Source organism: Papio anubis, chromosome 1, assembly GCF_008728515.1.
Source record: "Papio anubis isolate 15944 chromosome 1, Panubis1.0, whole genome shotgun sequence".
In the NCBI taxonomy this organism is placed as follows: Eukaryota; Metazoa; Chordata; class Mammalia; order Primates; family Cercopithecidae; genus Papio; species Papio anubis.
In genome coordinates, this window is record NC_044976.1 from 81554699 (window position 1) to 81698877 (window position 144179).

A 144179-nucleotide genomic window follows, 5' to 3' on the forward strand; every position below is an offset into this window, starting at 1 on the left:
TGGAGTTTCATGTGTGCCTATGACTCTGCATAGTTAAAACAACATCCTGGCATTTAAACTCATCATTGAGATCAGAACTAATGGGGGCAATCCAGACTTGCATTGTGAAGTTGCAAATTATGGCAATTTCTCAGGTAATTTGAAACAGTTTCGATGACTTTCTTCTGTCTGCTTCAGGAAAGTACTAAACAACAAGAAAATGTTATGTTTCCTGTTGGGTCACTGATAAAACGTAAATGAACCAAGGACTCAGAATAAATTCCAAAGAGAACAGTATTTATGTATTCACCGTGATTGTAAAGGCCAATGTATGAGGTTGAAACATCTTTATAGTATAAGTTTGCAAAACTATGTTTACTAAACCCTGTTAGCAATAGAGTCTTAGAATGGAGTCAAAAGCTACAAAAATAATTGAATAAATAGGTAATGTATGTTAATAAAATATCTTATTTATATAACTTATCCGTGATACTCCAGACCTACCACTTCTTTTGTTTTGCTTGAGATTCCGACCTTTTAAACTAATCATTTTTGCTTCCTACATCTTCATTAACACATCATTAACTCTGTAATTTAACCTGAGATCCATTCTTAATTCTTCTCTCTCAAACTCATAAGGACTTTATGATAGCTATGTGGTAAAAACAAAGTCTCTCTCTCTCTCTCTCTCTCTCTCTCTGGCTCTCTCTCTAAGGAAACACTCAAAACTCTCTCCATAGCTTACTGTTGCTTGAATCACCACCAAACATTTTCTCTCCCCTCTCCTGGCGGAAGATGCTAAGACATCCTATGAATATGTGATGTTGGTGTTTTATAAGTGTGATTTTACCTAATTGGGAAGTCAGGAAGGAGGAGAATGACCTAACCTGCCATGTTTTCTTTATGAGAACATCTTCTTGGCAATGTATGGTTTCATGAAGTAGCTATAGAGTTTTAAACTTGCCCTTAAATCCTGGGTCAAGAAATGCTACTTTTCCTGCCATTCATTTCGATGAACCAGTAGTTTATTAAGCCAGTATCATTACTTTGAATTTGATTTGTGAGCATTACACAAAAAGCTGTATGTGCTTGTATTTGATAAACAGAAGCATCTGACTGTGATTTGCATTATTATATTTGGTTTATTCAGTGATTGCTTGAAATGGCTCATGTTGATCCTTATATATTTTTCTTTCCTTCCTTCCTTCCTTCCTTCCTTCCTTCCTTCCTTCCTTCCTTCCTTCCTTCCTTCCTTCCTTCCTTCCTTCCTTCCCTCCTTCCTTCCTTCTTTCCTTCTTTTCTTTCCTTTTTAAAAAAATTATTACTTTCAGATGATGATAAGAAGAAAAACAATGAGAGTAACTAGTTAGAAATCATCCAGAAGCTTTAATATAGAAACAAAAATAAAAATAAATACTCCCATCCACACACCCATTTTTTGCTTGAGAATCTCAGGGGAACTAGTTAAAACAGTTGCTAGGCAGCCTGTTCCTCATCTCACAATGAGTTAGAACTTTAATCATGTTTACAGAGATACCATGTAAAACTCTACATGAATAGTCTTATTTTATAGCTCCAATTTAATTAACAGCTAATATTTTAGGCATGTTTATACTAATTGATTACATAGAAATATATTCTATGATATATACATATTTCAGAAATTCTATGATATTTTTGGAAACTTGGTTTTTTTAAACCTTCATATTTTACTGCCTTGGAGTTTACTTGGAAATTGCATACACCAATCTGCTCACACATATCTAGTCTATTTTTTTCATTCTACAGAGAAGGCTATATTTTCCACTATATCCCTTGAGAGACAGTACCTGAATCTACTAGTAATGATATTGTCAAAGAAATTATATAGAGAGCTAGGAAGATAGATAAATGGTATATCTCTCACATACACAAATACGCACACACACATGTTTGTGTGTGTGAGAGAGTACATATGTTCATTCCTATAAAAATAAATATACATATATAACTTTCTCTATTTCTAGTTATAACTCCATCAACCATGATAAAAAATATGTCTTTCTTCTCTTTATAATTTAGGTATTTCTATAGACAGTTTTCTTTATTCATGTTGGGAAAATCTAAAGTACTTTTAATTTTTCTTCATTTATTTCTCTATTGTGTTATGTACTTTTGTTGCTTTTGCCTTGAATTTTTATTTTAGATGTTCAGGCAAGTAAAACAGTCCAGGTATAGTCTCCACAAAAAATAGGGAGTCCAGGGATACAGATCCTTACCTAAGTCATGCTACTGAAGGACTAGCACATTTCAGGCCCACGTTCTCCTATACCCTTGCCACCGGTCTCCTGTTCCTTCGTAACTCATTGTGAATTCATCTGTAACATTCTGTCATCTATTAGTCTTTCAGTTCTTACTATGTTCCAAAGCCGGTACACTGATTCAATCTCATATTCCCAGACCAGGATTTCTTAACCTACAGTGAATGAACAATCCCATGTGTATCTGTTTTAACTTTTTGTTTCTCAGTATTTTCAGTTTTGCTTTGTTTTGTTTTATTTTATGAGAACAGGGACCATATATTTCATCCAACTTTTAAAGAGACTCTCAAATACTAAAAAGGGTCATCCTAGATAAGAGTCAAGATCTTTGGGACAACCCAGAGTAATTGTGGACACACTTCCATGCTGTGGCGACGTCTTCTTCACCTATTAGGATTGAAGAGGAGTCATGGTCTGCCTAATGTTATAAAGGGCAAGTCTGACAAGGATAATCTCAGATGAAGGTGCTCTTATTTAGAAAAGGTTAATATGACCTATAACATTAAATTTTAGATTAACCCTCTAATGACAATACAGCTGATTAATTTTTTGTAATTTTTAATTGAGCTTAATCTCTCCAATAATAATAGCAAAAAAGATCTTGAACATTCAGAATCCCTAGACAATAAAATATTTAACACAGAGAGTGGGCAGGGGACATGGCTACCTATAGTTCAGCAGCGCTGACAAACTGCATGACACTGGACAAATCATTTAATCTTGATGTCCCTTAGTTACCTTGCCTTGAAATGGGAATGCTAGAAGTTTCACTACTTCCTTTGCAGGGTTACTGTGAGTATAAAATAGAATAACTAGAAAGCTAAAATATATATGTAATTTATGTATCTGTAAGTAATGTGTGGAACTTTTAAGCCTTGTATGGGAACAAAACAAATATACACTGTAGTATTCAATGAACAAATCTGTTAGCCAACATTCTGATATTGAATATTTATACACAATATAATGTCTCCATTTATTTTCTGGACAGAATATACGAGATTTCTCAGCATAGGATTTCCCCTTCTCTTCTTTAAGTATTCTCCTCAGTGTATGAGAGGCTGTATATTAGAGAAAAGACATTTGTTTGTAGTCAAACGTAAGCTTTTATATCTACTCTGCCCTTTTACTAGATCTGGGTCTCTGGGAAGTTAGTAGGTCCTTTGTGAATGACAGTGTTCTTGTGTTTTGGCAACACCAACTATAGATTTTCCTAACATCAGTTTTGTGCTTTGTCAAGTCCCTTGTTTGCTTGGTTTAAATCGCACTCCCAAGTTCTTAAAGTCTAATTATAGAATTGTCTTGAGTTTATTGATGTTTAACTTCTAGGGCGGTCTATGAATGTCATCAAAATGTCGATAACTTATTCTTCTAGCAGAAAGAAATCCTCTAGGATATCCTGAACCTTCTGAAAATGATTTTCTTACCTCTATTTACAAGTATCTCAATTTTAAAATCACACCTCCCAAAGTAAAGCAAAAATAGCCAATGAAGAATATTTCTAAAACTCAAGTGAATAAAAGCTGCTTTATTACAATTTTACCCTATTCACATTTTGGCATGCATGTTCCCTTTTTATTTAGCTAATAATTACTCTTTGAGAAAAAATGCATCATTTAAACATTTATGAAATTTAATTTTAAGACTTTTGATTTACAATAGCTTCTTAAGTGATTATGAAATGAAATCTGTTCTTGTAGAATATTCAGAAATAACATTCATGTAAATGACTTCAGTTTATCTTGTTAGAAGTATCTGTGAAACAAAACTTTCCCACGTAATTTTACTTAAGTTACCCTGGGAATGATAATTAAACACAAAGACATGGTAAATTGAAAAGTAAAGAAATTAAAAGGATAACAGGCAGGTGTGTCTTTGTTTGTTTCTTCCTTCCTTCTTTTCTGAATTATTTAGGAAGTATCATAATATTTACAACTTACTCTCAGTAGATTCAGGATGAAGAGAGAAAAAGAAAAATATGCAAATACAAATATAGCAAAAGTTTTAGCAAACATGTATAATTATTGTACTGCTGTTTCAGATTTTCCCTAGGTTTGAAAGTTTTTAAAACATAAATTTAAAATATCTGTGTTTATCTAGCTCCTAATATGTATCAGGTACTTTGATATATGATGTGAATTCAATGTTGAACAAAAAAGACCAAGTCCCTGCCCTCACAGAGCTTAAGATATTTAGGTAACAGGCATTAAACTAATACTTACATAATTTTAAAAACTAGCATCAATAAGTGTAATAAATGAGTCTGGTGCATGTGTAGGATTCATGTGGACCCCTGCTTCTGCTGGTACAGTCCAGCACTGGCAAATCTGTGGCAAGATGTTCAGTTCCAGAGCCTCCATGTCAAGGCCAGTCTACTGGCTTCAAGCCAAGGTAAAGAAACAGCCTCACTTGGATCTTTCTCTCTCTTCTCCTCCCACTCATTTGGCTCCTACTTATCCTCCCATTCGTGGGATCTATAACCTACTTCTCTATAACCTACTTCTCTATATTACCCAAATTAATTTCAAATACCACTCACAGTGTAAGTACAAAATGTTGAGAAACAACCTCTGGGCTCTGAACAAGCAAGTTTTAGACTCTGAATCAAAAATTCTCTTGGAGTCTTATAATGAATGGAATGTGAATGTATGCAGGGCGTACAATTCTAGGGTCACTTTTCTAAAAGGAAGTTTCTTGCTTTTGACTGCCTCATTCCCCTTTCTAAAGACCAGAATGAGAGTGGTTGAGAGACAACTTTTTCTCTTTCAATAGCACCATGCATTGTCTTAGGAGGTAGAGTAATTTCTGCACCCTGGCCGTGCCCCTACCTCTGGTCTATTATATAAGAAAAAAAAAAAAAAATCTCTTGTTTGACTTGCTCTAGTTTTAGGTCTCCTTGTTATAGCCAGCTCAGTCTATATTCTAACTAACATTCAACTTAACTAAACATCCAGAAATCATAATAGACTCCCTTTGTTTTGTAACTTTTCTCCCACCATGGTTTATTTCTTCATTAACCCTTGACTGAACTGAAGTAGTCACAGCCTTGGTTTCCAGACCTTTTGATTTCCTCCTGTCTTATTCATCCTTCACAGTTCCATCAGCATTATCTTCCTAAAGCCCAAATTGCATTTGCATTACGTGTTCTCCTCAAGGACATTCAAATGGCTCCTCTATTACTTAGAAAATGAAACATGAACTCTTAGCTTGGCATTCAAAGTGCTGTAACTTGTGGCTTCACGAGCAATGGAGTTATGAAGTTACTGTGTTATGCCTAAGTGGCTTTGTTGAGAGAGTGACCCCCTCATCCAACTTCTTCACTCATTGAAATTCTAATAATCCTTGAAATTCTAATAAGGCTGCCTTGAATTCCATCTATTTTATGAAAATCCTTCCTTAGTTCCTCAGATTGAATTCATAATTCTTCTTGCACCATTCAGATAAAATTTTGCTTTTACCTCTTTTGGAGTATTTTATTCAGTCAAATATTATAATTTCTTTAATATATATCTATCTCTACCTCTAGAATATAAACTCCTTGAGGATATGCACTGTATATTATCTTTCTGTATCCTTTTTATTGCTATCACCCATGGAAATGTGCATATTTCTCCATACATCAGAGGTAACAAAAAGTTTTTACTGAATTGAACTAACTTGAGAAAGGCTAAACTAGCCAATTCTTTCCTGAACAAGAATGGTCATTTCTGTAAGCCAAGATACTACCTACCATAAATTGAGAGAGAGAGAATATGATTTGATATAGTCCTCCAAAATTGGGTGTTTGAGTTTGTTTACTTTAAGCAAGACACGATTTCCATTTTCCAAAGGAAAAAAACCTTGAATATATTATAAGAAAATGATAAGGCTTTCTGGACATCAAAGAATTCTTACAAAATAACTTTTGAATGAGTTAAGTATAAAAGAATCAGAAACATACAAATTAAGTTCTCCTTGAGATACACTGGGCTTAAAAATAAAGAAGAAACATGTTTAAGATTATATAAAGCCTATAACTTTGAGGAAAGATTTCAGAAAACAAAACACTGAAGTCTAATAATATGGTAAAAATTTAACTATAATGGCAAATTATTCAAACATTTTAACTCCCTTCTAACTTCCTCCAAATGTGAACCATTTACTAAATGACAGATTTATTTTTTTTAGGATTATGGCTTAACTTAGTGGTCTCAGTTATATATCTTCTCATTTTGCCAAAAATGCTAGTAAGAACTTTCATTTAGCAAGTGCTTACAATATGATAGGTATATTTCCAAATAGTATCTTTACTCTAAACAACAGCTCACGTTTCCAAAATGGCAGTTCCAGACGTCAGAGATTTTTTTGACTAGTCCATGCTGTCTCAGCATGTTTTCGCGTATCTTGAAACTTCTTCTAACCTCGTATATTATGACAAATCATGAAAGAAACCTCTTATCTGCCTAGAAAATCTTACCATATCTTTGGGAAAGAGAAATAATATCTAACTCATTCGTAAATGTTGTGATTAATTGACCAATGTGTAATATTAGTAATAGCAAACATCTATGGAGCATGCTTTATTATGTCAGATGTCGTAATAAGTCTTTTAAACATCTAATTTCAGTTTTCACAACTACAGAAAATGTTTTGTTATCCTCACTTTACAGATGGAGAAATGGAAACTCCAAAAGATTAAGCAGGAAGCCCATAAGAACGCAATTAGTAGAGGTAGGATTTGAATTTGTATCTGTCTAGTTCCAAATCTTATACTATTTACTATGATTTCATATTGTTTTTGCTTCAAAAATTAGGAACCATTCATAATAAAGTATATTACCATAATAATTGTTTCATGCATTTCAAGTTTGAATAGCATATAAATTTACATTACCAAGATAATTTTTTCCCTCGGAAAACTTTCTGTTCATTTAGGTGAATAATTTTCTAACATTAATGTCATATCAAAACATGGCCAAAAAATCCCCGGTGGCTTCTTATATTAGCACTGAGAGTGGATGAAGAGAAAATCTACCAATTCCTTACTTAGTTTTATATCTCCTCTTGACAAATGGAAACCTCATCTGTAGATAGGAAATCTCGGGCAATATTTAGCTACTTTATCTTGGTTAATCTGTGTGATAGAGTGAGGTTTGTTAAGTAAGCAATAGCATACGACATGATGCATGTTACACTGTAATGAAGCCACGCTTGAGCTGTTTGGTGATACATGAACATCTTCCTCTATCGGATGCTGTCATTCTGTAAAACAGGAACTTTGGAATTAGCCAGTGATATTTTGATGCCCTCCATTACTGACAATGTTCACATAAAAATCAAAATAATTTAAGACCATATACTATGAAAAGTTTTGCTCTCACTCTCTCATCTTTCCCATCCAAGAGCCCCACTACCATCACTACTCACTTTTAAGCTTACCCTTTGGAGATTTTCTATCCAAATGCAAACAAATACAAACATAAATTCTCATTTTCCCTCTTTCTTACAGGAGTGGCAGCAGACTATCCACACTACTTTGTACTTTGTTTTTTAAAATATACTTTTATGCCTTAGCGATCCTTACAAACCTATGACAGCTTCATAGTATTCCATTATTTAGACAAGTCTATGCTTATTTAACCAAAAGTTTCTGGTTGAGCTATGAAAATATCTGTGTAAGGAGAAAGCATATGTGAAAGAGAATATATAATGTTTACCAGATACACTGTTTTCTATTTTCTGTCCCATTTGCAGTTACGGGCCAGGCGCCGGGTGGTAGATCTGGCCAATAATATAAAATTCAAAGGAATGCATGCCACTTCTGAGGCAGCGAAAATTCCCTATGTGGTTTTTGGTTCTCTCTCTTACTATGCAATGAAGAAAGAGGCTGACTATTCCTAATGTTGCAGCTACAAGATGAGGGTCTTCATCAGTTCACATACCTGGGCAAACTTGCAGCAAAACTCTCTGCCGCACTGCAGGGGGCACACACGGTTTTGTTAGATCACTATAATTTGGGACTTATTTTGATATTGTGTAGAATCAAACACTTCAAACTGGAGGAATCTTTGATAATATTCAAGCCAAGAGGTTCTTAAGTCTCTGTGGTGCATGGAAATTTTAAACATATATCCAATTCCTTTTTCTGGAGAATTGATAGTAATGATTAGATTCTTAAAAGGAGTTCAGAGCCTAAAAAGGGCTAAATTTTATCAATGTGACCTAACCCCTCCTTTTACAGACAATGAAAATGAGATTGGGGTGTTGCTCTAGAAGGTGTGGCTGAGTTGCAGATCCCCTTCTTCTCAGCTCTACACCATGCCTCATCATGGTCCTGTCTGAGGAGTCCAACTGCATTAAACTCACAGCCCTGATGGAGCCAGCTGTTGTCTTCTACTTCATAAACACACACACCCTTTAGTAACTAGGGCCAGCATCACAACCTACATATAGTATGTTCATACCCTCCTTCATCTCATCTGTTCAAGTACTCAAGCCAAAAATTTAGGAGTTTGCTTTGATCTCTCACTTCACCCTTTCTCCCTCTGAGTAAACCTCTCCTACATATCCTGAACTACCAAAAAATCCTGCTCTTCCTATTTCCATTTATGACCTCTTTTGGACTTGTGAAAGGAAGCAGGAATAATGATATTTTCAAAAAGTAAATAGAACCTCTTAAAGTCTTCTTATCACACTTAGAAAGAAATTTTTTCCCAGGTTACATCCCTGGTCTCATCCACCAGTAAATGCTTCCATGGACATTTGCATGATAACTTTCCTTATCATTCAGGTGTCTTCTCAAAGGTCATCTTTAAGAGCGGCCTTCTCTGATGACTTCCCTCTACCACTTTCAACACTTTTACTCTATTTACTTAATAGAAGGTAACATAATTTTTAAATTTTGTTATTCATTTATAAGGTTCCATATTCCACTTATAGCATAGACTCTGTAAGGCTAAGATCGTGTCTCTTCCTCAATGCCAAATCACAGTACCTAGAACACTAGCTGGTGCTTATTAGTGCTTAATACTTATTAAATTAGTCAACAAATGTTAATTCTCTAATCATTATCCAAGGTGTTGCCTTGCTCAGAATTTCGTACATTTTTTTCTTGTATTGGTTAAGCATTACCCATCTTTCAAGGTTTAGGACCTCCATGATGGAGCTCCTCCATCTGCCCTCCCGATACATTCCCTTTTATGATACCTACAGTAGTTTCAGTTATAAGGTAGACCTGTACTCTTGACAGTTGAGACTGTATTACTTGTGAGAAAACACTTTGCCCTACAATTCAGAAGACTCACCCACATCTACTTTTGATTCTAATAGTATTGAGATATGACCTTGGGTAAGTCATTTCAATTCTCTAAATCTCTGTTTTCTAATCTTGGAAATGAGGAAGATAAAAATGATAAATAATGATGATACTTCCTTTGAAGCTGCCCACTCCATCTGTGTTTTATGTAATATACTCAAGTTCAAGGGCATACTTCATGTTTATGTACACTGTAAAACATAATGCCAATGCAAAGAACTGTGATTATTACTGTTGTTACGTATTGTGCGAAGCTATAGTTTATCTCCCTGATTCAGTTTTCTGGGTGCTTTCTATTAGCACTAATAATAGTGCCAATAGGAACACCTAGGAATGAACCCTTTCAGCTTTTACAGCATTTGTTCCAAGAACATTATAAGGGTATTATGAGGGCTGTTGTAAAGTTAAAATACCATTGCTCTTTCTATAGCCACATTTTACGTAAATCAGAGAACTTTCTTTAATACCATGAAAACATTATATCATTTAGCAAAAATGGAATCCCATAGAGCCAAAAATTTAAAACCTTTCATCTATTTTCTGCTAATATCCATTGGTATCAACTAATAATTTTACTCACTAGTTGTAGGAACTATGTTTTTCTCCCTTTAATTGGCCAATGTCTACAGAGAAATTAGCTGATTTTTTACATTTTTTTCACCTGAGGTAATTCTGTAACAACCCTTAATTTAATCCTATGCCATATAAGTGTGTGTATCGTGGTTACACAACAGGCAGCAAAAGAACTGCTTCAGAAACATATTGAACAAACTAAGCAATGAAAACTTGCTAATGCACTGTGAGTCACATACTGTGCAAGAGCAGTAAATTGCTTCCTTGGTGGTTTTGACAACATTGCCTCTGAACATAATTGAATGTCATTCGTTTATATGTTTGCAAATAAGGTCCCAGTGACATTACACCTGGGAGTGTACACACTTGGTCGTCTGTTTATGACGGAGGAGCCAGACATATGGCCTGTGGACTCGGTTTGGCCCAGAGCTGTTGCAAAGTCCTCCTACCAGTTTTCAGCCAGTCGGCCCCGTCACTGTGAATCAGCTCTGTCAAAGGCAGTGCTTCCCATCAATTAAGCGGGGAAAATGCAGCTTACCCAACTGCTAGTTCATCAGGGCCTCTCAGTCCTGAGATGGCAAAAATACTTGAAACATGCAAGAGAATGTCATATGCTATGTAAATAAAAGAAAGGAGATAAGACAAGAAGAAAGAGAAATGTTACCATGAAACTTGCAAAAGGGAGAGTCTAGAAAAGAGAAAACCTGCTGCATGGAAGTGATTAAGTGTGAGTTTTAATGCTTACTGTGCTCTGAAGGGTTTGTGTGATATTAGGCAAGTCTCTTTTACCCCATTAGCCTTAGTTTGCCTCTCTGTAAAGGAGCTGAATACCTTTTTCAACATTTTTTCTCAATCAGAAGTATTTTAATTTTTTTTCTAACCTCAAATTAACAAAAATATTAAACAAACTATGTCTATAGTTTTCCAACTACTGTAAAGACATCTACAACTACCAAACCACAGTTACTGGTCAGCATATTGTTGACATGTTGAGTTGGTATAATTTCAGCAACAAAAATGTCATTTAACTTTCCGTATAGCCTTGGAATATGTAAAATACTTTAGAACTATCTGTAATGCTCCATGGATTTATCATCTTCCTGTGAACACGCTATGTTTAGTTTTTCTTTCAAAAGATAGTTAATAAATACTGAGCTAGACACTGGCACTATTAGGTCCTGAGGTAACAAAAACTGTTCTTGATGCATTTCCAAAGTGGTAGAGAAATTGGTAAAGAAAAATCAAATTCAGCAAAAATAAGAAATATAATAATAGGCCTACAAATAAAATCTGGGATCAAGAGAAGGCCTATCAATATACTCATTGAAAGAAAAGAACCACCATAACAAAACCCTATTTGTAGAGACTCACCTAAAAGGAGGAGCCATGTGGTCATACAGCTCAGCAGACGTGTGCTATGGAATCACAGCCCTGGAGACACTCATTCAAAAATAGGCTCCCAGACTTAATTCTGCTTGACAAACACAATATTTTCTGTGTCACTCTTAAAGATTTACAATGCATATTTGCATATTAAAAGCTCTACGAAGTCCCAAAGGCAAAGAAACACATCTAACTTGGCTTGATATAAATTTTCTGAAATATTTGACCAAAGAATCTACTTTTGCAGAATACAAAATAGTAGCTTAGTTTAGGACACTCTAAATATAGCTTTTGGAATCAACAAGAGCATAGCAGAGCCGTGTTTTATGATCACATTGTTTTGTGGCCCATTGCCAGTTCCTACCTAGAAAACTTCAAGACCTAACAGAATGGTATTATCAAGCTGCACTTTGGCAGTCTACATGGACATTTACAAAGAAAAACCTCAATGAAATGCATTGAGTTGCTATAAAGATAGCATTAAAGTTGCTGCTCAAATATCACTCAATAGAGTCACAGAATAGATTTTTGTATTTAGGTATTCATGCCAGGAATAATGTATACCTCCTGAATAATTTGCTTGTTTTCCATCATGTTAACACCATGATTTAACTGGTCATTGTTGGCAGAAAAGATCAGAGTCCATTTTATGACTCACAGTTAGAAAATGTAGAGAATTCTATATGCGTATCTTGTATATTAATGTTACTCTTGATTTCATTGTACTTTTTCTACTTTACTTTTCCTTTGATCTAATTTTCTTATTTTTGAAATGTTTCTACACTATAAATGAATATCCTTTTAAGAATTCAAACAATTTAAAATCAATTAAAAATTCCACATTTACCCTTCTCTACTTTGTCAAACTTCTCCTGCCTAACTGTATGCACTATTACAAATCGTTTTGATGTTTCTTTCGGTGTCTACATATAAAGAGAAAAACATATTACACATATAATTTTGAATAGACTTTATTTTTTAGAGAAGTTTTGGTTTTACAGGAAAATTAAACAGAAAATACCAAGAGTTCCCTTATAGCCCCTGCTGCCACACATACACAGCCTCCCCCATTATCAACAGTCCTCACCAGAATGATGCCTTTGTTACAGTTGATAAACCTGTATTGAGACATCATCATTACCCACAGTTCCTTCTTTACAGTGGGGTTCACTCTCTGTGATGTACATTCTGTGGGTTTGGACACATGTGTAATAACATGTACCACCATTATAATATCACAGAGTAGTTTCACCTCCCTATATATCCTTTGTGCTCTGCCTATTTATCCCTCTCTCCCTCTAACCCTGGCAACTACCAATCAACTATTTTACTGTCTCCAGTTTTTGTCTTTTCCAGCATGTCTAATAGTTGTAATCATATAGCATATATCCTTTCAGATTGGCTTCTGTTACTTAGTAATGTGTATTTAAACTTCCTCCAGGTGTTTTCATGGCTTGATGGCTTCTTTCTTTCTTTTTTAGCACTGAATAATATTTCATTGTCCTGATGTACCACAGTTTATCCATTCACCTACTGAAGGACATCTTGGTTGTTCTATGTTTTGGTGATTATGAATAAAGCTGCTATAAATGTTTGTGTGCCAGTTTTTGTGTGGACATAAATTTTCAGTTTCTTAGGGTAAACACCAAGGAGTGTGATTACTGGAGAGTATGGTCAGGGTATGCTTAGTTTTGTAAGTGGCTGTACCATTTTGCATCCCCATGAGCAATGGATAAAATTTCTTGGTGCTCCACATTTTCCACAGCATGTTCTGGATTTTGACCACTCTAATTGGTAGGTAGTGGTATGTCATTGTCATTTCAACTCGCATTTCCCTGGTGGCATATGATGTAGAAGAGAATCTTTTTGGTAGTTTATTTGACATCTGCCATATATATATATATATAAAATGTTAATTTGTTAATGAGGTCCTAGTCTATGTTTTATTTTTTAAGTTTCTTTGTCAGTCTGGGAATTTTTTTTATGGATGAGGTCTTGCTATGTTGTTCAGGCTGGTCTTTAACTCCTTGCCTCAAGCAATATTCCCACCTCAGCCTCCCAAGTAGCTGAGACTACAGTCATGCACCACCACACCTGGCTAATTTTTTTATTTTTTGTAGAGATGAGGTCTTGCTATGTTGCCCAGGCTGATTAAGTCATCTTCTAATGAATGTATAATATCAGTATAGTGAGTAAAACAGTATTTAACCATTCCAATATTGATATTATCCAGTTTTCTTCCATTAAAACAAGGATACAGCAGATATGCTTCTGTACATATATTTTGCACAAATACATTTATTCACTTAACAAGTATTAATTGATGCCAATTTTCTTGCTGATAGGTTATAGGTTTTTGTGATCATATGTTTTTATAGGTTATTTTATAGGTTATAGGTTTTTTATAGGTTACTTGTTATAGGTTTTTTTTTGTGATTCATCAGTGAACAAAAGAGTCAAAGATTTTTGTATTCTTGAATCTCAAAACGTAATGGTGGAGATAGGTAATAAAATGATATATAGTAAAAAGAAAACTATATAGTATTATAATGTGACACATTCTACGAAAAACGAAAAAGCAGAGCAAAGTAAACGGGTGCAGAAGTGTAGGGAGTGGGAGAGTAGGTTCCAATTTTAAATAAGATGATTAGGGCATGTCTTACTGAAAAAGACTTGAGCAAAGACTTGAATGAGATAAGGGAAAGTTAACCACATTATAGAATTTCATTTTCAGTATGGAAACAACAAGCACAAAAGCCTTCAAAGTCTTCAGTTGGGAAGGTGGAGGGAGAGCAGCAGACAGTTGTAGCTGGAGCAGAATGATCAATGAGGACAACAGTGGTCCAGAAGATCAGAGAGGTCTGGGCTGTGGGGGGTGGGTAGGTTATGTGAGACCCTGTCAGACACATGAGAACTTGAGGGTTTACTCTGAGTAACATGAGGGGTGGGTGGGGGAAAACCAGTGAGGATTTCAGAATAGGAGGCACAAGACCTGGCTTCTGTTTTAACAGGTTGTTTCTGACTGCCATGCTGGGAATAGATTGTGTAGGGTGAGAGGAATACATGCAGGAAGATCAAGTAAAAGGCCATCACAGAAATTCAGGAAGTAAATAGTGGGGCACAGATCAGATTTATGGAGATGGGAGATGAAAAATGTGGTCAGGTTGGGAGACAAGTAATAACTTGTTTGCATGCTGATGAGAATGATCCAGTAGATAAAGGGGAGAAAATGGTGTTAGAGGAGAGATGAGAAAATTGCTGGAAAATATTCTTTGCTATGTAAAAGCTGCTGGAATGTAGTGCACGGGGGATGAAACTGACTTTAGATCGTATTTCAGATAGTTCACCTGGGGCAACAAGATGGGCAGCCGGGAGTGTGGATTTGTAAATGGTGTGTGGGCAGATGTGGTGATGGGAATCTGTGATGTTTTCTTTTAATCATTTGAATATTCTTCATGAAATCAGATGTACAGTCATCACCTGAGAGTAAGGACAGGGAGGAGGTGTTTTACATATAAGAAAGCAGAAAAAGGTGTAAAATTGAAACACGATAGTGGAGGAATTAAAGGAACGGGAAACAGCGTAATTGCCTGACTAGCACTAACAAATCTCTATGAGGTTTGTGGTTATGAATTTAAGATGAGAAATGATGGTTGTGTATTGATCTCTACCTATGTTTAGCTGCGGAATTGTAGTCATAGAGAATGGTGATCTGGATTTAACCAAGTAGTGGTTTTTCCAAACAAGTAAAAGCAATAAGAGGGAGGCAGGCAGTTAAGGATGTATATGAGAAAGTGATTGTTAAGGATTTCCCATGGAATTTAACTTGAGTTATGAGAAGTTAAATTACAAGATCAAAGGGTTGAGGAATAATGAAAAGTTGATTGAATCGATTGGAGATCTCAGTGGGATTAAAGAATTTTTGTTGTCTGGAACTAGAGAAAGTAAACTGGAAAGACAGATGGTGGAAACCAGAGAGAGGGACAAATGTACAAAAAGGGAGAGAGAGGAAGAGTAATAGGAAATTAGATGAGGTTGGAGCAGCAGCCAGGATCCCAATCCAAATATCTGAAATGTATTTGTCTATGTGTGTATGTGTGTGTACAAGACACACAAAAGAGGAATTGCTGTATCAATCAAATCAATCAAAAGATATATCCACTTCCAAATATTTTAATAGACTCCATGTATCCTTTAATAATATTGCAATTTATAACATCATAAACAAAGTGTAATATTTATCATTTCTTAAAATACTTGCCAAAATCAAATTAGTGTTGATCTATATAAATTTACCCCATTTAAGGTGCAAAGTTATTGCAGGTTATTTAAATAAGTATTTTTAAACATGTATAGGACATTTTTATATCATTTATCTTGAAAATTTAGAGTTTTGCTTGTTATTTTATGTGTTTGCTTTTTAAATTATATTGACTTCTAGGAGTTCTGTATTTGATGTGTGTATTAAACCTTTATTTAACATATATGTTAAAAAGTTACTCTTTTGCTCTGTGCTCTGTCACTTCTATTGTAGTTTAGTTTATGCTGCCTTTCCTTATACAGGCGTACCTTGCAGAAGCTGCAAATTTGGATCCAGATCACCACAATAGAGCAAATATCACAATAAAGCAGGTCACATGATTCTTTTGGTTTTCCAGTGCATGTAAAAGTTATGTTTATGCTATCCTGTAGTCTATTAATTATGTAAGAATATTATGTCTAAAAAATAACGTAGATACCTTAATTAAAATGTTTTATTTTTAAAAATGTTAATGATCACGTTCACTTTCAAGCCAGTCATGATCTGTTTCCTGATGGAGGAACTTGCCTTGACATTGATGGCTGCTGACTGATCAGGGTGGTGGTTGCTGAAGGTTGGGGTGGCTGTGGCAATTTCTAAAATAAGACAACAATGAGGTCTGCCACATCTGCTGACTCTTCCTTTCATGAAAGATTTCTCTGTAGCATGCGATGCTGTTTGATAGCATTTTACCCACAGTAGAACCTCTTTCAAATTGGAGTCAATTTTTTCAAATTCTGATGCTGCTGATAAAGTTTATCAAATAGTCTAAAATTTTGTTATCATTTCAATAATGTTCACAGCATCTTCACCAGGAATAGATTCCATTTCAAGAAACTTATGTCTTTACTCATCCATAAGAAGCAACTCTTTATTTGCTAAAATTTTATCATGAAACTGTAGTGCTTCCGTCACATCTTCAGGCTTTACTTCTTTCTTTTTTTTTTTTTAATTTTACTTTAAGTTCCTGGATACATGTGCAGAAAGTGCAGGATTGTTTACATAGGCATACATGTGCCATGGTGGTTTACTGTACCTATGAACCTGTCATCTAGGTTTTAAGCCCCGCATGCATTAGGTATTGGTCCTAATGCTCTCCCGCCTCTTACTTCCCATCCCCCAACAGGCCTCGTGGGTGTCCTTCCCCTCCCAGGCAGGCGTTACTTATAATTCTAGTTCTCCTGCTATTTCCGCAACATCTGCAGGGACTTTCTCCACTGAAATCTAAAACTTCTCAAAGTCATCTATGAGGGTTGGAAGTAACTTCTTCCAGACTTCTGTTAATGTTGATTTTTGACCTGTTCTCATGAGTCACAAATGTTCTTAATGACATCTAGAATGGTAAATCCTTTCCAGAAGGCTTTCAATGTACCTTGCCCAGATCCATTGGGGAAATCACTGTCCATGACAACTATAGCATTATGAAATATATTTCTTAAATAATATGACTTGAAAGTAAAAATTACTCTTCAATCCATGGGCTGCACAATTGATGTTTTATTAGCAGGCATGAAAACATTAATCTCCTTCTACCTCTCTGTCAGAGCTCTTGGGTGATTAAGTTCATTGTCAATGTGCAATAATATTTTGAGAGAAATCTCTTTTTCTGAGCAGTAGGTCTTAACACTGGGCTTAAAATATTCAGTATACCATGCTATCATCTAGGCTTTGTCATTCCGTTTATAAAGCATTGGCAGAGTAGATTTTGCACAACTCTTAAGGGTCCTAGGGAATTTGGAATGGTAAATAAGTATTGGCTTCAATTAGAAATCACTAGCTGAATTAGCCCCTAAGAATCACATCAGCCCGTCCTTTGAAGCTTTGAAACCACACATTGACTTCTCTCTTACTATGAAAGTCCTAGATGATATGATCTTTCAATATAGGTTGTTTTGTCTATATTAAAAATCTGTTGCTTATTGTAGCCATCTTCATCAGTTATCTTAGCTAGATCTTCTGGATAACTCATTCCTGCTTCTACACTAGCACTTGCTGTTTCACCTTGCACTTTTATATTACAGACACAGCTTCTTTTCTTAAACCTTATGAGCCAACCCCTGCTAGCTTCAAACTTTTCTTCTGAAGCTTCCTCACCTCTCCCAACCTTCACAGAATTGAAGACAGTTAGGACCTTGTTCTGCATTAGGCTTTGGATTAGGAGAATGTTGTGGCTGGTTTGATATTTTATCCAGACCACTAAAACTTTCCCCATATCATGAATAAGCCTGTTTTGCTTCCTTATCATTGGTGTGTTCACTGGAGTAGCACTTTTAATTTCCTGCAAGAATTTTTTCTCTGCACTCATATCTTTGCTAAATGTTTGGCGCAAGAGGCCTAGCCTTTAGTCTATCTCAACTTTCAACATGCCTTCTTCATTAATCTTTTCACTTGAACATTTAGAGGCCTACGTAGGATTTTTAGTTGACCTAGTTTACATATTGTTGTGTCTTAGGGAGTAGGGTAGCCTGAGGAGAGGGAGGAAGATGGGGAATGGCCAGTCTTTGGAGTAGTCAGAACATACACATTTATCAATTAAGTTTGCCATCTTATATGGGCATGAGTGGTGATGCCTCAAAGCAATGACCATAGTAACATGGAAGATCACTGATCACAGAACACCATATCAGATATAATAATAATTTAAAAGTTTGAAATACTGTGAGAATTACCAAATGTGACATAGAGACAGAAAGAGAGCACATGCTGTTGGGAAAATGGTGGTGATGGACTTGCTTGATGCAGGCTGCCACGAAACTTCAATTTCTAAAAAAATGCAATATCTGTGAAGTGCAATAAAGCAAAGCATAAAACAAGTTATGCCTGTATTAGCAATTAAAGTTTATATATATAGTCAACTATGTTTATCATGTGTTTCATAGTTTCTTAATTTTCTATATGCTTAAGAGATTTCTTCCTCGAATATACAGGTATTATTCTACATTTTCTTCAAATTTGTTTATAATTTTTCTTTAAAACATTTTTCCATTTTTTTCTAATTATACTTACAATTTTATAACACCTTTTATTTTAGGAATGAGATGTGGAAATGATTAAATGATAGCAATGAACCTTTAGACATTGCTTAAAATGTGCCAGGTGCTGTTCTAAGGTCTTTACTTGTATTCACTGATTTCAGGCTCATAGCAACCCTAAGAGGTAGGTGCTATAATTTGCCTCATTTCACATATGAGGAAACTGGTGTATAGGAAGATTCAGTAACTTTCCCAAGGTCAAAAGACTGGTAAATTTTTATCCAGTATTCAAACCCAGGAAGTCTGACTCCCAAGTCACTACATTATATGCTGCTATCTGGTAAGCTATTAAATTATGCCCCTAAAGTATGGACAGTTATGCTGAAATTGATATTTCAACTGATCTTCAACTGTGTATTGAGAAATGAATAGAACTGTGATGAAAGGAAGAGTAAATAAGAGCGTGTACAATAACACGGCACTGTAAGTTGGTGATATTTTCTAGATATGGAGAAAATATCATTGTCATAGGTGTATCAGATACATGGGGTGGAGACTGGGAGTTGAGATAAGAAAGGAAGGTTTTCAGTAATGGGTTTGGTCAGGATTTTACTCTGAATGAGAAAGTAACAGTTTCACTGTTGTTGGAGTACAGTGCAGAAGTTAAGAACAGATTTTAATTCTGACTCTGTCATGATCTAACTCTCCAGAATCAGAATCTAATCTTTGCTAGAGTCATCTCATAAATCAAAATAAAAACCAAGGTTGCTTTAAAGATTTAAATATTATAACGAATGTTCAGCGTTTAGCTAAAGTCTGGCCAAGTGACAGGCAGTACTCTCAACTGCCATTATTACTAGTCAAAGCAAGGTTTGGTGAGACAGCGGGCAATCCAGTCAGACAGATGCAAAAAAATCTTTAAATGGTAGTAGGCACAGGTTTTGACTATCAGGCAAATTCAGAGAAGGAGAAAGAAACAAATAAGGATGACACTGATACTTTGAAGTTTCGAGACTATGTATTTAAGGATGTAAACTGGGTGTCAAAATGAAGGAGAAGGAAGAGATTGAAGGACAAAGTGGGCTGGGCATAGTGGCTCACTCCTGTAATCCCAGCACTTTGGGAAGCCAAGGCAAGTAGATCACCTGAGGTCAGGAGTTCAAGACCAGACTGGGCAACATAGGGACCCTGTCTCTACTAAAATACACACACACACAAACTTAACCGGGCGTGGTGGCGGTAGCCTATAATCCCAGCTACTCAGGAGGGTGAGGCAGGAGAATCACTTGAACCGGGGAGGCAGAGGTTGCAGTGAGCTGAGATTGCACCACTGCACTCCAGCCTGGATGACACAGCAAGACTGCATCTCAAAAATAAATGAATAAATACATACATAAATAAAATATTAAAAAAACAAAGTGCTCACTTTATTTTTAGAAACATTAAAGTGAGATACTTCAAGTCTAGCTAGGAAGACATAGAATATATGTGTATATATAGAAGCCTCTCTATATTCTGGTTATCTCAGTATTAACAAAAGACATAATCAAATCAGTTTATACAATATTATATCTACTAAAATCTCTGTTAATCAATATCACCAAGTTTTACCAGTAGAATAAAAAATTATAAAGTACATAACATCGACTCTGAGAAACTGTAACAGCTTAAAGTGCCTTCTGGATCCCCAGAGATTAAATTATATACAGTATGATTTTACTGTTTAATGTATTTTATTGCATTCTAATTATATAAATGTACCTAAACTACAAAAGCTGTGAGTATGAGAAAACATTCTGGTTTCTGGAACAGTCTCAATTTTAAGATTATTTATCTGTTTAGTAAGCTGCGTATTTAAAAATAATAACATTTATTGAGTTCATCCATTGACTGTCAAGTATCTCTGTGTGTCCACAGCATAGGCAATGTTACAAAGAGCTAGTGATAGCAGGAGACGGATCTGCAGAGACACGCAAGGGTAGCTTCAACAAGGCAATACCCATTTCTTGAAACTATGGCTCTCTCCAAACAAAGTCTGCATTGCTCTGTGTTTGCCTCTGAAAACCATCTAGGTGATTATGCAAAAATGCCCTCCTCTTTCGCTATGCTTAGGTTAAATTAAATTTATTATGTTGTTATGTCTCCATTTTTATTATTTCTGAATACTTATATGGTGCTTTTAGAAGCCAGATTAGAGTTTTTCAAATTAGAGTTGCAAAAAACGTTCTCCTAACCCGAGGAAATTAATTTTATGAGCGACTTAAGCATCTACACTCTAAAAAGACACCTGCTTTCTCATGGTAAATATATGACTTTAGGATAATTTAAAGAGCCTTTGAAAAGTTAAAGAAGATCAGCAAAATCTACCAATAAAAACAGACAAGATGCTCAGGGGATTCAAAGTAGGTTAAGCTATCAAAATACAAATGCCATTTGAGAGGGATTCTGGCACTAAATTTAGAATTTTAGCATTTCGACACTGATAAATCTTGCTGCAGGGTTCCTAAATCTGATGAGAACACCTGGTAGCGATGCCCAAATGCCTGAATTAAAATATAGTTTTGATATTTCAGTTATTAGATTAAAATCAGAAACCTTTAAACACACAGTAATTTATGTAGGATCCTTCTTGTGGGAGACTTCTAAAGCAGAGATTGACTCAGTTTGATTCTGGAAAGCTTCTAAATTGAAGACTTTAAGTGTATATGCCTTGGCCATATGATGCAATTTTATTCCATATCAAATGGTGAAGTCAAAAAGTAGAGTGTGATATCATGCTGTTAAGACATAATGAGAAGATTTAAAAATTCTTTTAAATAAACTCTTAAATGGAAATATTCATAGAGGATAAAAATATTCAGGTGGTATGGTTTGACCTTTAGACTCACATAAGAAAGATAAGTTCAATTCATTATTCATCTAGGTATTGCCTATTATAAAATAATAGAGACTTCAAGTGCTTTATATATAACCATTAGAAAGATTCGTGTATAACCCAGTCTCCGTAACATAATTGTGTACTGCAAAAATACTTGTTGGCTGAGTAATCCAGATAATATACAATACTACTACAAAGCAATTTTAATTGATATATGAAATAAAGGTATTTTAAGAATACTTTTGTAACATAAGAGATAATAAATAGAAAACCTCTCTTTCTCCAAAGATTTGTTTAGGTGTTGCTCAGAACAGAATATTGGGTATGCATATAATAATTTCCCTCTTTTATTAATATATCAGAGTTTTTCAAAGAATTGTTTCATATTAAAGCCCATTAGAACAGTAACAATAAATGTAAAAGAATCTTCTAACCTAATGTCTAGAAAAATGTATCAAAATTAAACTTCTATTTAAAGTTTATTCTTAGCTAGCTATAAGAAACGTTTACTAAGAAGCAGAAAAGATAAGCTCTTTCTAAGTTAAAAGAGTATATTTGCAATTTGAACTTTCAAAAATGGATAAAGTGGTACACACATTTATTTTTAGAAATTGAAGCTGCGAAGCTAAGCAATTGCCTACTATGATATGTGTGTTGGACAGTGTAGGGCATAGCAATGATTAGTGATTTTCAGCAGCCTTTCTTGAATAGGCATTGAAAATAGCTAGACAAAAAAAGAGAAGTGAACGGAATTCTTGGAGTGAATATTTTGGAGTGAATTATAAAAAAGAGTTCTTGCAATAATGCATGTAAATTAAAAATAGGTTAGCAAAGCATGAGTAAAAATAGTCAATTTTCAAATACTTTTCACAGCTCTCCAAGCCTGACATATTTCTCTGGCTAAAAGGGAAGAAACATATCGGCACTCATGTTGGGAAGACCTTAGAACAGCAAAGTACTAAAACTTGCCAAACCAACTTCAAGTGGCTTTCTTGTGACTGTGGTGCAATACACACTACACTAAGTTCCTGAGCATAATATTTCCACCCTTTGCCATGGAGTCCGCTTAAATTTGAAGATCTTTTTCTAGTAGGTGTATTGTCCTTAATTTTAGAGGAAGTTTAAAAAAGGTGGATTAATGCTATATATGCTTTCGAGAATATTATGCAACCATGAAGCTTTGCACTTCAACATAAATGAATCCCAAAAAGAGCCAGCTGAACCGTTGGCTGGCCGGCAGAGCCATAGGATGTTTCAAATTCATCATGACTTCACATAAAGGTCCTCTCTGGAGTATGAAAGTCAATTTTGCAGGTGTATAATAAAGGAAAAGAAGACAGTCTGAAAGTCAAAGGAAATTCCAGGACCACCTGTATTTCAGTGAGGTAAGTTTTATAATACAGTGTTATGGGTAGATGCATAAAAGACAACTAATCTAGAGTAAAAATAAATTGGGGAACTGTTAAGAGACTGTCTTAATGTGGAATGAATTTTACAGAGTTTTTATGGTAATATTTGTAGATTAAAATTAGGTCAGTAAAGCATGAGTAAAAATAGTTAATTTTCAAATATTTATCACAGAGCTTTCTAGTTTACATTTAAGAATATATTCTGTTGCATTGGTTTGATATGCGCAGGATTATTTTGCCTCCATGTAGTGGTAGGAAAGAAAACAAATTTGTTTTTCAATAGCCCAGTTTAATAGAGGTGGTACAAACTTTAGGAAGTATTTTAATTTTAGTTAAATTGATCCAGGTTAATTTGGAGACAATTATGAAGCACATATAAATTACAAATCACAAAATGGTAATTGTATTTGCAGTTGTAAGAACCCAAAAGATTTAAGCTCCATGAGCTAAGAATAAAATGCTGATAACCATGAGTTGCAGCCATGGTTTCGATGTACTCAGAAAAGTTAACTACGTAAAAAATGTCACCTTCTTATTCAGCATATTAGCTCTCTGGTGTTTTCAAGATATCTGCTGGCTTTTCTTTTAAAATTTACACTTCCCTTAGCTATGCTGTGATATTACAGCTATGGAAGAGTGAGCTGGCTTCACCCTGCCTCATGCATCATCAGCCGAACTGTCAGTAAAGTGCTAATTGCAGAAACTTTATTACTTGAGGTGATATTGAACCAGAGAGAACACAGCTTGATTTTTCATAATCTAAACTTTGCAATGTGAGCAATTAGAAAAAAAAAAAAACTTTCCTTTTTGTTTCAATTTCTCAGCTAAGCAAAATTAAAATGGATGTCATTGACAGTAAAATAGAAACTTAAAAATGTTGTCCACGTGACTTTATAACTTAGTATAAAATCCCATTAACCCTTTTTAATAAAAATGCATAATTTGAACCTTAACAGCACTTGCAATTCTATGACATATTTGGCTACCTGTAATTGGAGAAAGAACTTTATTTTCTGATTCTGTCATTTTTGTATTTTTTGTAGAGGAAATATACTTCAAAGATATGCTTTGTATATACTCTCAAAATTTATATATTTCCTGTGGGATCTGAGATATTTAAAGTACCTTTAAACACTATTTCAGAAAATGGGTTTGCAGGTAGCACAAGAAATTTCATCTAGAAATATAAAAATAGATGAGGATGGTTAAACGGAAAGTTTATTGGAATAGATGCATGGAATGTTGGGACCATTTTTAGGGCAAATTCCACAGGGAGTGATTAGGAAAATCTGCAAATATAATTCCATGTGAAATCCTTAGGGAAATTCAGTATGCAATAAAACACATGAGAGGGATATCTAAATCAGACCTAAGGGTCTAAAAAGAAAACAAACTTATGATAGGGTCTTAAGGAGGAGAAATAATTAGGGACAAGATGGTAGAAAAGGCAGACAAAGGAAAAATAGTTTTCTCATTATAGGAAACAATGTACAACGTCCTTGGGATTATTTCTTCTTTTTATGCTTATGATTTAGAGAGACTGAAAGTTAATAGGAGTAAATTCTACTGATTAAGTGGGTGGTGTGGATTAGAAGGACACTGGCCTATAAAGTTAACTGTTCAAAATCTTGAAAGGGCTTGAGAGCCATGCTAAAGAATTTCAAATTGATCAGAAGGGCTATAGGAAATCATATAGGGTTTTGCATAGGAATTTAACATGAGCAGATTTGTATTTTTTAGGTGTCAGTCTTACTGACATCTGGAGAATTGCCTGGAGGGAGACAAGGCTGAAAATAGGGAAACCATTAAAAAAGCTATTGCAGCAATCCACATAGGCTATGATCTACAGCACAGCTGGGGTGGTAGCAAAAGGAACAGATGAATTTGAAAGATACTTAGGAGGTAAAATCAACAGGTAAATGACTAGGTGTGTGAGGCAAGGGAGATGGGAGTTTCAGAAATGGCACTTGGGTTTCTGGTCAGGACAACAGAATGGACGGTAAGGTCATTTGCTAGAACACAGGAAAGAGAGTGGGTTTGGGTAATAAAGGTGATTTCAGCTGTGGACCTGTTGAGTTAAGATTTCCTGTGAGATTCATATGAAATTAATGCAACTTGAATAGTGGATCACGAAATATAAGCCAGATGGAAAGAAAGTAAAAAGAGAAAGTTGATGATAGACAGGAGGAAAGGAGAGGGGTCAAGATTTGGAAGTATCCATAAATTACACAGACAAGGGTGGAGGAGTAACCGCTAGAGGTCCGAGTTGGTAAGAGATTATGTTCAGGTAGTGGGATGTCTGCACTCATGAATTCAGAAGTAGACATGTCCTGGTGATGACAAGCGCACAGGTGGCTGTGGGAGTGGCTGGCTGAAGTGGAGTTAAGGTAAGGGTCCTTGGAAACGAGGCACTAGCAGCTCAACTCAGTGCTGGGGTTTCACTTTCCTGGGGTTCATGCTGCCGTTTCATTTTGAACTCAGGTGCTTTTAGGGTACTGAGTATATTTTGACTAATATCTGTACCTTAATATTTGTGCCCATACACACAGGGGGTCATATATGAAATTCTTTGGTGGGTGATTCTGCTGCATCTAATTATCTCATGGAGAGAATGGAACTTACTGAAGAAAAGAATGGCAGCTCTTCTACAAATAAATAAGCAAATACACATAATCTTGTAATACATTAGTGTTGAAAGCAAAGAACCTGATTTATAATTAATTTAATTAACATATTCGCCACTATTGGATTCAGTTTAATTTAATAAAATTCGGTGTAAAAGTGTTGGCATAGATAAAGCTAAATGTTTATGTAAACAAGCATTTGAACAGCTGAGGGAATAGATTGATCATTGAGGGCTAAAGGTTTAAGAGCCTTATAGAAGATGTAAAAATTGATCTGAACCTTAGAAGGTGGGTTAAAATCTAAACTAGGGAATCTATATTAGATACTAATTATACATTTAATAGGCTTGGGTTCAAATCCTGCTCTGCCTCTTTCTGGCTGTAAGTCTTTGTTCAAATTAATTAGTCTTTCTAAAAATAAATGTTCTCATCTGTAACATAAAAATATTAATAGTCTTACTTATAAAATGTAAGTACAGTCATTTAAAAGCTTTTGTCCTGTAGTAATTGACTGAAGTACAAGCACTAAAAATGTTAATCATCAAAAGCATAAAGATTATATAATATAGAGGTTATATAGAGAGAAGAAATGAATATATTTTAAAACTGAACATCATTTTTGTTGTGAAAAAAATTTAAACAGAATTAAAAAGGCATTTATTATATCCCAAATATTGGCAAATGGTATCATCGGAATATACTAGATGGTAGATACCATTAGTGTTGCCCAATAATTGTTTATTTTCATTTATTAGTACACAGATAATTATGCTTTCCTTTCTACTTGAAGTTAGGTGTGACTAGTGATTGGTTCTGGCCAGTGAAATGTAAGTGGAAATATCTCCTTCAATAAAGCACTTAATTACTTGACCTTAATTCTCCAATTCTTTTCTGCCATGCAAACCTCTAAGCCTGGTATTAAAATGGAATTATCAAAAAATGCTAGAACATTCAATTACCTGGTTTTTTGAGCTCCAGATTTCTAATTCAGATGTGCTGACCATGAGCAAGAGCCAACATGGGCATTGTTTGTTATGCCACATAATTTAAACTGTACTAACTGATACCAGTTATAAGGTTATAACTGTGCCTTCTGACTCACTTAAATGCTTAAAATAAAAGTCAAGGTATTTTGGAGGGTGTAGATGACACAGACATCCTTCAAAATGTTGTAGTTCACTGTTCAGAGAAAAATGTGGAATCTGATGTTAGTCTTTTAAGTTGAGGGAAGGATAGTAAACTGTCACAGCAGTGCTTCTCATGGGAATTTCTTCTTTGCTGCGGTTCATAAATGAAACGTAAGGAATGAGTCACCATGTTGATAGTGCATTCAACCTCTCAGGTGCTCTGCAAAAAGGATTTTATAAATTCTGGCTTAATTAGGATTCTTAGGTAATATCCCAGTTTAAAAAAAATAAATACTGAGGTTAACTAGGTCCTCTGTATATTTCAATCATTGTTGCAGATTATATTTTGGAGAAGTCTTAGTATTTTTTCCTGCCTTAGAAAGCACCATGGTAGTGGACATTATGGAACCTTTCCTGATGATTCAGAACACTGTGATGTCTCATGGTTATCATCTTGTAAATCAGTTATTGTGGGAAATAGAAATATAAATTTAGAAGATAGAGCAGATTGAACCAAATGACCCTTGGATATAACTTGAAAAAAGTTCTGTTTCAAACCTTCCAGGAGCTTCCAACATTTAGTATGATATCCTAGCATTTACCAGTGCCCAGTACCCTGGAATCTGGCTCCTCCCTATCCATCCAAACTGCCTTCCTGCTGTTCCCACACCTGCCAAATTCCATCCCTATTTCTGTAAAAATCTCCCACTAGAACTTGAGAAGCCTCAATCACATCATTTAGATTTCTGCTTGATATCTTCTCCTCAGAGAGGCTTTCCTTGAGATCCTGTGGAAAATACCATAGTAGACAACCTGGTCACTGTCTATGACGTTAGCCTACTTTATTTTCTTTATAACACTTACTACTTATTGAAATTCTATTATTTAGGGTTTTGTGTGTGTGTGTTAATTTTTATTGTTCATCTCCTGGACTAAAATATATGCTCAAGAGTAACAATATTTACTCTATTCTCTTTTATCCTCAATGCTTAGAAGAGCATGTGGCCTGGATTCCACAGTCAGTATATAATTCTTGAATGAAAAAGATAAATGAATCAAGGGCCTCTGATTCCATGAAGCCCTCCCCAACTGCCCACCACCCACAACATACATCACTTAAGCAGACTGATCATTCCTCTCCTATCCCATTAACAGTTTACATTTACTGTGTGCAGGCAGTGTCTAAGACCTTTATATATGTTGTCTCATGTTATTTGTCAGTCCGTCAGACTGCCTGACTCTGACCAAGGAGAACAGAAAAACAGGTAAATTGTAGTCTCACGAGGGTCTTTAGAACATATATTAACCATGCATTCATGTAAGCATTTACAAACAACCTTACAAGTAGAAGAATTCCAAGAGCATTCTTTCGAAATTTAGACATAAAACATTGTAATGCCTTTTGGAACAGCTAAAGTCAGGTAACACCCAATTCCATACTGGGTGTGTGTGTGTGTGTGTGTGTGTGTGTAATTGTTTGTGGACATACAGATGAAATACAACTTGATTTATTAAATAACTCCAGACCTGTGTCATAAATTTCCTCTCTACACTTGGGCCCTTTGACCCTAATGTGCCAGCGTTATACAGTGGAGATAAAAGCACCAAGGACTTCATCTGAATACATGAATATGCAAACAGGCAAAAATATGCCCTATGCTCCTGAGGAACTAAGGGGAGAATTTGTCTGCTGTATTTCTTGGGACTCTAATTTTCAGAGACATCTCTAGGACTAGATAGGACAAAAAGAATTACTGGCCAAACTGAAACAGCTAAGGGCAAGGCAAACTGAAGTGTAGCATAGCCCTCCAATCTAAGGCATCTGATCCAAGTACTTAACATGCTCTCAGGATTCTTATTGGGATATATGTGTTAATTTTTCTCAATCCAAATCATTTATGTCCACTAACAAATGGGGAATAATTGAACTTAAAAATCTGTAAAATTAAATCTAAAAATGATTTTTAAAACAGTAGTATTTCTGTTCACAGTTCAACGGCAACAATTAGTTTCATCAGTCTAGCAAAAGATAATTTTTAAAAAATACTTTAGGTAAAATTTTCATAAACAATTTTGGTTTCAATGATGCTGTATTGATACCGTCATTGGTTTCTGCAATTATTTAATCTAATTAATTAGAGTTCTCCCTAATGCCTCAACCAAAAATATGTATTAAGCATAGTATATGTACAGTTTTGAACTAACTTTCTGATATGAACGATACTAAAGAAGTTTAGACAAGAGAAATATGTTCTCTTTTCAGGACAGGGCATTTCAAACAGGTGAAGAATTAGAGTTTAGTTTATTTGTTTCCCCGGTCCATCAGAGTCCAATATTTTTGTAAAGAGAAAAAAAGTGAATTACTACAAAAGTAAAATAAAAAAGACAAGACATCCAAAATACAAGTCTAAATTATTTAGTCTTTGATTTATCAGGGATAAAATTACATTTCAATAAATATAACCAAAAGAACATTTCATAGAGAAAAAAGAGAACTATGGAAACTCTGCAAATTGTTCATTTAAAATGTGTATGTAGGTAAAGAATCACTATTACGCCCATATTTTTTTTTCTTTCCTCAATTATAACTGAACAAACAGTTATATGTAAAACAATTCCCATGCCAAATACATTTTTGCACATTTTGAATGAATACCATAGACATCAATATTTAAAGTTTTTAAATGTGGCAAATGAACTTACTTCTTACTTCCTCATTTATCTAATTCAAATTGGATTAATGAATTTCTAAATTTTGATCTTCACTTCTGTACTTATTTTATCACAAACCAGAACAAACAGCAAGAATGTAATAAGAGAAATAGATCTTCCCCACAAATTCTTGCTGCTGTGGCCTCTTGAACTCCCTTCTCTGTCTCCTCAATTCAGCAAGACCTTAAATCTGGTGCTGCCAGTTGGAAAATGCTTCCACAGAGTTAGTGCCTGTAATTGTAGGCCTCACTTTATTTGCTACCCTGTTCCCATGGATCATATTCCTGCACTATCTGTTGAATTCCTGCACTAAATGTCTGAAAACATTTGTTTCATATTTTCCACCCTCTATTCCCTAGTTGTTTAAGAAGGAAAGGTAAATTCAGGCTTGGTTAGGAGCAGAAGTTCCATATTTTGCCTACATTTTACGCATTTTCATTATAAATCACTCCAAAATATTTTCTAGTTTGTTTGATTTTTTACTTAAACCTTGAAATACTAAGAAATGTATTATTTGATATTATGCAGCTGGAATTTTCTAATTTTATTTTTATTATTGACTTCTAGATTAATTTCTTCTCATAGCAGAACTGAGTAATTTCAATACTTAGATATTGTTGAAGGTATCTTTTTGGCCTAGCATATGGTTAAATTTCATACATGTATACTTAATATATATCTTGTTTTCTTCAGGTGTTGTGTTTTCTATATATCAATTAGTTCATGTTTAAAAATTCAATTATTCATACCATCTCATTTTTTGGTTTGCCAGTTCTATCAGTTATAGAGAGAAGTATGTTAAATGATTGCAGATTTGTTCTTTTATCTTTTAGGTTCTGTAGCATGTAGCTATGGTAGTGGATGAATACCCGTTTGGTATTGTGCTCTCTTCCTATTGGATATACTCTATATTTTAACATGTCCCTCTTATCTCTAGTCATTTACTTACTTTGAAATCTACTTTGACTTACATTAATTACTACAGCAGAACTAGCTCTCTGTTGGTTAGTGATTATCATGCTTTTTTCCATTATTTCACTTTCAACCATTCTGCATTCTTATATTTAAAGTGTATTCTTATAAACAATATATAGTTGCTGTTTTGTATCTTCACCATAATTGTTTTTTCCTTAATAAATTTGATCTATTTTCATTTAAAATAATAATGGATAGAGCTGTGATTATGTCTGCTGTCCTTCAAAGTCCCTTTTTTAAACTGCTTTCTTGATGACTTTTGATTTTGTCAAATATTGTGAGAATGTTTTTCTTACACTAACCCATTAACTACAACTACTTTGTAGTGATTACTCTAGAGAGTATATAACTCATTCTATACTTATTACAATTTAAAACAAGCTATTATTTATCACTTTCATTATACTATTTGAACCACAGACCTTTTAACTCCATTACTCCCCAACTTCATTTTGCATTCTTATTACTTTGACAATGGGCACATATTTTAAGATTTAAGATAATGTTGACTTCAATATTTCCTGTTGCCTAGTTGAACAAAACATATCATGATAGTATTTAGTGAGGAAATATGTCTGATATCAGAAATTGAATTCAATTTATTAAAGATCTCTTGGCATTTGTCAAAAAGTTCATCAAAATTTTCCGCTTTGCCCATGTAATATGATTGATTATGGAAATCTATTTTCTAATAATGAAAGATATTTGAATATTCTCAGAGACTATCACTTAATAATGATACTTTCTGAATTTAAGTTTCTGATGAATTTGATTTACTAATATCTTTTATTTTGTATATCTCTATCTATAATCTAAATTTGTCCATAGATTGCTGTATCTTTTTTTTGGTCTGTTTATTTAATATTTATTATAAGTTTGCTAACATCATCATCCTAGCTTAAAAAATGAATTAGAAAGTTTCTCTTCTTTTCTCTGTGTCTTGGAAGGGATTGAAAAGCAAAGAAATTGAGTCTTCTTAAAAATGTGCAGCACTGTTCACAATAGTCAAATTATGAAATCAATCATTAATTAACATGTTCATCAAAAGATGAATAAATAAAGAAAATGTGATAATATATTCACTGGAATACAATTCAACCCTTAAAAAGGAAGAAAGTCAATCATTTGTGACAACATGAATGAAATTGGAGTACATTATAGTAAGTGCAATGACCCAAACGTAAAAAAGACAAATACCATATGTTCTTACTTATATGTAGAATCTAAAATAACTGAACTCATGGAAGCAGCGAGTAGAATGGTAGTAACCAGAGGCTGGGGGTGGGGTAGTGGGGAAATGATAGTGAAGCCTCAGTAAGGAAGAATAAGTTTGATTTTTTTAAGACTAATTGTCAACATGATTAATATAGCTAATAATTAATTTATATATTATAATATCACAACCAGTAAATTTCTAATGTTCTCATCACAAAAGAATATTAAGTATTTGAGGTGATGAATATGTTTATTAGCTTAATTTAAACTTTTCATATTATATTCAAAAATTATAACACTATGTTTTACTTCATAAATATATATAACTATAGTTCATCAATATATCATAACATAATTTTTTTAAGTTTCTAGAAACTCATCTATGAAACCATCTGGGTCATGAAACTATTTGAACAATTTCTTTATTCTGTATAATAACCTAGCTTTATGACAAAAAGTTTACTATTTCACTTAGTTTTTGAATTTTTTAAGCACAATTTCATGTATGTAATTAATCTGAAAAAATATTTCTATGTCAGTGATTGTATCACCTTTGATAGCCTAAAGTTGTGAATTACTATTCTCACACATTTTCCCATGAGTATTTTTTAGAGATTTATCTATTTCATTATAGTTCTTCAATAACTAGCATTAGATGTATTTTCATTTCTAACTTCCCTTTCTTATGTTGTTATCTTTATAACTTCTTTTCTACTGATTTCATAGCGATCGAGGCAGGAGGCAGACAAATGCCCAGGCAGATAGAGGCAGGTCCCAGTGAAACCCAACCTTCAAGTTGGAAACTGTTCCTGGTAAATCCTCAGCCCCCATTAAGAACCTGCCTTCCTGTTTCATGTTCTATCCTCTGATTGATCCCCATCCTTCATGTATTTTACATATACCTTCCCTTTCTTAATTGTTTTTCTACACTATAGTGCCCATCTTTGAGTGGTGTTCTTCACTTTGACCTTTTTTGCATACTCACAAACAAATCAGCACACATTTCCTATTCTGAGCCCATAAAAAGCCCCAGCCTCCACCATATTAGAAAACCTTCCTGTCTTCAGGTAGGAGAACCATCCCACCCCTCCTGTGTCACCTCTTTTTTCTGAGAGCTTTTCTTTCCCTTAAATTCTACTCCACTCACTCTTTGAGATTTGTGTGTCTAATTTTTCCTGGTCATGAGACAAGAAGCCAAACCTAGCTGAGCTAAAGGAGCAAAAATCCTAAATCAATAGGAGTTATTTCAATGTACTTTCTTATCTCCCTGTTAGTATTTATTGCTGCAAACAAACTATAGGAGATTTTGCAGCTTAAAACGACACCCATTTATTAGCTCACTGCAAGTCAGAAGTTTGCATGACATCACTGGTTTCTCCTCTCATTGTATCACAGGGCTAAACTCAAGATGTTTGGTGATGCGGAGCCTTCTTTTGAGGTGCTGAGGAAAAATCAGCCTCCAGGATCATTCTTGTTTGCAAAATTCATTTCCTTCTTCTTGTAGGAATGAGGTCCTGGTGTTCTTTTTGACTGTCAACCCAGTAGCTTTTCTCAGCTTCTAGAGTCCCCCACATTCCTTGCTATGTGACCCTCTCTGTCTTCAAGCCTGCAACACCATGTTCAATCTTCAAGCCTATGACAATGTGTTCAATCCTTCCTATGCTTTGAATCTCTGACTTCTTGTCTCTTACCTCTGGACCCAGATTTAAAGAGATTACATGGTTGAGCCAGGCACAATTTTCCTATCTTAAGGTCAGCAGGTTTTAGACCCTAATTTACACTAGCAAAATCCTTCACAACAGCATCTACATTGGTATTTGATTGAATAATGGGAAAAGGTGTGTGTTTATCAACAGACAGAAATCTTGGGAGTCTCATAGAATTCTGCCTACCACATTTCTATGAGTGGCATATTTAGCTCATTTATTTTTATTTTCCCTATTTTTCAGGCATAAATTTTCAGAGTGCATATCATATTTGTCTGTGTTTCCTACTTTTTGACATATTCTGTCTTGAGAAGTTGATGTCCTCTTTGACTGAAGAGTTCTTCAGGTTACTATTTTTGGTTCCTATGTGATTTAATATGTTCCTTAAGTAATGCTGTTGTTATTAATGTTTTTATTTCACTGAAATAAGATAGATAGAATTGGTATGATTTATTCTTTTCCTTTTGAGATTTTTTAAGACCTAGGATATAATCAATATTTAAAAATACCTCATGAGTATTTGAACACATTTTTTAAAAATATGTATTTTCTGCCTAGGAACTAAAATGCTAATTATATTATTCAATTTCTTAATTTCTTCATTTGATTTCTGATTATCTTCAGAAAGTTTGAAAAATAATTATTTTCCCATTTATATTTTATTTTGAACATTTAATATAGTACAGAGATATATTATTTGTCTCATAGATGGCTTTTGATAGTTAAATCTTCATGTTATAGTACACCTTTTATCCTCATGTAATACCTGACAACATGCTAAACAAAGAACTGCTATGATGATTATAAATGATGATATTTGTGCAATATGATATTGCCACTAATGCTCTTATTTGTAATTTTCTTTATATCACATTATTTTTCATTTTGTTTATATTATTTAGCTATCAGTCTTCATGTATTTTAGTTGTTTTTGTTTTGCAATCTAATTCCCGAGTTTTCAAGTGTAGGGTTTAACACATTTTTTTTTTTTTCCAATTGGGCTTGCTTCTGTTACTTTACTTTATATTTTTTGCTCTTAAGTTTTCATGCTATTCCCCCAAAGCCAGTTCACTGATTTGGCTATACTACTCAAAGTTTCTTTCATTTTTGTTTTCTAGTGATTTGAGAATAATATACCTATGTTTATTCTACCAGTGATTTATCTTAAAATTTTGAACATAAATGTATGAAGATACATGAACTCATGTTTTTAAACTTATTTTCCTCTAGCAATAGAGAATGATCTTTTTAATAAAATAAAACAAATAAATCTCATTTTCCCACTTAATGTTCTGACTTTCTATTTTTGAAGATAAAAGTCAAAATCTTAGCTTAGACATGAAGGCCCTTCGTTAACTGAGTGATGCCTCTTTCTCTTGCTTTGTAACTTCTGTTCTCCTTCTCTTTAGCTATGTTCTATTATTTCAGAATTCCAACATTCACACTGCTGTTACTCAAACTGCTGTTTTTCAAACTGAAATGCTTTTGCTTTTCTTTTACCTGCTAAATTCTATTCAAACTTCAACATTCAGTTCAAACAATTATTTCACCTGGAAAACTTTTCCTACTCACATTCTCCATTCTGTCTGATTTTAAAAACCCTCTCCTTCACCGATGTGTCACTCTGTAGATACCCCATCACAGGACCTATCATCTTGCACTTACATTATTAGGTTACTCATTCATCTTCTCTTCTTCTTGGAGCTCAGTAAGAGCAGGAGCTTTGTCTCATTCAGATTTGAGCCCTCAGAACCTAGTGCTGTCCTTCACATATTTGTGGTACTTACAAATATTTGTTTACTGAATTAAGTATATTAGACAAATATCACCAGTGTTTGCCCATATTTTGGCTTAAATATTCAGAAATTTCATTTACATTTATAAAATACATAATGTAATTTTCTGATTTATTCTGAAGTACCAGAAACAAAGAAAAACTAGAAAACTGAATGTATTATATTGTAAACAATGAACTTTAGCTAACAATGTATCAGTATTGGTTCAGCAATTGTAATAAGTGTATTATACTAATGCAAGATATTAATAATAGAGCAAACTGGGGTAGGCAAGTACATACGAGAACTTTCTGTACTTTCTGCTCAATTTTTCTGTAGAACAAAACTGCTCAAACAGTAGTCTTACAACTAAAAACACCTGTTTATATATTTCAAAAATATTATAACTGACTATACTTTACCTTATTATTTAATAATAGCTCTTTTACATATTAATTTGACTAACATATTTGGGTACCTCTATGCCCATAAGACAAGTGAGAGACCAAGTGTTAATTGCTACATATTGTGATAAGCCCTGTCAAGACAGTATTCTTTGAGAGCATATAGGAAACCTATCAATCCTAGACCTGGGTAAGTGATCGAAGATTCCATGATGGAAGTGACACCTCCAGGGAAGCCTGAATGATGAGAAGGAGTTGATGAGTAAAGAACTAAAAATAAAGAAAACAGAACCTGGAGAATTAAATCTGATCCTGTTTCAGAGTTTAAACTGTAATCCAGAGATAATGTGATGCCACTGAAAAGATTGTTAACATGTAAAAGGGCATAATCAGATTTCCTTTCTAGACGGATTACTTTGGATGCTACAAAGAGGAAAGTGGATTAGAAATAGGCAAGATCAGATGGTATCACAGCAAGGAGACAACTTATGAAGCTTTTTTGGCCATCTAGGCTAGGGAATGATGATTCTCTAAAAAGGAGCAGTATCAATAGGAATAGGGTGACGAGAATGTCACAGCAGATCAGGAGATAGATGGGTTGGATACAAGTGAGAAGGAGGCATTCAGGGTGATTCTTCAGTCTTTCACTATTCAACCGGGTGGATGTCCTCATGCCATTTTCAGAGACAGAAAAGATAGAGAGTAAATTTGGGTAAAGGAGTTGAAAATGAGTTCCATTTGGGATTTGAGATATCTGCAGAATATGCCAATGAAGACCTCCAATTGAGAAATGAATGTGGAGATCCTGGCCTATGTAAGGGAACTGGGTCATTGGAAGAGAGTAAGAATCGTCAGACTATCTCAATAACTAAAAAAAGGGTGTGGGCAAATTAGCAATGAAGCATTGGATACTTTCCCCACTGTAGAGATACAGAGAATTATTACTTCAGAAGTACAACAACAACAACAAATCTTTTCTAGTTGAGAAACTTCATAGATGTTTATACCATATTTTTTGTCTTGGTGCTAAAGTGATTTTAGAAGTAATTTATATTTAAGTTGGCATTACATCTTTTTGAAGACACCAGGACATTTACTATAGAATCTCCAGGCTGCTATCCATATAATGGATCCCAAGGAACTTATCACTTTCTTGACAGTAAGAATGTGTGTACTTTAATGAAGTTGTTATCAATTCCATCAGATGTAATACTTACTTTGATAATAAATAATGTGGAATTCTCCCTCTACTATCCTGAAATTAAATATACACATAATATATACACAGATAATTAAAAAATACAATGCCCTAAATGTTGTATAAAGGAGGAGTAAAGACATCTAATAAAGTTATTATTTCCCTATATAACTGCTCAACATAACAGCAGTAGAAGACATAATGAAATAATCAGATACGTAAACCCTAGGTGTAATCACAATGATATTGTAGCTATAAGTGAAGGTTATGTAAACTTCAGAAAGGCATGAATTTATTCTACTTAATTCACTGCTATTTCCTTTGTACCTGGAGCTATGCTGAAACATGGTATGTGCTCAGTAAAAACTTTATTAAATAATTGAAATAATAGATTCAAGTGTTCCTCATCATTTTAAATACCACTAGCAGCACTGCTGTTAGTGACGTGATGTTCCAAAATGTGGATCAATTCTCAGTGAATTTCCAAGCTATAGTTTGTCCAGTTGTTGCATTTAAGTATTATTACTGGTTTAATTGTAAATTGTTAAGTACTAATCCATGAGAATAATCACTAATCTGAACAAATTTCTTTAAAATAGCTTACTATCAAGTGCTTTACTTAAATCAGCAATAATGAATTTGCAGTAATTGGCCACCTATTATGTACCTGATAGTAGAGATTGTGCTTTCACACCTGTATATCTTTACCCTTGGAGAGGTATTTACTACATAATTTTTGAGTAAATGATTTCTTGCAACAATTCTGCTCTGTGAGTGTTTTGCCACTTTAAAATATTGTCTTCCTGATTGCTATGTTTAAGATGTGGAGTGGTTACTATGCTCTATTACTGACACTTGAAGTAACTTAACAGAATTATCTGGTTTCTTTATTTACAAAAATATGTATTATACCTAGCAACTTAAGACTATGTTTAACTCATCATTATTTCAATAAGAAATGAAAAATATATTACATTTATATTTATCATAGTCAGTTCCCTGCCCATTTCCCTTTGAGTCCTTTATTTCTTCTGTGAGTGGCAGTCTGACTCCCCACCCATACTGCCATCTGTATTGGAAGGCTGTCCTTTGTTTCCAGAACCTTCTTTGCCAATGCACAGCTGACCAGAAATGTCTGGGGGCTAGCATGTCTCTGAGAGCCTTTGCCAGTGGGTTTAATTCCCTAGGTTGTTCATCTTGGCAAGAATAATTCTGAGGCATGTCTTTTTACCTTTTCTAAGAGCTGACCTGGGGATTGTGCTCCAGAAGAACTTGACGGCCTGCTTTTCCCTTCCTGTATCATCTTCACACTCCTCTGCTTGTTTTTCCTGCAACTCCCAAATAAAGGGTGTATCATCCTTTTCTCAGGGTCTGATTCCCTTAGGATCACCTAATTAAGGGAGTTAGAAATGGTTCTAGGAAGCAGATCCTCAGAGGGAACTTTGGGGTTGGGTCTTGGGGCTGGCCAGATAGCAAAATACTGCATTGCTGGTGGTAGTCATGATAATGATAATCTTTGACATTCTATAGCATAAACCATTAATGCCCTTTTCACCAGTGGTGAAATGAAATGGAATATCTGTGAAAGAGGATGCAATATCACTGGTATTTAAGAGTTATGGTGGCAATGGTCATTAAAGACTGTGGAATTCTTTAGTTGTTTTAAAATCCTATTAATAAGCTAAATTAAAATGCTGACAGGCTCAAATCCCAAAACAAATACCTTTTCCTGGGGGGTGGCAGAGGGGAAAGGGGATCTTTGACAGTATGTAAAGATTCCTTCATCTCCTGCAACTGGAGGGCAGATCAGGACAAAAACTAGACCCAGCACCTAACTGTAAGAGTAGCTGAGTTACAGAGAAGCCATGATTCCTAGTAATGGTACGTCTCCTATGCTGAATAAAGGGCCTAGTTGCAAAAAGAATGTGCCCTGGCTACCTGGAGGGGAATATGTGAGCAGACACACTTGAGAATACTTAATCCCCCATTCCCTTGAATCCTCCAAGGCTGCAGAAGAGGCCTGCTTCTCTTGCCTGGAGACCTTGCAGGGGCCTCTGCTGAGATGGATGCTTCCCAAGTTGATGATGGAATTTTCCAAGATTTCCTTCCACTTCCCCTCATCATTTCTAGACTAATAGCTGGTATAAAGTTTAGTAAATTACCACCTCTGGGAAGAAAGTGATTCTTCTATCCCTCACCCCCTCAAAAAAACTATAGTTCTTGCAAATATGTACTGACAGGGCCCCAGGAATGAGTTTTGAGGGCACTAGTGAATGGAGAGAAGGTGTTGAGTGGCATGCAGAATATAAAGCTATAAGAGAGAGAGTTTGTAAGTATGAGAAACAATCTAATGGTACAGTATGCGACATACGGACAAGGACACCTGGAGCTTGTTCTAATTTGCTACTAAAATGACTCCCTGAAGCTTGGGGAAAAAAATGCTGGCCTCTAATAAATGGATGGAGATGCTGAAATGCCTTGGCAGAATAGTGTGGAAGAATTAAAAACGCTTAGAGAGGTAGGCATGCTAGAATGAATTTATTCACTATCTGACCTATTTTCTCAATGAGAGCCCAGAGGACTCTTCATTTAGTAAATCAATATGGGATGGGCTAGTGAGGATGGCACCAACACTGTGTCCTTTCTAAGCCAGGGTCGATGGAGGGGACACTGCTCTGGAATTGGACTCCCCAGAGTCAATGAGGACAATAGGATTCAGGCACAGCAGAACCCTGAGGCTGGCATTAAACATTAAAGAAAAATTGTAAGTAGCTACCAAAGTGTAGCAAAGTTGCAACGGCAAACACATTTGTATTTTGCAGCATCTAGTTATCTATGATTTTTACGTAAAACTTAATACAAAGCTACATTGATTATCATAAACTTAACTGCATATCAGTATCTTAAAATAATCTTCCCATATTATATGTTTGTGAAAAAGAAATCAATTCTAGTCATCAGAGAGCCCTTGTAATAAATATGCAAGAAAAACAAATTATTGACATTTCCTGGAAAGGTGAACATTAATTTTGTTATACAAATTTCATGACTGAATATTAAGTATTGATCTTTCCAGGCCAGAGTTTTTTTCAACTTTATTTCTATCTTCAAATTTTTACTTTCTTTAACATTTTTCTTCATGATATTGAAGCAGCGTCGTTTGTCTGGGGTGATACCTGATTTTCGTCGTCTCATGGCCACGGAAAACTAGGACATGGACACACGAAGAGTGAGGTTCAGAGCAGAAGTTTAACAGGCAAAAGAAAGAGAACAGCTCTCTTCCGGGTGAAATGCAGCAGGTTTTATAGATAAGTTTGAGGAGGCAGTGTCTGATTTACATAGGGCACAAAAGATTGGTTGGACCAGGTGTGCCATTTGCATAGGGCATAAAAAACTAGTTAGGACTAGGGGTGCCATTTGCATAGGGCGCAAAAAGCTGGCCACTCCCACCCTGATCTTTTATTATGCAGATGAATTTTCTACCTGGCTAGCGCCATGTTGCCTGTTTGTTTACTGTGTACCTGGTGACAACGAAAAGGGAAGGTAGAGCCTCCATGTTGAACCTACCTGGCCTCCAGGTAGCCCTTTTCCACTGGCACAGCTGCTGGCATTCACCCATGCAAGTTTCCAGCTTGCTTATCTATGGCTGCAGCTCAATTTTTCAGGCTGCTCTTTGTTAGAAAAGAAATGATTTGGGGGCTGCTTTTTGTTACAAAGGGAAATTCCACCGAAGACTCTTGCCCTTACTATCTGCCTAAACAATTTCTATCTCCTGTATCAATATTCCATGCTTCTCTGATAGAAAAAAGTATGTGTGCATGTGAGTATGAGATATTACCACTGTTCACTAACAGGGTGAGGATATTATCACTCTTCACTAACAGGAGTAAACTGACATATATTCTAGTACGAAATGCATATAATAAGCCATCCCAGTGCCTTTTTGGGTATTTCTTGCCTAGCAGCCACTTTATGCCAAGAGAGGTGATTTATTGGCATTATAGTGTTAAAAATTCCCCCATTCTGCTTAAGTGGCTATATTTAAATGAAGTTTAAGTACTCTAGAACCTGTGGAAGCATTAGCAGTCACGTGGACCAGTGCTTTGTATTTTTCAATGTGTGTATTTGGGTAGTAGATGACATGCATTTGTACTTACGTGTGAGTCTCCTTTGTATTCTAGTGTTCTCAAGACATAATAAGGTACACGTTTTATCAGGTTTCTTAGTATTTTTGGCTGGTAAAACCCCTATTACAGTGATTATTTTCATTTTAAAATTAATATAAATTTGTTTTGGGAAGTCCAAAAAGATATTGTGTTTAAAAATATCACTAACATCTTTCTCACTTTATAGTAATCCAAGTGTGTTTTAACTCACTGTTTTATTTGTTGTATTTATATATTTGCTTTTTATAGTGATTATGCAACTCCAAACCCTTCCTTTTCCTTTATGAAAATGATAGATATATATTTTTCCAAGAGCTAGCATCTCTTACATAATATTTAATGGCATTATAAAAGCTCACTGAATGTATATACTACAATTACTTAGCCATGATTCTATCATAAACAGAGATTCTGTGTCAGTAAGGGTTCTCCAGAGAAATAGAATGAATATAGATATATAGAGAGATACAGGTATAGAAATAGATTTATAAAGAGATTCATCATGAAGAATTTGCTTACTTGATGTTGGAGACTGAGGAGTCCCATGATCTGCCCTCTGCTAGCTGGTGTCTGAGGAAAGCCAGTGAGATAGTTCTAATCTGATTCCAAAAGCCTGGGAACCAGGAGGCTGATGGTATAAGCTCTAATCCAAGTCCAGTGTCTGAGAACTGGTGAGAAGATGGTATAAGTTTCAGCTCAAGGGCAGGAGAATATGGATGTTCTAGCCCACCAGGCAGGGAGAGAGAGTGAATTCTCCCTTTCTCTGCCTTTTTTGTTCTATTCAAGCCTTCAACAGATTGAATGCTTCCCACCCACATTGGGAAGGGAGATCTTCTTTCCCCAGTCTATTGATTCAAATGCTCACCTCATCCAAAAACAGGTATTTGTTTAACCAAACATCTGTGCACCCCTTGACCCAATCAAGTTGACACATAACATTAATCATCACCAGTTGTTTCCCTACTGATTGTTCAGAATTATTCTGTCATCAGTATTTGTGCTTATTTTATCTTTTTGTCCATGTTTCAGAGTTTATAATTAATTTCTTATAATACATTTCCAGATATGGAATTGCCAGATCAAACTGCATAATTAACTTTAAATTTTCAGCTGGGCACAGTTGCTCTTGCCTGTAATCCCAGCACTTTGGGAGGCCGAGGCAGGAGGACCACTTAAGCCCAGGAGTTGAAGATCAGCCTGGGCAACATAGGGATTCTCCGTTGCTACAAAAAACTTTCTAGAAGTTAGCTGGGTATAGTAGCACACACTCGTGGTCTCAACTACTTAGGAGACTGAGATGGGAGAACTTATGAGCCCGGGAGGTTGAGGATGCAGTGAGTTGTGACTGTGCCATTGCACTCTAGCATGGGCAACAGAGTGAGACCCTGTGTCAAAAGAAAAATCATAACTGTCTCAAATTATTTCTGAAATAATTTTTTATCATAGTATATTTGACCACACATTTGTTATTATGTACTATAATTTCACATGCTTAATTTTAATAGAATAAAAATTTATATTTCATTTTCCCCATATGCTTATTAACCATTTATATGTTCTCTTTCTTTAAACATCAGATCATGTCCCTTGGCCACTTATCTATTTGAATTGTAGGATTTTTTGACTGATTTCTGAAGTCTTCATTTATTAATATTGTATTAATAATATTGATATTTCATCTAATGTGACCTTCTTAATTGTATTATTTGACTTTGCAATCTTTTTGAACAAGCTTCTAACTTTATGTACCAAAAATCCATTTTTATTGTAATATACTTAAAATGATAACCATCTCATTATCTTGTGATTTAATGAATTATTCTTTTTATTTCTCCCCGAATTCATGTTTGAATATTTGCATCTCATATCTTATTTTGGTATAATATATGAGTTGAATATATAAATTCATTATTTTCTAAGTAGCAAACTGATTACCAAAACAGTTTTATTAAATAATCTGTCTTTTGCTCACTGGTTTGTGACGACTCTGACTGTAGTAGTTCTCATGGAAGATAAGGTCTAATTCTTATAAATATATTTTGTAATGTTCATTGAGATCTATCTAATTTTGTTAGTACCATGTTCACTTAAGTATTACAGTTTTATAACTTATTTGATGTCTATTATATCTTGCTCATTTTAATTTTTTGAAAACTAGTTCTCATATGTTTTAACATGAAATTTGAAATTTTGATTTCCAGTTTTTCAAAAATTATTTCATCTTTCATTTAGAATAAAATTACATTAAATAAATAAAATAATTTAGAATGAAGATATCTTTAAATATTCATCCCTCTTGCTTGAAGCATGATGTATCTATCCAACCTCTTAAGTCTGCTTTAATTTAATTAATTTAATTCTTTTTATATTTGGTAGTTTTCATTAAATATACACTAGACGTATTTCATTGAGGTTACTTTTAGATATTTTGTTACCACAAATGGGAATGCAATTATAGGCAAAGCAAGCAGAAACATACTGCTTTGATGAAAGCTCTAATCTCAACACTGTCCGTGTATATTTGACCACATCATTAGACTTACGAAAGTTTGAATTCAGGCAATACCCCAGACTTTATTTGATCTCATTTCTCGTTTTGAGCCATCTGGCAAGTATTCACAGTCATTGATGGCAAGAATTCCTCAAACTGGATCAATAAAATGTTTTCCTTCCTAAATCCCAGTGGAATAGACTGAGGGCTGTGGCAAAGTTGATTTACTTAAAGACTGACAATTCTGTAGAGGAAGTAAGAATGGAGAACCTAAAAGCTCTGTCACAGGCTCACTGTTCCATCTATAAGCTTTCCCTTCCTCATCTCACTCTCACCCTGAGCACCAACCACCATATGATGGAGCTGCCGTCCAAATATAAATTTCTAGTCCAGGTCCTCTGATGAACCATAGCATAAATATATCTTCACTCAGACAAGCTCAATTTGTCCAAAACTGAACTCAAAATAATTTTGCTCAAGTAGGTTACTTTTGCATTCCATATGGGAAACGGCACTACTATCCACCCATCTGGTTATGCCTAAAAGAGACTATCTTAGTTTTTTGTTTCTTTTTCTTTCCCCAAGACTGTAGTCTACAAGTCTCCTTAACATCTCCTCAGTGCAGAATCTCCTCTCCATCCTAACTGCTACTGCCTTGGGTTAGGACCCCGTTTTCCCTCTCCCTGGCCTAAGCAATAGTTTCCCCACACTTTCTCCTCTATAGTCAGCTACACCTACCATCTATCCTTCTCACTTTAGACAAAGGGAACTTTCTAAGAGGCAAGTCTTTGTTGTTGACTTTTTGTCCCTTCTAAAATACTTCAATGGCTCATTATTACCCTAAGGAGAAAAAATGTTCTATTTACCTGGATAACTATATAATATCTTGCATATTACTCATCCTGCTATGTATGTAACCCTTAGTTAAGTGAAAGCAGTTGCATTGCTAAGGTAGTAACTCGACGAAATAGAATGAAAGAAAATAGTCTGCTGGGCGCAGTGGCTCACTCCTGTAATCCCAGCACTTTGGGAGGCTGAGGCGGGTGGATCACAAGATCAAGAAATCGAGACTATCCTAGCCAACGTGGTGAAACCCTGTCTCTACTGAAAATACAAAAACTAGCTGGAAGCAGTGCAGACACCTGAAATCCCAGCTACTCAGGAGGCTGAGGCAAGAGAATAGCTTGAACTTGGGAGATGGAGGTTACAGTGAGTCAAGATTGCACTCCAGCCTGGCTACAGACCAAGACTCCGTCTCAAACAAAACAAAACAAACAAACAAAATAGTCAATAATCAAGCATCAGACATTCCACTGGGAAACCTAAGGGAATCAGCACAGATCATACCAGAATCCAGCTCCCACTCCAGGAGAGATAAGAAGAAGAATATTACTGAGGCTTAGGACAGTGTGGAGGAACGAGGAAAAGCGACCTAAAATTTTGGTGTCTGGGAGAAGAGGGATTGAGCAGTGGCTGAGGGGAGCAGCAGGTCAGCATGGAGAGAAATGAGGAGACAGTTTTGGTGGCCAGCCCAGGGGCTGTGTAAAATCATTGAATGGGAGTCTCATCAATGGTGGAAGCCAAGCCAATGCCTGATTTTTGTGCTTACCTCCATACTTCTTCTATCTTTAGTGGTTTTCCATCAACAGCATGCCATTTGCGGTTCATTCAGAAAAATGGCATTCTGGCCCCATGACTTTGCTTACTTTTTATACAGGCCACTTGGCATGGCCATTCTCCACTCCCCTTTAATGGTTCAAAGCATTTAGAAGACCAAGAAACAGAGAGTGAAGTAAAATTAACTCCTGCAAGAGCCTCGTGTATCAGGGAAATCCTCATCACTCATACTTGGAGGGACGGCACTACGATTAAAGTGCTTCGGTGACATGTGCATACACTTTGCTGTCCAATGTGACCTGTTCCTGTGACCTCCCAAGCTTCAACCTAGTAACCTGTTCTAGTTACCCATAGATACACTAGGTGGTGGGGAACTTTGACAACTTCACCAGCACCCTTCCTTCTACTGAGAAACTCCCTTCTCTACCCCACGTAATTTTCCAGTGCACATGTTAATCTTGCAAGATCACACCTTTTTAAAAAAGTGTCTGCCTCTTACATTGTCATACACATGTAAATAAAAAGATGCAACAAAGGTTTTGGGTATTGACCCTCCCCGCCATTCCACCCACCCACCTCCACTCACCTGTGGCTCCAGTCTCCGGAGCTTGTCCATCTCTCTATTACAAGAAGTACTCCTTTAAGCAAATGTTGAATAAATGAATGAATGGACAAACAAATAAATCTATTCTGTCAATCCTTAACAGCCAGCAGAAGGCTTAAATCAGAGAACTTAAATTGTTTCTGAAATAATCACTGCAATCTGTACTAATCCTCAGACAATTCCCTATTTCTGTCAACCTACCCCAACTCAATATTTAACTGATTTCCAACTCTGTGTCTCAACTGTGTGATGCTTCCCAAAGCTAGAATTACCTTGGCAGCCAGGCTGATAGACTTCAAAGAAACCTGATGCTGCTACGGATGAAAATAGGGGACAAGCTAGTTTGTGTGATGAGTGCCAAGGTTAAGTAAATAGACATTGTGGAGCCAAATATCTACCTGCATTTCAATATGATCAGATTAATACACACACACACATGCACTTAAAGTTAGTGCTTTATGCTATGACAATGAAAATATTTTAGACTTGAGGAAATTCAAATTTAGTAAAACCTGTAAGATGGCTGGCTATGACTTTATATAAGCTGAATAAACACACCTTCATTCAACTGATACTTCTGCCATTCTTCCTTGCATCTCTAATCATCCAAAGCCAACTTTCTGGTTCCTGAATGCTTCAAATTATCTTCTATGAAAGCCATTGTTTTGTCTATGAAGCTTATCATAACTTCAGGAAATTTCACATTTGCATTTCTGATGGACTACAGTCTAAGGTGTTAGCAAATCAGTTTCAGCTTTCCCCACCTTTTTTTTTCCACTGTGAAGCAGCTCATTACAAAATAGACACATTTCTAAATCAAATACTTGAGTTATTATTGATGCATATAGAGAATAGAGAAGATTTGGTTAAGAAATGCATAAAAGTTACTTTCTTGTTCCCATGATTTTCTAGTTGATTGAATGATTTCTATGCTCAACTCCAAATTCAAGTGTATTGTTTTTAATCATCATGATATTGTTAGTGAAGGCTTTCAACCTTTAAATTTAGGAAACCCTTAGTCCAGCTCAAGCTTGATTTCTAAAGCCTAACATACAATATTTTTAAATTATTCAAGTCTATACATTTTATAGACCTATAGTTTGAGCAATAGTAGAAGAATGTTTAAAGAGTCAATTGTTTTCCAATTACTGCAGTCACGGTTCCAAGATAGGCATGAATCCCTACCCTAAAAACAAAACGTGAAAAATTGGCATACTTTGAGTAGACTACCTCTGTAAAGTATTGAAATCTCCAAACTCAGAGCAACTCTAAGCCTCACTGTAATTCATTTATTCAATGGCCACTATAATGGGATTTCTTGCACGATGAGAAGCAAGCAAATATTATCTTCTTTAAGTTCCTTAATGTTTTATTTGGTATCCTTAAATTAGGAAGGGAAACAAAACATTCACATAATCAAATACATAGGAGGGGTCTGTATATTCTGTAATTTTTTTTAAGTTTTTCTATTGCAGATAACATCTCATTTTGCTGTGATGGGCATTAAGACTGTGATTTTGAGATATGGTCAACCAAAACTTCATGCAACTACTTCCAGCGTTTGTAGCAGAAAAGAAATTGTTATATGCCTCTCATTACAGCTCTTAACTACTTTTAAGTTAGCTTATATGGTCGACTTAGGGAAAAGGATGAAGATCCAGAAGAAAAATAGTGAGATTTCAGGTAATGAAGAAAAAAAGTTACAAAATGTTCTAAAAGGATACAGCCCAAAGTTTGTAGAGCAACATAGTAATATTAAATCCTGGATTAAAGTGAAATGATTTACGAGACTTTATGCGACATATCTGCAAAGCAATGCCTTTAGATATTTATTTAGTGAGCCTAATTATGTAAAATAGTGAGAATTGATGAGAAAGTACAATATTGTCTCTTCAGATATATACTTAACAAAATTAGGGAGTTTTGAGTTTGAGCATTTGTCATCCTACTAAAGCCTTTATTACATAGTTAATTCCATGGCATGTATTATCCTGTCTTTCATAGACAAGTAAAATGGGATTAAGGAGGATGAATGGACTGTCTCACTTTGCTTGGGAGATTGTGCAGAGATTTGAAAAGAAATGCAGAATATCCTAGGGTGGGCAGGAGATGGGGCTTGTGGTGAGAGAAGTAAATTTAAAAAAAAAATACCATGTGCAAAAAAGGTACACTGGTATGAGAGAGCATGGTGTCTTTAAAAACTGTAGAGCAGTATTCCAACAGCATTTAGTTTAACTCCATCACTATATTTTTAAGCTATTTTTTGTACTATAATTCTAAAACATGTTTCTATACTAAGAGAACTTACACAAACACCATAACAAGGCAAAAATTTGCACTAAAGTATGAGCCATAACATTACAAGGCAATGCTTACAGGAGATTTGATATAAGAGTGTTTTGTACATATTTCAATTATTAGCACATGGTTAGATATAATTCATCACTCAAAACTGATTGTTTTACTTGTACTGAAGCCAGTATGACTGAAGCTATCTTTTCAGTCAATTAACGTCCACTTGCCTGCTAGTTTTTCCCATACATACCTGTCCCCTCCATGAAGCTAATTCCCCAACTGTTTAGGAAATTCAAATGGAACTCCTAAATAGTTCATATGCAGCTTTTGTTAATAAATTATCCAACATATTTCAACCAGGTCAGGCTTCATAGCTATACATTTTTAAAAAGTGTAAATTAACTCTTGACAAGGGAAATTCTAAACCATTCAAAGGCAAAGCCTATGAATGAGACAAAGGATGAAAGGAAAATAGATGAAGTAATGCAATAGCCAGCTGAGGAGGAAAGGATGCCAAGTAGCTGCGATACAACAGCATGAAGCAAAGTGACTTCATTAATACGCTTCAAAGTACCAGAATGCTGCACAAGACAACACTTCGTTTCCAAACCAAATACAACCAGAGTTTACCACTATTGATTTTAAGTAGCAGCTGCCTAATTGCTAGAAAGCAGATACTTGAGCAGTTGTTGAGATTTGCAAATGCCAATAAGCGTTGTCACCAATATATCTGTATCACAGTGAGTATGGCTTTTGGTTGAGTTAGTTACACAACAATTGTGATATTTAGCCATCAGAATAATTGAAATGTATAAAGTAATTAGCAGTAGCAAACAGGTATATAAATAGCAGTTACTTAGATGATAGTCAAATCACAATTTAAGAAAAAGATATAAAGAGCTTAATACTGTGCTTTTATTTCCTAATTTTAACATCAGTTTAATCTATTCCAACAATAATTTATTTTAAAATGATAATCTTTGTCACAAGAATATTTATTCCATGAATATTTATTCAGCATCTTCCATGTTAGGTGTTTATGATGCAAAAAACAAAAATTTTCCTACAGTTATTTCTGTGTTGCTGATGTTAAAAGAATTCATAGAATAAACAGCTTAGGGAAAAATGATAAATATATAACCACACAACTCCTTAGCTTTGTTAAATATATATCTGAGGAGACCATATTATATTATTCAACTCCATCAAATTTAGCAATCTAAAAAGAGTGATATATTTTGACTGGTCAAAAATCTTAGACTTGACATTCTTCTGTGGATTATCAATTTCAAAGAATTACTCTGTCAAGAATATACTACAAATAACGTTCATGTTATACTGAACCCTATCTAGCTTTGCCTCAACGAGTTAAGAAGGTACTTCCAATCCTTAGTCAGCAAAACCATCCATTTTAATTGAGTATTCTGTTCCATTTACTGTATATTTAAGTTGTTCTTTTTACATAGCAGGAACTGTTCTAGGAGAGGGAGCCAGAAAGGTGGAGACATACTTTTCCTTTGGTGGGGAAACAGTCTAATGGAGAGATGGACAAGTAAGAAACCACAAACTGTATTTTGTTAAGTGTTTTGAGAGGAGCTCTAGAGGCTCAAAGGAGGAGTTGGTAGTTGGGTCCCCTGAGAAAGCAGGCCTTGAAATACGACTTGAATAGAATTAGTTTATTTGGGAAATGATTACAGGGAACACTAGTAGGGAGCGAGGAAGCAAGACAGGAAAGAGATAGAGTCAATTAAAGGTGCATTGTCAAGCAAGTTCCCACCTGGCTGGCTGAAACCTAATCCAACTGGGGAAGTTTGGGACATGGTATAAGACACAGTCTCAGATTTATCACACCTAAGGGAGAGGGATTTGGAGTATTTATAACTGCCAGTAGTCCTTGGCTGCTGTCTATTCAGAAAGGTATTAATTCTCTTACACTTATGATTTGCAAAGGAAAAGAACGTCCTCAGACCAAAACAACAACAGCAAAGACAAAAAACTGTTTCCATTTGGAAGGAGGACCAAAAGGAAGGAATAAGACTCTAAAGGTACTCACTGATCTCTTTGTTATGACTATGGAGTTTACTTTACTTTATTCCCAAATGTTTTCACTACACCGGGACCTCCATTTTTTTTTTTTCTGTTTTGTCATTTGTCGCATTTGACTTTCTACTTTTCCTTAGTTAGATCGTGAGACCAATCACAGAAATTATTTATTTATACATTTCTAAAATATCTTTCCCTCTCTTACTCTTCATGCTATTTCAAAAATTACGCCACTGGTTAAATTTAAATGTTCTTCCTGTTTTGCATCTAAACCCAGCAGTGGACTATCACTAGAGAAAAACACCTGACTTCAGTGACTGGTCTCAGATAAATTCGTGACCACAGACCTCAAGGAGATGCTCAGCACAGCTCCACCATCCTCTTGCTACCCCCATCCTCCACTCCCAAACTTGACTATTTCATAATGGTTCCATGGTCAAACTTTGATAACCATGCCTCAGCTGATAGTCTTGCTTCTTATTTCACTGAGGAAATGGATGCTGTCATAAAACAAAATACTTCATTTTATCACTAACAATTCTACCTAATTATCTTTATCTATGCCCAAGAACTCCATTTTCCACCTGTTACAACAGATGAACTTTATTGCTATGGCCAAAACTTCCAATGATACGCTAGATCTCATCCCTTTTTTTGTCAACTCAAGAACTTTATTCCTACAGTTATCCATCTTTCCTAAAACATGTATCTCTATAGCTATAGGGTTAGTTTCATCAGCATTTGAACATATTCTAGGAACTACCACAGTAACGCAAACTTTAGTAATTAAATACCAAACTAAATAGCATTTCTAAGCCTCAGTTACTTCATCTACCATAAAGAATAATAAAATCTACCTTTTTGGATTATTGTTAGCATTAAATGAAATGAAGCCTAAAAAGCTCCCAAAATATATGACCTTGATTAATAATTTATTATTAATATTCTATTACATAGCTAAATATAATAAAGCTAAAATATTGTCTTCACTCAAGCATTTCTTGATTTGCACATTCATTCTGGAACAGATACTCAATACAAAGCGCACTGGAGAGCAGAATGAGTGTTCCAAACATGGCCATCGTATGTCTGGACCCATATCCTCTTCTAGAGTGTTGCCCCTGCTCCCTCAAGAAGTTGAGTGTATGTATTTTGCTCTGAACCTGCATGGGTCCTTATGACTTTTTGACTTTTTCAGCTGACAGGGCATGGCAGAAGCAAAGCTGTGTGACATCTAAGGCTAGGCAATAAAGGGGGATAATGCATCCACCTCGTGCTAGTGTGCTCTCTCTCTCTCTCTCTCCTCCCTCTCTCTCTCTTTTCTCCCTCTCTCTCTGTCTCTTTTTCTCTCCTTCTCTTAAAATGATCACCCTGGAAATGAGCTAAGTAACCCGGGCTGCTTGGACCAGCCCATGTTGAAAGAAACTGAAGTTCTCACTCCCCAGTCATGGCTATGCTTTCCAGCTGACAGAGCACCACCTTGCCTGCTGTGTGAGTCAGCCATCTTAGAAGCAGATCCTCCAGTGTTCAGATGACTCACATCATCTGTTGTTGTATAGATATGGCTTTTACATAATGATACAAACTCAATATTTTTAAAACATTTATTCATGGAGTAACACTGCCAGTTTGGACTGTAAGAGCAGAGACATTAAAAAATGAAAAAGGGGTCTTTAGACTCCAAATTTATACAAGCCGGAAGCAGACTGAGAAAACTACTTCATCAAACACATGCTACATATTATGGAAGAGGAAGGATAATTCAGAAGCAGAACCAAGAATTTAAAGACCAGACCCAAGAGCCATGGAGCTGATACAACAAAGTACCACAGACTGGGTGACTTAAACAACAGAACTTGATTTTCTCACAGTTTTGGAGGCTAGAAGTTTGAAGTCAAAGTGTCAGAAGGGTTCATTTTCCCTATGGCCTGTCTTCTTGGCTTATAGATTGCTGTCTTCTCCTTACATCTTCCCAATGGTCTTTCCTCTGTGTGTGTCTGTGCTTAATTTCTTCTTCTTATAAGAGTGCCAGTCATATTGGACTAGAGCTACCCATACAACCACATTTTAACTTAATTGACTCTTTAAATACCCTACTCCTGATAAAGAGTAAACCAAGGCTCAATAAAACCTTAAAGAGTTTATTTGAGCAAGCAGCAATTCATGAATTGGGTAGCTCCAAACCAGAAGTGGTTCAAGAGCTCCAATGAGGAAATGCAAGGAGGCTTTTATAGGATGAATACAGAGGGAAAGCAAAGAAAATATTTGATTGAGCACAATTATACAATTGCCTTCTTTGGCCTATCCCATTGGAAAGTCTCTGGTTTTACAAGTAAATGTTTATTGGCTACTTCTGATTGGTTGAGCTTGAGTTCTGCTTTTCTTTTATATAGGCATTTACAAGAAGTAGCCCAACTTAAGTTTCTCTGATGTTTGCAAATCAAGCAAGGTTTAAGTCATTTATGAGGCCTCACTGGTTTCATCTTCTCAGAGATTCTTTAGGCCTTGGTTCCATTTTAAGGTATTTTAACACTCCAAATACAGTCATATTCTGAGGTACTTGGGATTGGGATTTCAGCATACGAATCTGTGGGGACACAATCCAACTCACAACACCACTGCTTTGGGGTTTCTTCTTACATGGTAATAGATAACCCAAACATCCCCTGTTTCCTGATAGTATCCTAAATTGTTTACATAGCACTTCTGGAAGTGTCCTTTCTCACTCACTTTTGAACCATTTAAGGAGTAGGATTTTACTTTGTATTTCTGTAGTCTTCTTTCACAACACAAATTTCACAATCAAAGCAGTCCTGGCACATAATAGGTCTTCAATAAATGTTTGATGATTAAATTCCTCAGAGACCACATCATACTCTCTAAATTTTTTTTCAACGTGCATCTCATAGAATGGTCTACTGTCATCTATTCTGTGATGGAAGAGGCAGTGTCATTTTTTTGGCTAATAATTGTCAACCTAGCATTCAAAGCCCTTCAATTTAACTCCAATCTATCTTTCTTGCCTCATTTTCTGCTTCCCCTTACCAGCTGCACTACACTTCAACCCGTCTTGGCCATAAGCTCTTTCTTCATCATGTTCCACATTTTCGCCATTGTTGGCTATGAATAAGTGGACAAACGTGCAGAGATCCACTTCCTTTTGGATATTTTTCTTGATCCCGCCTAACCACCTAAGATAATTGTTGTTTCTGGTAAACCCTTTTATACCATTTTGTACTTGGCACTCACCTTATTCTACCATGTAATTCATTCATATATAAACTCCTTCTACCTTAGTTCTCAGATTGTAAGCTGCTGTAAGGAGTGCTTCATGTTCATATTTACACTCCCTGAAGTCCTCAGAAGAATATTTGTAGCGTAGTAGATCTTCAAGTATATGTTAAACTGCTTTAAATTGATTAAAAACTAACTTAAGTCTTCTCTCCTTATGGATATTAAGTATATTGACTTTAAAGGGTTTTCTTGCTGCTACAAGTCATAAGAGTAAATAGATGTAGAGAGAAATGTTTACAAGGACTATAATTAAGCAAAATAGGCTTTCTTTGACTTTTGCAAGCAAACTAATTTGTGTGTATATAATTTATAATTGATTAAAATTTTAAATTTGATACTGAAATTATTTGATTATTTTGGTTCTTGTGTTATAGTCATTTCTTCTGATATTTGATCTGCTATGGTGATGTATGTTAATCTCTTCCAACATTATTTACAAAACTTGTTTTCAATTAGTGGACCACTCATTTCCTCATGGGTTGTCTCTCGCATCTCCTCATCATATATGTCTCTTCAAATTCAATCGAGATTTTAATTCTTCTCACTTCTCCCCAACCTGTGAGTATCACTTTGTTGCACTGTAAAAATGCATAGGAACTCCTTTACATTATTTGAATTTAATTTTGCAATATATTATGTATCTCAGAAAAAGCACTACATTGACACCCATAGTGCTGAACTATGTAATTTTAAAAAGAGCTAATTTGAGTAAAAAATAATTATTTAACTGACTACTTAATATCTAAGTATATCTTTCACTTAAAACAACTGATGGAATTTCTTTGACCAACACCAACATCTCATGTGACTTAGTAAACACATTTGTATATTTAGATACTGGCAACAGAAAAAAATGGCTTGGAGATTTCTCAGCAAAACTATTCTGTTTCAGAAGTGTATTGTTTCATATTTTTATTAGTTATAATTATAATACTCTAAAGGTCAGTTATAAAAATTCAATGAAGAGTTGTGTTTTTGAAGGTTTACTCTACCACTTCTTGGTGTTCTGCTCAATAATGTGCAGTGTGACTAAGTATAGTAACTCTGAGTGACTGAAGAATTTCATACCCTTATCCTCAAAGAGTGGTTAAAACACTTGAGGAACATCTCCATTCTTTAATAGATGTTAGAAAAATCACTTTAGAAAGTTCTTTAGATTGAGTAATTTTACAAAATGGGAACTCCTTTTTAGCAATAATTTTATTATAAGGGTTTTTTAAGTTTCCAGTGTTCTTGAATGCCTGCAATTCTTACTTCATTCTTCTGTATCTTCAGAAAAATGTGGCAGTGAAAAAAATTTCAATCAACAACAATTACATGTCTACCAACTCAAGAATCACTAAGTTAATTAACCTTTAAATTCAAGCATCAACTAAAAGGAAATGTTCACTGAAATCAGTTTTTAAACAAAATTAAAAGTAGGATTCCACGCCGATATTTTTTGGTTAAAGTTTTTAGTTTTCAAATTCAAATGGCAAAGCAAACTAAATGAATGAACTATTTCTTTCACTAGCTATAACCCTAGTTCATAGAGTAGGAAATTATTGTCACGCTACATGATCAAGTCAACTAAAGTGCCTAGGAGCTTAAGAGTTATTTAGTCAGTCCAATTTAGACCATTTTGTTAAGTTCCAGAAAGTATAGAATATACTGAATTGGCACCCTGATAAATGGTTCTCCAATCTAATTGGTATAATTACCAAAGGCAGGTACAGTGTAATGTATTTAAATGACTCGAATCAATTGGTTCACGGAATATCTTTTTCTTTGAAAGATAGTTATTAGCTTATTCAATGTGGTCTACTACATATCAATATCCAGCTCTAAATATATTCTAGTATACCTTATCTCCAGATCTATGGTTAAGAAAGAGATTGTAAGTGTTTTCTATGGTTTTCATCCATTTGGAACAAAATTGAAAACTTAGCAAAGGGAGACTCTTTTCAACTAAAATTTATCAGAGCTGCACTGAATATACTTTCTTGTTTACCAAGAACTGTGTGATGATACTTAAATAAATGATTATTACCATCACCTATCAAAATGCTTGAAGCCTTGATTTTCATCTTTCCTATTATAGCCCATCTATTGTCTTCTCAGATGCAAAGTATCATGAAGAAAAACTTAAGAATTATTATGAAGGAAGTGTCTTTTCTTCCCTTCAGCAAGAAAGATGAATGTTTTACTCGTGAAAGTTATGAGGTGGAAAAATAGCTATTCCATTTTGTTTTTCACTTTTGATATGATATAAATTTCAGTGGAGACCTTAGAGATTCATAAAAAAGAAAATGAAAAACAAAGTCCTCAAAAATACTTTTTTAGTGAGAAGAGCATCATTATTAAGTTTCTCACAAACTTGTTTGTTCTGTCTCCAGTACTTTGATCTCCTGGTAATTTTAGAGTAATTGAGAATATTTTCTAACATATGTGTCAACATAATGAAGGAGCTAGGACCTAAATGAAGAAGCTAGAGTTTACAGTGGCTTTGAATGCTGGTTCCTAAATGGATTTGCTTGACTGCAATTTAATCTTTTTTGTGGCTGAAAGCTCACTCACCTCTAAAAGGTAGTTCATTTGTCAGAATTGATTTAAATCAATTTCTGTGGAAAGTAAAATTAAATATGATATCCCTAAGATTCTTGCATTTATTTCAATTTTTAAATTATTGATTTATACATGATTTTTATGACCCTATCATTATATGAACATTTGTATAATTAGTGTTGATAACCAATATGCAATTTCATTTCTTTCTCTGAGATAGCTTTCATTACATTTACTTTTCACATCAGAATCTGGCATTTCAGTCTTCTCGAAGCTTAATTCTTTTATTGAAATTTAGTTGTAGATATCCCATGATATTCTGTCCCTGGAAGTTGGTATTATAAGCTTGTTATTGTTTGTTTCAAGTTGGCTAGAGAAGGATATTCTTCCCCACTTTGTCTTTAGAGGTTAGAACTAATCAATATATATTTCTTTTTTTTTTTTTTTTTTTTAAGAAATTCGGGGAGGTCATTTTGCTTGTGATTGTCAAAAGTTCCGAGTTTCTTTTGTTGTTGTTTTTGTTTGTTTGTTTGTTTTTGAGACAGAGTCTCGCTCTGTAGACCAGGCTGGAGTGCAGTGGCACGATCTCGGCTCACTGCAACCTCCACCTCCCAGGCTCAAGCAATTCTCCTGCCTCAGCCTCCCGAGCAGCTGAGATTACAGGTGCAAGTTCTGAGTTTTTTAAAGCTTTTTTAAAAAGCTTTTCTAAATGTTTTTCTCTTAGGAGATGTAGAAATTTTATCTATATTTCATCGCATTGCAATTACATCTGTGTCCTGAAATATTGGTTATTCTTCTGAGTTTTGATTGTTACTAGATGAGTCTGTGTGTGTGTGTGTGTGTGTGTGTGTGTGTTATGAACAATGCTAGATTATTGGGGAAAATCAGAATAATTTGAATGCCATCACACTATCTACAGGAAAGGCATATTTGTTTATACAAAACTGTCACAAACAGAAACTAGAAAATCTTTTGTGATCATGCAGGACCAGAAAGTGATCAAAATATATGGTTCTGTAGAAATAAATGTTTAGCTGGAAAGAAATTGGCAGTTTTCTTCTTTGTATTTGCTACCAAACTTCTTCAACCTTAAAGTTTTGCCAAATTGTTGATACATAGGAAGAAATGGGAAAAGAGAACATAGGAGAATTTATTTTAGCCAGTGAGAAATTTTAGAATTTGGTGAATATAATGTATAATATAACTATAAATTCAAAACTATACTTGTCTGTGATATCATTCACAGAATCTTTTAGAAATCAGGATTTAAAAAAAATTAATATTTGTAAAATTAACATTGACATTTAATACAAAACATATATTACCTTATTATGTTGCTGCACATCCAGAATGTAAACTAATGATGAAAATGACAATAATGATCACAATCATGCTAACAAAAAATAACATTTGTTGGGTTCTTACTATTTAACATATTACCTACAGTTTCTCATTGAGTTTTGTGGAGATAGTATGTTCAATGACTTTACTAGATAAGAAAACATAACATCACATATCTCATACAATTTCTTACTGTTAAAATTAAGTATGATGACTAAAGTAATTATAAAATTCTGTTCTCAAATGCACGTTATTCACACACACAATATTTCTTAAAATGTTATGGATTTATATTTTATCTTTTAAAACCCACCATTAATGTAAATGTCTTCACTAGACCCTTAGGGTTTCAGCAAAGAATGTGAACTTTTTATCAATTCATTTGTTTATTCATTGGTATTATTTCATATTGAAATTGAGAGTACAAGAGGGCTATGATAAAATTCACTTTTGTCCAGTCAATGCTATTAAGCTATTTAACCACAGGCATTCTCTCAAATCAGCTAATAGAATTGTATTTTCAGCGGATATTTTTAATTGCATTAAATACAAAAGATACAGACTAAATTATTCAACCTAATTAAACAAAAATGATGATAAACTTAAGCAATATGACTATCTATAGTATAATTCTGAGTATAATTCACTCAGAAATTAAGATTTTCAAATCACCAACAGTTTAGATCAAAACAAAACGTATAAATAAAAGGACTGAACTATGTCAACTACCTCCAAAATTTCGATAACAGAATCTTATATGAAATTTAAATTAATACAGCTTTATTGAATACACATTAAGCAGAATAATGCTTAAATACATTTGTGCCAATTTGTTTTTGGACAAAGTTTTAATCTCTATGAAGTCCTAATATATAGATTGTTTTTATATTATGGAATACTTACAAATATCTAACGAGCTGTCTTGGCGATGAGACCTAAGTCTAAACATAAAATTTATTTGTTTCATGTATGCCTCATGTACATAACCTGAAGGTAATTTTATACAATATTTTAAATAAATTTGTTCATGAAACAAAGCTTTGATGGCATTTGATTATGATCTATCACCTAAGATCGGGTATGAAATTTTCTGATGGCATGTAGGTGCTCCATTTTAGATTTTAGAGTATTCTGGATTGGGGGCATTCCTAATCCAAAAATCTGAAATCCAAAGTGCTACAAAATTTGAAACTATAGTCATCAATACACACACACATATATATTTAGTTTCCTGACATGTATGCCTGTATATCTGTGTGTTGCTTTTACAGACCATGTCTTTGTGTTGGACATGTCATTTTAATATGCCTGCCATATCCCAATTCCATTTAACACAATTTGTATTCTTTGAACTCTTAAAAGAGATATTCGACATACCAGCTGACCTCATATGAATGGTTATAGATACAGGCATGCCTCATTTTATTATGATTTTATTTATTGTACTTTGCAGATATCACTTTTTTTTCTCTAACAAATTGAAGGTTTGTGGCAATCCTGCATCCAGCAAGTTATTGGCATCTTTTTCCAACAGCATGTGCTCAGTTCTCATGTTTGTGTCTCATTTTGTCTCATTTGGTAATTATTGATTTTGTAATTAATAATAAAATTATCACAATATTTCAAACTTTTAAATTATTACATTATGGTAGTCTTTGATGGTGGTCTGTGATCATTGATCTTTGATGTTACTATTGTAATTGTTTTGGACTGCCTTCCATGAACCACACCCATGTAAGACAGTGGATTTAATAAATGTTGTGTGCATTCCAATTGCTCTGCCAACTGTTCTCTCGTCTCCCTCACTCTCCTTGGGCTTCTCTATTTCCTGAGAAAAAATTGATATCAGGCCAACTAATAACCCTATAATAGCCTCTAAGTCACAGGTGTTCAATCTTTTGACTTCCTTAGACCACATTGAAAGAATTGTCCGGGGCCACACATAAAATATACTATCACTAATGATAGCTGACAAGCTAAAAAACAAAATCACAAAAAAAACCTCATAATGTTTTAAGAAAGTTTATGAAATTATTGTTGGGCTGCATTCAAAGCTATCCTGGGCTGCAGGCTGAGGGTTGAACAAGCTTGCTGCAAGTGTCCAAGCGAAAGGAAGAGTTGCATATCTTTCTCTCACTTTAAATTGAAATCTAGAAATGATTAAGCTTAGTGAGGAAGGGATATTGAAAGCTGAGAAAGGCAGAATGCTAGTCCTTTTGCATCAAGCAGTTAAGCAAGTTGTGAATGCAAAGGAAAAGTTCTTGAAGGAAATTAAAAGTGCTACTCCAGTGAACACACCAATGATAATAAAATGAAACAACTGTGTTACTGATATAGAAAACATTTTAGTGGTCTGGATAAAAGATCAAAACAGCCACAATAGTCTCTTAAGCTAAACGCAAATCCAGAGCAAAACCCTAACTGTCTTCACTTCTATGAAGGCTGACGGAGGTGAGGAAGCTGCTGAAAAACAGTAGGAAGCTAGAGGAGGTTGGCTTATGAGGTTTAAGAAGCTATCTCCATAACATAAAAGTCTAAGATGAAGCAGCAAGTGCTGATGCAAAAGCTGCAGCAAGTGATCCAGAAGATCTAGCTAAGATCATTGAAGAAAGTGCCTACAGTGAACAACTGATTTTCAATGCAAACAGCTTTCTGTTGGAAGAAGATAGCATTTAACACTTTCATAGCTAGAGAGCAGCAGTCAATGTCTGGCTTTTAAAGCCTCAAAGAACAGTCTGAGTCTCTTGTTAGGGGCTAATGCAGCTGTCAACTTGACACTGAAGCCAATGGTCATTTATCATTCCAAAACTCCTAGGACCCTTAAGAATTATGCTAAATCTACTGTGCTTGTGCTGTATAAAATGGAATAACAAAGCCTGGAGGGCAACACTTCTATTTACAGCATGGTGTACTGAATATTTTATGCCCTATATTGAGACCTACTCTTCAGAAAAAATACTCTTTTAAAAAAAATTACAGCTCTTTAACAATGAACCTAATCACCCAAGACCTCTGATGCACATGTATAAGGAAATTAATGTTGCATTCATGTCTGCTAACAAAACATCCATTCTACAGCACATACATCAAGGAGTAATGTTTACTTTGTAGTCTTATTATTTAAGAAATACATTTTTTAAGGCTATATCTGCTATAGATAGTGACTACTCTGATGGATCTGGTCAAAGTAAATTGAAAATCTTCTGGAAATAATTCACCATTCTAGATGCCATTAGTGATTTCTGGGAAGAAGTCAAAATATCAACATTTGTAGAAGTTTGGAAGAAGTCAATTCCAGCCTTATGGATAATTTTGAGGGATTCAAGACTTCAGTGGAAGTCCCTGAAGATGTGGTGGAAATAGCAAGATGAATTAGAATTAGATGTAAATTAGAATTAAAATTAGAATTAGATATAATGCCTGAAGATGTGACTGAATCACTGCTGTCTTCTGATAAAACGAACAGACGACGAATTCCTTCTTATGGATGAACAAAGACAGTGATTGATTTCTTGAGAAGGAATCTACTCCTAGTAAAGATGCTGTGAACAGGTTTTGAAATACAAACAAATTATTTAAAATATTTCAGAACCTTAGTAGATATAGCAGTGGCACAGTTTGAGAGGATTGACTCCAGTTTTGAAAGAAGATCTACCATGGGTAAGATGCTATAAAAGGAAATGGCATGCTACAGAGAAATCTTTCATCAAAAAAGAGTCAATAGATGTGGCAAACTTCATTTGTTGTCTCATTTCAAGAACTTGGCAAAGCCATCCCAATCTTCAGCAACCACCATTCTGATTAGGCAGCAGCCATCAACATGGAGGCAAGACCCTCCAGAAGCAAAAAAACTACAACTAATTGAAGGCTTAAGTGATTGTTAGCACTTTTTAACAATAAAGTATTTTAAATTAAGGTTTGTACATCGTCTTTTAGACCTAATGCTAGTAGTGCACACTTAATGGATTACAGTAAGTGTAAATATAAATTTTGTATAGACCGGGAAACCAAAAAAATTGTCTGACTTACCTTTTTTGCAATATTTGCATTATTTGGTGGTCTAGAACTAAGTCTACAGTATTTCAGACAAATGCCTATAATTAGACTGGAGTGTATATTTGATTCTAGGAGATCCAATCAATAGTCAATCAGTTTTTTCTTTAATTATCAGAAATAAGAGGCAGAGAAACTGTATTCCGAAGGCAACGGGTTCTGGGTTGGACCAATTATGCAAAACTTTTGGCCTGAGCTGGCAACATAGCAAATTATTACAACCTCCTAAATGATGAATAAACAGAAAGGGTGGGCAGGGAAAATTCATTTGTAGACTAAAGGAGTGGAACAGACTCTAAGAAGCAGGAAACCTACAGGATCAGAAAGATGTGAAGCTAAGGTACTTGTTTTAAGGCGTCTTGGAACCCATGAGTCCACATTTCCTTTTCAAATCTTTTAAAAAATTCACCCAGCTTGTTTTTCTTGGAATATTTTGAATGGGCATTTATTCTTTACAACCAAAATAATTTTCTTGTTTGGTTTTTCTTTCATTAGATAAATGTATACATCTTGGAAAAAATTAGCATATCATGCAGAAGTTACATTTATAAAATTATATTCCATTATTTTGCACTAAAAAAAAATGTTACCATAAAGCAAGTGGCGAAGTTTATATTGGAAAAGAAAGCCAATATAATGATGGTCTTTAAATGTGGATGGAGAGGCATCCAAGGCATGCCAATGTGTTCTACAGCATGACACAGCTGCTGGAGGAGGCAGACGTGAGGGTAAGAAACAATGTGAAATATTGTAAGGGAGGTGACTCAAACCACATGGAGTGTGTGCACATGTGTGTAAACATGTATAGAACTTATCTTTCTAACAAAGTGATTCATTTTCTGAAGTCAGGGACTGTTTTATTCTCTTGTACTTCTCAATGTCTTGAATATCAATAAGCCCATAGAAGGAGCCAAATAAGTGAATAAGTGAATCTGAATTTTGCCTTCCTCGATGACCTTGGGCAAACCGGTTAATCTTGATTACAACACAAATATATCTTATAGCTGTAATAAGCTACAGCTGTGTTGCGATTGGAATAAACAAATGAATGCTTTTTCAGAACCTGTTAGTACCAGCATATTAGCAAGGTTAGCAAACAATCCTAAGCCCTCAAAATCTAGGGCTTTCTCAATCCCCTACCCCCACAAAAAGATGGATTTCTTATTCATCTTACATGTTAGCTGCAAATAACCACTGGTCTGCCCCATGTATTTTCTCCATCATGGAATCCAGGCTGAAGGTGAAGCTCCTGTCTCCCACATTGCTGATCTGGTGGCAGAGGGAAAGGAGCAATTGAATAACTATTTGATTATGCTTTAAGTTGCTGCTCAGCAATGTCATAAGTTATGTCTACTAACATGTACGTTGACCAAAGTCAGTCACCTGACTCAATGGGATGAACTTATAAACCACTCACAGAAAGTAATAATGCAAATAACACGGCAATGAGAAGTAAGGTATGGAAAGACATAGAACATTTCTGGATTAGATATTGTTCCCTGAAAGCAAAACATCTTCAGTTCTTTATTTGTCATGGATCTTGGATCTGACATCTACAAGGACCTTCTTTTTCCATTCTCTTCCTTGGCCATATCTGAAGAGGTTATTAAAGGATACGCCCTTCCTGGTGGTTCAGATGGCTTTGCAGTCTATTTTCTGCCTATAAAAGTTTGGATCTCCATATTGGTTTACAAGATAAAATACAGTACTCACTGTTAAATTTGAATTTTGAAAAACCACAAATAATATTTTAGTGTTTGTCCCAAATATTGCATGAGATATAATTATACTAAAATACTATTTGTTATTTATCTGAAATTCAAAGTTAACTAAGCATTCTGTATTTTTATTTATTACTCTGGACACCTTAGTACTCAAAAGGAATTTCAAGTCTCAAATAATTATAGTCTGTTTAATTTAGAGTGCTGGCACAACTCTCTCAAAAACATAGTAAGATTTTTATTTATTTGATACCAGTTTCCAGTGCCAATGTATACACTTTTTCCCCCTGAAATAGGCGTTTCTCTGTAGTTTTAGCTGCCAGTCATTTAAACTTAGCAAGATTCTATGGGAAGGTCTTACTCTGAGTCTCCTTTCCATGAGAAATTTTGACCAGTTGGAAAGATTGAATGGGTGCCACATTAATTATTTCTGAGTTTTAATAATAGGCTTTAGCTCCCTTAACCTCCAATTTGGTCTTTGTCATGAGGCTGAGTGTTAACCGACTTTGTGACTAAAATTTCACAATGTTACGTTTTACAGACAGAAATATAAAGGAATTACACCTCTTGTCTCTGTTAGTAAACTGGCCAATGCTTTCTTTTCTCATCTTGTTCTTCAAGTACCTTATCAAATGCTGCCAACATTACATGAGTAGCTTTCTGTTTTCCAACTTCTCCATGTACAGCTCAAGCTTATGCAATGCATTACCTGTCTTCTAAGTAATTACAGGCAACAATTATATTAAATGTTCCACTTACACACCTGCATAATGAGTTGTCTTGCATCCCATCAACAATAAATACCCTTTTAGACAATTACCCCATTCAAAAGTCGATGGCACATATATTGGTGTTTTGTTTCAGCAGAACACCACTTACATGTTCCATTTTATTAATTAGTTAATTTTGCTAGGTTACACTGTACTCTCACAAAATCTTAGTGGTTTACTACAACTAAGGGTTGTCTTACTCCAGATCTTAGCAGAAAGGCTTTCAATTTTTCCCTGTTCAATATGATGCTAACTGTCTGTCTGTCATCTATGGCCTTTGTTATTTTAAGGTATGCTCCTTCTATAGCCAGTTTGTTGAAGGGTTTTAATATCAAGCAAGGTTGAATTTTCTTGAATGCTTTTTCACCACGTATTGAAATTATCACATGGATTTTGTTCTCAATTCTGTTAACATGATGTATCATCTTCATTGATTTGTGTATGTTGAACTCATTGCACCCCTGGGATAAATCCCATTTGGTCGTGGTGAAAATGTGTTGTTGCATTCAGTTTGCTAGTATTTTGTGGAAGATTTTTGCATTTATATTTTTCAGTGATATTAGCCTATAGTTTTTGTTCTTCTTGTTGTGTCCTTGTCTAGTTTTGATATCTGAGTAATGCTGGCTTCATATAATGAGTTTGAAAGTATTTCCTGCTGTTTGATTTTGATTTTGAAGAATTTGAATAAATTGTTATTAGCTTTTCTTTAAATTTTTGGTAGAATTCAGCTGTGAAACCATCGGGTCTTGAGCTTTTCTTTGTTGGGAGACTTGTTTTACGGCTTCAATCTTTTACTTGCTATTGGTTTATTCAGGTTTTCTAGTTCTTCATGGTTCAATCTTGGTAGTTGCATGCATCCAGAAAATTAACCATTTCTTCTAGGCTTTCCAATTTGTTGGCTTCTAGTTGTTCATAATAGTCTCTAGTGATTCTTTGTGCTTTCAGCTGTAACGTCTGCTTTTTCATTTCTGATTTTATTGGGTCTTTTCGCTTTTTTTTTTCTTAGTCTAGCTAGAGATTCATTGATTTTGCTTGTCTTTTCAAAAAAAAAAAATTATTAGGTGTTAGTAAAGCAATTTACCGTTATGGAGAAGTTTTATATTGGAGAACAACAAGAACTATTGTATGTGAAGGTAGGTAAATAAAAATTCTTTAAAGATTTCTTGTAAATTTAGACTTTTTTTTCTGCAGCATAAGTAGAGGCAAGTAGTGTGTTCATGAAACCTGTCTCTTAAGATACTGAAATAGTATCAGTGTGTTGAGTATTAAAAAGTGACACAATTGAGAGGTACTATGCCACTTCAGTGTACTGAGGAAGTAAATGTTAACTTCGCAATAGCTATATACCGTTAAAAAAAAAGAAAAGAAGAAGACAACTTGAAGATTATTACATAGTTGACATGTGTCTTAAGTCCTACCTGAGATTAGAATGGTTCATTGTATTTTTCTGGCTAAAAAAAAAAATTAAATCAATTATAAAAGTATTCTACTTACACTTGTCATTTTACCATGAATGGAATCAGAAAAAAAAAAAAAAAAAAAGTACAGTGACTGAAAAAAACTTGCAAAATAAATCTAATATTAAAAAAATTTTTGATTCCTTGAAACCTCCTCAGATTATGACTTTGTGCCACCTCATTGTGAGTCATTAATGAATGCACACTTAACCAAGAAAATAAATTAAAAATTAATTTTGTGCATTGAAAAAAATCCAAATTGACTTCTCAGTAAGAGAACTAAACTCAATTCTAAATTGCATGTCTGAAAACAAAGAGAGGCATGAAATTCTAGGGTTCTGTCACATTAACTGAAGATTTCTTGACATGAATGTGCCACTGTTGTTAAATGAGAGCTGGAAAAGGAACTAGGAGTTTTCAAATATCAATGTCCATTGCTTTTCAGAAACAACATATACAGACTGGGTTTACTTGTGCTATGTCCATCAAGATACTCAAGTTACTAGAATCTTACATTTTGGAGCCTCACTTATAGAAGAACCTTGCCCTGAAAGAAAGATGAGGGGAAATAACTTCAGATCAAAGTGCAAGAGTCCTGAGCTATAGTTCCTGTTCTGCCACTTATCATGTCTGGGTCTTCTGGTAAGACTTTTAACTTCCCTTTGTCTCAGTTTTCTCTCACATGAGGGGGTTGGACTTAGTTAAAAAATTACAAAACAATGATGGAGATTTCACCACTTTCTTCTTTTACATTGGATTAAAAAAACTATTTATCTAAAGATTTTGGGTCTGTATATTTTGCACAGAAATATACGTTGAGTAGCAAAATCTTAGAAGAGTATTAAACATCTCCTAAAACATGACACTGTGAAATATCCCAGAGAAACTTTAATTATATGATTATCTAAATACCTAATGGTCTAGAGTCTCTGTCAAGTTGATTAAATTTAATGATTAAATTTTAAATATCCTCAAACATTAGCCACACAACCAAAAGAGCACTTGAGTAGTTGTTTCCTACATTCAGCTCTGAGATATGCCAAATTTGTGTTTATAAACAATCTTCATTAAGTCTGACTGGCACTGTTGATCTGAGTTAAGTCTCTAATTCTGGGCATCCAAGGCCTCTGTCCTCTCTTTCTTCATCTTTTATTGTTTTCATGATGAGATGAATTAAAATTCTTATTTGTTATGCATTTGGCGTACCACCGTTCTTCCTGCTCATCTGTGCTTATAAGATTTTACCCTGCTTGCATAAGTGTTCATGAGCCCTCAATTTTGAACAGCTGTGAGGAAGCCTGGTTAACTATTTGTAAACACCACCCAACGATCCTTGACAGTGATGGCAATCTTGCAGAATACTGAAGTGCTATTTTATTGGGAGTGATAATGAGACTGTCTTGTCCAGAGGTCTGGTTATTACACCAATACTAAACATTATCATTTAGTTGTCTGGTGTAAAATAATGAATTACTCTCATATATTTTATGAGGCTATATCCACATTTTTTTTTCACAACAGAAAAAAATGGTACATACAGCTATAAGCTTTATTGATATAATTCAAATTTACACCATTACTGAGTTTTCTAATTATCTGCCTTGGTTAGCTTTCAGAACAAATACAGAATTTATATTGTGAATTGCTCCTTCTTTTATTTAAAAAAAAAAAGTCTTCTTTTAGAGTTGTTGGCATGACTGGTGATTACTAACTTGTGTGTGTGTGTGTGTATGTGTGTATGTGTATGTATAACTAGTAGTATATCACCAGTATTTATCTATATATGTATATAACTACTAGTTTATATATATATATATATATATATATATCTACTCTCTCTATATATATATAACTACTAGTTAGTATATCACCAGTAGTTTTATATATATATATATATATATATATATATATATATGCATATATATATGAGGTTATTTGAAGCAGAAAGTAGGTTTTCTAGGAAAAAATAAAAAATAAAACCAAAGATAAACAGAGTTAATACCTTTTACAAGTGTAATATGATATTTAATTATATGAATGACATACTATTCATATGTTTTATGTCATACAGTATTAATGTATAATATTATACGTAATAATACATTTTTATAAAGACCCAAATATTTTTCCTATATGGTCCATAAACTTAGATATAACAATTGCTTTTATTATATCAAATTACAAGCTAGTTCTAAGAAGTCACTCAATAATTAGGGTTGAATAATGAAGACAATTACAACTGAACAGGGCATGGCCTCTACTGAGAGATCAGTAAATAGTTGTTGAATAAATGTATAAAAAGTTATGAAAGCTTCCACTTTTTTTCTAAGAGCATGTAGCTTGTTAAGTTGCAAAGATGCAAATAAAAGTTGTGTTTCTCATTGCAATTCAAGTCCTGTACTGCTCCCATTTTTATGCATGTAGCTTTATATATCTAAATCTTTTTTTATGATACTAATATCATTTTGTAGATATCTATATAAAGTTTGTGCACACTTTTCATAAAGTATGCACATTACTAAAGTATTTATAAAGTTGTTGCTGATATGAATGAGACTTATTTTTCAATTTTATTCTCCAACTGGTTATGGTAGGAATGGTAGGAATGAAAATAATATCATTTATATTACATTCTCTTATTTCTTCTAAAGTGTTTTGAGTACCTACTATGTGCAAGGAACTATGCTAGGAATTGGAATAAGTGGGAAAAATACAGAGAATCTGTCTTCAGGGAGCTTATGGCCTACATGGGCCAAAAACCCTGCCTTGAGTGAGGGCAGAATGGAAGAATTGTAGTTGAGACTGTTGAGAGACAATTCTCCCGTGGCATTCTTGCACCTGTCTACATCTTGATAGCAGAGGTACTGACTGCATTTGTCCCAACTGTCTTTTCAATAATATTTGTACAGTGGATAGACTTGGAAAATATAGCATCTCTGTCCAGAGAGAAGGGCAGGTTTGCTTATAGTCTTAGAAGTATAGCCTCTCTCTTGGCAGCAAAAGGTAGGCATGCTTTTTATTCATTCAAAAGTTGGGCTCCCTAAGCTCAAGGTTTCTCTCCTGAAATGCAACAGGTATACAGGTGTCACTTTAACCCTCTTGGCATCACCTTATGGGAACAGGGGGTCAGAGAATCAAGGAAAATACTAAAACTCTGCTACTGTTATTAATAAAATTTTTTTATTAAAATTTTTTTCCCTGACCCAGGAATGTCCCATCTTCTGCCAGCATCTATAAAACTATTGAAGACTAACTTATTAGCTTGCAAGTAGAGTAAATTATCAAACTTCTTAAAGTTCTTGACATGGATCTAAAGTCAAAGTAGGACATACCAAGGCCAAACAGGCCAGGGGTAAGGACTTCATAAAAAGCATTGTTAAAAAAAGGCCATCACATTTATTGGCCTGGTTTGCACAGAAATGGACCTGAAGTTGAGGATATGAACTGGAAAGACCAAAATTTAACAGTAATCCTAGCCTAATTTGTTAAGTGCTCACTATGTTCTAGGCACTATTCACATTTTACGTAAATTAACTTAATTAATTTCCTACAAGCTTTCACATAGGTGTATTTGTGATTCTCATTTTATACCTGAAGAAACAAAGACAAAGAAAAGATGAGTTACTTGTCCACAGTCACATACTTAGTTAGAAGTAGAATCAGAATTCAAACTCAAGATGCCTGACTCTAGAGCCCCTGGCTCTTGACATGAGACTTTATATCTCAGGATGACCTTGAATCAAGGCCATGTCATGAAAGTCTTGTAAAGCACACTTAGGATGATAGACTTCATGCTAGGAAAATGTGTGTTATAATTTGGATGTTTGCCCCTCCAAATCTCATGTTACAATTTGATCCCCAGTGTTGGAGGTGGAGACGTAAAGTGGAGTGTTGTGATCGTGGGGGCAGATCCCTCATGAATGGCTTGGTGAGTTCTTGCTCTATTAGTTCCGACAAGAGCTGGTTATGAAAAAGAGCCTGGCATGTCCCCATTGTCTCTCTCTTGCTTCCTCTCTCACCATATGATTTCTGCACAGGTCTGCTTCCCTTTGCCTTCCACAATCAGTGGAAGCAGCCTGAAGCCTTCACTAGTAGCAGATGCTGGTGCCATACTTCTTGTTCAGCCTGCAAATCAATGAGCCAAATAAATCTTTCTTTATGTATTACCCAGCCTCAGGTCTTCCTTTATAGCAACACAAATGGGCAAAGACAGTAGGTAACCACCAAGAGGCAGGAAAATGACCTGATAGTGATAAACTTTGTACTCTGGAAAAGGACAAATATCAGAGGCAGTGTAGAAGCTGTTGCAGTAGTCTAGGTTACAGACGATGATCACAAAAAGTTAAAAAGACAATTTGGGATCTCTTTTATGAGCTTTTTTTTTTTTTTTTAAATCTGTAGCACCAAGAACAATGTATGGTAGCAATATGTACTCAGCTGATATATTTCAAATGAATAAATTAATCTGTTCACCATCCGAAAACCTCTTTCTAATTCTAATAATATGGGGGTGCATTTGGTAAAATGTATACAAATGTATAAGCATATGTGCACCTGTATATTTGTAAAAATTATAAGAGGCAAGTAATGCCAAAACTGAAAGACATTTCATTCAATTTTCTTTGATGTTGAGCTTTGCAGTTGGTGTAATGCTAAACCCCCTTAACTTGAAATCTCATGAAATACTGTTTTGTAAGCAATGATGTTGGTCCTTGGATATAACCACATGTCCTGCTGCAGCCTGGATCTTGCAACAGGCAATCCCATGGCTTGAACTGGGTAATTTTTGTCATACCATGGTTAGTTAACTTGGGCCTTTTTCTTAAACTGGAACTTGCATTGGCAATCTAGATTTGCTGAGTTTTTTGCAGCCATAACATGCAACCATGAAAGAAGCAAAAGTGTGGTCAGAGGAAAAAACAAAAGTCCAGTCAGACTCTTTAAGAATAATAGGACTCTTTAAGTTCTGACTAGACTTTTGGTTTTTCCTCTGATGAAATACAACTAAACAAAAAGTTTTCTTAGATTAAGATAAGACATCAGGTTTCTGACTTATAGTAGATAGAACCTCAGAGAAAAGGATGCTTTGTATTACACTGATTATTGTGAGAGAACTGAAATAAAAATGATGTAGTTAATCAATTAAAATTTTATTTTAATTAATTTTAATTTAGTTATATAATTTCATTTAATTGGTGTATTCAACTAATGTATAATTTAATTAATATTTTTACTTAATTAAAATGTAATTATTTTAAAATATGTAACATAATTTTGTATCACTAGCCTCTTAGGGAAGGCCATATTTTACACATACGTGAAAAGTTCTTTGAAGGAGAAATTCAGTATCATTATCCATATTATTTATGTGTTGTTGGAATGGTCAGGACAAGGCACTGCAGTTGACATCATTATCCATTGTGGTGGTCACTTGACTTTCCTCATTTAATTTTATTTAAATTAAAAATATTGGTTGGATGCAGTGGCTCACACCTGTGATCCCAACACTTTGAGATGCCAAAGGGGGCAGATGGCTTTGAGCTCAGGAATTCAAGACCAGCCTGGGCAACATGGTGAAACCCTGTCTCTACAAAAAACACAAATATTAGTCAGACATGGTGGCTGATGCCTGTGGTCCCAGCTACTCGGGAGGCTGAGGTCAGAGGATCCCTTGAGCCTGGGAAGCAGAGGTTGTAGTGAGTCAAGATTGTGCCACTGCACTCCAGCCTGGGTGACAGAGTCAGACTTTGTCAAAAATTAAAATAAAATAAAATAAATTGAATAATCTTTTAATTCTAACCTAGACTCTTACCAGGTGGAAAAACTTACCTGGAATGAAAATAAAATTAACTGAGAATTACCTCTGTGTTAGGCACTATCCTCAGCAATTTTGTTGATTATTTCAAACTACCTGAAACATATTACAAGTCAGGTATTTTTTCCTCAGTATTATTTTAAGGTGGAATTTAGAAAGATATGACACCCAATAAGTCAAAAAAACTGAATGTTGGCAATACGTTCATATGACTCCATTGAACAAAATTGTTCATTCTGTTTGAAGTTATACATTAATCAATTTTTAAATTATAATGTCTTCTATATTTTTGTCTATACAATAAGTAATATTCTAGTTTTCTTTATTATGATATTTTTGTCAGACTTAAAAGTAAAAAGTAAGATTTTAAAAATGAGAATACTTTGTTTGATTCTATGTAAATAAATATGGCAAACTAAAGAAAATATGTAACGTTTTAGAGTAAATTAATTACCAAAAATGAAGAAAACACTGAAAACTAAACAAAATATATATATATATATAATTAATAAATCTGGCAGAGTAACATCCAGATAGTAGAGGTTATGAAGGGTTTACGTTAAATGCTCAAACCTTCTGAACTTAAACCAACCAGTTGTGCTAATTCTGTTTACACTATTGAAGAGAACTAAGAAATGCAATGCTAGCCAACATCTTTTAGAAAAGCAGTAAAACGTTGATACCAATACCTGCCAAAGGCAGGTTGACAAAAAAATCTTTCAAACTAATTTTTGTAAGTTAATACACAATCCAAAATAAAATTATATTTTAATGAACTATAAGAATAATCTTCTAATATTTGAAAATAACATATCCTATAAACAGTTTGTAAATGGAATGCAAAGACAGTTCAATATTAGAAACTTAATGTAATTATGTCAATAAGTTAAAGTTAAAAATATGTATTTTTCATAATATCATATTAGTTAAGATAAAGTTAAACTGCAAGACTTTAACACCAGACTAGGATGCAAGATGAACAAATTAGTTAAAATAGTGTGCACTAAAAACAAAAATATTCCACATATTACTGATTTTGAAAAATTTCAGAGTACTAGAGAACAGAAATAAAAATACATCTTGAATGACTGTGACCTTTTGTCTAGAAAAGATTGATAACATAAGAGGCTTTTGTTTTTGTTTTGTTTTATTCATAAATAATTTATGACACATTATTTTGAAGAATTACAGAAGAATTAGCATAAAAGAGTTTAAGTCTACCAATTAAAAAAGTTAAATTTTACAAGTTATTTTCCATGTATGCTTTAGGAGAACTGCACAAAGGAGTACCAGATTTATTTAGTAAGTAAATAGAAATAATAAGCCAATATAAATACTAGAAACAATATTATAGCTGATATTGATTGATTGATTGATTGATTGATTGATTTTTGAGACAGACTCTCACTCTGTTACCCAGGCTAGAGTGCAGTGGCACGATCTCTGCTCACTGCAACCTCTGCCTCTTGGGTTCAACCAACTTTCTGGCCTCAGCCTCCCAAGTAGCAGCGATTACAGGTGCCTGCACCACACCTGACTAATTTTTATATTTTTAGTAGAGACAAGGTTTCACCACCTTGCCCAGGCTGGTCTTGAACTCCTGACCTCGTGATCCACCAGCCTTAGCCTCCCAACGTGCTGGGATTACAGGCATGTGCCACTGAGCCCAGCCGACATTTATATACTTTTAACTGACACTCACTCTTTCTCTTAAAAAGAGAGACAGAGAGAGAAAGGAAGAAGGAAGGAAAATCTCACTTCCAACCCTGATTCATATGACGAATGACTCCATACTTACACTATCCCATTTTTTTCCCCTTGACCAAAGGTTCAATGAAAGATGGGCTCCAAGTTATAGCTGTTAATGTTTCCTCTTTAGTAAACTGACAGAGTACAGCAGTATTCCAGTCCCAGTTAAAGCTGGATTCTTGGAGATGGAAACGTAAAAACTGGAGAGCCTCAACACACCTCTCATATTCTTCATTTTGTACACTAGGATGTAGAGAAAGCTGGTCTGTGAAGAGAAACACTGATATAGATGAGAAGATAACAGCCATATGACATGGAGAGTGAGACAGGAAATGAAGATGAGGTTTTCCACAGTAGGGTGAGCCCTGGCTCCAGACAATTGTGAGCCAAAATGCAATTTCTCACTTGGTTTGTGAAATATCCCAGAATCCTTATATTTAATATTACATTGTGGTCTCAGAAATGGGTGTAATATTTTTTCAAAGGTTAAATTATATATCTTATCATCACTTTAAATTATCATCTTTTTGCCTTCCATTCATTAAATCTTAGAGTTTCCATGATTCTGAAGAAATTCGGAAATAATCTGAACAAAGTTGCTAAGTGTTTGTGGTAAATCAGGGCTTGGTATTCCAATATAACAATATATTTGAAATCCAGACTTAAATAAAAGACAAAAGAATTTACAAATTCCAATTTTTCTTACAAGTTAAAACATTTTGGAGATCTGAAATTTATGTTTTATTATGTAGAATATAAAGCAACTACAGGCTATTCCAGAGAAAACACATATGTGAGTCAGTAGACTGAATAGGGTAGGAGAGGGAGGGAGGGAGGGGGAGAGAGAGAGAGAAAGCAGTAGGCAAGATACCAGTGTCTTTCTTTAGTTCTCCATTTCATCTCAATCTGGTTCACTTTAGGATAAGCCTCAAGATGAAGACTAAGCAGTGATGGAAAGCCCCAAGAGAGGGATGGAGGTGGGGGTGGCTAAAAGAAAAGGAGGCTGGGGACCTACAACCTATTGGGACTTAAGGAAGAGGCCACTTGACTGAGTATCCCACAATATTAAGCAACTGCAGCTGAGTAATGATGGCTAAATGTTCATAGATAGTCCTCCACCCTACTCTCACCTTTGATTCCACACATTCTAAGCCTAATGAGGGAACTGTCTCAAAAGTTACTGTGTGCCCACAGTGGGGAAGAGATAAATCATTGGTTAATTAGGAAGGGGTCAGATAAATATCATGACTGAGCTTCAGCAGAACCGCAGTGGCAGGGGAGGCTGAAGTGGAGCCATGTCAGAACAGTGTAACCTGTTTGTACAAGGAAAAGGACCTGCAGGCACTCACTGTGCAGAAAAACATAATAATAATAATAATAAAAATAAAAAATAAAACATAAACATGACTTTCATCTGCCATAGATGTCTGAGGTAGATGACAGCAGAATGAGCAACAACCAAGTGGGACAAAGGACATCCTAGGGGACCCTACTACTCAAATTTGAGATTTTATGATGCCTCATGCTATGTCCAGGTACCAACTTGGCTAGGAGAAAGGGAAATCAAACCAAGTTAAAATGAAAAAGATGAGTTACCTTTAAATGACATATTTAAAATCTCATCTATCCTAGCTCCTCCTACCACCACTAAAGAGAATCCAAGTTTCAGAAAGAAAAAAAAAATTAGATAAAAAGAACATGACTTTTTTCAAGCATAAGTTCAGCATATGTGAAATTTAACCACTTATCCTACAGTAGTAACACATGATTTCTCTTACAGCCAAAGTTCTAAGAAATGCCAGCACTGAGAAGAGAAAGAGGAGGCTGTTTCTGTTGATCCCAACCCTACATTAGAAGGGATATGTCATGGCTATGGTAACTGGTAGCAAGACAGTGGCCATCCCTACACTTCTGTTATGTGGCAGCATGATCATTATTACATAATTAAACTGTTTATGTTTTACACATCTGTTTTGTTCTATGAGAGATTATCATGAATACTCTTTGGTTATCCCTGGTTGAAGATCATTAGTATTTAATCAAATAAGTTTAGTGTGTATAATTCTTACTTTTAAGCAATTTGTTGAATTAAATCATTATGAAGATCAGAATTCCAATTTGGACATCTGTTTTCTTCCTTCAGTTATGATTTTATAGTGCAGATGTGGGGAGTGTCTTCAAGGGAAAGAAATAAGATAAGTTCAGTAAATTCAGGTCAATGGTTTACATTGAACTCAACTGGTAGTAATGAAAAAAAATTCCTTCCAACTCATGGCCTTCCTATAAGCACATGTGAAATAAGTTGCTTGCCTAGTGAAAATCTCAAGATGACGGAAAATATGCACATCACAAAATACTCCAGTGTGCATGTTCTAGGACATGTGTTAGATAGTCTTGGCGAATAAGCAAGGTAACAGTATTCTTAAGCACTCCTCCATCATTCAAGAAAAGATGAGTGCAGAGCTGGGGGTCAGTCATGGGTCAGTGTCAGTGAAAAGTGAAGAAAGTGAGGACCTGCGCTTTCTATTCTGCAGGTCAGTTAGGTCTTGCTGAGTCAGTTAAGGCCCAGCTAGCCATCAACATCTTAGGGCAAGGTCTGCTCAACAGGACTTTGCAAACTCTGCAGGTCCTTAAGAAATGGGCTCTGAAATGTCCAATAATAGCCACTGTAATTAAAGAAACTCCTACTCTTAAGATGCTTGGGATATTTTGATAAATTGAGAAGTCTCTAAATCAATTATCTGTGCAAGATCTCTGAATGTTCAAATAGCAATTTAGATTGTTTTAAAAATCTGCTTTGAATGTCTGTGCTGGGCCAAATCTGATGTTGATCCTATCAATTGCCTTCTTCCCCTTCAAAAATTTCACATCTAAATAGAAAGCCCTGGAAGACAGTCTCTTTCAAAAGTGATTTCATTATATCTTGGCTATTAATGATGGTTACAGTGTGTGAGATATGAAATCATGACCCTATAAGATTCTGGAACTTTTCCTCAGCCAGAATGTCATTTTATTTTAATTCTTTAAGGTTGCACTTTTTTTTTTATCCTAATGTAGAATTTGGTGGACTGTAATTAAACTATGGTCAATGGACCTAAATTTTACGAGCAATTAGATATACTGTATTTGCTTTTTTTACCCCTCTACTGAGAATATATGCTGGCTTTGTGGAATCATTAAGATGTATCCCTCTGCCCTCACTTTCTTTTAGTTTGCTCAGTGCAAAGAGAACACACAGAATTCTGCAATGATTTTGTTCTATTATTGCTTGAAATATCTACTTCACATTCCACTAGAGAAATTTAATGAATACAGGAAAGTAAAGTACCATTTAAGCATTTTCTCTATGATCTCTTCACCTTTATGTTTCTTTCACTGTATAAACTCAGTCCTCTTCCTGCAATTCCACTCCTTTTAACTGACACACAAAGCTGAAAATGGGCAGGTTTCAAAAGTCTAGAACGTCTTATACTCAGGCAAGAATGTAAGAGACTTATTATGACATAACTCTTTAGATACATTCAATATTTTTTAAAATTAGAAAACAACCCAAATCAGAATTCAGGGTTCAAAATAACAAGGAAATTTGCATTGACAGATATAAGCTACTGTCACAACAGGGCCAAGTACCTTTTCTCCAAATTATTTATTTTTAGTCATTTTCTTTAAAACATCTACATATATGATTGCTGTATTATGGTACCTACATCCTCTTGGGAAATGGCATTGATGAGACTTATTAAATATTATTTCATCAATAATTATGTGGCTTCCATACCTGATGATGGACATAGCTGGAAGACCATTTTCTTTATATGTTTCTTTTCAAATTATTTTTTTTTATATTTCTTTTCAAATTATTTTTTATAATTTAAAAAATTATAAATATTGCTGTTGTGCTATGATCCCAAAGGGCATTATGAAAAATAGATATACACAAATATAGGCATATATCCAATTTTACATATTATATATTACTAAGGGAAGGGAACATATATTATATACTGCTAAGGGACAGGAATACATATTATATATTACTAAGCCTCCGAGGTTCCTACCAGTCTTGATTCCCATAGCAACATAGTTGTTGGATCAGTCAAAACCCCACAGAGACATATGCAAGAGTTCACATCTTTTATGCTGGACCTCCTCAGGATACTCTAATTTGCTACAGCTGCGCCCATGCCCATTCACTCCTAGGTTCTTGGCAAGCCCAGCCTTGATGGTTGACAGGTGTGGGAGCTACTGGCTCAGGGGAAGGAAAATTAACCCTATTTCTGCCAGAACCCACCCTACAGTAGTAACACACAGTTTCTTTTATAATCAGATTTCTAACAATGTCGCCCTGAACAGAGAAACAAGAGGCTGATTCATTATTCTTATGCCTGAATAAGGAAAATCTCCATTTCTCACCACGATCAACCAGTATAAATTTTTTCATCAGTCAGAATGCTTCCTAGTCCTAAAAGCACTAGGACACAGGATTATCACTAAGGATACTACTTAGAGGTGGAAAGATGAAGATATGAACAGTTGGTTTAGCAGTCACAGAAGAAGACCTTGAAATATCCCTAGAAGAGAAGATTTTAGGATGTTTGGCTTATTTGAAGAAGAGAAAGCCACTGCTCTGTTCCTCCTTTGCACTTTTCCCTCTTCAGAAAAGCAGGCTTTTATAAATTTTTTAAAAGAATGGAGCCATTTTGAAATGGTATATTTTTGACCATTTTAATTATTTGATTTGTTTTCTTTTCTGCCTGGTGCACAGTCAGAGGTAAACTAAAATGGCTTGTGCCGGTAGTGGTCCATCGTAAAAAGCTCAGATGACAGTGGGAAATTGCTTTTGTGATGAAGGGAAACATTAATAAAAGCTTCTCTCATGTTTACCCTTTTAAATTGGCCCTAGAGGAGTTGTTTAAAGCACCCCATTGGCAGGGTTGGCTGATACACTGGTTGTGAAATGTTCTCTGTCCATAGGTGGTAGTTGAGTTTAGAAATATCTACCTTTTTCTGACCTGGTTTGGTTTACCATTGAAGTTTCATTTAAACTCTTTTGTCCTCTTGTGATATGGTAAAGGCCTTCAGTCTTTGCTCATAAAGAAAATATTGTTGTGTGTCTAAGAAAATGTCACATTTTGTTTCCCACAAGGGTCTTAAGATACTAAATCCTTCTACCTGTGGCGTCAGGGCTTCAAGATACAAGTGGCTAGGGATTTCATTTTATTTTTTAATTTACAAGAAAAGTAACCAAAGCAAAATCAAAGTAGGGCTTTTTGTTTTTAATATGAATTTCCTGCACTGCCCTATTATCAACTATACATATGAGATACCCAAGACAGTGCACTAAATAACTTTTATAGGTCACTTGGGAGTCCCTCTGTTGAGTCAGAGAGTAAGAAAAGATTCATGTGGTTCAGCTGTCCAAGGGTACTGAGCATGAGAAACCAGGCAAAGTGAAGGCTCCCCGAGGATGGCCTCTCTTACTCCCACTGCTGTGCCATTCCATAATGCTTGTCTTCTCACCCTCAGCAGTATGACAGGTGCTACACTCAGAGCATCTGCAAAGACAGTTAGTAGAAGACGAGATCTTTTATAGAAACTCAAATGTCATCTCTGGAGGATTCAGTTGATAAGGGTACGTAGTTGGTATTCTATTTGACTTCATTTTTAGTTTTGAATCTTGAAATGTTCTCCAGTAAAAGGGGGGGGGGAACTTTTATCTATTCAGCAGCCTCTGAGGGCCAAGAACTTACATTAATTTTTTTGATCACTTGGTTTTTCACAACAAATTTATGAAGTATAGGTGTTTATCCATATCTAATTTTGTAGATAAGGAAATTCCAACCATAAAAAGTTAAATTTTCTCTCACCAGGCAAATGTGTGAGAACCCAAACGTCTATTCTGATTCAAGACCATCTCTGTTTTCTGTATCAAGCTTTCTCCTCTGGAGATAAAAATAGGAAAAATGTAATAATTTTTTAAGCGACATGTCATATGATGAGTCTTGAATATTTTTTAGTTTAGCTTTTCTTTTTGTAACATAGAAGGAAACGACCTATAGAGATAAAGGGACTGGCACCAAATCACACAGTTCTTTTTTTCTCTTTTATGAGTTTAAATAATATACTCTTCTCTAACTAAGTTTTTTGTATACTTTTTATAAAATTTACTGAGAATAACAGTTAGATGAGCTTTGACAACACTAATGTAATCAGCATCACAATCAAGATTCATAGAACATTTCCATCACCCAGAAACTTCCCTTGTACTTATTTGCTGTCATTCCCCAACTTTTTACTTTAGACATCACCGATAAGTTTTATGTCACTATAGGTAAATTTTTCTTGATATAGAATTTGATGTAAATAAAATCATGTAGTGCACAGCTTCCTTAGCTTGCCATAATGCTTCTTATATTTGTTCATGTGGTTGGGGTAACTTAGTGGTCTTCTTTTAAACTGTTAGTAATATTTCATCACACTCATACACTACGTCTTGTTTTTCCACTCACTTGCTCGCTTGTTGATGGACATTAGTATGGTTTACAGATTATTATTATTATTTTTTTTTGCCTATTGAAAATAAAGCTTCTGTAAACATTTCAGTGCAAGGACTTTCATGTCTCTTAGGTAAATAATTAGTAGTAGAGTTGGTTGGGTGAATGTATATCAAAAAATGGACAAACTGCTCTCCACAGTGGTTATTCAATTTTATATACCTACCAGCAACATATGAGACTTACAGCTGCTCCACAACCTTGAAAACACTTGCTATTTTCAATAGTTTTAATGTTAGCCATTCTAGTAGGTGTAGATCAATATCTCATTGTGGTTTTACTTTTATTTCTGTAAGCCCTAGAAAGAGTGAACCTCTTGTTTTGTGTTTGTTAGTCATGCATGTATCTTTTTTGGTAAAATATTTGATCAACATTTTGCCCTTTGGAAAAAAAAATCTGGTTGCTGGGTTTCTTACTGAATTGTAAAAATAATTTTTATATTTTGAATATAAGTCCTTTGTCAGATATATGCAATGCAAATATGTCCACCTAGTCTGTAGGTTGCCTTTTAATCTTCTTGATGACAGTCTTCAAATAAGAGAAGTGCTGTATTGGTTTTGATTAAATCAAGCTTATCAGTTCTTTTTATTTACAGTTTTTTGCATCTTATCTAAGTAATGTTCACCTAATATAAGATTACAATAATTTTGTCCTATGTTTTCTTCCGGAGATTTTAAGCTTTTTAAAGATTTTGAGTTTATTTCTCTTTATGGCATGAGGTATGGGTCATGGATCATTTTTTCCACAGGGATAGGAATTTGTTAAAAAGATTATTTTTCCCCATTGAATAAATGCAATATCTTTTTTTTAAAAAAAAAATCTATTGACTATGAAAGTGTTTGCCTATTTCTAAACTCTTCATTCTGTTCCATTGATCTACCTGAATCCTTACAACAATGCTACACTGTTTTGATTACTGTAGTTTTTAAAATAAGTATTAAAATAAGGCAATACAACTTCTCTCTCAAAGTGGCATTGGCTATTTTGGGTGCTTTGCATTTTCGTAAAAATTTTAGAAACAGTTTGTCACTGCTTTTAATTTTTCTTCTTTTTCTTTTCTTTCTTGAGACATGATCTTGCTCTGTCACCCAGGCTGGGGTACTGTGGTGCAATAGCAGCTCACTTCAGCCTCAACCTCCCAGGCTCAAGCAATCCTTTGACCCCAGCCTCCTGAGCAGCTGGGATCACAGGACCATGACACCATTCCCAACTCATTTTTTTTTTTTTTTTTTTTTCATAGAGAAGGGGTCTCCCTATGTTGCCCCAAGCTGGTCAAATTCCTGGGGTCAAGCAAGTCACCTGCCTCTGCTTCCCAAAATGTTGGGATTGCAGGCATGAGTCACTGCACTCAGCAGCTTGTCAATTGTTTTAAAAAGCATGATTGAATTTTTACCGGGATTGTATAGCATCTATATACTAATTTACATTTCATTTATATTTAAAGTGTCTTTTAATTGTTGCAGCAGTGTTTTCAGTTATTTACTGTGTACATCTTGAATTTATTCTGTTAAATGTATTCCTAAATCTTCCATGTTTTTGTATGCCATTATAAACGGTATATTTTATTTAAAATTTTATTTTCTAATTATTTCTTGCTAGGTTAGAAATACATTGTTCTTTTATCTTAAGATGTTGTAAAACTCATTTATTTTAAACATTTTTGTTATTGTTGTTGATGATGATATTGTATAATGTCCTATATATACAATCATGTCATCTCTTTGCAAGGACAGTTTTATTAATGCCTTCTACTATATATATATTTTTTGTTTCATTTTTCTTTTCTTCTTGTACAGGCTAGACCCTCCAGTATAACACTGAATAGAAGTAGAGAAAACAGCTATCTTGCCTTGTTCTGAATCATAGAAGGAAGCATTCAGAATTCCACTATTAAGTATAATGGTCACTGTAAGTTTTACATACATGCCTTTCATTAGGGTGAGACATTTTTTCTCTAAGCCTAGTGTGCTGATATTTTTAAACTTAAATGAGTGCTGCACTTTTTTCAAAATTTGTTTCTGCATATATTAAAATGATAAAGTGGTTTTTCTCTTTTATCTGTTAATATGTTAGGTTACACTGATTATTTTTCAAATATTAAGCCAGCTGTTTATTCCTGCAATATACCTCAATTGGTATATATTTGATATTTTGTTAAGGATTTTTAATTCTGTGTTTTTGAGGGGTATTGGTTTGGTTTTTATAAAATCATATGCTTATCTCATGAAATAAGCAGGGATTTTCCCCTCTTCTATTTTCTAGAAGACTTTGTGTATAATTGGTGTTGATTGAAATATCTTAAACCATATGAGCTTAGACTATTGTTTGTAGGAAAAACTTAACTATGGATTCAATGTGTATATATACTAGGACAGGGCTTTTTTTCTTTTTTCTTCATCTCAAAGTTTTAAATTTTGTACCTTTGAATGAATCTGTACATCTCATCAAAGTTGAAAAGTTTAGTAGGATACATTTGTTCATCATAGCCCCTTATTATCTTTTCAGTGTTTGTAGGACCTGTAGTGAGAGTTACTGCTTTGTTCCTGATACTGGTTATTTCACTGTCTCCTATTCTTGATCAGATCTTTCTTAAAACCAGATTTTGCTTTTGCTTATTTTTCTATGGTCTGCTTTCCATTTGATCATTTTTCTGCCCTTATAGTCAATATTTCCTTTCTTTAAACTCATTTTGAGTTCAATGTGCTCTCATTTTTCCAGGTTCTAAAGCATTTTAAGCAACACATTTTCCTCTAAGGAAACGGTTAGCCTTACCTGTATCCTACACATTTTAAAGTTGTGTTTTTATTTTTATTTAGTTCAAATTATTTATAAGAAAGTATGTTTTACAGGGATATTGTTTAATTTCAAAATATTTGTTGATTTTCTATATATTTCTACTGATTCCTAACATAATTATTTTGTGTCCAGAGAACATGTTTTGTAATATTTCAATCTTTTTAATTTCTTAACACACTTGAAAAGTTCATGATATAACTTAGAGGATGTATTATGTGTACTAAAAATAACGTATCTTTTCCTGCTCTTAAGTAGAGTGCTTTATATAGACCTATCAGTTGCAATAGGTAAAGTTGGTTGATAGTATTTTCAACTATCTTATTGAAAATACAATTTAGAAGTATTTTTCAATACTATTATCAAGCATTTTTGAGTTATCTATATCTTTACTGATTTTTTTGTCTACTTATGCTATCAGTTGTTGAAAAAGGATGTTGAAATCTGCAATGATAAATATGGATATGTCTATTTCTTCATTCAGGTCTATCAATATTTGTTTCATGTACTTTGAGGTTCTTTTATTAGATGCATACACATTTAGATAAGTTAATAAAGATTTTTATTCCTCCTTGATTATTTAAACTTTTGTTATTATGAAATTTACCTCTTTATCCCTGGCAATTTTCCTTGGAATGTAATGTACTTTGATGTTAATACAATCATTCCAAAAGTTTTATGCTTAGTGTCTGTATAATATATATTTTTCCATCTATTATTATAAATTATCTGTTCCCTCTTATCTAAAGTAAATTTCTTGTATGAGCATACAGTTGGGTCTTGCGGTTTTATCTGGTCTGAAAAAACTCTGCTTTTTTATTTGGAGTGTTTGATCCATTTATACTTAATGTAATAAATATTAATTAGATAAATAAGTTTTCTATATCTTTTTCTTGTTTTTGTTTTGCTCCTTTGCCTTCTTTTAATTCAATAATTTTTATAATTATATTTTGTCTCCCTTAGTGATTTAAAAGTTAGCTGTGTGTGTATATGTGTGTGTTAGCTCCAAGGTTTAAAGCTCTCATCTTTATCAATTCTACATCCAAGCACTGTTATAGCACTTCACATAAATCAAACTTAAAGTAGTTTACTTATTTTTCGCTACTCCTCCTTGTGCTATTGTTATCATAATGGTCTAGTGCCTCCAGTTAGAAAGCTACAGTAATCATAAAGTTCACGCTATGATTTTTTGCCTCCTATTAATATTAAAAATTCCAGTTCTATTTGGCTTGCTTTCAAATGTCTGGAGTTTTATATGTATATATATTAAAAAAATGCTTTTTCTATGTCTCAGTTATTCGAAGTGGGGGTGCAAGTCAGTCCTGTCAGTTAGCTTTTCATGATGAAAAGCAAAATTATCTTTAACATAATATATTCTTTAGAAATAATATCTTTCATAAACAAAAAATAAATTGACCTCTGTCAATAATGCTAGCTATGAGTAAATATTTCATCTGTATTAAAAGGTTTACATTAAGATTTGCTAACTTTACTCCAACTATGATCAACAAAACATTGTAAATATTTTATAACACATATTTATGTTAGAAACATATGGTCATAGGGGAAAAATTAGAATATATAGATGAAGAAAAACTGCACTTTTCCTCTTATATCATACCTAGACATGCAGATTAATATTTTGCTATAGAATTTGAACATGTATAGTTCCTATATTCTAAAGAATTCACATTAGAAATTTTGAGAGCCATAGGCACAGACTGTGACCAAATAAAAACCAAAAACATTTTCTCATATTCCTACCTCCACCTCTGACTCCTTAATTTAGATGGTCATTACTTGCACCTAACTTATAGATATCCTTAGCCTCCTACCCAATTTTTGTCATTAGTTTTGGTTTTTTCCTACCTTTTCTCATTTTGATCAGAAGGACTTTGATCATGCTTTATCATTCCATCACTTAAATTTCCTCAATGAATTCTCACCAAGATTAAATGAATTATCAATTTCTCAATATAACACAAAACATTTTTTTGGTTCTAATTTCATCTCTTCTTATTTATTAAAAGCATTACAATATCTAGCCATTTTGAGCACACATATGTGGTAAATGCAGCACCCATCTGCTATTTGTTCTCTGAATACCCTCCGTACAACCCCACCACCAACTCTCTTTCTCACACACTTACTTGCCTTACTGTTTGTTCTTCCTGCACTACAACTTATGCCTAGTGTTCCATTACTGGAACACTAAGTATGTATTATTTGTATCCTATTGCTCAAGGTTATCACCAAGGTCTGATTGCAAATATTCAAAAATTGCAAGCTGAGGCATAAATGGGTTAAGATGAAGTTCAGGCATCTGTTTGCTTTAGGCTGGGTTAGTTGTATTTACTTACTTATTTTTTTGCTCCCACAGCAGCCAGTACACTCATGGTTCTATGATAAAATATTGTGGTATGGTCTAATATTTTCTTTACTTCTTTGTCTCTCTCACTAGATTGTGAGTTATTTGAGAGCAGATATTATGTCTTCCATTTTTTAATCACTAGGGTGTAGTAGACCATCTGGCACATATTAACTACTCAATATGTATTTGTTGAATTAAATAATTAAAACCATTACTCATGTGATAATCAAATTGGCACTCTTGATTTAACTGGCACTTTATGTTAGACCTCTATGTTCTTTATCTGTATCTACAAGACAACATCAATGGTAAGACATATCCTCCAATAATATTATGTGAGTCTAGCTAAAAGGAATATAAGAAAAATTGTAACTTGTTTTCTACTTTTCACACTGAAAATTCTGACATCTATTAAAATACTTTTACCCAAAAACAAAAATATAAACGTGCATATTCAATAATCAGTATTAAGAAATTGATGTCTACAGACATGTTTCAAACATCTCATAAAAGCTCTTTTTTCTTTTGCCACTTCCAAATTAGGACTGTTCTTGTTTTTGAATTCAGTTTCAGGTATTCAATTTAGTCTTTGTCCTTTTTGATATTTAAGTCTTAATTATCTCAGTGATCATCTCACTGCCTCTGCTTTCTCAATTTAGCAATTGATCACAGAGTGAGCACAACATAGCATTTGGACATAAAAATCAACTTTAAGTTTTGATCCACTCACTGATTTAAGCATATACTGTGGTCTGAGTCCAAAAATATTTCATATTGATGATAGAAGAACTTTTGTGATTCTTTTCACCTTCAAACTCCAGAATATTAGCATCCCTTAACAAAAACAATTTGTATTGGATAAAAATGTTTGGTATAAATTAGGATTCTTCATAGTTCCAATAGTAATAATAGTAATAATTAGATAACCCAACCTCACCTAATAATGAATGTTAAATGATATGAGTGATTTGTTGGCTAACATAACCAGAAGTTCCAGAAGATGAATGGATTATATTTGGCCCAGTTTAGCAGCTCAGTATTACCATTAAAGATCCAGTTTAATTTTATTTCCCTACATTCCATAGTACTAGCATTATCCCAGCACTGACTTCCTTCATGGTGTCAAAATGATTTATAGTTCTAGACTTCATATCTTTATGCCACATCTTTCAGAATGAAACAAAAGTTGGCTACAAGTAGGTCTTTGAGAAATCTGAAAATCATCTTTACTAGAAGCATAATTATTTTTGAAGCTTGACTCAACTTGGCCCTTTTATTTGATCATATGCCCATCCCAGAAAAATTCTTTGTCAACAAAGAAATACTATATGCTAATGGTGTAGATTTTAGCTCCCTGAATCAATTACTATTGTAAGTGGCATAGGGTTACCTCAACAGGGTTAGACCTATCAAAAATCATCTCTGGATCATGGAATGAAGCAATTATCCCTAACTCAAAACCAGGCCATTTTTAAATCGCTGGGAAGAAAAGTGAGTCTTGGGGATAAAATGTGGAAATTTAGAACCAGAGCTGGAAGTGATGAATTCAAACATTTTTAAACAAAAATAAAATTCCTTAAAATTAGGATTGACAAATTTATTGAATAAAAATACTTGGCACCCATTTAAATTTGATTTTCAGATAAACAATAATTAAATTGAAGCATATGTATGTCCCATGAAATTGTACTTGAAATCTCATTTAAACTGCAATACATGAGCGATTTAAAATACACTTTTTTTCTTCTGTAAAAGTACAAAAAAAGGAAGACAACTTTTTATGGGAAACAAAATAAATAAAGACAAAGACTGGCTGTAGTTTTCATTTGATTATTTCAGTCAGTGACCACACATACATCCAGTAATTATGTGAAAGTGTTAGGTAGGAAAGGCAGTTCAACGCTCCTGGTCTTAATGAAGAGAACTCATCCTCAACCCTACAGGGCTCTCTCTGCCTTCTTACTGATTACTAAAGTTGGAAACAGTTTGCTCAGCTCCGGGAGGAAGTTGCTTCTCATATATCAAGGGCAGTCTCTGCCGTTGCAGGCAAGAGATATCTTGACCCCGACTCTTTGACTGGATGGATAGGCTCTCTGAGTTTCAGACTTAGGAAGGCCATTTCACTCTAATTCTAAAAAATTTGCCTTAAACTTAGATTTAATTAATAAAAGGGGTGGGTCGGGGGTGGTGGCTCACACCTGTAATCCCAGCACTTTCGGAGGCCAAGGCGGGTGCAAGGTCAGGAGTTCGAGACCAGCCTGAGCAACATGGTGAAACGCCGTCTCTACTAAAAATACAAAAATTAGCTGGGTGTGGTGGCACGCACATGTAATCCCAGCTACTCGGGAGGCTGAGGCAGGAGAATCACTTGAACCTGGGAGGCAGAGGTTGCTGTGAGCTGAGATCACGCCACTGCACTCCAGGCTCAGCCATAGAGCGAGACTCAGTCTCAAAAAGTAAATACATAAATTAATTAGTTAATTAATAATAATAAGGGTGATAGTCCAGGCCCCATCTTTTACTCCTTTGTGCTGTTTATATCTTCACCTTTGATTGTAAAACTTGACAGGGAAGTTTATATGCCCTCCTTAGAAAATTCAACCCAAATTATTCTTGCTAATTTATATGTACTGAAACTAAGAGATTCCCAATATATGCTACCTATTTATATAAATGGCATAAATTTTGAAGTGTTTATTGATTTAGATTTTTTGAAATGAAGTTTAACCTTTATGGGATAATATTAAACGTAAGTTCCCCATTTTTACTTTATTACAATAAATAAATTATATAAAATTAGTGGATATAAATATTGAGAGTGTTTCTGAGGATATATAAAAATGGCTGCATCATGAGAATTGCTATCAAGAATCAAAAGAGGAGTGGCAGTGAAACAGATGAAAGAGGAAGTAGGGGCAATATAATGTAATAGACAAGAGGTATGGACCTGAGATATTTAGCTGAATATGTGTACAAATTCACATGTCTGGACTCTGTCCACAACCACCAAAAAACAGCCATCTCAAAGGAAGACAAAACATTATTCTAGAAATGCAGGGATGCCGGGTGGAAAGATGAATATGGAAGTGTTTGTGGCAGGCTTTATACTGCTAGTGATGTGCTATAATGTGAATTGCCACCTTGAGTGGGTTCTGCTTTTCTTATCACTGAAGTTTAGATGACAAGTGAAGTGGTTTTTCAAAATTAACAAAATAAGTACAGCAACAGAATCATCCAGAAGCTTTCAAGGATATTACATTCTGGACATGAATTCACAGAGATAGGAACCACCCTCGGAAGTGGGAACTTTTAAAATAAAGCTACTGCCTCAGCCCATGGTGGGAAGTTTACAAAACCAGCTGCACTTTGCATCTCTGGGTCTAACAAAGATCACATATCAAAGCTTCATGACCAAATTAATGTGTAACTTATCCCCCTCCCCAAGGTCTTTCCCTTGGTTTTATTATTACTGACAATATTGTAAGAGCAGTGTGAAATGGCCAATTCACACATGTGCCACGTTTTGCACACTGCCTGAACCTGCTGGAACATGATTTTCCTAAGAATGATGACAGTAATAAACATCTTCTGGCAGAGGCTTGCAAAATCTGCACCCATTTTAGTCACTCAGTAATGGCTCATAAAATTCTTTGAGAACTGCAGGAGAAAAACAATGTACATACTCATGCATAAATTAAAACTAGAAGTGCCAGCTCAATGGAACTCGACTTCTCACACTCTGGGACAACTGTGGAGCAATTAAAAATAAACAAACCCATCAGACGTAGGTGCAGCCAACGGTCATCAGAGAAAGTGCTCTCTGTTGGAGATCAAACCATTAACCAGCGCCTTCCTTGAGTAGATTCCCTCTTAGGTCTGTGAAAATATTCAGGATACTTTACATAATCCTTCCTGATGAGTTCTCTTACAAAAGCAATGTCAATGTGAATGGATGAGAGGAAAAATGTTCATCTTGATTTCCCTTTACATTTAGGGATCATTTTCTGCACAAAATGTGATATAAGAGTAAACATTCCTGATTTCCTTCTTTACATAAAAGTTTCAAGTTTGAGCTGTCATTTTCATGGGTGAACAATTCAGAAATGCTCTTTATTTTGTCAAGTTTTAAAGAAAGAAAATAACCAGAAATACCTAAAAAAATTATCATAGAACTCAAAAAATCATTAGTTCATACAGCATTTCTAGCAATACTTTAGAATCATTTTCTCAAGCCTGCTCACTATGAGTAGGACTCTTTACAGTTTTCAGAACTGAAAAAAAAATGAGTTTTATGATCAAGTTTTCATATTTGTCTTAGCAATTGAAATCTTCTTCTACAGCTATTTGGAATGTTCTCAGGTGGAAAGTAATGGGTACCAGTTTGATCTGTCATCTAACATAATATTTGATCTGTCATCTAACATATTTGGCAGTTGATACAGTGTGGTGCATTAATACTCCCCTCGAATAGCAAGGTGAATTTTTCCCCAGATCTGGAAGCGGGTTTAATTGGTCCTAGGATAATCCCAACCAACTTGCCAGAGATTGCTTTAGTCATGGTCATGTGACCAATTCTGGACAACAAGCCATGCCTTGAGGTTTGTGAAAGGCCCTTGGGAAAGTTCTTTGCTTTTAAGAGAGAGTAGGAAAGCTTTATATTTCTCCCCAGTGGTTGTGAATGAGAAAACATGTAGCCCCTATTACTTTGGGCATCTGTCTCAAATCTATGAAGAAATGAGATAAAGCCTATTGAGAGACAGTCCGTGGGAAGATTTTTGAGGTGCTTGTAATAGTCCATTTTCATACTGCTACAAAGAACTGCCCAAGACTGGGTAATTTACAAAGGAAAGAAGTTTAATTGATTCATAGTTCAGCATGGCTGGGGAGGCCTCAGGAAACTTACAATCATGGCGGAAGGCAAAGGGCAAACAGGCACCTTCTTCACAACGCAGCAGGAAGGAGAACAGTGAAGAGCAAATGGGGAAGAACTCCTTATAAAACCATCAGATCTCATGAGAACACACTATCACAAGAACAGCATGGGAGAACCACCCCCATGATCCAATTACCTCCACCTGGTCTCTCCATAGACATGTGGGGATTGTGGGGATTACAATTCAAGATGAGATTTGGGTGGAGACACAAAGCCTAACCATATCAGTGGTGGATTAGTCAACACTAAACCCTACCTACTTCTGATTTCCCTTTGTATTAGCTAGTAAGTGATCTGTTCTTTTAAGTCATTGTTTCAGGTTTTGTCACTTACAGCAAGAGGCATTTCAAAAGACTCAAGAGCTTTACAAAATGTCCTTTCTTATTACACAGTGACTTATGGGGTGGAGGGTTGCAGATGCTCAGTTGTTAAGTGTATGGACCAAAATGACATATGGCAAAGAAGCAGGCCCATTAGACAATGAAAGAATAATGATATTAGAATGGCAGACCCTTTCTCTCAGAGAACTGGCTACACCTGATAAGAATTCCAGCTCTACTACCCATGTGTAGGCCCTCACCAAATTTTTCTGCAACTCTCTAGGGTTTAATTTCTTAATATATTTTTCTCTATATCCTCCTTCTTGACTCTGCACCTGCTATTTTCAATTACAGCCCATCTACCTCACTTGTTGTGTACACACACACACACACACACACACACACACATCACATCACAGAGTATTCTGTGATGGTGGTATTCCAGATGATTTGGGGAATCACAGAAAGGGAACATGAGTCCTCCTTGTATAAATAGCTGCATACCTACTTTCTGTTTTCTCTCTTGTCTCCTCTTACCTATTCAGAGACACCTACGAAATTCTTTTTATGTTTTATGCACACAAATTTTATCCACTCCCAGAACATAAAAGTTCTTTATTTCTGCTCCAAGCAATACGCCAAATAATTTTCCCAACAAATGTTGATCTTCTTCTACAAGGACTCCTTTTCCAACTGCAAAATATATATATATACACACACACACACACATATATATACACATATATATTTATATACATATATATTCATATATGTTTATATACATATGTATATATGAATATATATACATATATTTGTGTATATATGTATTTATATATATTCCCAGTGAAAAGTGCACTTCTTTTTCAAATTTGTCTGAAAGTTGGCTTAATTGGATACTGCACCTACAAAATAACATTCCCAGATATGACCAGGAGCATCCTTCTGAATCAGTATGACTCTCAACTCCAAATGAAGTGTAGGTTTTCCCTGGCCCGTTACCAAGTAGAAAATATTTCTCAAGCAAGAGGGCGTTTTTCTCACAAATAAGGTAAGTTTGGGGATTGAAGAGACGTACAAATGAATGGTCTTAGGTGTAGATACATCTTAGGTAAGAAATAGAGAAAAGGATTCACACAAGAACTGTAAGGCTCTGAATTCCCAGGAGAGGATGTAGAGCACTCAGTCCTGACAGTAAGCAACCTCTTTGAATAAATGGAGTCCTGCTAAATGGCAGGATTTCAGAGTTGATGCTTGGCCCAAAGAAGAAAGATCTCTGGAAAAACCTCACAATATTAATAAATACTTATCATTAGATAATTTCAGCTGTAAAATATGCTCCAAATTTCTCTTCCAATATAATTCACCTTTGTTCTAGATATCAAAGATATCAAAAACGCAGTTAAGACTATGATGTATAATCAGCACTTAAAAGATCTTACCTTTTAATCAATGGTTATAAAAATTATTCACACTCAAAATACCAACTCAGAAAAAAAAAAAAAACAACTCACAATTTGGGCCAGTTTTGTTATCCTTTATAAAGCAGTGAACTATTTGCTTATTGCAGTAGTATGGAGTGTTTCTATACAATCGCATATTTTGGCAGATATAGAGGCAGCACATACACAGTTGTGGATTATTAATTTTCAAAACAAATATAATTAATAGCTTGGAATGACAGAATGAAGAATGTAATTAATAGCCTGGAATGACAGTACAGTTGAGTGCTAAGAAAGCCATGGTCATCAGACTGGCCATCGTGGCAAAATCCCATCTCTACAAAAAATATAAAAATTAGGCGGGCGTGGTGGCACATGCCTGTGGTCCCAGCTACACGGGAAGCTGAGGCAGGATAATCACTTGAACCTGGGAAGCAGAGGTTGCAGTGAACCACTGCACTCCAGCCTGGGCGATGAAGAGGGACTGTGTCTCAAAACAAAACAACACGACCAAACAAACAAACAAAAACACATATGATCTTGTTTGGTTCTGTACATTTCAAACTTTACCTTTCCTAGGATACCTTAGTTTTCTCATTGGTAAATGAGGTAACTGGGTGTTCTGTCTGCTATGTAACTCACAGTTTTAAATTATTAGATTTGATTGTAATGAGCTTGAAGATACAAATCAAGGTATCTGATCTCTTTTGCTCTCAGGTTTTTCAACTGTAAAAGAGAATTGTAAGATACCGGTAGTGAGTGTATGCATATAACATCTGGACCCTTTTTGGAGAACAATGCTTACCCTCTCCCCAACTCCTGCCCCACCCTTGGCATCTCGGTTCCACCATAAACTCATTATTAGTTCAGGGGGTTTGAGAGAAGTTGACCAGGTTCTGTCAAGGGAAACACATGACCTGTCCTGACCAATCTGACCAATCAGTGATTAGCCATGGCCATTGTTACAGAAATGGACATTTGACCCAGGCTATACTAATTAATATTCTCTTAAGACTTTTGCTGGACCTAGCCAGAAATAAAACTCCCCTTTTCCTGAGATGTAAGCAATGAGAGAAATTTGACTTCAATTTTCCAATGGCCACGTTGCCACTACTTGTAGTGAGAATGAAGGTAAGGTGGGCGTTGAGAGAGAGAGAACATTTCATTTCGAATCCCAGAATTCAAATGCCTAAAGCCTAATTTTTGCTTCTTTGTTTCATGAGTCAGTAAGCTAATTTCCTTTTCCTTAAGGTAGTATTTTCCTTGGATTTCTGTCACTAAACACAAAAAATATTGACAGACATATTACTTTAGAAATTTATGAAACTTTTAATTAGATAAACCGTGCAAAGGGGTTGTTTAAAATGCAAGTAACCAGCTACTATTATTTTTATTTATTTTTCTACAATAAAATTTAGAAAAATGCTTTTATATAAGAATAAAATGCTATCTTAATCAAAAGTAGTTACAAAACACCTAATTCTGCACACTGTTATCCTCGAAGCTTTAGGAAAATTTGTTTCATTTATTTCATTGTCAAGAAGCCTAGTTAATAGCTATAGATTTGTTTCTATATTATCCAATTGCTAAGTAGAAAGTAGGAATACATTTTCCTTACCTCGTAATATAGTTTTCACTGTCTTTTCTAGCATTCTTATAACACTTCACGCTTTTAGAAGAAAGGTGCTAAATGCTAAGCATTAGTATTCAAGTGACTTTAATAAGAATGAAAGTAGAGAGTTTGTGAGGTATGCTAAATGTACAAGATTTTGAATAGGGTCTCACAGCTTTAATCCACAAATTCTGGACTAACCCACTTCAACAAAGAGCAGTTTCAAAATCTAGTTTGCAAAATGATTACATGGTTAATGCAGGATTAAATTTTCTTTCAATTATAAGACTGAATCTGGAAAATGCTCTAAAGAGAATGAAGGAAAAAAATAAATCCTGCAAGAGGTGCATTTGGTCTAAAGTGCTTTTAAATATGCTTCTTAATTGCTGGGGGCTATTTCGCTCTTCATCTAATCATTGTCTGAATTACTGAAGCTCAACTTATCTGATAAAATAGGTGAGCTTTGTGGTAATGAAGTCAGATAATGTCTAATCTTAGTGTCAGGGTAGGCATCAAATGGGCAGTGTATTTAACCATTAGTATGGAGTTTGCAGACTGGAATACTCTCATCTAGGTTTTTTTTGTGTGAAGCCAATTCATTGAAATAAGTAAAGGTTTCAAAATGGGAAAGCATTTAAGAAACTGTGGCTTTAACTATTTAATAAAATTGCTTGTTATTTGAGTAAAGGTAATTAAAAGTGTAATGCCGTGGAACAATTAGGCACCTACTCAAAAATGAGTGGATTTTTGTTTTGTGAAAGAGCCAATACCTTGAAGAAGGGGTAGGCTTCACAATGAGAATCCCATAGATACTTTTAAAGAGCTGGAGATTAACTCATTTAGATAAACAGTCATTTTATGGCTTTTTCACCAGGGAGGCAAGCATTTCCTTGGGGTTCTTGAATTAGGGAGTTCAACACCAAGGTTCTGTAAATTAGCTGTGTGGGTATTCATATTATCAACACCTTCACCTCAGCAGGAGGCCCCACATGGGCAAAAATCAAAGAAATGTAGTAATCGTCTGACTATAGCAATTCTCTGCCTAGAATACTTTTGGTTTTGCTTTGCACCTAACTTCTCAAAAAATATTTCTTTAACCACTATTTGTTCGATTCTAAAGAGTAACATGTATTGGAAGGCCAAGCCTATCTGCACGCCTTTTCAGGTGTTATTCTCACAGAGGAGTTTTTATGTATGTTGGTTTTATAGCATAAAATATGAAAATTTATACAACTGCTCAGTACAAGTTTAAGGACAGGTTTCTGTAAAACACAAAGATATTTTAAATGAAATATACAAATTACTGGCTCCGTCGTGATTTTTTTTACATGAACTAAAGCAAAGCTATATTCACATATGAAAAACATCCAATTTCATTTCGTCCTCCCCTCCCCAACATATGGTAAGTATTTCCTTGGTTTCTAAATCTGATGCATTTCCAAATACACTTGGGGAAGAAGTGTAAGTTACTATACTTCCATCTAATTTTTCTCAGAGAAATTTGTACAACATAAGTTTTACAGAATGGATGAGTTTTATTAAAAGGAAGAGCCTTTGTCCTTGCAATGCTTAAAAAAACCTGTGAAATTGCAGGTCATAGGAGAGAAACCATGGTATTATTTGCTGACTTTCTGTCAACAAGAAACTTTTCCATCCTCATGTATATCCTGAATTCAAGTGCACATTTTTAGTAGCAATGGTCCATGAGAAAGGAATTGGCTATCCTGGGTGTCTGGGCCACTGGGTTCGTCAATTAAAGGAGACTGTTGAATCATGCATTCTACCTTGTCACATTTGTCTGCTTTTGTTTTGTTTTTCTATAGAAAATCAAAGCAAACAAAGCAGCTCTCAGTAATGCATTCTAAAATTGTCAGGAATTAACTGATCTCTGTAGAAATTCCCTTTTCCTGGGTCAATTCAGCAATTTTGTCCTGCTTGTTGTTTTCTAAATACATCAGTTTCATTTTGTGTTGAACATCAAAGCCCTCATGATAAGTACTACGTTTAACTACAAGGCTGAGTTGCTCAGGACCTGACAAGTCATGAAGCATTAGTAGATGATTGGTTCTTCCCGCCTTGGAACTCAGCCTAATACATACAGTATTTAAATAGGGAAATCACCATTGACTTTGTAATCCCTTATGTGACACTTGTTCTGTTAACAGATAAAGGAGAAGTAAGTCAAATACACATTTATTAGGAAGTCTCCACTGTCTCTTTTCTCACCAAAGGCAGGAACTGTCAGCATTTGTGACCTCAAGCTAGCCCATGTTCTGATATTATGGCACGCATTCCCGGGGAGGATTATTTGGAAGGATTTTCGCGAAGAGAAACATTTCAGCTGCTTTTTACAAGCACTGATTGCCCAGGACAAGGTAACTGACTGCTACAGCATTGAAGCTGAAGGACATAAACATACCATAATATGTTTTGTCATAAACAATCACAGATTAAGGCCCTCTTCACAGGTGATTGAACAAAATGAATAACAGAATGGAGACTTGTATTCTGATGCTTGTTGCTCGTGTAAACTCATGTTCTGCATTTTGGAATTTGTTGAAGCCATAGCTTCTGCTTTGGGAATAAGCCCCATTAATCAGGTCATTCCTTTAGGTGTATTCTGAAGTAGCTACTTTTGGTGATTAAACTTCACATATTATATTAGGTAACAGAGCATGTTATATTACTGATAACAGCATGTTATCAGTAAAGGCAAGAGAAAGCATTTATTTTAGATAAGGCAGGCTAATGCCTGTCAACTATAACACTGCTCTCTGATATCAAGGTAAGAGTAAGCTACAGAATGTCATCAACAATAGCAAACATATGCTGAGTGCCTACTATGTGCTGGGCAATATATCAGATGCTGAGAAGAGTTATATTATAATTCATAAGGGATATAAAATAGCAAGCAGGTCAAAGCAGTAAATCAATAATCTGCCACATATTTTAGAAATGCATTAAGACAGAAGTCCCATTCGCGAGTTAAAGCAACTAAAGTCCTTGCCATTTATGAGACTTGATCAAGCATACATAGTCTGTAAGAAGTTTTGAATAAGTCTATTATTCTATCATCTATGTAGTGAGAAACTAGGAAAATAATCCAGGAGTTTTGAGATCTTTAATCCAAGAGATACCTTGTAGTTTGGGCACAAACTAGTCTTCCAGTTATATTCTTCTGGCACTAGTATTATTTGCATTTAAGAGCTTCAAGGAACCTTTGACTGATAACTCCAAATATGAGTTTTAAGCTAGCATAAAGTATCATTTTTTAAGCAATAGACATCATGATATTTTTCATTGCCTTTCACATGATGGCATAAGTGAAGCCCAAATGGAAGTTCAATGATTCCATTTCAGCTATAAAAGATTCAGGAAGATTAGAACCTCAGTAACTTTCTTGTGTAGTGATTTTTTAAAAATATGTCTCGCTGAACGAGAGGGCTGTCATGAATTAAATGGAACTCTGCATTTAGTTAGTATTCAATTCTATTTTTTGATAAATAATTGGATGAAAATCACGTAAAGAAAAGCCCTTCTCTTTAAGGAAACAGCTTCAGACCATTTTTATGAGATTTCTCTAGCAGACCAACTTGCAACTTCTAGAAAAATAACCCAAACTATGTAAATGTACGAAAGAGAGATCTCCAGGAAAGCACAACCTCTTAGTTCTGTCTTTATACAGCTCATGGTGAATATGGAATAGAAGAAAATTGTGTTTTCAACAGAATTCAAACATTATTGTATCGGATCTGAAAACATTTACGGCTAAAATAAAGGAAAACGTTTTGAAAAACAACAGCCAGTAATTTATGTCTGGCTGGGCTAGATCTAAACTTGAGTTCTGGCCATTTTCATGTATGTTATCGTGAGTATTTACCATGACAACATCTGCATAGCATTACCTACTCACTTCTGAGTATTTAATGTACATACTCTTAATAAACATGTTCCTTGTGGTCTGTTTTAAGACCACATTAAAAGAATCACAAGTGGAAGAGATGTTTTCAAAAACTTAAACATGGACATTTCTCATATGGAGTTTTGAAAATGTGCAGTATTTGCTTTAATAACCAGAGACCATATTATAATATGCCTGTAGAAACAGAGTGAATGAAAAAGTCACTAACTTTAATGGTTTAAACAAAGTGTTATATTTTGGGAAACAGTGAAATGGAATTCCTATGAATATAGATATTAGAAAGAATGGGGAAAGTGTGTATCTATTCATTGTTTGATGGAGTCCTGATATTTTCTTATAAAGTAGCTATAAAAGAAGTCCTAATATAAATCTGCAAATGAAAAAGAAAAGCATGACATCAGTCTCTCTTATAGTTTTGAAAATGCTAAAGCACAATCAAACTAACAAAACTTGAAGAGCTGATGCTAAAATTGGCATAATCGTGTTTAATTTAAAATAAGGTGATGTAAATAATCAGAAGATCAGGTTTCAAGGATTCCTTGCCCTCAAAGTCATACGGATAGGACAGTACACATATACGGTTATCAGTTTGGAAGAATGCTTGAATGAAGGCACTGAGAAGACAGAAATAATGGTGTCTTCTTTTGCTTTGAAGCTTCCTAATTGGAATGCAGTCCTTTGGGGTGGGAGGATCTGCTTTATTTAGAGAATGGCAATTCAAACCATTCTTTTCCACTGGAAATATTTGTCACAGGAAGATTTTCCCAGAGTAAAAGCATTTTGTTAATAAACTTTTTTTTTTTTAAATGTTGAGTTCCCTTACATGTAACTAACTGGAACCATGCTTTAGCCAAGGTTTCAGGCAAACCTCTGCCTTTGAATTGTACAGGCTTGACATGTCATTGCAGAGACACGTCACATTGCATTATGTTGTCGTTTTGCATCCTTGGCATTTCACTGACATACTGCAGGCTCTTGTTCTACTTTTTTGTGCTTCTTTCCACGGTCCCCATTACAGGCTCCAAGACCCAACAACTCCTGTAAAAATTGGTAGCTTTTTTTTTTCCTGTGAACAATCACTTCCTTATTTGAATGACTTAAAAAAATGAGCCTTTGGTTCTTAGTGTATGGAAAAAAAAAAATTTACTTAGGGTGTTTTCAGCCTATTCAAATCACCAGCAGCTCTCTGTATCCAGATGTAAAGCGGGGATTCCAAATCTGCAGAAATAAACTGCATGAAACATATTAAAATAAAAACAAGTTGATTTAAGTAGGACATAAAAATTAGGTTTAAAGCGCAAATATAGGTAATCTCCTTATGAAAAATACAGTATTTTATGATTACAGAAGTTACTCATTTTTATAGTAGGGAGCTTTGGCAGGAAAGTAAGCAAAATGAAAAAATTAAAAATCATGTGTAATTCCCGCATTTAAAAATAGCCCTCCATCATTTTGTCTATTTCTATTTATATCTAGAGTGATACTGACATGTAATGCACATACATAAATGGTATCACATACAAAAAATATTTTAACAAGAAATTATATTATAAACATGTCCCCGGTCATTAATATTTGTGTAAAACATTATGTCCATGTATTATTATTGTTTGCGTGGTTATGCTATATTTCCTCAAGATAAATTTCTCAAAGAATAACGTATATCCAGATGGATATTTATCAAATTCCACTTCACTCCTTCAGAATTTGATGCCTCTTTCCCAGGTCCTCATGAATATTCTCAATGACAGTGTTTAAAAGTGTTCGTTTTCCCTTTTCTTCATCAACACTAGGTACTGCCATTTGTTAGCATAAAGAGTATAATCTGTGTCATTCTGATATATAGAAAAACAGTTAATATCACTTTAATTTGTATTTCTTCAACAGCTAGTAGAGCAAAGTCTTTTATTACATGTTTCTGGTCATTTGTAATTGCTTCTGCCAATAAACAAACAAACAAAAAACTGTAAGCAATTTTTGAAAAGCCCATGACATTATATTTTAAAGGTCCATTTTAAAGCAAAAAAGTAAGACTGAATCATTTCTGCAATCAGATTACTTTTAATTAAAGCATTTCACACCTAGAGCCCTCTTGGGAAGGTATGAAGTTTCTACTTCAACTAATAATCCATTCTTCTGCAACCTAAATGGTTCCTATTTGAACAATGAAACATTCATTATTCCTTTAGGACACATGATTAGTAGCCTCGGGATAAAAACAAAACCAGAAATACTCAGTGTTTGCATCATAAAATCGGTCTCTTCTCCCCGGCCCCACCAGTTTCTGTGGTATATCATTATGATTCTTTCTCTACAGCTTTCTGTATCTCCCTATTTCTAGCTTCCTTTTTCATTTCAACTTTTATTTCAGATCTCTGCAGTCCCACGGGTAAGTTCAAAGTCTTGCTTCCTTATATACGGGATACTTTGGAATTGTTTTTTCTTAAGTTTTATTTCTTGCTCCCGGTGAGAACAACACAGATGACTAAAAAATGAGATTGTGTTTCTTCAGTTATTGCAGAAAAATACCTATCTCATGAGCACATTGAAGATTTTTAAAGATTTATCTTTTTGAAATAATAAAACCGAAGACAATTGCTGCAGCCTTTATCATATGCTAGGAACTTTTATGTAGTATTTCATTTAATACACACAGAAGTGATATGAGATCGAAGCTATACCTCCCATTTAAGAGATGAGAGAACTGAAGCCTGAGGAATTAGGTAAATGGATTTAAGAATATCTAACCCAATGGTGTTTTTTACATAAGAATCAAAACAACATAAGTGAAAGTGTGTGTGTGTTTGTGTGTGTATGTGTGAGTGTACCACATAATTAAAACTGAAATATATTGTTAAATAAGTGCTCACTTAAATTCTCTGCCAGGAAAGCAAAACAAAACTTTCTCATCTCTTCAGATGTTCCTCTGTTTTGTCTTTATTTGTCTCAAATCTTTATTCACTTTGTTAAAGATGTTTCATAGAAGTATCAGTATTTATCCACCTTTCAAGGCTGCTCCTAACCCACTTACCCATTCACCCAAGAGCAGAGTCCATGGGTGAAATGTTACACACTTAAGACATATCCCAAGAACCATGACAAACAGGATGATGGGTTGTATAACATATGCTGCTTCAAAACGTAGCCTTGGAAAATAATTTTTTTGTTTTTGTTTTTGTTTTTGTTTTTGAGATGGAGGTTCTCCCTTGTTGCCCAGACTGGAGTGCAGTGGCACGATCTTAGCTCACTGCAACCTCCGCCTCCCAGGTTCAAGCGATTCTCCTGTCTCAGCCTCCTAAGTAGCTGGAATTACAGGCATCTGCCACCACGCCCGGCTAATTTCTGTATTTTTGGTAGAGACAGGGTTTCGCCATGTTGGCCAGGCTGGTCTCTTAACTCCTGAGCTCAGGTGATCCACCCTCCTTGGCCTCTCAAAGTGCTGGAATTACAGGCGTGAACCACCGTGCCTGGCCAGAAAGTAATTTTTTAAAAATTGTTTACAAACTTTATTTTACTAATTCTTAGTAAAATAAATAATATAATGTAATGTAAATACACACAGTATTTTAAAGTTTACAAACCACCTCTATGTATCTACTTGATTCTAATGACTTAGACAAGAAGATGTTATTTTCTTTCTTGAGTTAGCAAAACTACAGCACACAGATAAAGTGACTTGGCAAAGACCTTATCCAGCTAGAAATGTGCAATTCCAGACTTGAAATTGGGTCCTCTGAACCTAAATCATAGTTAATCCCTTACCTTTTTCTATGCCTCAGCAGTAGTATTCATTCATCCACTTATTCATGCTTTCAAAGAATATTTTTTGGGCACATAGTATGTATTAAGGTCACAATAAGACTTGAGAGTGAAGGGCATGAAAAACCTAGCCTTTGCTCTCTTGGAACTTGCGGTCTAGCTCACGATTTCTACATTGAAACCCAACTAGATTATATCACAGTATATGTTCCAGAAGTGTCCCAGATTTGGAAGAATGGAGGAAACAGGATCCATGCATCTGTGTAGAAAGAAAGACATCTTTAGGACTGAGTCAGATTTTAAAGTATTTGTGGTTTGTCAGGTATTAAAGATGAGGAAGTTAGTCCTAGCGTATCTAATAGCACGTGAAAAGTCATGATGAAAATACCTGATGGGGTATCTGTAGAGGGATGGGCTACAAGGTTGGCCAAATAAAAGGGACTGAGATGAATAATATGACATGAGTTTGTAGACATAGTAAAACCAGATTATGGGGGCTTGATATTCTAGCATAAGTACATGAGTTCTATCTCACATAGTGTGCATGTGCTCGCATGGATAAGCGTATGTGTGTGTTTCTGTGTGTGTTGGAGGGAGGGAAGGGTGTAACAGTTTTTGTACACTCCTACCCATTATCTTTAAATAAAGAACCTCATTTACGCTTCATGCCAAGCCTTTTGAGATGCCATTATTATTCCCAGTTGCAGTTGGGAGAATTGAAGCTTAGAGAGTTAAAAAAAAAAAAAAAAAAAAAAAATGACCAAGGTTACCCTGCTTACAAATTACGGAACTGGTGTTAAACCCAAGGTATAGCTGAATCCATTGCCCATGCTCTTTGTACTGCACTACTAAACATTTTTTTAAAAAGTAGAAGACCAATATAATTAAACATATGTTATACAAAGATAATTTGCAACATTTTAAGAGAAATGTGTAAAGATGATTGTCCAAGTGAGAAGGGATAGATGCCTGAAAATAGATATAGTAGGTGGATTTGAGAAATACAAAGAAGGGTTTGAGGAATGATCATAAAGATCTATGTAGGATAACAACTAAGAATAAATGACTTTTAATATTTTTTGCTTGAATGGCTGTTATAATGTGTTGTCACTTATTACTAGAGAAGATTCAATTATTACTAGAGGACATGCAAGGGGGAAAAAGAGATTTGGACCAAAAAAGATGCTATTAGTTTCTAATATATCAAGGATGCACTCCGTGAGTGACATTTGTTACTGATTTCACTGGAAACAGAAGGAAGGACAGATGCTAGGGTCAGTCATAGGCACTAATGTGGAGATAATCACTGAAGCAATAGGCATGGGTGAGCTCCTTTAAGGAGAACATGAGAAGGAAAGATGAAAGATCTAGAATTGGGGGAAAACCTGATTTTAAGATGTAACATAAGATTCGTATGTTTTAAATCATGGTAGATTTTTATAGAAGAAATCTTGATCAATATTTTAAAAAGAAAGGAAAGAAAGATAAAACATATTGCTAGAACGGACACTAAATAACCTGTCAGGAATAAGATCACAAATGTCAATAATTATAAGAAAATGTAAAAGCGTTTTATTTGTTCATTAAAAAGAAAAAAAGATTGTCATAAAGACCAAATGGAATATGTGAGCTCTATGCTATTTACAGAGAGGTGCTGCTGAAAAAAAAAAAAAGAAATAAAAATGTTAAAATAAAGAAAGAAACAGATATGGAATAGGCAATTGTAAATGAAGGAAAGCAAAACTAACAGATTCAGTATCAGTCAAAGCAGAATTTAGGACAAAAACTGCTGAGTGGGAGAGGTAAGAATTTATCATTCTAAATAAAAGTACAGTTCACAAAACTTACATGACCAATAAAATATGTGTGTAGAAAATATACTATTAAGCATAAATCGAGTTAAATATGTTAGATATTGTGAGAAAACTATCCCTAACGGTATTTTCCCTCTACTCTCAACCAGAACAATTCCTAACACAGAAGACTTCTGCGTCCACATGTGTGGAGGTTTTTTCCCCAACACACCAAGCAGCGGTCACTAGCGGGGTGTCCGCTAATTCAGTCTCGATATTATCTAACCAGAGACAGTGTCAGATGTGACCGGTTGACAAGTTGAAGGCTCACTTCCCTAGGACTCCCCTCCCCCCACACCACTGACACCAGTCACGCAAGTCTGGGCCTCTGGAACTTCTGACAGACCGGCTTTAGGTTGGGGTTCCCGTGACCCCCTCTTTGGGTTTGATTAATTTGCTGGAGTGGCTCACAGAACTCAGGGAAACACCTACTTATATTTATCAGTTTATTATAAAGGATATTGCAAAGTGTAAAGTGAGGTATTACAAAAGGGCTATGGAGTTTCCATGCCCTCCCTGGGCTCACCACCCAACAGGAACCTCCAAGTGTTCAACTATCCTGAAGTTCACTGAACCACGTCCTCCTGGGTTTTTATGGAAGCTTCATGATGTCAGCATTTCTTCCTTCAGGTATAGGGTGGGACCCTCTCATGGGTGAGTCTTAAGGCCCAAATTCAGAAAGGCAGGGAAATATTAGAGTCTTTCCTGGGGCAGGCGAAAGGAGAACAAGAGAAGGTCAGAGGCCTGCCCCTGAAGCCCCACACACCCAACATTATAACAAAAGGCTGTAATAAGGGCTATGGGAGTTATGAGCCGGGAGCCATGGACGAAAACCAATCTGTATCATAACACCGCAGATGGAAGGAGAAGTAAGGAGAATCTGACAGAACCGTAATCATATTGAAATACTTTAAAATTTTCTCTCTGAATTTTCTAGACCAAGGTGGCAAGAAATACATGATACTAATAATGAATAATTAAATAATACAATTAATAAATTTGATGCGAGTATTTATGTGTAAAATTTAACAAACAAAAATTCACATTATGTAAAAATTGATTTTGGAATGTGGTCCTTTGACCATAAGGAATTAAAACTATAACTGAATCACAAAAATGCTAACCACTTCATAATCAAAAATCTAGTAAGTTAAGATCTAACCACTTTAATTTACTCTTGATTTATAAAAGAAATAGACACTGAAATTGTAGACTAGTTAAATTAGGCACTGTATTAAATCTATATCTCAAAAACTTCACAATGCAGCTAAAGCAACATTCAAAGGAAAATTTATAAAATATATTTATTTCAAAAAAGATTGGAAATAATCAGTAAACTGCAGAAGAAAATAAGTTTCTCAAAATCCTATGAATTTGATGCTAACGTTGCCTTCATCTTATAAATGAATTAACTGCAGCTCAGAACTTATAAAACTAATAGAAAATGGCCAAAGACTTTGGAGTTAGATTTTAAATAGAGTCCTGATTGCACTGCTTACTACCTAGGTGAATCTGAGAAAATTGCTTATCCTACATGAATTTCACTTTGTTCAGTAAAATAGAAATATAATACCTGCCTTAAAGAATTGTGTTGTAATTAAACAATATTATCTGTGCAAACTTCTTAGAACTGAGCCTCTCATATGGGAAACCCTAAAAAAAATTCTATTTACAAGGTAAAGCACAACTTACAATCTCAAAATACAGTAGGCAGACAAACTTGCACTGGAACTCCTACTAATCATTACACTACTCTTTTGACATACCATAAATATATTGGCAAAGAAGTTTATGAATCACTACTATAAAACCATATTAAATCAAGAGCAAGGCCATGTTACTGGATAAGAAGTATAGATTTTGATTCTCCCCAAATTAACCTATAAATTTAACACCTTCCCAATCAAAATCTCAGTACTTGGAGGAGGAAAGGGACTTAATATTTAGCGGTTTTTCATAAAAAATAAATCTGTGGCTGGCTGTGGTAGCTCACGCCTGTAATCCCAGCACTTTGGGAGGCTGAGGTGGGTGGATCATGAGGTCAGGGGATAGAGACCATCCTGGCCAACATGGTAAAACCCCATGTCTACTAAAAATACAAAAATTATCTGGGTGTGGTGGCATGTGTCTGTAGTTCTAGTTACTTGGGAAGCTGAGGCAGGAGAATCGCTTGAACCCAGGAGGCGGCAGCTGCAGTGAGCCAAGATCACACCACTGTACTCCAGTTTAGGCATTAGAGCGAGACTCTGGCTCAAAAAAAAAAGAATAAATGTGTAAATATAAATGGAGGGAGAGACAGACTCCTCTTGTAAGGAAACAGTAATTATAGCAGTACGAGTTTAGCACAAAAATAGGCACTCAGGCAAATGAGAAAATAAAATTATAGAAACAGACCTCAGTATAAATGGAAATGTAACATATTTTGAGAGTTTTATTCTAAATCAGTGAGGAAAGACCAATAAGTGCTATTGGAAACTTGTTAAATTCTTACCTCATACCATATTTCAAAATAAAATTTTATTAAAATTTAAATACTGACAAAAGAAATAATCAAAGCGCTAGGGTAGTAGATGGTGAAATATATCCCATAAGTACCAAATGGACAGGAACCAATCCACCTCAAAACAAACTTCTACTTCACCAAAACAAAATAAACAATTATAACAATACAAATCTCACACTATAAACAATCAAAATATAGACAGCAAACTGGTAAATTATAGTTAGCACGAATGTGACAAAATAGGTTAAAATCCTTAGTATTTAAAGATCTCCTAGGGCATCAAAAAGCTAAATGCCTTTTTCCTGGCTCAATTTCAGCAGTAGACAAGTGGCTTATAGAGAATATTATTAAAAAGAAACACTTACATGTCCAATAAATTTAGAAAAATATGCTTGGCTTCAATAGTAAATATATATATTTATAAAAAAATTTATTTTACTTTTAAGTTCCAGGATACATGTGCAGAACATGCAGGTTTGTTACACAGGTATATGTGTGCCATGGCGGTTTCCTGCACCTACTGACCCATCCTCTAAGTTCCCTCCCCTCACGCCCACCCCCCAACAAGCACTGGTGTGTGTTGTTTCCCCTCCTTGTGTCCATGTGTTCTCATTGTTCAGCTCCCACTTATGAGTGAGAACATGTGGTGTTAAGTTTTCTGTTCCTGTATTAGTTTGCTGAGGATGATAACTTCCAGCTTCATCCATGTCCCTGCAAAGAACATGATCTCATTCCTTTTTATGGCTGCATAGTATCCCATGGTGTATATGTACCACATTTTCTTTATCCAATCTATCCTTGATGGGCATTTGGGTTGGTTCCATGACTTTGCTATTGTATATAGTGTTGCAATAAACATATATGTGAATGTGTCTTTACAGTAGAATGATTTATATTCCTCTGGGTATATGCCCACTAATGGGATTGCTGGGTCAAATGGTATTTCTGGTTCTAGATCCTTGAGGAATCACCACACTCTCTTCTACAATGGTTGAACTAATTTGCATGTCCCCAACAGTGTAAAAGCATTCCTATTTCTCCACAGCCTTGCCAGCATCTGTTGTTTCTTGACTTTTTAATAATCACCATTCTGATTGGCATGAGATCGTATCTCACTGTGGTTTTGATTTGGATTTCTCTAGTGATCAATGATATTGAGCTTTTTTTCATATGTTTGTTGGCCGAGGAAATGTCTTCTTTTGAGAAGTGTCTGTTCATACATACCCTTTGGCCACTTTTTGATGCGGTTGTTTTCTTCTTGTAAATTTATTTACGTTCCTTGTAAATTCTGGATATTAGACCTTTGTCAGATGGGTAGATTGCAAAAATTTTCTCCCATTCTGTAACCATATATTTTAATCAAATCAGTAATAAATATAAATTTCGGGGTTTCAATAATTAAAAATAATAAAAATCACCATATTATGTGAAATAGGAAAACTAGTTGCCCATACACTTTGCTGGGACTAAATATCTTACCAACAGTTCTATGAGCTGTTTATATAATTATTTATCAAAAATTTAAATTTACATCACTCTTAACTTTAAAAATTCTATGAATAGACATTATCCTAGGGAAGTCTATCCCTTAGGATGCTTTTGAAGGCAAGTAACAGCATCCCTAACCTTATATTGGCTTAAACAATAAAGTAAGTTTAGTAGGTCTATCTTAGACAAAGGTATCTTGCTTCAAGTTAGGTGTGAATTCACAGCTCAAGTGATAAAATTGCAACAACATTTCTTCCTCTGATTACATCTGCTTCATCTGTATGCAGTTTTGCATTGGGGAATAGACCTTATGTTTCAAAAGTAATTGGTAAGAATTCCAAAAGGAACATAATTCTAGGTTCAAAACCAACAAAGAATAAAAACTCTGCTTGCCTAATGACTAAACCAAAAGTTGTGACATTGAGTCTACTTGGTTTTGGGTTATTTGACTTAAATCATGTATGATACATACATACTATATATAGATATATATGTGTGTGTATATATATGTAATGATACATACAATGCAGAGATGACATTATATATGTTTAAGTTTATATTTTTTGTTCTTATTTCAACTGTACTTTTTTTCAAGTGATGGGGAGAACCGTTAAAATTATATCCGAGTTGGACAAAGAGCATTCCCACTAACATTTTTCTCCTTCCTCCTCCTCTTCCTTTCCTAATTACAGACATATCTCTTTTTTATTGTGCTTCGTTTTATTGCACTTCACAGATATTGTGCTTTCTACAAATCAAAGGTTTGTGGCAACCCTGAGTCCAGCAAGTCTATTGGCACCATTTTCCCAATAGCACATGCTCACTTTGTGTCTCTGTGTCATGTTTTGTTCATTCTTACAATATTTTAAGCCTTTTCATTTCATATTTAGGAAAAATATGTTTGGCTTCAATAGTAAATATATGTTATATTTACTGAGCTACTCAGGAGACTCTAACTGAGTCTCTTACTGAGTGTCTCTTAGTGAGTCTTACTGAGACACAACATTTAAGTTAGACAAGTTAATAATTTTACAATGGCCTCTAAGTGTTCAAGTGAAAGGAAGAGTCACACATCTCTCACTTTCAATCAAAGGCTAGCATGATTAAGCTTAGTGAGGAAGGCGTGTCAAAAACCCAGACAGGCCAAAAGCTAGAGCTCTTGCACTAAACAATTAGTCAAGTTATAAATAAAGAGGAATAGTTCTTAAAGGAAATCGAAAGTGTTACCCTAGTGAACAACGTGAATGAAAAGAATGTGAAACAGTCTTACTGCTGATATGGAAAAAGTTTTAGTGGTCTGGATAGAAGATCAAACCAGGCACAACCGTTCCCTTAAGCCAAAGCCTAATCAGAGCAAGGCCCTAACTGTTCAATTCTATGAAGTCTGAGACAGGTGAGGAAGCTGTAGAACAAAAGTTGGAAGCTAGAGGAGGTTGGTTCATGAGGTTCAAAGAAAAAAGCCATCTTCATCACATAAAAGTACAAGGTGAAGCAGCAAGGGCTAATGTGGAAGCTGCAAGTTATTCAGAAGATCTAGCTTAGATAATTGATGAAGGTGGCTACACTAAACAACCGATTTTCAATGTAGACAAAATAGCCTTCTATTGAAAGAAGATGCTCTCTGGGACCTTCATAGCTAGAGAGAAGTCAATACATGGCTTCAAAGCTTCAAAGGGGAGGATGACTGCATTATGGACTAACGCAGCTGGTAATAAAGTTGAAGCCAATATTCACTTACCATTCGGAAAATCCTAGGGCCCTTAAGAATTATGCTAAACCTATTCTGTCTGTGCTCTACAAATGAAACAAGAAAGCTGGAATGATGGCATGGTGTACCAAAGATTTTAAGCCCACTGTTGAGTTCTACTGCTTAGAAAAAATATTATTTTCAAAATCTTACTACTCATTGAAAAGGCACTTAGTCACCCAAGAGCTCTGATGTACAAGGAGATGATTGTTGTTAACATGCCTGCTAACACATCTGCTCTGCGGCCCATGGATCAAGGATCAATTTAGACTTACAAGTCACTCTTTAAGAAACACATTTTGTAAGGCTACCACTGTTGTAGATAGTGATTCCTCTAATAGATCAGGGCAAAGCCAATTGAAAACCTTCTGGAAAAAATTCACCATTCTAGATGCCTTCAAGAACATTTGTGACTCATGGACAGAGGTCAAAATATTAACATTAACTGCAGTTTGCCAGAAGTTAATTCCAACCCTCATGGATGACTTTGAGGGGTACAAGACCTCAGTGCAGAAAATCACTGTATTTGTGGTGGAAACCTTAAGAGAACTAGAATTAGAAGTGGAGCCTAAAGATGTGACTTAATTGCTGCAATCTCATGATAAAATTTGACCAGATGAGAAGTTGCTTCTTATGGATGAACAATGAAAGCGTTTCTTGAGATGGAATCTATTCCTGGTGAAGATGCTGTATATATTGTTTAAATGACAACCAAGGATTTAGGATATTACGTAAACTTTATTTGATAAAGAAGCAGCGGCCGGGCGCAGTGGCTCAAGCCTGTAATCCCAGCACTTTGGGAGGCCGAGACGGGCGGATCACGAGGTCAGGAGATCGAGACCATCCTGGCTAAAACGGTGAAACCCCGTCTCTACTAAAAAAAAAAAAAATACAAAAAACTAGCCGGGTGAGGCGGCGGGCGCCTGTAGTCCCAGCTACTCGGGAGGCTGAGGCAGGAGAATGGCCTGAACCCGGGAGGCGGAGCTTGCAGTGAGCTGAGATCTGGCCACTGCACTCCAGCCTGGGCAACAGAGCAAGACTCCATCTCAAAAAAAAGAAAGAAAAAAAAAAAAAGCAGCATAGTTTGAGGGGATTGATTCCAGTTTTGAAAGAAGTTCTATGGATAAAATGCAATCACACAGCTTCACATGTTACAGAGACATCTTTGAGAACTTCATTGTTGCCTTATTTTCAGAAATTACTACAGCCACTCAACCCTGAGCCAGCACTACCCTGATGAGTCAGCAGCCATCAACCTCAAGGCAAGACCCTCCACCAGCAAAACTATTACAATTTGCTGAAGGCTCAGATGTTTGTTAGCATTTTTTAGCAATAAAGTATTTTTAATTATGATATGCACTTTGTTTGCAAACATGTGTTTGCACACTTAATAGACTGTAGGTAGTATAAACATAACTTTTATATGCACTGAGAAACCAAAAAAGTTCGTGTGACTTGCTTTACTGGGGTGGTCTAGAATCAAACTCAGTATCTCCAAGGTATGTCTGTCCTGGTTTTTAGCACTTTGAATATAATTTGTGTAGGTGTGGTTTTCTTTGTATCTATCCTACCTGAAAAATGTTGGATCTCTTCTATCTAGAGTCTGAAATTTTTAATTAAATTTAGAAATTTTTCAGCCATTGTTTTTCTGGATATATTTTTCTATTTATTTATTTATTTGTGGTTATTTTTTTGAGACGGAGTCTGGCTCTGTCTCCCAGACTGGAGTGCAGTGGTGTGATCTCGGCTCACTGCAAACTCAGCCTCCCTGGTTCAGGACATTCTCCTGCCTCAGCCTCCTGAGTAGCTGGGACTACAGGCGCCCACTACCACATCCAGCTAATTTTTTTTTTTTTTTTTTTTTTGTATTTTTAGTAGAGACGGGGTTTCACCGTGTTAGCCTGGATGGTCTCAATCTCCTGACCTCATGATCCGCCCATATCGGCCTCCCAAAGTGCTGGGATTACAGGCGTGAGCCACTGCGCCCAGGCATGAATATATTTTTCTGACCCATTATCTCCCACTTTTCCTAGAACTCTAATTGCATATATGCAGAACGGCTTTATTTGGCTTCACAGGTCATTCTGGCTCAATTTTTTTTTTTTTTTTAACTTCTGCTGTCTGTGCTTTAGTTTAATATCTCTTGATGTGTCTTCAAGTTCCTTAATCCTTTTATCTTAAATATTCAATCTGCTTTTAATCCTGTTGAATGAATTGTTTCCATTTTTCAGTTCTGGAATTTCCATTTAGTTCTTCCTTTGAGTCTTTAAATCTCTACAGAATTCTTCATCTTTTCACTCATTATATATATCTTTTCTTATAATTTATTTAATATATTTTAATATTTAAAAGTCATTGTTTGCTAATCACACTATCTATAATTGTTTCTGTGACTTTCTCTATAATGTCTTCCTATCCAAATAGACCAAAAACTTTAGAACACAGATTATGATTGACTATTTCTCTACTTTATCCAAGAGTAAATACCTAATATGTATTTGTAGAGTAAGGGAATGAATAAAAGATCAGACCCCTAAGCACTGCAAGCTTTACAAGTGCAATGCCATAAAAATGCTCATAAAGACACTTGTAACAAATTTTTGAACCAAGCCCCAAATATAAAAATTGTTCCAATGGCATATGCATTTTTCACTATTAAAGTTATAGTAATGGAAGTCATTTTACTCAAATGCTTTTTAATTTTTCATAGTTGATCTTAACATAAGGATTTTTTTTTTGTCTGGTAGTGCCATAGATGGAGCAGAGTGAAGCAAAATAAAGCCTGTTGATTTTTAGATTCTTGTAATTTTCTTAAGCTTGGAGATGAGTAGTCATCATTGTTATGATTCTCTTTTTCAAAACCACCCATAATATTTTCTATGGTAATCCTGTGTGATTCATCTGTAGTAGGTTGTTCATGTAAAGATCACGTAACTGCAATTGGCTATTCTCTCTCTCTCTCTCTCTCTCTCTCTCTCTCAAAACTTAACTGGTAAAGCAACAGAAAGCAATACAAGTCTCAGTGAGAAGCCACTAAGTGTACCTGATCTTGGAAACTACTTTCTTTAAATACATTTAGAATTTAACCTGACTGTAGGTTTCAGAGTCCAAATCAAATCCCATGTGGAAGTCAGCCCCTTTGAAAAATTCTCATAAGTTTACCAGTGGACTAGAAAAAGGTAGTTAAAAAACAAAAGTGTGCCAAGTAGAGTCAGATGACAAATCTCCAGTACCCAGTATATTTTTAAAACTACGTTACTGTATTTGAACCAAAGGTATGGAGCTGGGAAATTCCAACAATAAAATGACCATAGCGTTTCCTCTGATCTGAACCTCTTGATAGGTTCCAAGAGGCCCAGTGGATGCCCAAAACCACAGATAACAGTGAACTCTACAGATGTTATATATTTTTTTCCATATATACATACCTATGATAAAATTTAGTTTCTAAATTAGGCACAGTAAATATTAAAAACTAATATTTAAATGGAACAATTTTAACAATATAGTGTAATAAAAGTTATATGAATGTGGTCTGTCTCTCTCAGAAGATATCCTATTGTGCTGAACCACAGGTAACTGAAACCACAGAAAGTAAAATAGTGGGTGGGGGTAACTATCCCATGTATATCCTGGCATAAACAGCCCTGGATACACATAGCAATGACTCAAGGATAAAGTCCGTAACTCCTTTAATTTTATACTCCAGACTTTCTGCCTTTCTAAGAATCTTGAAAAATAAGAGACTGCATTTTGTTTTTGCTTCATTAAAGGCGGGTGTAGTTAATGTTTATAGAATATCAATAATGTAGTTTGTAGCTTTGCATAATTAAAGGCACCCCTTATGTTAATAAAATTACATGAAAAGAGGCAGTACAAAACAAAGCATAAATATGTTGACACATTTGGTCTTATTTCAGGCAAGCTTAATTACAAAGACATGGGTGTCTGCTATACCTATAAAAATATTTTTTGTCACTTAGAGCTATCAAGCCTTATACTCATTTATGATATTAGTGAAAAAGAGCAAACATCATCATAACGGCCCACCAGTGAATACTCGCAGCCATAGCTGTGTAGACTATGAATCTGCAAACAGAAGCATATGTAAATGAACAAAGACTTTCCACACACACACACACACACACAAGAAGATAATATGTTATTCTCTGTGTCTATGTTAAAGTGCCAACCAACAAAAAAAGCTGAGGAGATTCATTTCTCACGTGCCTCATTAGTGTCAGATGTAGCAATTGTGATCGCGCAAAACCCACAGTTGTTTTAAGTTAGAAAATGCAGATTGAGTTCTAGCTTCTGCATTTCTCCTGTTCATCACTTCATGCCATTGGGCAAGACATTTAACTTCTCTGAGCCCCAGATTTTTAATTTTTGAAGGTTAAATCAATAATTTATAAGTCACACACTTGGTATGAGGACTATACAAAAGTTACATAGTGATTTATATTTATATTAATAATTTTAATATCTAGTGTCTGGCACATATTATGCAGGGAACAAATATTTATTCTACTTCCTCCTCTTGTCTGACAGAATTGTGAAGATCAAGAAAGATAGTATATATGAATGAACTTTATATAAAAGATATAAAATATAGCTATTTTCCTTGTTGTTGTATCAAAGAATATAAGCACACTAAGTTTCTACCTGAGAACAAACAATTGAACTGTGATTCATTTTAAGATTACAAGATAGTTCAGGGCTGGATTTTAGATAGAGAGCAGCAAAGCTCACAATGTTTTTGGACAAAATTTACCCTGAGCATCCATTCAGAGAGTGAACTAACTCTGAGACAATCACAGGCAATTGAGACAGCTTTTGGGACTCTAATATGCATATGAGTTCCAAGCATGCTGTTCCTTAGATATGCAGAATAAGCAATTGCCTAGATAAGATTTGAACTAGGTACTATGCAATCCCTGTATTTCCATAAATAGCCAGGTTCCAAAGTGCCTTATATTCCACCAAGGGAGATTCATTTTACTATCATTGGTATAGGGGTTACAGAAGATTACAGAAATAAAAGCACTTTGTAAGCCATTATTCACTTGACAAACTAGACTGATTATCACCTTCATCACTGTCACCATTGCCATCAATTGGTTCCATTCCCAACAAATTACTTCTGGTTGAGAAAATAGGTAAAATTTATTCACACGAAATTTTGGGTAAAGGACAGGAGAGATCAAGATCACTATTTGCCTTGCTTTGGTAATATAGTGGGTTAAAAGGGTGACCTAAAATATGGAAGGAGTCAGAAGAAAAAAAACAATATTGGTACCAATTGTAACATTTGTTAATAATCTGCCAAATAATGCACTAAGCTCATTACATGTATTATCTTATTTAAGGAATTAGTTAAGGGATGACTTAGGACATTTACAAATACTTTATAAGAAAATTTGGAGATACTAACACTCTCTGGATATGAAGCATGGAATTTCATTAGCCATCATAAGCTTATAAAATGAACTACCCTGAGAATAATGCTGACACCCCAAGTAGGAGAGAGTCAAGAGAATCACAGAGATATAGTGCCACTGCCCTGATTAAGGGACATATGATGCTCACCATATTCTCTTATTCCCCTTTAATGTGCACCTTGGTGAAAAGTAAACTATAAGATGTAAATAAATAGCATAGGGCCTGCCTGGATGTTTGACCCCTCTAAATCTCATATTGAAATTTTATCCCCAGTATTGGAGGTGGGCCTAATTAGAATTGTTTGAGTTATGGGGGCAAATCCCTCATGAATGTCTTGGTCTTCTTACTCTATTAGTTACCAAGAGAGCTGGTTGTTAAAAAGAGCCCATCACCTCCCCCACTCTTTTCCCCTCTATCTTGCATCCTCTCTGCCTTGCCATGTGATCTCAGTACACACCAGCTCCTCTTAGCCTTTTGCTGTGAATATAAGCAGTCTGAAGCCCTCACCCAAAGCAGATGCTGGCATCACACTTCTTGTACAGTCTATAGAACTGTGAGTTAAATAAACCTTTCTACTTTATAAATTACCCAGCTTCAGGTAGTCTTTTATAGCAACACTAAATGGACTGAGACACTGGCCTAACGCCTGTAAGGTTTTGCCTATGTATAATCTTATTATGAGAATATCACCTATTGCTTGTGTATACCCACATTGCTGAAATCCACCCATTCCAAAGTATGTCCTTCAAAGAGTGGCACAATTTATATCTAGAGAAAAATTAACATAAGGAGTAAGTACTTAAGAAAATTGTCTTCCTTGAATTCTAATCTATTTAAGGAGTGTAGGATGTGTGTCAACTTGCCTGGGCTACAGGTGCACAGCCATTTAGTCAAACATTATTCTGATTGTGTCTGTATGGATATTTTAGATTACATTACATTTAAATCAATAGATGAGTAAAGAAGATTGCCCTCCCAGTGTGGGTGAACCTCATCTAATCAATTGAAGACCGTAATCAAACAATAAGACTGAGTAAGAGGGAACTTTTCTTGCCTGAGTGGTGTAAACTGGGACATTGGTCTTTTCCTGCCTCCAGACTCAAACTGAAACATCTGCTCTTTATGGCTTGAGCCTGTTGGCTTTTTGACTAGAACTTACACCATCAGGTCTCCTGTTTCTTAGGCCTTCAGATTTAGACTGGAACTACATCATCATCTCTCCTGTGTCTCCAGCTTTCCATGTGATCATAGAACCTCTCAGACTCCATAATAATGTGAGTCAATTCTCTATAATAAATTTTATATATATATAAAAATTATATGTGTATTATAATATATAATATAATATAATATAACCCCCTGGTTGGGGGCTTCTGGCCCAGAGAATCATTGCACTCTGGGACAGTGCACCTTCCAGTTGTTTCCCATCTGAAAGACAAACTCTCTCTCTCTCTCTATCTCTCTCTATCTCTTTTTCTCTTTCCTTCTGTCTTTGACTTTTTCTCGCTCTTTCTCTCTGCTGGTCTTTCCCTGTCTCTGCCAGCTGCTTATGCTGCTGTTCTCCCCTCTCCTTCCCCTTTTTGATGGCTTTGGCAGTGTAAGACTGCCACCCCCTTGGGTTTTTGCACTGAGTGCAATAACTCCATGATTTCCTTGTGATATTTAATGGGGGTTCCCCCAGAGGTTAGGAACTCCCTTTCTTTCCATATTGCAGCATGGGCATGTTGGATTAGATAAGCATACTTGCCATCTGTATACACATTTATTCTTCTTCCCTTTCCCAGGTCTAAGGCTTGGGTAAGTGCCACTAGTTCTGCTAAGTGGGAGCTGGTCCCTGGGGGAAGAGGCTTACTTTCAAGTACGGTTACATCACTAACTATGGCATAACCTGCCCTTCGTATCCCATTCTCCACAAATGAACTTCCATCAATATATAGGTTAAGGTCAGTATTAGCTAAGGGGACTTCTAAGAGATCATCTTGGGCAGTATAAGTCTGGACTATAATTTGTTGGCAGTCAAGCTCGATTGGTTCCCCATCCTCTGGGAGAAAAGTGGCAGGGTTGAGGGTCGCACTCGTGCATATTTGAAGCACCAGTCCCACAAGGAGTAGCACCTGATATCTAAGCAGGCGGTTGTCTGATAGCCATAAACTTCCTTTGGCATCTAGTTTGCCATTTACATCATGAGTAGTCCAGACAGTGAGATCCTTTCCTTGTATTATTTTGATAGCCTCTGATACTAAGACGGCCACCACCACAACAACCCTTAAACAGTGAGGCCAGCCTTTTGCTACTACATCAGTTTCCTTACTTGGGTATGCCACTGGTTGTGGGGTTTTCCCACGAGTCTGAGTAAGGACTCCAAGAGCTAGCCCTGCTCTCTCTGTGATGCATAAAGAGAAGTTTTGTCCTGTGGGAAGGCTTAAAGCTGGTGCTTGAGTTTGTTCCTTCCAATGCCCAGACTTCAGGGTTGATTCCCTCCTCAAGTAGAGGACAACAAATGGGTAACTTGTTCCCCATATTCATGTAGCTAATAGCTCCAGCTTTGGCTAATATATCCCTCCCTATTAAGGGTATGGGGCTTTCAGGCATAACAAGAAAGGCATGTGAAAGGAGCAAAGTACTGAGGAGGTGGGAGAAATACCTGGTTACAGATTGTCCCAGGATTCCTCGGACGGTAACGGACCTTGAGGACAGTCGTCCAGGACAGGAGATTAACACTGAGAAGGCCGCACCAGTGTCCAGGAGGAAGTCAATTTCCTGGGCCTCCATGATTAAACACCCCCGGGGCTCTGTGAGGATGATGACATGAGTTGGCGCTTGCCCCAGGCACCCTCATTCCTGTTGTTGGATCATCTGGTTGGGGGCTTCTGGCCCAGAGAATCATTGCACTCTGGGACAGTGCACCTTCCAGTGATTGCCTCAGCATAGTGGACATGGACGAGGGGGCAGCTTCTCGTTGGACAATCTTTTTTAAAGTGTCCTTGTAAACTACACTGATAACAAGCCCTACCGGGTGATTGGCCTGCTCCATTTTCTGTCCTCTCTGAACCTCCAAGGTTTGTTTGTCTGAGGGCAATGACTAACGCTGCAGCCTTTGTCTGATCTCACTTTTCCTTTTGGGCCTGTTCCTCTTGGTCCCTATTATAGAACATCAAGGTTGCCAGGTTTAATAATGCCTCCAGATATTGTTCAGGGCCCAGGGCTCACTTTTGGAGCTTTCTCCTGATATCCACAGCTGATTGGGTAGTAAACTTATCTTTTCAGATCAATTGACCCTCAAGTGAGTCTGGTGACAGGGGAGTATATTTTCTTAAGGCCTCTCGTAGCTGCTCGAGGAAGGCAGAAGGTTAGAGGAGGCTTATCATTAATAGGAAGGGGTGCTATAGGGAGGTTAGGATATGGGGGTAAGCTGAAAGGTCCTCCTGTGGGATGTAAATTGCAAGCTTTGCATAGTTTTCTATTTTCTTCAATGAAAAGAAAGCTTGGACATAAGGTATTTCACTCCATTTGCCTTCCCTCTTACAGAAAAGGTCAAACTGCAGGATAGTACTGTAATTTATACTCCCCTCAGGTGGCCATTTTTCCCTATCAGAGAGAGAATATTGGGGCCAGGCCGTAGTGCAGAAAAAAATGAGCTGCATCTTTTTCAGGGTTTGCAGGTTGAATTGGTCCCAATGGCTTAGGATGCATTTCAAGGGTGAGCCTGTTGATGCCTGAGAGTTTCTCATCTGAAAGACAAAACCGCCCATGGTTTTGGTTTGTTTTGTTTCTCCCCCTGCCCAAGAACCCACAAAGGTCTCTGGACCCTGCTGATCAGAATAGTTGCACTCACCGACGCAGGAGCAGAAATACTAATTTTCCTCCTAGACCACCAAGAGGACTGAGGAAGGTCGGATTTAGTGGCCCTTACAGACACATTCTCAAAACCTACACCCTGTCCTCCTAGACCACAAAGAGGACCAAGAAAAATTGGATTTAGTGGCCCTTACCGATGCATTCTCACAAACCTGTTAGAGTCCTAAGCATTCTTCTGTTAGTATTGGGACCTTACCCATGTCCTATAAAGATGTTATGCCCCAAAAATGAAGTGGAGGGTCATACCCTGAGAGAGGGAAGGGATCGTCAGGGTGGGAAGAGTGGTACCTTTTGTCCTCACTTATATGAATAGGAAGGATACAATTTCTGAGGCTCCCCATATCCTAGCTTCAGGAATAGCTTTTGTTAGATCTGCTACTCTGAGGAGGGGTCCTAGAATTCCAGATAGTTCCCTCTACGATGGGGCTTTGGGCGAAAATTATGTCTTTCTGATTGGTGAGTCCAGGTGCCTAAGGAAGGGAATAGAGTCCTGGAGTTTATACTAGAAATCATTCTTATAGGAGAAACTAGAAAAGCACCAGAGATGGGGAGTTGTTTTTAGAAGCAGGGCTAGCCTCGGAGAAGAGAGGCAAGAGGAAGTTTGTCTGACAGGCATTAGGACCCAGGGGGCAAGGGTTAGGATACATAGGATAGATGTGTGAGTCTTGCTTGGGTGACATGCCTTTGAGAGTTCCTCTCATGGCCGCAGGGTCAACCAACTTGTGGTCAGGACCCCCGGAGATGAATGGCTGTCCTCTCCGTAGACCCTTAGCTCAGCCCAGAAGTACAGGAAAAGCGGAAGCTGGTTCCAGGCAAACCAATGCTCCCAACTCTGAAGAGTTGGGGGTTGTTAGAGAGCCCTTTCCCAGAACGCCTGACACCCATGCCTTTGGTTCAGCGGCCACACTAGTCACTTTTAAATGGCCAACAGGTGCTCAGTATTTAGCCCCCAAATTCTAAGGAAAAATAGGACAGAATAGCAAGTGAAAAGGGTCCGATGGTACTCATCGCTTGGTGATTGTTCCATCTGGGTCACCAAAATGTATCTGGAATTTATTCCTTCCAGTGGGTTCTTAGTCTCGCTGACTTCAAGAACGAAGCCGTGGACCCTCGCGGTGAGTGTTACAGCTCATAAAGGTAGTGCAGACCCAAAGAGTGAGCAGTAGCAAGATTTATTGCAAAGAATGAAAGAACAAAGCTTCCACAACATGAAGGGGACCCAAGCAGGTTGCCACTGCTGGCTTGGGTGGCCAGCTTTTATTCCCTTATTTGGCCCTGCCTACTGCCTGCTGATTGGTCCATTTTACAGAGCGCTGATTGGTCTGTTTTTACAGAGTGCTGATTGGTGTGTTTACAAACCTTTAGCTAGACAGAGAAGTTCTCCAAGTTCCCACCTGACCCAGTAGCCCAGCCAGCTTCACCTCTCACAGCTACAGAAGCAGCAACTGCAAATATGCACACAAATTCCCCTCAAATCCTGAACTGACCCTAAATTGCACATAGATAAGGCAAGGTTTCAGGGACACTAGCAGAAGGATACAGGTGGAAGGTTTAAAGAACTTCTAGAGATTTCAGTAGCTGCCCATTACTGGAGAGACAGAGATTGGAGTTGGAGTCTTGTCAAGTTAGAAAGGTTTAGTAAATACCTTGCATTTTCCCTTGACACCAAACTCTATATCCAGTAGCAAAAGCAAAACAGAAGTAGGCTTATCCCAACAAAGGTCCAAACCAAGTTTCCACCAGTAATTAAACTGCTCACTATAATAAAACAAGTCATCCTTCATAAAAGATTTCTTTAAATGAAAAGATAAAAAATGGGCAAAGAGATGGGTACATTTTTGGAAAATGTACAAACTATAAATGAACTACATGAAAATTCTAGACTTGAAAAAAGAAGCATATGAAATAATAAATTTATTGGAGAAGTTTACCAACATATTTAGCACAACAAAAGAAAAGATATATGAAGTTGAATCACAGGAAGATAAAAAGAATTAAGACAAATGAGCAATCCCTCAATGACCTGCGGTATAAGATCTAAAATGCATGTAATCAGAGTCCCAGAAATAGAAGATAAGGGGAAAAAGTCACTTTTTCAATACATAAATACAGGAAGATCAGAGAACCCCAGGAAGAATATTTAAAAATACAAAAGAAAACAGATAAAAAAAAATAGGCAATTTGGAATCAATCTTACATTAACCAAAGAAAAGAAAAGAAAATCTTAAAATTGGTTGAGGGAGGGGGAACTATTGCTTACTGGGGAACAACAATAAGAATGACAGCATTAGGAGATAGAAGATAAGAAAACAATTTTTAAAGTGTTACAAAAAAAAAAAAAGGTTAGCCTAAGATGATATAAACTGGGAAATTGTCCTTAAGAGATGAAAGCCAAATAAATACATTTGCAGAAAAATCAAAATCTTGAGAATGTGTTGCATATAGATTTGCACTCCAACAAATGCTACAGGTTTCTCAAGTTGAATGGAAATCATACCAGATAAAAGTACAGTTGTTCCTCAGTGTCCGTGGGACCACCCCCCCCCCCCCTCCCTGGGGATACCACAATTCACAGAGGCTTAAGTCCTTTATATAACAAATGTATTATTGCATGTAACCTACACATTTTCTCTTGTATACCTCAAATCATCTCTAAATTACTAATAATACCGAATACAATGTAAATGCTGTATAAATAGTAGTTATACTGTATTGATTGGGGGATAATGACAAGAAAAAAAAGTCTATACAGTACAGACCCAACCATTTCTTTATCAAATATTTTCCATCTGCACATATATAAATCTGTAGATGCAGAACTCACAGATGAGAAGGGCCAACTGTACAGATCTCTGAGAAGAAATTTAATAATAAATATGTGGGTAATAATAAATACGTTTTTCTTAAATTCTTTGGAAGTTAACTCACAGTTTAAATAAAAACAGTATTTTTTTTTTTTTTTGGTAAGACTTATAATAGATCCAAAGTAAAATTCATTATAACTATAGCATAATAGACAGGAGGTGTGTAAATATAATAAATTACAATGTTGCAAGGTTCTTACTTTTTCCACAAGGTAGTAAAATATTAATCCGTAGTAGTCTGTTGCGTGTGTGCATTCTAATACCTAGAGTAATCTATTGACAAAATAATATAATGAAGGGACTCTAAAAATCAAATAGGACAATAAAATGAATCCTAAACAATACTCTGCTCAAAATAAGTCAGTAAAAGGAAGAACAAAGATCAGAGGGTGCAGATACATAAAACTTAGCAAGACAGTGAGTTATAACATCAATAAGTTTATTAAATGTAATGAATAAAACACTCTAATTAAACTTATGTCAATAAATCAATGTGAAAATAATTTAGTTTGCCCAGATAAAGATAATAGACTAAATATAGAGATTTAATTTCTGCTCCTTTCCTGCCTTATATAAGGCCACTAAAATTAGAGTAAAAGTGTTTTATTTTCCTTTTTGCCCCAAATGGTGTTTTGGGTGTTAATCCCTAAATCAAAGAGAATATGAAAGGAAACAACACATTAAAGATATGTGTGTGTGTGTATGTGTGTGTGTGTATATGTGTGTGTGTGTGTGTGTGTATATATATATATTTCAGAAAGTGATAAAAAAAGAAAGAAGAAATCATCAATGACATAAGTCAAGAAGACGTCACAGAACTGAAGGACATAGACATGAGCTCCCAGATGTAAATGGCTCACCAAGCAACTGGTACAATGGTTGTCAATTAACCCACATCATTGTGAAATTTCAAAGTGCTTAAGGCAAATAGAAGGTGCTACTGGCTTGCAGAGAGGCAAAAAACAAAAACAAAAACAAAAACAAAAAATGTTTTTTATACAAAGGTATGGAAGCTAGTTGATGGAATTTTTTTTTTTTTTAAGCTAGAAGACAGTGGAGCAAGTCTTCAAAATTCTGAGCAAAAATGATTTCTAATCTACAGTTCCATACTAATGCTTTGTAATTTTACTTCTAATGTACCTTTTTAAATATGCTACTGAAAATAGAATCCAATAATTTAAACAACAATAAAAAGTAAACAAGAATGAGAAAGACAAGAAATCTAAGAAACAGGGAATCCATCACAGGATGGAAGTTAAAGGAATCCACAGGATGATTGTAGAGGGAAATCCAATTCATATTCATTTGCTATGCAGCAGGTCAGAAATCTCCAAAAGAGATTTTTTTTCAAGAAAATAATGGGTAGAATATTTAATAGGATTTAATCTAGTAAGAATAAAATTGTGCACACCAGTTAAGGAAGGTTTGGGTTTGAAATACTAAGATAATATAAAATACTAAGACAAAAATAGTAATCCATCAACAAGGGCAAATGACCAGGCCAAACATATGCCATGTCTGCTAAAATGGCAACAAGCCACTCTTAACAATGAAGCTAATTAGTGAGGGAAAATCATGAAAATTATGGAGACAGGAGCGGTAGTCGAGTTTAGATTATTTATTGTTCACTCCATTCTTGGAGAACACACAGAAATCTAATGGAGCTGGAAGTCAGATTCTGTGTGAGAGACTTTAAAATTACATGATGAGGGAAAAGTCATGCAATTTAAATGGATACTGACTCTTACTGGTATTATAAGAGGCTAGCATCCAACAGCAATACGATATGGAAACTAACCCTATTTTATAAGCACCCTATTTATGTATGGGAATCACTTACCTTTCTAAAATGTTATAGGCACCCTCTGATGTGGCCACTAATGATCGGCACTTCCTGGTGTCCATATTTTTGTTTAATCTCCCATTCTTTGAGTGTAGGCTGGACTTATTGACTCACTTCTAAGGAATGGAGTACTGTAGAATATCACTTTCTAAATTAGGTTATAAAAAGACTGTGGCTTCCATCTTTGGTTCTCCCTCTCCCTCTGTCTTAACTTGCTCACTCCGAGTGCCATGTCATGGGGCAGCCCTGTATATCAGCCCACAGAGTTGAACTTGGAAACAGATCTTCTAAATCTTACCAAGGTCACATGTGTGAACTTGTGACTCTCCCCCAAGTCAAGTTTTGAAATTACTGGACTCCTTGATTACATCCTCTTAAGGCAGTGAACCATAACCCTGCAGCTCACCTACTCCTCCTTATGACTCACTGTAACTGTGAAGTAATAAATCTTTGTTGCTTTCAGTTGCTATGTCCTGGGGAAATTTGTTATGCAGCAATAGACAGCTAATACACCTAGTGTGATCAGAAAGCTGGGCTTCGATCCTTGTAGTTACAGCTTATATGGTAAGGCGAATGGTTGACCCAATTTACCCCCTCAGCTTTCTACCAAAACTGATTGCCTTAAGCACTCAGATATGACCAGTTTTCATAGAATTTTGTAGGAGGCCACCTTGCAAAGAAGTCTTAGACAAACTGATCTTTGATTCTTAGTTTATACCTTCTCTGTGATCACAAAAGGGGACTTCATAGATTAGAAAGATATAGACATCAGACCTATAGATCAGATTAGAACACACTAATATGTCAGTAACTTGTAGTTGCAATCCTAGTCACAAATACGACTATGATAAACTCTGGAGGATGGATAACAGAATACATAGGAGAAGAAATACTTCAAAAATACACTTGAAACTCTCTTTTATATCAGACTGTAGGGGCTCTGATCTGGATAGAGAAGAGGTCCCAACATTCTTACTGGGGTGCCTTATACAAACATCCTTCCTGTTACTCTATTCAGGACAATGATTCTCCTACTTTTCCACTTGTTGATAAACTATATAAAACATAATGCTGCTAAGGATGTAGCACTTCTTCATTGGCCAGTATTGAAAAGCCATTACATTGTATAAAACTACCCTTGCCAAAGAATCTTAGCTAGCCCACTGTGACTCCAAGTCCCAGACTATCTAATTGGCCATTTGACTTAGCTTGACTTAGTAAAAAATCTATATTGTAGTCAGATTAATCACCCCTACATGGGGATAAAATATAACTGAGGTTGTGGATTATTTTGACTTTCACTATCAGTGCCCTTTCCTTCAGTAAGATACTTATTTGAACCACAGGGGTCAGAAAACAAGCCCTAGAAAACTCACTGTGGCCAGATAACCAATTTAAGGCAGCATATTAGAGTCTCCTTTGGCAGACAGGGGAGCATCACGTATCTACACAGAAAGAACCACATGGAAAGGGCACGTTGTCCCATCCAGAGGGGGCCATTTATAGTCCTAGGGTCCAGTCACTGGCTGCTCTCATAGATCTTATATTTTAGTGGGTAAGACAGACAATAAAGCAAAGAACCATTTCAAAGAGCTGTGAGTGCTATGGAGAAAAAAAAATGGGTTATGGGTAGAGAGCAACTGAGGAGGATGTGTGGGAGATATTTAATAGGGTTACCAAGACAGGTCCCTCTAAAGGAATGATATTTGAGTTCAGAGCTAGTCATACAAAATATTGGAGAAAATATTCCAGATGACAAACAAACAAGTTCACGGTGAGGAAGAAGCTTGGTATGTCCCTGAAACAGGAAGCTACTATGACTTGAAAGTGAGTGGGAGAGTGTGCAAAAGAGTTCCAAGGGCAAAGGGCCATGTAGAGCCTTGAATGTTTGGGTAAAATTTTTAATTTTAATTTTGTGTATGAGCTGAAACCACTGGGAAATTTTTAGCAGAAAAGCAATAGGACCTGATTCAAGTTTTTAAAAAGATGTCTTTCTATCTTGTTTGATAATTGATTCCAGGGCATGAAGCAAAAAGTCCAATGAGTAGACCATTGTGGTAGTTCAAACCAGAGATGATAGTGGCTTGGAATAAATGAGAACAGAGGCATGACAATGTGTAGACTGGGTCCCCAAATATTTTTGGGGGAAAAGTTTAATAATTTGCTGATAGACTGGAAATGAGGAGAGACAGAAAGTGAAAAATCAAAAAATGATTCTCAAAGATTTACCTTGAGAAGGAGGGAGCTGGTAGTAGAGAAGGTGAAATAAAGCCTACTGTTTTTCATCTATGTAATATTGAGATACTATTAGCCATCTAAATGAAGATGTCAAGATGAAGGGTCAGTTGAGGTGAGAAACTGAATAAAAATTCAGGACTTGTGATACAAATTAGAGACTTATCACTGTATCAATGGTGTGTAAAATTGTAGAACTAGTTGAGATTAATAAAGGAAAAAAATTCTTTACAAGAATCATTGGATAGATTTAGGGATATGGCAGATGGGAGGTAGGACAAGATTGCTCCAGACACAGCAGTATGTGGAGGCTCGCACTGTGAATTTTAGCTCCAGATCGACTACAAGAACAAACCAGAAATCCTGAGAGCACCCACAGACCCTCTGAAGGAAGTGGACTACTCCTGCAGGACCCAGGAAACACCCTGAATACTGTGAGTGCCCCAACTGCAGAAGTGGGAAAGGGAAAGTCTCCTCTCCCAAACACACACCCTCACTGGAGAAGTCGAAGGTCTGTTTGTGGGAGAAGTTTCCAACTTCACTTGGAGCTGAGTCAAGTTAGAGAGTCGAGCTGGACAAAATACAAGGGTAGAGGAAGGAGCAGAAAAGCCCTGAGAGCTTGCTGGGTCCTGACGCAGCCTATTCTTGCTTGGCACCATAAGGATCCATCAGGAGGGTGGCCAGAGAAGCTGGGGGCAAAAATCCACAGGCAGAAGGAATTCTCTAGCTGAACTTTGTAACAATTTGAACAGGGCGAGAAGTCTCCTAGCCAGAACTTGGGAGAGGGTGTGAATCCGACTTACGGACTTCACAGGTGGAGGAAGAACTAAAGCAAAAAGAACAAATCTGGAGGCATCACACTGCCTGATTTCAAACTATACTATAAAGCCATAGTCACCAAAACAGCATGGTACTGGTATAAAAATAGGCACATAGACCAATGGAACAGAATAGAAAACCCAGAAATAAACCCAAATACTTACAGCCAACTGATCTTTGGCAAAGCAAACAAAAAATAAAGTGGGGAAAGGACACCCTTTTCAACAAATGATGCTGGGATAATTGGCTAGCCACATGTAGGAAACTGGATCCTCATCTCTCACCTTATACAAATACCAACTCAAGATGGATTGAAAATTTAAAACTAAGACCTGAAACTATAAAAATTCTAGAAGATAACACGGAAAAACCTTTCTAGACGTGATTTAGGCAAGGATTTCATGACCAAGAACTCAAAAGCAAATGCAATAAAAACAAAGATAAATATCTGGGACAAAACTAAACGAGCTTTTGCATGGCAAAAAGGAACAGTCAGCAGAGTAAACAGACAACCCACAAAGTGGGAGAAAATCATCACAATCTATACATCTGACAAAGGACTAATATCCAGAATCTATAACAAACTTGGAAACAATCCCATGAAAAACTGGGCTAAGCACATGAATAGACAATTCTCAAAAGAAGATATAAAAATGGCCAACAAACATATGAAAAAATGTTCAACATCACTAATGATCAGGGAAATGCAAATCAAAACCACAATGTGAGACCACCTTACTCCTGCAAGAATGACCATAATAAAAAAATCAAAAAACAGTAGATGTTGGTGTGGATGCGGTGATCAGGGAACACTTCTACACTGCTGGTGGGAATGCAAACCAGAACAGCCACAGAAAACAGTGTGAAGATTCCTTAAAGAACTAAAAGTAGAACTACCATTTAATCCATTAATCCCACTACTGAGTATCTACCCAGAGGAAAATAAGTTGTTATTTGAAAAAGATACTTGCCCACGCATGTTTATAGCAGCACAATTTACAATTGCAAAATAGTGGAACCAACCCAAATGCCCAACAATCAATGAATGGATAATGAAACTGTGGTATATATACACATGATGGGATACTACTCAGCTACAAAAAGGAATGAATTAACAGCATTTACAGTGACGTGGATGAGACTGGAAACTATTATTCTAAGTGAAGTAACTCAGGAATGGAAAACCAAACATTGTATGTTCTCACTGATATGTGGAAGCTAAGCTATGAGGACACAAAGGCATAAAAATAATACAATGGACTTTGGGGACTGGGGGGGAAGAGTGGGAGTGGGGCTAGGGATAAAAGAAAACAAATATGGCACAGTGTATACAGCTTAGGTGATGGATGCACCAAAATCTCACACATCACCACTAAGAATTTACTCATGTAACCAAATACCACCTGTACCCCAATAACTTAGAGTAAAATAAAACAATAAAAATTTCTAAAAAAATAAAACATAAAATATATGAGATGATATTCACAAAAAAAAGAATCCTTGGACTTTTCAGTTAAGGTAAAACAATTCCTGGGATTTTCACGTATGAACCATTGAGTCATCAAAGCAAAAAGAGGCCTCCTCAGTAAACAATGTATTAATATTTCGGTAACTGTGTCTTTGAGAACCTAAATTATCCAAACTCTTCATGCATGTGAACTCACTGAGTGACACCAAGTCAGTGTAGTTTCCTTTGTGTAGGTGACTAGTATTTTCTTTAATATTGTAATTATCAGAAGAGAGAAAATGAATTACTGTGCTAAATCTGTATCTGTAAAGACAGTGTTATGGAGGCATGGCTTTTTAACATAATGACTTAGTCTTGTTGATTCATTTTAGAAAAGAGATTGCCATAAAATATGTGGTAAATTGGAGATTCTCAATAATGACGACTTTAAATATTTTCTACATAAGTATTCACACGACTCTTTTCCATTGAAGCTGTTAGTACCTGTTCATTAGTACCTGTATAAATGTTCTAACATAGGCAGCTGTACAACCAATGCTACATGAAATAAAAAAGACATATTTCATTTCAGAGAAGTTTTGTGTTCTTCTCACATATTTTTGAAGATTGAAGATTGCTCTGTTTTCTTCTTATTATATCAAAAGAGGTATATTTCCTGTTTCGTTTTATTTTGTTTTGTTTTTTCAGAGAAAACTCCAAGTATTTTTTGCAAGGAAAAGATGATGATACTGATGATGATGGTGATGGTGGTGGTGGTACTGATTAGAGTGCTGATGGTAGTAGTCCTGGTGAGTATGTTGTTGATCATAGCTAATCATCACTGAGATACTACTATATTTCAAGTGCTGAGATAGGAGCTTAAACTGTGTTCTCGCAACACAACAAAATGCAAATTATTTACTTATTTTGCAGATTAACAAAATGAAGATGAAACACAGTAAATTACTTTTTCAAATTACTTGACTGGTAAGACTAGGATCCACATCTTGGTCTATCTAACTCCAAAGCATTTATTCTTTACACTTTTTCATCCTGCGCATCGATCTATTAGAGTTCTTGTGTTTACGTTAGTCATACTCCTATGTTTAAAAGCAAATGAAGATAATTCCTAAGTCAAATGTGTGTGTATGTGTGTTTACATTTCTAAGGATACTGAGACAATTGCTATATAAAATTCAAAGGAAATATGGCTTCACAAATTGTAGCAGATGTCCCAACTGTATTCCCTGAGATCTCACCATTGTAAGGAACTACTGGGCTTCCAACTGCCTGAAAGTACCACGACAGATCAGAAAGTGTTAAAATACATTCTGCCACCCACCCCATGCCCAGTATCTCTCAACCAATGATAGATTTAGTATACAAATCCTTAGCTCCTTTGCCCCTGATCTGAGCTAACTCTGAGGCACTTGTCATATATGACCCCAGAGTTCCCACTTGAAATTCCCATTTACCTTGCCCTACAGGTAACCGGCTTGAAAATGTACTCTTTATTTTGTGCCTTTTCTTTTCTGCCTCAGTTCTCCACTCTCCTAACAATGCTTCCTGGGATCTCCTGCCAAGTAAACCAGTACATTTCAAACCCTAGCCTCAGGGTCTACTTCTAAAGGCACTCAAACTAATTTTCTCATGAATTTCCATGTTTTTATTATGGCTTGAAAATTTTTGGTTACCTATTGAGATCGTATAGCAATGAAAATATTTGAGCAGATTGCAGGCAGTATTATATCCAACATGGTACTCTCCCTTCATTTTTAATGAAATAGAGTTTCAGCTATGTTCACTGCATTCTCAATCCCTAGCTATTAGATCTGGGACAGCTTTGCCTTTAAACTAAAGGTTATTTGATATTTTTGGCCACTAACAGTGCAATGCTTGGAACTTCCTATATTTATCTAGTGCAAAGTCCTTTATGTGTGGTAAACAAGAGTCTAAGGCTCAATGGACTCTCACATTTCATCATAGTTGCTATAGCACTCCTGACCTCAGCCTAGAATTGTGAGGGTGCAGGGCTGCTCCAAAACAAGTGAAGTTGAGCTATTTTGTTTACTTGACACTTTTGACAGAAGAGAGAGCTTTCATTCTAAAGAACTCATTCCTGTAGAAGTTTGATTTACAGGCATACCCCAGACATATTGTAAGTTCAGGTCCAGACCACCGCAATCAAGTGAATATCACAATAAAGTGACTGACACAAAATTTTTGGTTTCCCAATGCATATAAAAGTTGTGTTTACACCACACTGTAGTCTATTAAGTATACAATGACATTACATATAAAAATTACACATATCTTAATTTTAAAATACTCTATTACTAAGACACGCTAACAATCATTTGAGCCTTCAGCCAATTACAATCTTTTTGCTGGTGGAGGGTCTTTCCTCAATGTTGATGGCTACCAGCTAATCTGGGTGATGGATGCTCAAGGTTGGGTGGTTGTGGCAATTTGTGAAAATAAGGCAACAGTGAAGCTTCTCATATTAATTGACCCTTCCTTTCATGAAGATTATCTGTGCATGTGATACTGTTTAATAGCATTTTATCAGCAGTAAAACTTCTTTCAAAATTGGAGGCAATTTTTTCAAACCCTGCCACTGCTTTGCTAACTAAGTTTATGTTATAGTCTAATTTCTTTGTTGTCACTTAAACAACATACACAGCATTTTCACCAGGAGCAGATTCCATCTCAAGAAACACTTTCACTGCTCATCCATAAGGAGCAACTTGTCATCCAGTCAAGTTTTATCATGAGAATGCAACATTTCAGTCATTTCTTCCAGCTCCACTTCTAATCCTAGTTCTTTTGCTGTTTCCACCACAACTACAGTGACTTCCTCCACTAAGTCATTCACAGAGGTTGAGATTACCTTCTTCCAAATTCCAGTTAATGTTGATATTTTGACCTCTGCCCATGAGCCTCAAATGTTCTTAATGGCATCTAGAATCATAAATTTTTTCCAGAATAGTTTCAATTGGCTTTGCCCAGGTCTGTTAGAGGAATCACTATCTACGACAGCTGTACCTTTACAAAGTGTATGTCTTAAAGAATAAGACTTGAAAGTCAAAATTACTCCTTGATCCATGGGCTACAGAATATATGTTGTGTTAGCAAGCATGAAAACATTCATTTTATTGTACATCTCCATCGGAGCTTGTGGGTGATGAGGTGCCATACCTATAAGAAATAATATTTTTAAAGGAATTTCTTTTTCTGAGTAGTAGGTCTCAACAGTGGGCTTAAAATACTCAGTAAACCATGATGTAAACAGATGTGCTATCATCCAGGCTTTGCTGTTCCATTTATAGAGCATGGGAAGAGTAGATTTGGCATAATAATAAGGACCTTAATATTTTGGGGATGGTAAATAAGCATTGGCCTCAACTTTAAGTCACCAGCTACATTAGCTCCTAACAGGAGAATCAGCCTGTCCTTTGAAGGATTTGAAGCCAGGCATTGACTCCTCTCTAACTATAAAAGCGCTAAATGGCATCATCTTCCAATAGAAGGCTGTTTCATCTATATTGAAAATCAGTTGTTTAGTGTAGCCACCTCCATCAATATCTCAGCTACATCTTCCGGAAAACTTGCAGTTTCTATATCTGCACTTCAGCTTTACCTTGTATTTTTAAGTGATGAAGATGACTTTTTTTCCTGAAAACTCATCAACCAACCTCTGCTTGTTTCAAACTTTTTCTTCAATAGCTTCCTCACTTCTCTCAGCCTTCCTTGAAGATTAAAGGCTTTCTCTAAAGTAGACTTTGGCCTAAGGAAATGTTATGGCTGCTGTGATCTTCTTTCCAGACCACTAAAGTTTTTTTCCATATCGGCATAAGGTTACTTTCTTACAATTGGTGCATACCCTGGAGTAGCACTTTTAATTTCCTCTTCGTTTGCATTCACAACTGGGCTAACAGTTTGGCGATCTTTCAGCCTTTCTGGGCTTTTGACGTGCCTTTCTTGCTAAGCTTAATCATTTATAGCTTTTGATTAAAAGTGAAAGATGTATAACTATTCCTTTCATTTGAACACTTGGAGACCATTGTAGGGTTATTAATTGGCCTAATTTCAATATTGTTGCACTGCAGGGAATAAGGAAGCCTAAGAAGGAGAAGAGAGATAGGGAAACAGCCAGTGGGTGGAGCAGTCAGAACACACACAACATTCATAACTTTAGTTCACCGTCTTATGTGAGCAGGGTTTGTGGCACCCCAAAACAATCACAATAGGAACATCAAAAATCAGTGATCACAGATTACCATAACAGATATAATAATAATGAAAAAGTGAAATATTGTGAGAGTTACCAAAATGTGACACAGGGACAGGAAGTAAGCACCTGCTGTTGGCAAACTGATACTGATAGACTTGTTGGACACGGTTTCTGCACACCTTCAATTTGCAAAAATTGTAGTATCTATGAAGTGTAATAAAGTGAAGTGCAATAAGGTAAGGTATTCCTGTACACAGTGTAGCACTTAGATGTAATTCTGAATGATTCTGGCTTACCTTCACTCACATTTCTTTATTCCATAAAATTTTTAACTCATTTTATAATTTGTTTTATAAGATAGCTAATGGGTTGTTCATTAACTTATTTAGAGTAGTGGACAATGGTTTGTTTACACTAAGCTCATTTTTTGCTGCTGTATAATTAAATATTTTTTTCTGAATTTAACTTACTCTGCAGGCATTGTTGGAGAAAACGCATCTGCAGTATTTACGTTTGTAACTCCTTTTTAAATTTACTAGTACAGGGAAATTTTATTCATTTTTAACACATCTTAGGTTTGGTTCTTTGTCTCTTAATCAAATAGAGATCATAATTACTAGAACATTGAATGTCCCATATGAATTTCTCATGCTCCTTACTCTCTGAGAATTCATCTGCACAATTTAACCACAGGAAGAAATAAACATTTCTTTGGATTTATAAGAAGTAAAATATTCAAACCTCAACCGAAGAAACATTCATATCATCTGGGTATGTTCAAGAAAAACAAAATGTAAGCCAGACCATCCACCAACACATGAAAAGAGATAGTCACTTCTCTCATCTTGGGGCTGGAAATTCCTTTTCCAACTGACATTTCCAACATCTGAAATATAGCTGCCATCACATTAACCAGATATACAGCACTCTGAGCTGAAAGCATAAATTGTACACATCTTGCTGTCAGTAGCCGTGAAAAGGAAATGTAGGTGCAAGGTCAACACAAACCCCTCCTATAGGAGAAGTCTACTAATTGAGAGGGGATCAGAGATCCTGCTATTGCTGGGATTGTCCTGTTTTTTGTCAAGCTATGTCCTGGGACCAAGAGGCTCAGGAAATGAGCAGGAAGACTTTGTTCTGGATGAAAAGGACTACTTCATGTAGCCTTTGACATGCTTTGAGAGGGAGGATGGAATAAGGGAGAAATAGCATCACATTAAACTCCCGGCTTTACCATTTACCAGCTGTGCAACCATTTAAACACTTGTGTAACAATTTAAACACTTGACCCTTGGTTTTCTCAACTGTGCTGTAGAGGATAATCATTACTTCTTTAACGTACCCCTACAGAGATTTTGTAGGGAATAGATGACGTGATGCATGGGAAAGCACATTGTGTATTGTAAAACTGCATGCAGTAATTATAATGACTTACTTTTATTGACCCTGTAGTGCATGCTAGATATCCTTCTCAGGGTTTCATATAATACCTCATTAAATCCTCATGGCAAACTTTGAAAAGGTACTATTATTATTTTCATTGTACATTTCAGTAACTTGAACAAGGTTACAGGACAAGTAGAATATGGCAGAGATAGAATGTGAACCCAAGCGATCAAATTCAAAAGACTATACTCTAAAGCAATGGCACTCAGGGAGTAGTCCATCAGTGCCTGTGCACAAGATAAGTGCAGAAATTGAGCACAAATGTTTCAAAACTTATATGGCTTTTTGATATTGCCTCAATGTCAATACATGATCGTTTTTATAGTAATATGTGTTAACTGTCATTTATGAAATACCGGTCCACAATGGATTGAAAATAACTCATCTTTCATCACAGATGGTTCGAAAAGCACTGTTCTGAAACACTACAGAACAAGGCTGTAAGTGTTACAAACTTGTAATTGATTTTTTTATTGGCATATCATGGGCAACTTGTAAGACAGACTTGCTAAGAGAATTAGAAGAGAAGCTTTATAAATAATTATATCTAATTGAATGTTCTTATGACTATTATAAAGATAAACAACAATTTATTAAACTAATATCAGGCTTTTGAGTTCAGTCCTCCGGGTCTGGCCAAATTTCTCCACTTTCTTTCCCTCTTTTTCCTGCTCTGTACTTTAGATAGAGTACTACCAGAACAGTAGTTTTTCTACAAAACAAATATTCTACAATATATAAATAGTATGGGGGGAGCACAGGGGAGTTTCATCTTTGGGAGAAAGAGACTTGCACTGGCCACAATCGCAAATATCCCCCAAATAAAAAATGGGGGGAAATGAACAACTGTTATCAGAAATCTTGTGTCTAATCAATTATGGAATAAATGAAAAACATCTTTATTTTGCCTGAGATTTTATAACAATGCTTGGAAATATATTGAAATTCCATTTTTCTCCATGAGACAGTTTCTAGGTCTGACTTGTTTAGAATAAATGTTTGAATTTTTACTTTCACTGAAATCTTCTTATATATCAATCAAACTTATTTCATTTTCTCAAAGAACTGCAATTTTCTTTTCTGCATTTTTTTCATTCAAATCTCACCTCAAAGGAAGAAATTCTGATAAAATAAGAAATTCCTAAAGATTATTTTAAATATCTTTTCTGGGTTACACATGAAACCCATTGTTCAAGGCTTGTGGAGCACTTACGTAAAAACCAGTTTCAGTCAGAAATTGAACTCATAAGCATATGTTGTATAAGGATTATAAAATCTAATTTGGTGAGAAGAACAAATGAACATATAAGCTTGAATTAAAAATAAATATAAAATTTAAGAAGTAAGTTACATTTGGAAATTTTGGTCTAAGAATAAACGTCTCCATGAAAGATATAGAAAGGAGGTTGATTTTTTTTTGGAAACATTGGGATTTATTTATCTTTCTCTACTAAAGATATATAGTTTCTTCTTAGCACAACAGTCAAGACAGCACCTTGGACTCTCAGAGATGGTAAATTCTACTCCCAATTGCCCCATTAACCCAATATATGACCTTGGAAGTTTCTCTAAATCCCTTGGTGCCTCAGTTTCCTTTTCTATCAAATACATATGTCTGAAATAACTAAATCACTTCGCACTACCTTTAGTGGGGAAAAAAACAGGAAAAGAGCAGAGAGTAAAATATCTGAGATTAAAGAAAGTTGGCATCTAAATGCCATCTATCAGTTGAACTGTAATATGTATGAAACTCAAATGGGAGTAAATAACAGTAACAAAAATCAGTTGAGTTTTACTATGTATGAAACTTAAATGGGAGTACATAACAGTAACTTAAATGGGCATAAGTAACAGTAACTATTATAGATTACTGTAAAGTACTTAACAGGGGGCTCTGGTACATAGTAAGCCTCAGTAAACTTTAGCTTTTACTGTTGTTTTTATTATCACCATTACTATTATGATAAAAATCAAGAATAAGGGCAGCAGAGTCAGTGTGAGTGTAGTGGGGAAGGGGATTTACTCTAGGAAGTAGACCTTGTAGAACTGAAGGAGGAGCTAGAGGAATTCAAGTTTTGAAAGGGAATTGGAGGATTGGAGAAAGTGTCATCAATCAGTCAATCTATGAACCAAGGCCATCAATTCATCAAAACTAGTATTTCCAGACCCAACAAATTAAAAAGTACAGGATGCTCAGTTCAATTAGAATTTTAAATAAATAAATCCTTTTTTTTTTTTTTTTTTTTTTAGATTGAATATGTCCCTGCAGTGGAGGACTATGTCTTTGAAGATAAAATGCCACGATTAATTCTCTGACACGTTCAGGATTGGCCTTATTAGGAGATAAAAGATTATTACCAATATTTCACTGCTATAATTAACTCTTGTATTATTTGGGACATACTTGTACAAAAATATTTATTGTTTACCTGAAATTACAATTTAAATAAATGTTTTGTATTTTACCTGTTAATCTTAGACTATGAAAGGAGAGTTCTTAGGGAGAGTTATGGGAAGGTTATCTTCTCTGTCCTTGTCTCACCACTGTAGGTCCACAACCTGGCATTTAGTGGTAGGCCTGGAGCTGCTCTTGGTCAACAAGGTCAGAAGTTAGGAAGAAGAGCTATATGTCAAGCAGAAGAGAGTGAGAAGAAACAGGAACCCACTTCTGCATCTGTCTATAGCGACATCTGATTATAACAACCTACAAAAGATAATGGCTGCTGCTTCATTTCCAACCCTCCAAATCTCAAGCAAGTATATCTCTGGGACAACTGTAACCTATAACTCTATAGGGAAGAGGTTTCTGAGAACTGTATGTCACAGCTTAAACACATGAAGACAATACAAACCATCCTGATGATGATGACGGTTGATGATAACGAAGATAATAATATGAGTGTTTTCTCAAGGAAGGCTACTTTTTGATGGCAGTTGTGGGAGACATTAGAGAAGTTTCGTTTTTACCTAAATGGTTGATAAATAAATTACTGTGTGACAGTAAATTATTGTGTGACAGAGTTCAAGTTATATGATATAGTAGATTCACATTATGCCAAAAACTGTAAGACTCCCAGACACAGCCCAGGAATTCATTCTGAGAGTTTTCATAGGCTTCTGAATGTGCTACCATCTATGCTCTTAATTTAAACCTTGATTTGCTGTGTAGACAATAGCCTATTCTGAAAACAACACTAAATGCTGCAGTGCAGGACTATCTGTTGTGGATAAAGTAACAAAATTACATTTTCAACCCATTATGGTCATCCTCTTGTTTGGAAGATGTAGATTGTTACCAATATTTAACTCTTATAATTAACTTGAATAAATTTCCTTACAAAATAAATATGTACACTTGTAAATATTCCATTATAGTATCTTTCTTAGTGTAGATATCTTGGAGTAAAAGAAAAATATTTAGAAAACAAAGTAACAATTTTTGAAGCAAAGTATTATCAAATTTTTCTCCAGATGGGTATTACCAATTACACATCCACCAGCCCAGCAATGTGAAAATATCATCTCCCACACCCCCATCCACACCCACGCTGACAATTATTATTAAAAACTAATTTTTACCAACTTGAGAAGGAAACAGCACTATTTTAATTTTTTTCTGTGGTGGATTCATATGTTTACTAGATATGTATATGTATCCTTCTATGAGATACTTGTTAGGTTATTTCCCATTTCTCTGTTGTGGCATTCGTTTGTTTGTCTTGTTAATAACGCTCCCGAAGTTTTATGTCAGTCTTTTCATTTGTTTATACTATTTTATGGCAAAGGATTTTCTTAATTAAGTGGTTGTAGTCAAATCTGCTAGTTTTTATCTTTGTTTTTGGTTTGTAATGTCATGTAGATATTACATGTAGACATGCCTATCTACCATTGAAAGTATTTTAAAAAGCAATTTGTACGTTTTCTACTTTTTAAGAATGTGCATTTTCTACCAAAGTCTTTGGTTTGATATGTGCAATGAAGAAGAATATCTAACAATACCTCAAGTTTTCTCAAATAATATTCCAATTATCCTAATATTCTTTGTGACTTAAAATTCCTATTCTGACTTAAAAAGACTTTTATCATAAGTGCTATATATAATCATAGTCTTAGCACATAGTGTGAGTCCTACAGTCAGACTACAAGGTAATTACTGTCACTTACAAGCCGTGTGACCTTAAGCGATTTATTTAATCACCCTGTGACTAAGTTTTCTAATCTGTAAAATTGGAATAATGTGAGGATAAAATTATCACAAGGATTAGCAAGCTGAATTAACACGTGTAAAGCTCATAGACGACTGCCTGGCACATAGTGAATATGCGAGAAATGTTACTGGTTGTTGTGTAGCAAGATGTACAATGAAACACTGCCACAGTTTCAGATTTTGGGATTTGAGGACTGGTCTTGGAGGGTCACCTTGGAGAGAGTCTCATAGAGTCCCACATCTACCCTCTGCCTCAATGAGATAGGATCCTCCACTTTGATGAGATATTACCACTTGGAGAACTTGCTACATGTCAATCCCTGCTATGGGCAAAGTAGACTTTTAATCTAATACAGTAGACTTGAAATCATTCAAATGTGAGAGAAGAGCTGGAGTCAGAATGAGATAAAAAACGGCCTGAGACTACACTCTAAATTGTTAATATATTTAAGGGATAGAAGAAAGAAAAGGAGAACTGTTAGAGAAAATAGAAAGAAATTGTTTCCCGGATCAAAAGCAGTTCTAGACTGAACTATGTCTCCCACCCCTAGTAGTATTGAAGCTCTAGCCCTCAATGGGACTATATTTGAAGATAAGACCTGTAAAGATGTAATTAAAGTTAAATGAGGTCCTAAGAGTGGGGCCCTAATCCAATAAAGCCTGTGTTCTTGTAAGAAGAGGAAGAGACTTCAAGGATGCCTGGAAAGGCCATGTGAGGACACAGCCAGGCAGGAGCCATCTGCAAGCCAAGAAGAGAGCCCTCAGGAGAAACCACACTTGGTGACACCTGGATCTTGGCTGTCCAACCTCCAGAATTGTAAGAAATACATTTCTGTTGTTGTAGTCACCCAGTCTCTGGGATTTTGTCATGGCGGCCCTGGCAGACAAATATAGGATCCAAGAGAAGAGAGAGTTTGAAAAAGGAGGGAGTGATTGATTGTGAGAAGTGCTGCTGAAAACATAACAATAAAGTAAGCTGAGAACTTCAGTGTCTGTTGGATCAGGAAATAAGAAGTCATTATTAATTTTGACAACAACATTTCAATGGACTGGTAGAGGCAGGTTGCAGTGAATTGAAGACTAAAGAGCAGGATTCACATAGAAAATATGGCAATATTTCAAATCATCAAAATGACAATATGGCTGAGTAGGCATTATATAATGAATAAAGAACTTCATAATTAAATGCTTATTCACAACTTTTAGTCTGAACATCTTTTGCTGTAGGAGATCTTGCCAAATTGATTCCCTTCATGCTTCCCGGTCCAAATCTAAATTAGTCACTGCTCTTACATACATGTTACCTTATCATTTTTAAATTGTAGTCTGTATCATAGTTACTTATACTTCTGTAGTTACTTAATTTTCTCTCTCATGAGGCAGTAAGCAATGTGAGAACAAGGGTCATATTTGGTTTATTCCATTATCTGTGATTAGAACATAGTGAACATTTAATATGCATTAAATAAAACTAAAATTCATTCAACAATATGTCATTAAAATCTTTACATACCAAATATATCATTTTACTGACTGGATTTTATGTATACATATAATTTACACCAGCTTTTCCTACTATAAATTATACTATCTAGAATTGTTTAGCCAGTTAAGGATTAAATTCTGCCATAAAATTTAACTTTTTTTTTCCTTCAGAAAAACTGTTTTGACCCTGGCCGCCTTTTGCAAGTAGTTTTCTAATTTTCTAAAGAATGTTTTGGCCTGTCATGGTTGCTCATGCCTACAATTCCAGCACTTTGTAAGGCAGAGGTGAGAGGACAGCTTGAGGCCAGGAGGTCGAGATCAGCCTGGGCAACATAGTGAGACCTAACTCTATATATTAAAAATAAAAATAAAAATAAATTAGCAGGGCATGCTGGTGCATGTGAGCATGGGAGGTCGAGGTTACAGTGAGCAGTGATTATATCACTGAACTCCAGCCTGTGCAAAAGAGTGAGACCCTGTCTCAAAAGAAAAAGAAAAAAATATTTCATGGTAATTACCTTATTCAAGTTTCCAACTCTAGTTGTACATAGCATTCTCATTTTTAATCTGTGTTAAGTAATTGTTTCATATTTCTTAATTCTAACTTTGATGGCTTTTTTCCTTTAAACTTTATTGATGTATAATTTACATATAATAAAATTCACCTATTAAGTTCTACAGTTTGATGAACTTACACAAATGCCACCACCATAAACAAGATACAGAACACTTCCATCACTCAGAGAAGTACACTCATGCCCCTTTGCAGACAATCACTTCTACCTCTGCCCAAGGCAACCACTGATATACTTTGTCAATTTAGATGAAGATCTCATATAAATTGAATCATATGGCACACATTCAGCAGAACATGATGTCACAGGGATTCATCCATGTAGTTGTATGTATCAGTAGTTGATTCCTTTTTATTGCTGCATAGTATCTTTCCAATAAAACACTTTATTCTTTTCAAAGAATAAAAAAATTATTTAGAAACTATTGCTCATCCATTCACAAGATGATAAATATTTAGGTTATCATCAGGTGCTTGAGTTTTCTATTGCTGTTGTAACAAATAAACACAAACTTGATGGGATACAATGACACAAATTTATCATCTTATAGCTCTGGAGATAAAAAGTCCAAAATAAGTTTTATGGTACTAAAATCAAGATGTGGCAGGACTCCATTTCTTCTGGACATTTAGAGGCAGTATTTTCTTTCTTTTTCCAGCTTCTAGACGTTCCTACATTCCTTGGCTCCTGGGCTTCTTTCATCTTCAAAGCCAACACATCTTTCTCATAGCTTTCTTATCTCTGACTTGACAATCTCTCTTTTTCACTTGTAAGCAGCCTTGTGATTACGTTGGGCTTACCCAGATCCAGATCATCTAGGATAATCTCTCTACCCAAGATCTTTAATGTAATCACACCTGCAAAGTCCCTTTTGGGAAGAAAGGTAATATATTCATAGTTTCTGGAGATTAGGCCTTTCCAGGCAAAGATGTGGAAATCTCTGTGGGGCCATTTTTCTGCCTCTTACACAAGGTAAAGGATATTATGAGTGAAGCTGTGGTGAACATGCATGAACAAGTCTCTTGTGAACATAGGTTTTTACTTCATTTAGTGGCAGAAGTGCTGAGCCGGACAGTAAATATATGTTTAGCTTTATGATAAACTGCCAAATCGTCTTCCAAAATGGTTGCTCCATGTTACATGCTCACTAACACTGTTTGAGATTTCATTGCCTCCATATCTTTTTCAATACTCAATACTGTCAAACTTTCAAATTTTAGCCATTTATTGGGTAAGGAGTAGTGTCTTAGTTGTGGTTTTAATTTGCATTTTCTTGATGACTAATATGTTGAGCATCTTTTCCCATGAAAACTGATTACACAAATATATTTTTGTGTGAAGTATGTGTTCAACACTTATGCCCATTTTCATTGTTTTTTGTTGTCTCATTAAATTGTAACAATGTGTGCGTGTGTGTGTGTGAAAAACAAGTGTTTTTTGAGATATATGTATTTTGAATATTGCCTCAAAGTCTTGGGCTTCTCTTTTTCTTAACTGAATATCTTCCTATGAGCAAAACTTTAAACATTTGTTGTAATTTAATTTTTCATTTTTTTCTATTATTATTAGTGAGTATACTGCATAGGATACCATCATGATGATGATTTTTCCCTACCCTCTCACAATCTGTTTTGTATTTTCAGCTTTTACATTTAGTCCTGTGATCCATTCTTAGTCAGTTTTCGTGTACAGCCTGAGATAAGGGCGAAGGCCCATTTCTTCTCCATAGTAATACCCAATTGTTTCAGCACTATTTATTGAAATTACTATATTTCTCTTATTGATATACATTGGCAACTCTGTAAAAAATTAATTAAAGTATTGTACTTAGCATTTTAATAATATTTTAAATCCTTTTGTTAAGTGTATATTGCTAATATTTTCTCTTTATATGTTTCTTTTGACAGCCTTTCTAATATATACCTGTTTGATAAATATGTCAAAATCAGCTGGATTTTTCAGTATTCTTAAATCTTGGATTTATAAGTCAATTCTATAAATTTTCTCTCTTGCAATTTTGCAAGGGATTATGGGAATTGATTATAAACCTGTTACAAAAAATATTAGAATTTAATAAGGTAGAGAAATTGAAAGATAATATATAAAAGTCTATAATTGCCTATGTTCAAATAATCAGCAATCAGAAAACAGAATATTAAAAAATGTATGCTGTTTAAAAAACAATGGAAAATGGTAAAATGGCTAGATATAAATTTTACAAGCATTGCATCAGACATAATTTAAAAAGCTATAAAGAAGTATAAACAAGGATTCAAATAACTGAAAAGCTATCCTATGCCTTTGCATAGGAAGATATAATTGCATGATTATGTCACTGTTCACTAACTCTTCCATATATTCAATACAATCCTAATTAACAAACCAATAGGATTTTGTTGTCATTTACATGCTTTTTCCCTTGTAGTTTTTAGATTTATATTTGATTTTTGTACCTATAGGAAACTAAACAAATTATATTAAATTCACCTTGAAAATAAATATGTAAAGAGGTTAGGACATTTTCTAATAATGGAGAAAATTAGAAAAATCTAATAATGGGGACAGATAGTCATAGAATTTAAAAATATATTATCAAATAAAATAATTATTAAAACCTTAGCACTAGAAATGAATACATATTTGTAATGGCACTAGAAATAAGTTAAACCAAATAATAAAACAGAGTAAAGGAAAAAGAAAGAGACACACACGATTGGCTTTAGTGTATGTTAATGATGGCAATGTAAATTAGTAGGGAAGATAGGGATAATTATATATAAATCATAATAAATAAAAGTAAAGGTAAGTCATCATTCTTTAAAACAAAATAAATTTTTGATGGAACAAAGATTTAAAGCAAGCATAACATTTCTAGAAAGAAAGCACTGTGTATTTATTTATAATACAGAAATGAGAAAGACCTTTCTAAATCAGACATATAAACTAAACACCTTTACAAAGAATAGATAACACTGACTACATTAAAACAAACAGACAAAAACTTACCATAAACAAAGTCAAAAGGCCCACAAGAAACTGCAAAATAATTTTGCAATATATGCAACAGAAACAAAACAAATTTTCAAGTTTTTCAAGATGCATATATAAAATCTTGAAGAAAAATTTGCAAAAGCTATAAACAGGCAGTATAGAGAAAAATATAATGAAACATGGAATAAATGTTTGCTGAGATATAGAACCCCACTCACACTCATATTTATATAAAATAATTAACTCATTCAATAAATTTATTGAGTATTTCTTCTATGTGTTGGGAAAACAGCCATTAACAAAATAAACCCAAATCTCAGCTCTAATGCTGCTTACATTCTAGTAAGCAAATAATAGACAATAAACAAGATAAATGGATACAATATAGTTTATTAGATGAGGACTGAGTGCTATGGAGAAAATAAAGCAGAGAAAGGAGAATGGAAGTTCTAAGGGGAGGGAGGAGTGCTGCAATTTTCTATATGATAATCAGGCACGACCTCCAATAAAGGTAACAATGGGATACATTTCACAATTCCACACCTAATGGAAATGTGTGTGTGTGCTGCAAAAGATATGTTCAAGAATGTCTATAGTATCATTATTTGTGACAGCAACAACTGGAAAAAATCCTATCTATCAAGTCTATCAATACTGGAATAAATAAATATTTTGGTATATTCACACAATAGAATCACATGCAACAATAAATCTGAGTGTGCTACAATTACAAGAGAACAATATGTTGGAATCTCAATAACATATCTGAAAGTGAAGAAAGTCATATTTCAGAGTCTTCACTGTGTGGCTCCATTTAGATTAAGGTTAAAACTGGGCAAAACTAAAAGTAAGTTTAGAATTTAGGATAGCAGTTACCTTTGAGGAGGAGAGAGAGTGTAATAATTACACTGTGCTTGAGGTTGTCTTTAGGATACTGAGAGTGTTCTATTTATTGGCCTGAGTAATGGTCACACAATTGTTTTCTCATGGGACAATTCACTGAGCTGTGCAAATGCAATTTATGCAGTTTTCTTTATGTCTGTTATATGCCAGTTTGAAAAAAAATAAAAAGAATGATTTAACTTTCTCTTTCTAGATGCCTAAGATTCTTTCATTATTGTTGATGTTTAAAAACTTTTCGTTAACTTTTCCTGCTACTCAGTGAACAGTTTGATCTGTATACTTGGGCCTTTCACAAGCCAGAGAAGCTTCTTCATGTTTTCCCTCTTTTCTTTAATAATAAGTATTACACTTCATTGGCTCTCTTGTCTCTGGTCTTCGATTTCTACCATATTCGTTCCTATTGTCCTTATGTCTTTGAATATTTCTGCTGCACTTTAAGAGTAATTACCATTTGTCTTTCAAATTATTTATTTGATTTTCAGAATTATCAATTCACTTCTGAACTTTTTACTGTTAGTAATTTTCATTCTGAAATTGCTTTTTACTTTCCTAATATAGTAGTCATTGAGGCTGTTCACATGTTTTTAGTTTAGTTTAGTTTTTTTTTTTTTTTTTTTTTTTTTAGGTTGCAGAGAAGGTACTGTTCCCATTGAAATCAGTAATGGCCATGTGACCTGGTTCAACTCATGAAATGTAAGTGGAAGTTGAATACAGACCTTATGTGCAGAGGCTTTAAGAGTTATGAGATAGTTGTCATACTCTTATCCATAATCTTTATTATTACCTCAGTGATTAGCAACACTCCCTGTCATGGCTTCTTCATCATTCTGTATCCTAGAGTGAAGTCCTATAATGTTAAATACGTAGGACAAGCCACAAATAAGATCTTCCTGCATGAAGCCACTGATATTTTGGACTTTTTGTTACTGCAGCAACGTCATACCTATCCTGACTGATATATGGCATATAATCATTCCTAATATTTTCCTAATATTAGTAATTTATACAATTTCATTTGTTTACTGTCATAATTACATAATTATACAATAGTTACTTATATAATTTTATCTGTTTAATGTCATAATTATTAAAAAAATTGTGACCAATTTCTTCATATTAATTGCCATCGTCTCTTTTCTTTTCTTTTTTTTTTTTTTTTTTTGAGACGAAGTCTCGCTTTGTCGCCCAAGCTGGAGTGCAGTGGCTGGATCTCGGCTCACTGCAAGCCCCGCCTCCCGGGTTTACGCCATTCTCCTGCCTCAGCCTCCCGAGTAGCTGGGACTACAGGCGCCTGCCACCTTGCCCGGCTAGTTTTTTGTATTTTTTAGTAGAGACGGGGTTTCACAGTGTTAACCAGGATGGTCTCGATCTCCTGACCTCGTGATCCACCCGTCTCGGCCTCCCAAAGTGCTAAGATTACAGGCTTGAGCCACCACGCCCGGCCCATCGTCTCTTTTCTTACAGTGTGGACTTTTTCATCGTCTCAATGGGATGTTTATCTAAAATGCATACATCCTTAAATGAAGAGTGCCCTTGACTTCCCCTCACTGTATATTGTGTTATTGTTAGAATTTTCAAACATGCTAAAGGAGCTGATAAGTCTAAGTTCACATCAATAATTACATTATTCAACAACCTGTGAGAAGTGAAGCCAAGTTGAGTGTAGTCCCAGTAGAGAGATGTTTTCTATGTTCTCTTTCTTTTGTGTTTAGTAAAGGTACTTCACCAGAGGTCAATTTTCTGTACCAATTT

At 35.3% G+C, this 144179-nt stretch overlaps 2 long non-coding RNA genes across 2 annotated transcripts in view; one reads left to right on the forward strand and one right to left on the reverse strand.

The window, feature by feature from the left end:
• LOC116268828 overlaps positions 1-6099 on the reverse strand; it is a 9611-nt gene extending 3512 nt beyond the window's left edge. Inside the window, exon 1 of the long non-coding RNA XR_004175985.1 lies at positions 2238-6099. This is a non-coding gene — a long non-coding RNA (uncharacterized LOC116268828). The remainder of the gene's footprint in view (positions 1-2237) is intronic.
• Positions 6100-22247: 16148 nt separating this feature from the next.
• LOC103881207 lies at positions 22248-79754 on the forward strand. Its single transcript, XR_002519800.2, has 3 exons — positions 22248-23064; positions 65666-65862; positions 74565-79754. It is a non-coding gene; the product is annotated as an uncharacterized LOC103881207 (long non-coding RNA).
• Positions 79755-144179: the final 64425 nt, after the last annotated feature.